General features: G+C 41.7%; 5 protein-coding genes across 12 annotated transcripts; 2 read left to right on the top strand and 3 right to left on the bottom strand.

Moving 5' to 3' along the window:
• Window positions 1-4,277: 4,277 nt before the first annotated feature.
• On the bottom strand, window positions 4,278-11,575 carry LOC128470177 (uncharacterized). Its single transcript, XM_053452019.1, has 9 exons — window positions 11,375-11,575; window positions 10,033-10,126; window positions 9,450-9,603; window positions 8,000-8,145; window positions 7,415-7,591; window positions 5,754-5,873; window positions 5,517-5,603; window positions 5,008-5,155; window positions 4,278-4,465 (listed from the first exon to the last, which is right to left on the bottom strand). The coding sequence occupies exons 1-9, from the start codon at window positions 11,386-11,388 to the stop codon at window positions 4,434-4,436; spliced, it is 972 nt and encodes a 323-aa protein (XP_053307994.1). The 5' UTR covers window positions 11,389-11,575; the 3' UTR covers window positions 4,278-4,433.
• An 8,815-nt stretch (window positions 11,576-20,390) lies between these two features.
• SLC35E2B (solute carrier family 35 member E2B) lies at window positions 20,391-33,983 on the top strand. Of its 4 annotated transcripts, none has more exons than XM_053452363.1 (9): window positions 20,391-20,457; window positions 28,931-29,410; window positions 29,494-29,629; window positions 30,238-30,365; window positions 30,664-30,784; window positions 31,189-31,242; window positions 31,420-31,492; window positions 32,703-32,848; window positions 33,444-33,983. In XM_053452363.1, exons 2-9 carry the CDS (start codon window positions 29,089-29,091, stop codon window positions 33,673-33,675), a joined length of 1,212 nt encoding a protein of 403 aa, XP_053308338.1. In that variant the 5' UTR covers window positions 20,391-20,457; window positions 28,931-29,088; the 3' UTR covers window positions 33,676-33,983. The 4 variants fall into 4 exon arrangements, with proteins under 4 accessions (XP_053308338.1, XP_053308339.1, XP_053308340.1 ...); XM_053452364.1 differs by having other exon boundaries at window positions 20,413-20,463; XM_053452365.1 differs by lacking the exon at window positions 20,391-20,457 and adding an exon at window positions 23,422-23,528.
• A 4,672-nt stretch (window positions 33,984-38,655) lies between these two features.
• Window positions 38,656-53,016, top strand: LOC128469970 (cyclin-dependent kinase 11B-like). The gene is made up of 21 exons (XM_053451787.1): window positions 38,656-38,779; window positions 39,136-39,261; window positions 40,044-40,159; window positions 40,548-40,681; window positions 40,767-40,905; window positions 41,526-41,662; window positions 43,606-43,725; window positions 45,929-46,051; window positions 46,943-47,038; window positions 47,253-47,414; window positions 47,517-47,582; window positions 48,185-48,381; window positions 48,602-48,692; window positions 48,834-48,955; window positions 49,415-49,520; window positions 50,371-50,492; window positions 50,872-50,979; window positions 51,071-51,187; window positions 51,544-51,692; window positions 51,816-52,005; window positions 52,686-53,016. The coding sequence occupies exons 2-21, from the start codon at window positions 39,151-39,153 to the stop codon at window positions 52,776-52,778; spliced, it is 2,499 nt and encodes an 832-aa protein (XP_053307762.1). The 5' UTR covers window positions 38,656-38,779; window positions 39,136-39,150; the 3' UTR covers window positions 52,779-53,016.
• A 4,228-nt stretch (window positions 53,017-57,244) lies between these two features.
• Window positions 57,245-64,794, bottom strand: MMP23B (matrix metallopeptidase 23B). Its single transcript, XM_053452100.1, has 8 exons — window positions 64,625-64,794; window positions 60,984-61,099; window positions 60,616-60,755; window positions 59,724-59,891; window positions 59,188-59,352; window positions 58,650-58,760; window positions 58,421-58,547; window positions 57,245-58,316 (listed from the first exon to the last, which is right to left on the bottom strand). The coding sequence occupies exons 1-8, from the start codon at window positions 64,745-64,747 to the stop codon at window positions 58,142-58,144; spliced, it is 1,125 nt and encodes a 374-aa protein (XP_053308075.1). The 5' UTR covers window positions 64,748-64,794; the 3' UTR covers window positions 57,245-58,141.
• Window positions 64,795-73,117: 8,323 nt separating this feature from the next.
• On the bottom strand, window positions 73,118-100,258 carry MIB2 (MIB E3 ubiquitin protein ligase 2). 5 transcript variants are annotated; one of them, XM_053452089.1, is made up of 19 exons: window positions 100,139-100,258; window positions 89,936-90,279; window positions 89,089-89,260; window positions 87,040-87,146; window positions 86,255-86,449; window positions 85,992-86,155; window positions 85,629-85,736; window positions 84,342-84,446; window positions 83,469-83,631; window positions 82,361-82,494; window positions 81,675-81,823; window positions 80,917-81,073; window positions 80,110-80,264; window positions 77,253-77,379; window positions 76,889-77,113; window positions 76,208-76,386; window positions 74,575-74,759; window positions 74,167-74,232; window positions 73,118-73,698 (listed from the first exon to the last, which is right to left on the bottom strand). In XM_053452089.1, the coding sequence occupies exons 2-19, from the start codon at window positions 90,180-90,182 to the stop codon at window positions 73,457-73,459; spliced, it is 2,880 nt and encodes a 959-aa protein (XP_053308064.1). In that variant the 5' UTR covers window positions 90,183-90,279; window positions 100,139-100,258; the 3' UTR covers window positions 73,118-73,456. The 5 variants fall into 5 exon arrangements, with proteins under 5 accessions (XP_053308064.1, XP_053308066.1, XP_053308065.1 ...); XM_053452091.1 differs by having other exon boundaries at window positions 82,361-82,473; XM_053452090.1 differs by having other exon boundaries at window positions 85,992-86,134.
• Window positions 100,259-101,090: the final 832 nt, after the last annotated feature.

The following is a 101,090-nucleotide window of genomic DNA, read 5'->3' as shown; positions in this document are numbered from 1 at the left end:
AGCACACTAGGTAGCTGCCCAGGGCACCGCTGGTAGACAAGGGGCATGTTTTATTGGTTGCGTTTAAACCATTCCCCACCCTTCGATCCCATTAGCTTTGTCTTCTGTGGCTTCCGTGGCTTGTAACTATTGGCCTCTTGGATGGAAATGCAGAACTCCCACGTAGAACCCCCATCTTTTGTGATCTTCAGCCAACGCTGTGCAGTATGGTTGTCAGTCTGGCACTTGAAACTTTAGAATAGTTCAAAATTTGAATAACCGCATTTATAGGTAGAAGTCCAAACATGCCCTTTATTAACACACCGATGGAGCCTGTCTTTGTGAGATTAAATGTAAAGGGTCTGTTGTGTTCCTGTTGACAGCTTCTGGATATGAAGGCCAAAGGTTAGGCCGGATTCACGTGGTAAATAACCTGAAAATAACCGTGGAAGTTTAGGTCCGTGTAAGAGAGCGAGTCGGTGTGACATGGTAGTTCTCGTACTAGAACAGATCTGCTAGAGAAAGATCCATGGTGTTTGTATACGGTCCTCGGGTTGCCCACCTTCCTAAGGACTGCAGTCCTACCAGCGGCTACCAGATGTAATCGTTACACATGTACTGTGTATTATATGAAAACTTTGCTTAAAACAATTGTCCAATATTTTTCCCTCTTGGTCATAAACATTACAATGTCAATAAACATATGCCCTGCGTAATAATATGGTACACTTTATAGCCAGGTTGGTAATATCGTATTGTAGGAACATGTGTGCCGCAGCATGGCTCTGACGCCAGGAATATAATCTCTCGCTTAATCGGGGGCATGTGTGAAAATATATTATGGAAGTCAGCTAGGGCAGGCCTGGTTAAAGGGGTAATTAATTGGGACCCCCCTATTTGACGTATTTTAATTGACACATTTTCTAATTTCACATTCCCAGCACTCGCACCTGTGCCTTCTTCATGATTATCTTCGTTTTATCTTTAGCATACTTTTTGTAGATAGAAAAAGATTTTATTTTGTTATTAATCAAACCGACTTTTGCGCTTAGGTTTGCACTATTGAATGGTTTCCGCTCCTAATATTGATAATTTTGAGCATCGTATTGAGCTCAGATCTGCACAGTGTTTACTTTACATGCATATAGATTGTGTGTTTTTAATAACGAGGGTCTGTCTCGCAGAATCATAGAAGGTTGAACGTAGACAGCCCCAAACGTATGTTGCTACTTTTCTCGATTTCTCCTGTTCTAAATCTTAGGTTTCTCATAAGCTAGAGTTTAGTTTGTAATATATTTTTTTTATATGACATTTAATTGCGGATTCTTTACCTGGACTTGTTAGGGGTACCTATAGCTTGTTCTTAGAAATATATAGGGCATTTTGGGTTAACCCTGGGGTTCTGGGTTAAAGTCCTTAATTTCTGGGAAGAAGAGAATTGTTTGGTAATGTCCTACCCTTGCCCATCCCGCATCCCTGCTTCCACAGTCAAACAGGCTAGCCCCGCCCCCAAATCAGACACCTTTTCCTGCCTGCAGTCTCACAGATGCTAGCCCTGCCCCAAAAGCACACCCCTTTTTCTGCCTGCACCGTCTTGCAGATGCTAGCCCCGCCTCCAAATCAGACACCTTTTCCTGCCTGCACAGTCTCACAGATGCTAGCCCCGCCCCAAAACTAGACACTTTTTCATTTATATTACTTCACTTATATTATTTTTGTAAAAATATACTTTTCATGCTTTTCGCTACATTACGAGAATGCACGGCTAGACATTCGACAAGAAATACTGAAAGAGAATGAAGCACCGTTACTGTGAGAGGACTCCATGCGCAAAAATCATTAAAAATGCAGGACCAAACATCCTGGATCGCGTGTTAGCCCTTCAGGGCCAGACTTCAAATGACTTATAAAAGCACTTACCAAGCTGGGAAAACAGCTTCTCCTACATCAAGTAAAATTATATATAATTTAGTTATTACTAATGTTTATTACCATGTGGGCTTTTCTCAGAAGGCAAAGTACCGCGTGACTGTAGCAGAGCGGACTCGGTCTCTAGCATGCAAGGCATTCTTCACCGTCCCACGAGTTGGATGGATCTCACTGCTGCCCGAGTTGTAGGCAAGTTCCTCTACGGTTTGGCTTCTTGGGGACAAAGCCCAAGCCAATTCTAACCATCAGGACCTTGTGGCAGTAATACAGGGTGATCCGTTCTTAAGCCATGCTGTGCATGTAAATTGCTGCTCTGATTTCTGCATGGGTGGTTATCAAGAGGGTTGGCGTATGGAGGACCTGATTCCATCCAGAAAAGCCAGTGAGCGAAGTAAGCGACAGAAGCAAATGGAGTATCCTAGTAGAGGGAAGTAGGTCCAGAAGCATGAAGAAATACAGATTCATAGCAGCCGCTGGGGAATAGTGCAGAGCCAGCTCTGCGAGAATCGGGGGGGGTCTGATCAACCTTCCCATCTCCGTATTAATGTTCCGTATGACGTTCTAGAGCCGAGGAGGGTTTGTTGGGAGCGGCTGTTGGTTTTCTGTAACCCTGCAGCATTTTATCCTTGAGTGTTTAGCGAGTTCATACAAGCAGCGCCCTGCGGGATTTAAGATTCCAAGCAACCGAGTCTCGTTTAGTTGTCCATTAGCAGCGGAAGTTACTCTATTCCACCCAAACCCGTGAATTTATCATCTGAGGCTGATGTTTGGGGCCAGCAATTTGGATGACACAAAAGCAAACTTGGATCCTGTAATAGCTAAACATACTAAACATATATATATATATATATATATATATATGTTTTCTTTTTAAACGATAGCATTGTTAACATTGAATCTCATGTCTCCTTATGTACAATTGTTTCTAATAATAAATTAGAGCCTTGCTATTTCTTGCTAAATGAAAACCTATTTTTCAACTCTTTTCAGAGGCGTTTCTTGTTTTATTTATTTTTTGTAAATTGCAGATAAACTCTGGCAGAACCTGGAGTGTTTTCAGTGATCAGAGAAGAAAAATAACTTTTCTTACATGTACGCAGGGAGTTTCCCACATAGGATGGAAATGCTACATAAAATAATCACACATGCTCAATGGCGTTACAATAATATTTATACTTTATTTTTTTTAAAAATGTATAAAAAGAAAAAAAATTATATTCTGATCACTCTGTTTTATGGCATCGCAGTCCAAGCAGAATTAATACGTATAAAGCTTCCAACACAGTGCATCCTAGACATATATACATTGAATCAAGTAAATACCGAAGCATATAACACGATTAAAACTATCATAATTGGTTATAAAATTCCATCTGTTTAAGGCAGAATGACATCAGAGGACACGCCGTGTATGTGACATTGTGAGGCAATAGGTACGCTGTGTGTGACATTACGCAATACAGATACACACGTGCTTTAACATGACACACAAGAGGTGGATATCCACAAATCTTTAGTGATGACATGTAGGCTGGATGCTTATCTCTTTCTTCTTGAATATATAAAGAAAATGCCACTTAAATCAAGTCTCCCCAATTTATAGAATGGTCTGTTGGGGACAAGACGATGGCGGTATGACAACGATGCCAGTAGACACCCTCCTTCTAGACGGCTGGAGCATCATTAATGCAGCATTGGGCTTTATAAAGGCTGCTTGGCTTACTAAGGAGATATCGCTCCATGCCGCCGGGTATAGTTAAAAATAAAGCATTTAAAAAGTGTTATTTTCTGTGCAAAATATGGTCCATCCTAAAAGCACGGTTAACTGCAACGGCTTCCCTTTTATAAGTATCTTTCAAATTAGCCAGGGACATTGTCATGCTATCTTCTGCTCTGACCTCATTGTAACCGGAGGACCTTAAAATCCAGAAAGGTTCTTCTCACCCCCCACTAAATCGTCATATTTAACGTGACAGATTTTAACAAAAGCAGTTTAAGCTTACACTCAATAGAAGTTAAATGCTATTCAATTAGGGCCGTGTAAAAAGAAACGAAAAACAAGAGGAACCATAAAACGGAATAAGAATCCATGAGAAGCCGTCGCAGACGCATCAGCCGCTCCTTGCAGACTCTTACGGGCTCCTCAAGCCGGTAGATCAGGACATATCTGGATCAAGAGCATGTGACATGTACTAAAAATGGCACGCGGAGTGTGAAAATACACTTAAATCCCAAGTATTTACCCATCGCTCCTCCGTGGTTAGTAGATTGAATCGCCCTTACGGAGATGTTCCAGGGGTCTGTATTTCACTGTATGGATTCTTGGTGGTGCAGACAAGCTTCTCAAAGTACAAATAGCATCGAGGGCTTGGTGGGCAGAGGCCGTGGCACGATTCCAATGGATATGATCGGTTTGGAGTAGGTTCTGGAGGGCGTTGCGCGTGTTCACACTACTTTATAGCACTTCTTGTAGGGTAAACAAAATCTCTTGGCAAATCCATTCCCCGTAGACAATGGTGGGCTTCTCAGGAATCTATTTTTCCATAAGATGAAAACACTGGCAGAAAGGAGGAGAAAAGGAATAAGCACAATCCCCATAAAGGTGGGTTTTTCCATTTGTGTCACCGGCAAATACATACAAGAAGCCCTGTAAGACCCTCAGACAAAAGATAGGTGAGACCCTAGCAAATGTATAGGTCAAAAGATATGTGGAGATAAAGCCTTGTTGGCTGGATCTGCGGTGAATCACAATGAATGTTGACCTGTGTATTGGGACTTCTTAACAATAATAAAAAGAAAATTGCAAAAGTCCCCTCTTCCCACTAAAATTGATGACTTTTTCGTAACTTCCTATTGCCGATTTTTGAACAATACTGTATTCAAATGATCTAATCACAAAAATGGCATTTATCGAGAAAGCATAAAGCTGCCTAGTCGTTATCTGCATTTCTTGTAATGTATCCTGATGTGCTGCGTGTTTCATGGCTTGTAAGACCCCTCCAAATGTAACATCCGAAAAAAATTGATAACCGAGTGCCCGCTTAAAAATACAAATCCACGAGAATCCTGTTTGTAATCACCCGTGATGTCATCACTTACTTCTCTCTCTCAATCCCTGGCCAAAGCTGCGATAGACTTGGAACAAATACCAGAACAGGACGCCCTTAATCAGGACCGAGATGATGGATCCAGTTATAGCGGCGGCTTCCAGGGTGTAGGAATCTCCAACGCCCCATTCCACAGCCACCTGATGGGAGAACAACACCGCTTCATACCAGACCACAGCACGCTATCTACACAACGTTCCAAAGGGTGTACACCCCACGCCCGAGATACCGTCCTACACTCGAACGTTACAACGCCTCTCTAGGAGCCGTCACTATGATGTAGATTGCAATTAATACAATTAAGACCTTTATAAAAAGAAAACAAGAGAACGGTATACAGCACTCTATACCTAAAACGGAACATAATCTAACGTACGTATCATCTTAACATAAAGGTGTAAGCGTGTGTTACTGCTTAAAACCAGAATCTCATTGAAAAAGTGGAGCTTCCACGCCAGGCACCATCAGGCAGGACGGACCCATTTCTATAAGTGTTGTTACCTTATAGAGAAGATACACAAGATAAGCGACTTCTGGGATATTCTGCATGGCGAAGATCCACACGAGAGGCTTCAGCTCTTTTAAAATCTGTTAAAAAAAATCAATAATTAAATGAAATAAGAAGCTGTTTTAATAATGAATATTTAATACTTGCAAACGTAAAATGATGGGTAAGGGACACGTGTACATGTCACATGTTTCTGTTTCTGACATGTAGCGTGGGCTGGGAATACTCACAGCAATGATACCGATGGTAACTTTTAGACAGGCCCAGAAGAGTCCGATGCCCAGTAAGATGCTGTGGAGCGTGGAAATCTTGTATATGCCAGAAAACAGGACCAGCACGGAAAGGCAAAGCTGTAACGGGAGTAGCAGAAAAAATCAGCAACAATAAATCGCGTCCACATCGCATGACGATTTCTTACACGCCGCTGGACACCACGGTTCAAAAGTTTGGGGTCACTTAGCTTTCATGGAAAACAAGGACATTTCTGGCTGTAACATAATCGCAAAAGGGTTTTCTAACGATCAATTAGCCTTGTAAACTTAAAATTGGATCAGCGAACACAACGTGCCATCGGAGCACAGGAGTGATGGGAGTCATAAAGGGCCATTGGAACACAGGAGTGATGGGAGTGATACAGGAGTGATGGGAGTGATACAGGGCTATTGGAACACAGGAGTGATGGGAGTGATACAGGGCTATTGGAACACATTAGTGATGGGAGTGATAAAGGGTCTCTGTACGCCTATGAAGAGATTCCATTAAAAATCAGCCGTTTCCAGCTACAATAGTCATTTACAACATTAACCCCGCCTGCGCTGGATTTCTGATCCATTTCATGTTATTTTAAAAGAAAAAATTTGGTGTTCTTATAAAAAAAAAAAAAGGAAATGTCTAACTGACCCCAAACTTTTGAATGGTAGTGTACATTAAGATAGTAAACGCAACAATAAAGCTGTATTTAAAGCCTAAACACACGGTCATGGTGTTAAACGCGTGCTCGCCCCTTTAATAAAGAGTTTTGAAAATGCTGTAAATGTTTTTTATAAGAAAGCAGCGGCTTCCGATCCAATCAGAGAAGCCGGATTCCGCTCGGAACGCCAGCTCCCATCACTCAACGCCGAAGTGCTTTATTTATAGGACAGAGCACCGCATCTGCTGTTAGACGGTGAAATGAGCAATTAACTCCATTTCCATTTTAAACGCGCCCATTTGGCCAAATCGTCTTCAGTGTCCGTAAGCGAGACGTATCCCAGCTTTCTCCGCACGCAGGATGACCTTTATGTCTCCTGAAAGCCCCCCAGAGGTGTTTGCGTAGCCAGCGCTGGCAGCCGGCGTGAACACATTACTGCCGGAGGAACGGGATGGAGATCTAACACCTTCTTTCCTAATGCGATGGAGCGCGGAAGCGTTTACTGTAAGCCTAGGCGGGGATAATGGCCATTTATGTGAGCTTTCCGGTAGCACAAACTGGTGAAAATTAGAAAGCCTACAACTCATCCTGAGTTACCGGAAGGGAAAGTATGGAGATACGGGGCAAAGTTCCAAAAGTACGCGATATTCTTCCATTTGGAGGAGTTTTTAGACAATTGATGAAAACTAATAATGTGTAATTTGTCCAATTTGTACCTTCTTTTGGGTCCCAAGTCCCTGTATGCTCCTCTGATGCCCCCTTGCAAAATATTTGGTTAGCACCAAAAATAAAACAAAGGTCTAGTGCAAAGTGGAGTTATCGCCATAGCAACCAATAGAGTGTCCTCCTAGAAGGCTGTACTTTACATGAGAATTACTTTTTGCACATAACCCCCTCTGTATTTTATCTGCATGATGCGGGGGTTATAAATCTAAAAGGATCACCCCCCTCGGGTTTAGAGATATTGGGATATTTCCGTACCTGAGCCTGAAGGTCGAAAGTGAGCAGCGAGAAGCACAGGCTCAGCATGACGTACTGCAGCTGCAAGCTCTCCAGCGCGCCCCCGACGCGGAACGCCATCATATTCTGCCCCATCACCAGACTCAGGGCACAGATCACGTGGAAAAGGCCGACCAACAAGATCACAATGAAACGTGGCTGCGTGGGGAAGAAAAACAGCAAAAAAATATATATATAAATCTGGGGGAAAAAGTTATATATTTGTAAAGAAAGCAATATTTTTTTCTGTGCATCCACATGTAACCGGCGTGGCAGGAATTACACGCGTGATGACGGAGAGCTAAACCCATAAAGACTCTTCAGAGGAAGGGGGGCTGCGCTATATTAGTAGAAGGAGCAGTCATAAAAGTGACCGGACTGCTCCTTTAGCATCCTGATCAGTCTGAAGGGCCCGTTCAGTTATGATGTATCATTCCAGGTGCATCTAATGTAAGACATCTTCGGCTACTACATGAGGTCAGCAGCGGCTTACCAAGCGACGCTGCTGACCTGAAACGATTCCAGGCGGCTGATATAATAAAGAGTTAACTCCCGCTTGGGACGCACCTCGATGTCCGGTTTGGCTTCTTTCGAGAGGACGCTGAAGTTCACGACGGAGCGAATCATTTCCAGCAGGATAGATAAGACAAACGCGATGAGCTCCTGGCGATTCTCCTGCAGGATTCCGCGGGCCACGTAGTAGATGCAGAACACTGACAACAGAAAACAAAGACAATGGCCGACATCTCGCATTACAAATGTCTTCTCACGTGATGTCGTTTTCATCTCATATGACGGAGGAACATCTGCATGAAACATATTTTTGACTGCGATGTTTATTTGGTGGGACTTGTAAGATTTGTTTTTCTATACAACACGCAGACACTCTGTATAACTGTCTGTATTACCCTCCTTGACAATACTCATTGCCGGGGGAGAGCTGGCCCTGGGGCAGAAGGGTAACCGTCCCCCAAGCCGGTCCGCAATTCTTCACAAAGGGTCTTTGCAAAGTATTTTGGACCAGCTTGGGGCCACATAACGTGATTTTACCTGACCCCGCTGTATAAGAGACAAAGAAAGCTGGCGGTGAGGTAAGGACGGGGTATGTATGTATGTTAGAGTGTAAGCGTGTGTGACAGGGAGTGTGTGTTAGCATGTAAGAGTGAGTGTGTGTTTGTGTAAACGTGAGTGTGTGTGTAAATGTGCGCCCCGTGGTGTTTGTGAGGTATCCCCCCCTCCTTCAGGAGGATCAGATAATCTCAGAAGAGCCACAGGCATCGTTAAGAGAAACCTTTGCTAGAAACTCACATCAGCTGGAATTGGGGGCGGAGCCTCTAAAACCAAAATGGCTCCCCGCACGCAACGAGCATTTACAACGCGTGCACTAAATAACAATATCACGCCCTTTAAATGGATAAACAAATCCACAAAATAGTAAACCTGAGCCCCCCGAACCCCTGTATGGGTTAAGGTTCCATATGGTTGGATGTCAGCACAGCCTCCTTCTCTATATGTTATGTCTCTTAACCGTTTCCTGCTCCTTTAAGAACCGTTAAATATCGGATCCCGAGACGGCCAAAGTGCAGCAATAACGAGAGGAGAACCTCAATGTATTTTGTAAGACTTCCTCTTAAACACGGACTCTGCAGACGCCCAACAGGAAGCAATGAAGTACACGCCAGCAGCACATGCACTGCCAACACGCGTGAAATATATAAAGATACGTATTTACTACATGTAGAAAATCTATATGCCGTCCGGCTGTAAAGGGCTTCCGGTGTAACCCGACTAGCTGACTTAATTACAGTATAAATAAATTAACGACCAACCAACGGCAAGAAAACATAATGGGGAGGAATAATCGCGCAGATAACGCGGCTGCCCCATGGTATATATTTACAGTGGGAGTCTGAGTGGTACATTGGTCATTTTAATATGTAATCACACGGTGTACGGTCCTGTAAAACGGAGCTTCAGCTTTAAAGCGTCCAACCAGGCGACGCCGCGATGGACTCACCCGCCCCGATTAACTGTATGAGGGACACCGTGAAGTCCTCGTTAGATTGCCGTGCGAGATCTGCGACGGTTAATCCGAGCACACACAGCAGAGAGACGATCGCGAGGCAGAAGTATGTTTTAATCGGCCACGGCAGCTCGGACCACGGCTTTATCTGCAGCGAAAATAGAGAAAAATTATTAAAAAAGTCAACGAGGTTACAGACGTGATGTCAGAATACACAGGGGGGGGGCTGCGGTGCGGGGCAGGGGGCTTCTTCCAGTTGAAGCTGTTGCATGGTGTATGACATCATATGATTGCAAAATGAGCATGTATGTTCTCATACTGTAACGTCACACGACTACCAGTTTCATCATCGTGTAATGGGGCTTATTGACTAAACAGGGAGTTATCTAATCAATAATGATATTGGCAATAAAACAATTGGTTTCCATGGTGATTGCACCAGATTTTGGTCTTTATATCTAAACCGCTGCTTTTATATAAATTCTCCATTTATAAAGAGAAATATTCGCCGCGGGGTGAAAAATCCACGAGACCCAAAGCTGGTTCCGGTTACCAGCGGCTGCCGGCGGCGACTTACCGGGCCGAAGGGGGTGGGGATGAGTTCCTGATGGCGCGGCCTTAAATTCGGCAGAGGGAGGTCGCTGACATCGCTGGTTTGTGAGACGATAGACCTGAGTAACGGAAACAGACAGTGTTACCTCGCACAGGGGTATATAGGGGTAGTGAGCACCAGAGGGGCATAAGGGAGGGCTATATGGGAGGGGGAGTTAGCCCGCAGAGGGGAATAAGGGGGGGGGGAGTTAGCCCGCAGAGGGGAATAAGGGGGGGGGGGAGTTAGCCCGCAGAGGGGAATAAGGGGGGGTGTTAGCCCGCAGAGGGGAATAAGAGGGGGGGTGTTAGCCCGCAGAAGGGTATAAGGGGGGGGTTAGCCCGCAGAAGGGTATAAGGGGGGGGGTTAGCCTGCAGAAGGGTATAAGGGGGGGTAAGCCTGCAGAAGGGTATAAGGGGGGGGTTAGCCTGCAGAAGGGTATAAGGGGGGGGTTAGCCTGCAGAAGGGTATAAGGGGGGGGTTAGCCTGCAGAAGGGTATGAGGGGGGGGGTTAGCCTGCAGAAGGGTATGAGGGGGGGGTTAGCCTGCAGAAGGGTATGAGGGGGGGTTAGCCTGCAGAAGGGTATGAGGGGGGGTGAACACAGGTAGCTCGCACAAGGGTATAAGGGGGGGGGTAGCTCGCACAGGGGTATAAGGGGGGGTAGCTCGCACAGGGGTATAAGGGGGGGGGGTAGCTCGCACAAGGGTATAAGGGGGGGGTAGCTCGCACAGGGGTATAAGGGGGGGTAGCTCGCACAGGGGTATAAGGGGGGGTAGCTCGCACAGGGGTATAAGGGGGGGGGTAGCTCGCACAGGGGTATAAGGGGGGGGTAGCTCGCACAGGGGTATAAGGGGGGGGGGTAGCTCGCACAGGGGTATAAGGGGGGAGTAGCTCGCACAGGGGTATAAGGGGGGAGTAGCTCGCACAGGGGTATAAGGGGGGGAGGTAGCTCGCACAGGGGTATAGGGGGGGTAGCTCGCACAGGAGTATAGGGGGGGGTAGCTCGCACAGGGGTATAAGGGGGGGAGGTAGCTCGCACAGGGGTATAAGGGGGGGAGGTAGCTCGCACAGGGGTATAAGGGGGGGGGTAGCTCGCACAGAGGTATAAGGGGGGGAGGTAGCTCGCACAGGGGTGTAAGTGGGGGGTAGCTCGCACAGGGGTATACGGGGGGTAGGTAGCTCGCACAGGGGTATACGGGGGGTGGGAAGCTCGCGGTGCTGCGTTAGGGTAATCGCACGTTATGTAAGGGGCAGTAGCGGCTGATGTAGCTGCAGCGGGCCCCGGGAGTGTATGCGGTCCGGGGCACACGGTAACGGGCGCCGCTGTACCTGCGATCCTCCATGCTGGAGGCGCCCCGTCCGGTCTCCGATCCCTTCCAGACACCACAGGCCGGTCCTCGGCGCCCGCGACTCTCGCTGATTCCGAGACACTTCCCCACGCACGTCACTTCCACGGCCAGCAGAGCCGCGAACACGCAGCCGGGCAGTGATCAGAGCCTTTCCCCGGCCCCGCCGCGTCACCGACCGGCCTGGGGAAGTAAAAGGGATTCGGGCGAGTGAGTGAGTGTGTTACCCCCTACGGGAGACGCTCCGGGGGCTGTAACTGCACCCCATTAAATAGAGCCCACGCGGGTCACCTGTGTTCATGCAGTAAATGCATGTGTGCCGCCTGCCATGTCAGCTTTGTAAACATACACCCCAAGTGTCCTGTGTTAAGCAGACCAGTCCCAGTTTCTGGGCACCGTCCCTCCGAGCTGCCCCTAAGCCCTCCATTGACTAGGTGTGCGTTTTAGTATCAAAGAAATAAACTGCTGCTCCAATACTCCAACTTACTGAACAGAGAGTCACCATATGATGTCATACCCCAGCATTCTGCGTGAATACATCACAGAGTCCCCACCTCTAACCAAATCCCCCATCGAAGCCGTCCTGCTTTGGGCAATGCTGGGGTATGTTTACAGGACATGCGTCGTTACCCCGTGGAGCGCTGCCCTGCACTATATATACATTTTATTAACCGATTTCCTTCTATATGAACAGAAACTTTAATCAGGAAGAATAGAGTCCTCATCAATGATTCCTATATCGTCATGCGTGAGCGACCCCGCGGCTCACCGTAATACCCGATGACATCATAACAGAGGAAACCCGTCTGTCCTGCTGGGACTTCAATGATCATAATAATAAATATAATGATATTAATAATAAATGTGATATTAATCTATAATAATAATAAATATAATAATATAAAATAGCGGAGCACAGAGGCTAGTGAACCAAATAACAAAACCTGCTTTAATGACGTATCCAAGACGTATCTGACGAGACACCCCCACCTGTGCACATGTGCGGAAAGCATTCCATTGATTTCATTGATTGGCTGCTTGAAGTAGCCAATCAGTGTCTAGAGTAGTTGCACCGCGGGGGAGGTAAGGAGCCGCAGCTTTTCATTAAGGTGTAGTGTATACAGAATGTTTTTGCCCCTTCGTGTGGGGTATTCCTGTCCTCGGGGGAAGCTGCTGAATGGAAATTAGATTTTTCCCAGCAGTGTTCCCGTAGCCAAATTGCAAAAGCCGTGCAATCGACGCAGAGAATTATTTTTTTGCCCCACGCTTTACAAAACATTACCAGTCATGAGGCTTGAGACCCCGACTGGATACCCCCGCCAGATCCTGTTCTCTAATTCCGAAGCGAAAACTCAGGAACTCCGGTGACCAGGAACAGCATACACCCCCGGGAAATGCGATTACAGCGTGTTACCCCAAACGCCAGACAGGACCAACACGGGGGCCCAATTCACCCTGTCAGAGCAGCATATGCCCCGCCGTGTACCCTTGCATGGTTCTCAACTGTAAACAATAAAGACTACGAGACAAGGGGCTTATATTTATATATCTTGGTAGCAGGGGCTAATATTAATATATATTGGCTGGAGGGGCTAATATTTATATATATCGGCAGCAGGGTCTAATATATATATATATCAGCAGTTCAGCTATTTTTAAATCATAATTCATTCAATGCCTTTACTTCAAAGAAAAAAGCACATATTATGCAGTTAAAAATTCATGTCTATTGCACATATATATATACACACACACACACACACACACACACACCGTATTTGCTCGATAAGGTGACCCTGATTATAAGAAGTCCCCCCAGAATCTGAATATTAATTTAGGAAAAAAGAAAAAGCCTGAAAATAAGACGACCCTATAGGAAAAAAGTTTTACCAGTAAATATTAATTCATGTAAAGTATTTTTTCATATTTAATAAAAGCTATGATTGAAATATGTTTTTTGTTTCCTTTTATTTGGCAACCTGCCCCTCGAGTTATGCACATCTGCCCCCTGGCTTGTCACTCTGCCTCCCTGATATGCCTTATACCCTCCTATATGCCATTCTGGCTCCCTGGTATGCCTTTAACCCCCTATATGCCACTCTGCCTCCGGAAATGCCTTTTAACCCCTTTATATGAAAGCTGGAGATGCCAATGATCCTACCCCATGTATGTTTCAAACCCCTCATTGTATTAGCCTCTACCTTTTCTGCTGGGAAGCTTTTCCAGGTATCTGCCACCATCTCCGTAAAATAAAGATCTATCTATAATGATCACTGCTGTAACATATCATTAAAGAATGACATTTTGTCTTCTTAAATGAGTTTGCTTTCTTTGATGTAGGAATAATGAAAGACTCGTGGAGTTTATTAAGCAAACCTTCTGCCATAGATAAGAAATCTTAACAATCATAATAATTCTTCTGTTTTAGAGCTGGATAAATGACGGTCAGAACTGAATTAGTGTCGGTTTTGGAGTGGGCCGCTCTGTAGGGTCTTCACTCATGAAATCCCTAGCAGAACTATTGAGTCGTTATCTCCTGGCAACTGAAATGCATCCCTCTCAACAGTCCCAGTTTTTGGCCAGTGCCCCGCTCTCTTGGCTAACTGCCCACCAATGCAGCTCCAACATATCAGTGAAAGGTGGCTAATCAGGTGAGGCAGGTGGACATCTCTCCTGCTCCGCCCACTTTCATGACCATTCCTGCCCCTGGGGGTGGAGCAATGAACATCTAATGAACATCAATGGAGTTCTTTTCAGTTTGAAAATAAACAATCAATAATACAATCAATAATAATAATAATAATAATATATTTGCCACCAATCACAATTTTGCTCAGGCGCTACAAAGACACAGAAGAGATGTTACTCTACTGTGAACGAGACCAGATGAAGAAACTAAAAATGAAGGATCTGAATCCAAGTGATGTTCGTTGAAGTATTCTAGATATTGTCTAATATAAAGTGAATTATATTGCTGGAATCTACTGCCCTTACTATAAAATACATGTTTTAAAATATAAACTGTTACATTTCCGGATTAGCAGACACATGAGATTAAAAGCAATTCATCAAAAACCCTTTACCAGTAAAAAAAAAAACCTGCAACAGGTGTTTGAAATAATTTAAAGAAGATTATAATTGGTTTATCAGGTAGATTTTGAGCAACATTCGTAGCGTTCGTATTTGGTAGCTGGGCTGTTTTTGTCATAGAATGCGAAGATGATGATGTCATAGAATGCTGTTCACTTTATGACATCACAATGAAGCCTGGATGAGATTGGCTTGCTGCAGCCAAAGGACCTCATTTCTCTTCAGTTGTCCTGTGAGAAGGTAGCGAAGAAATATTTTGACAGATCGTTGTCCATAATGCCTAAAAGGCGGAGAACAGGGAGCCGAGGGAGGCGTCGGAAAAGGCCGCAGAAAAAACCTGAGAGGAGCCAGAGCGTAAAAAAGTCTGTCTCCACAGGGAAGCGCTGCAGCCCACCGAAAGATGTCCCAGTTCCACCAGAGACATCTAATCGTGCAGTAGGAGAGGTTGTTGCTCAGACACAACCAGGAGGTCTCTTTCAGACGCTCCTACTGTTTGTTTGGAATATAGCCGGTCACATAAAAGAGGGTTTTAACCAACTAGTTGGACTGGGAAGGGGCAAGAAAAGGCCCATTTCAGTGAGTTGCCAGGAGCCCTGTAAGAAGAAGAGGAGGGTATCTGGGTCCCCAAGGGAGGGAAAGAAGCATGATAGTGCCGAACAGGAAAAGGCAGGTTCCAGAAAGCGAAAACGATCATCTTCGCGTGATGAAACCTGCCCTAGTACTAAGAAAGCACTAGTACCATCTCATGCCAGACTGACAGTACCAGGTCCAACGTCTCTTGTCCGGCTTAGTTTCCAATGTGTACTGGGAGAAGGAGGTTACGGAAGGGTAAGAAGATTAGGGTTAGGAGACAGGATTATGTTTTTAGAACATTTACCTGTAATCTTTACTGTGTATTGTAGACGCTGATAATAAATTCTGATCCAAATAACTTTCTAAAACTAATGGACATTCAAAGATCCAACACAGCAGTAGGAGGAATCTTGAAGGATATCTCATAATTGATATAGTTCATTCTAATAATTAAGAAACTGTGTTGATAAAGTGATATGAAATTATTACTTTAATACACAATTTCCAGTCCTTCATGGAAATCCCAACATTAGGAGGCAACCATGTGTCTTCACAGATGTTTGATGGTGGGAGGGCATTTTTTGTTAAATCTTCCATTATATTAAATCAAGAAAACACCATACATACTAATTTACCTTTGTGCTTCCTTCAGGTCCTGCTGGCCACTGACTCCGTCAGTAAGCAGAAGCTAGCGGTAAAAATGGTGAGCAAACAGATGATGCTGAAGGCAGGCGTAGAGGTCGTGTTCTTGGAGCGCCGCATTTTAAAGATCGCATCAGGCAGCTTGTTTCTCACCCACGCTGTCTCCACTTTCCAGACAGAGGTACCTAGAACATTGTCTTTCCTTAGAATTTTAATATCTGTATATTGAGGAATCTTTTTGCAGATGAATGTAACAATCATGTAAGATTGAAATGATTGAAAAACGAATTATGTTGCGAGTACAGTCATTCGAATGTTCTCTGCCTCATTGTAACATTCTATTCTATTGTCCTTTCTTCCGAAACAGGACCACCTCTGTTATGTCATGGAGTATTTGAGTGGAGGGACCCTATTCGACTTCCTTGAGAAAGCAGGCCGGCTTGACATCAACACCGCAAGGTAAGAACTCAAAAGCATAACCAGCTAGATATGGGGAGAAGGGGAAGAGATAACATTGGGGGGGGTGAGAATTAAAGACAAGAAAAGAGAGGGTAGATTTATCTTGGGGTTAGATTGGGATATGAGGATAAACAGTGATAGAATAGAAAGAGCTATTATTGTGATAGAAAAATCTCCAGGTTGGAATTATATTACACAGGGCTGTAGGAAGGACGATGGTTTAAGTTTTATCATTTGGGGATAACTTCATGTTTATCTTACAGGTTCCTTGCGGCAGAGATTGTCTGCGGCCTGCAGTTCCTGCATAACAATGGCATCATCCATCGGTAATTAATAGTCTTCCTTTATATATATATATATATATTTATTGCAGTGTCTTCTTTCTCCTGCTTTCTCGGCTCCATGTCTTTCAATGCATAAAGTTTAAGTTCTAATTACTCTTCTTCTTCTCCATACCATCTTTCTCTCATACTTATATTGACTTTTTATCTTGGAAACAATGTGCTTTCTGCTCTTCAAACTAATGCCCAGATACTGTATCCTTAGAAAGCCTTGGAATTGTATTTCAGTATTTGATATGCTGGTTTCATCATTAATGTAAAAATCCCACGGGCTTCTGCGCTATTACGTAACGGGCAAAATAGAAAGGTGTTTCTACAAATGGGCTGACTTAGTCCCATAATGTTACCCGGGAGTCCTTGATCAGTGAAGCTGCGTTTCTTTAACAAACACAACAATAATAATAATAATAAATAATTCTCTTCACAGCGACTTGAAACCAGACAACATCCTGCTGGACGGCGCCGGCCATATAAGAATAGCTGATTTTGGGCTGGCGCTGGAGAACATGTTTGGTGACGCCAAAGCCTTTGGATATGCAGGAACTTATGGCTATATTGCACCAGAGGTGAGGATTAGATCTCCACATTTTTGACAATATCTGTTTTATTTCTTTTGTATGGACACTTTAACAATTAAACCCACTTCTACCTTTCTCATTGCAGATGTACAGAGGCCAAAGCTACAACCACGCGGTCGACTGGTGGGCATTTGGCGTCATCCTTTACCAAATGGTCACGGGATCATATCCCTTTTATTTTGATGACGATGACAACACTATGAAGATCTCAGTGTTGCGCCAAACACCCGCGTACCCCGAGTGGCTGAGTAGCGACACAAAGGACATCCTTCAGATGGTGAGTACAAGTAGATAGCATGCGGTCTTTAGTATTAAGAATTTAGTTCTTCGCATGGGTTAAATTATGACTCCCTTTAAAGTAGGTAACTTTTATAGATGTAAGAAGATCACTTGTATTCACACGTAGTATACTCTTAATTTGTCCTTTCTTCATATGGTCCGGTTCATAGCAGAGGAACATTTTACATCCTGACTCCTCTTTTTTCTCTTTATAGCTCCTGAACAAATTTGGCTCTTTACGGATGCAAATGGTGGCAAACATCAGATCCCACGCCTTCTTCAGAGGAATCGATTGGGAAGAACTTGAGGCTGGGAGAATATCCCCACCATTTACACCACAAACAGTAAGTATATAAATACGGTATTCATTAGGGTGCACGGTGTGGGCAGTTGGAACCATGGAGATTGCGCTCACCGTTACACTCTAGGTAGAGATAATAAGTTTTATTAGTAAATGTATATTTCAGACCTGCCTAATATGAAGCTGATATGAAGCTGATGTCATAAGCGTAGAATGTTTGTTGTCCTCCATTGACTTTTTAAATTCTGCTTTCTTGTAGCCATCTCTGGAGCATTTGGCCAGCAACGTGGACCAGAGCCTGCTGGTGCCATCAAGGGATCCACAAGAGCCGCCACTGACTTTGGAAGAACAAGAGGCGTTCCGCGGCTTTTCCTTTGTGAGCCGATAACCGCTCACCGTTCTACCTGCACCTGCTGCGCTCTGCGATCCCCACCAAGAGCACGAACATCGGTGCTTTGTACAGTTTCTATACCTGATAATACCGGGAACTTCTGTAAATAGGAGAATGAAAGGGTGATTAAGAAATCTGTACATTATACAAATACATCGGATGCCGTTAAGTGCTTGTTGATCCAAGGAGAAATCTGATTGCCATTTGGAGTCAAGAAGGAATTTTTTCCCCATTGGAAGCACAATTGGAAATTGCTGACATAAGGGGTTTTTTGCCTTCTTTTGGATCAAGTTCATCAAACGGGTGAAACACTTCTTTACCCGCACAAACAAATAAATAACCATCTAGAGAACTTTCTGAAATATTAAGTGATTGAAGTTGAATGCTTATTTCTCGTGCCGAATACATTTGAGTTTTGCCTTTGCGCTCCAAGACGCTCGTTACATTTATTATAAAAGAAACTTTTCATGGAACGCTATGTGTTGATTTAGCTCATCGCAGCTCAATCATTATCTGCACATCACAGAGAACATGAAATCATTTACAGACTGCTAGTTACTGGGGGGTCATTTCAAGATATTTAAACCTTACATTAACCGTTTTATTATAACTTGGCTTTTTCTGGCACTTTAAGCAAAGACCTTTTTTCAAGTATTCCATGACAATCACATATATTGCATATATTTCATAGGGTGTATTATAGACAATCATTACGACTGGCCAAATAGGATGACTGGCCGGCCCTCCGGAAAAGGAAATGACAATATCATGGTTTTAAAAGAAAAATTCTGGTGCAACAGTTTAAAAATATTCTTATACCATGGAAACCAATAAAGTTTGTGTCTCATTGGTTGCTTTATTTATAATATCAAATTAATAACCAATTAATAAAAAGCCATTTTGATAATAATATTTATCTGCATGAAACTGGCGTACTCGAGCAGGTCAACATACAAAGATTTGTGATTTTGCGTCTCTCAACATCTAGAAACAGAATTTGTTGTCAGATCAGACCCATTTGACCCCGTCTAGTCTGTCCACTTTAGATTTTAATCAGTCGTTGGTCTCGTCTTAAATTCAGGAGCCATAATCGTATCCAGTGGCACCAGCAAGGGGGGGGGGCAGAGTGGGCCATGGACCCCCCTACATCATGCTGTGCCCCTCAGGCTTTTTCTTTTTTTCATAAATTAATATTCAGATTTTGGGGGGTCGTCTTATAATTGAGCAAATACGGTAATATATATATATATATGTATATATTGACTTGAGGGGCTCATATATATATATATATATATATATATATATATATATATATATTGGCAGCAGGGGCTAATTATAATATATATCGGCAGCAGGGGCTAATATTAATATATACTGGCTGCAGGGGCTAATATTAATATATACTGGCTGCAGGGGCTAATATTAATATATACTGGCTGCAGGGGCTAGTATTTATATATATCAGCAGTAGGGTCTTATATTTAAGAATGAAAAATAACTGCCAGTTCAACAGTTATTTTTAAATCATAATTCAATCAAGGTCTTTACCTCAAAGAGATAAGCACATATTATGCAGTTACAAATGCATGTCTAACGCATATATATATATATATATATATATATATATACACACACACATACACAATGTATATGTAGCATTTTATAATTGCCCCCCTACTTTGGTCCCTGTCCCCCCATAAATATGAAAGCTGGAGACGCCACTGCTCAACTGCTCATCACGACTGTCCCACTAAAATCAGGATGGTTGGGAGGTGTGTGAGATGCCTGTACTAGGCACTGCACCGTATGACATGCGGCTACTGAAATTAGGGTTTAACGAAGACATAATAAAATAACTCTCTTCCGCAGTCTCCGCAGAACCCACTGTACATCGCTGCGGAATACGATGGCGATATATAAAACAATAAATATGAATAATCTCATTGACATGCCGCGAGGAGACTGCTGCAGACTTGTGAATGAATAAGCACGACATGACTAAGCACGAAACGCGTTGGGCATTTATTTCACGTTTCCCCTGCTGTGTGCTATTCCGTGGATTACAAACTGGCAATAAATAAATATGTTTGCACGTGGAGGAGTTTGGGCCTTTACTTGGCTCCTGCAGAAGTCTCCCGCCTTCCTGTTGTGCTACATGTAGAATAAGGACAAGGGAACAAAGCTAACAATAAACTACCTGCGTCATGACGTCCAAAACGCCCCTTAAAGGATTTCATCAAAGCCCTGTTAAGACGTGTAATTCTCCATGTTACCTCTAGGTGTCAGTCTAACCATAGAGCGCTAATTTAGCTGCCGTTGGGACGCTCTTTCTCCAGATGGTGTCTGTGGTTGGCTCCTGGTAACCATGTTGCTATGGAGGGCAGTGGAAGCTGCCGGAGAGGGCCGTCCATGGTGAGTGTGAGTTACTTCCATCTCTTTGGTTGTTTATCTCCCGCCTCGGGCTCTGTCTGACGTGGCTGCCGGTGTTGTGCTGCAGTCGCGAGAAATTGAGGGCTCCGGTCCAGGGACCGTGACGGGCCTCTGCCAGCTCATCTGTGTAGCACCTAGCGGGGGAATCTATCACCCTAACTCCAGCTTGGGTCCTGTGGGTGCCCGTGGTCTGCAGAGATCGGGGCGTAGTTGTGACATCACTTATCTCTTCGGTGTGACCGAACTAAGTGGAGAACTGGGAAGAGCAGCAGATCCACTGACACTGTGTGATTACATAACAATGAGTAAAGCATGGGGATGGCGACGTGGATCCGAGTGGGAGTGGGTTTGCATTGTATTGCTACATATTATTACAAAGTCTTCTGTTGTTTGAAAATTACTAGCATTCTGTTTCTAGAAAACATACAATATGTCATAATATATTTTATTATATAATATATATATATATATATATATAATACCTGAAAAACCCTCACGGCGTGCCGCCTGTGTGCGCGTGCCACGTTAATATTATCCTCACGGCGTGCCAGCCATGTGCATCACGTTAATATCACCCTCACTGCGTGCTAGCCGTGTGCGTCACCTTATTAATACCCTCACGCTGTGCCAGCCGTGTGCGTCACCTTATTAATACCCTCACGCTGTGCCAGCCGTGTGCGTCACCTTGTGAATACCCTCACGGCGTGCTAGCTGTGTGCGTCACGTTATTAATACCCTCACGGCGTGTGAGCCGTGTGCGGCACGTTATTAATACCCTCTCGGCGTGCCAGCCGTGTGCGTCACATTATTAATACCCTCACGGCGTGCCAGCCGTGTGCGTCACGTTATTAATACCCTCACGGCGTGCCAGCCGTGTGCGTCACGTTATTAATACCCTCACGGCGTGCCAGCCGTGTGCGTCACGTTATTAATACCCTCACGGCGTGCCAGCCGTGTGCGTCACATTATTAATACCCTCACGGCGTGCCATCCGTGTGCATCACATTATTAATACCCTCACGGCGTGCCATCCGTGTGCGTCACATTATTAATACCCTCACGGCGTGCCATCCGTGTGCATCACATTATTAATACCCTCACGGCGTGCCATCCGTGTGCGTCACATTATTAATACCCTCACGGCGTGCCAGCCGTGTGCGTCACGTTATTAATACCCTCACGGCGTGCCAGCCGTGTGCGTCACATTATTAATACCCTCACGGCGTGCCATCCGTGTGCATCACATTATTAATACCCTCACGGCGTGCCATCCGTGTGCGTCACATTATTAATACCCTCACGGCGTGCCATCCGTGTGCATCACATTATTAATACCCTCACGGCGTGCCATCCGTGTGCGTCACATTATTAATACCCTCACGGCGTGCCATCCGTGTGCATCACATTATTAATACCCTCACGGTGTGCCAGCCGTGTGCGTCACATTATTAATACCCTCACGGTGTGCCAGCCGTGTGCGTCACGTTATTAATACCCTCACGTCGTACCATGTAGTTATAATGACGGCTAGTATTGTTCTGCGGCCGGCAGATGGATCGCTCTTTACCTTCTATGGACTGGGGTTCGTGTTTGCGGAAGGTGGTGGAATTTAAAAAAAAAAAACCACATTTGTGACGATGGAACTTTCTCCAGATTTTTACCTTTTTTGTGCGTTTTCAGTGGCTGGTCGTGTTTAAAACACATCAGGCCTCAGCCTGACCTCTGAATTCTTTCCACGATCTACTACTACTTTATCGTTTTTAGTTGGAAGCGTAATGTATACTCAATGTGTTTATTAATAACACACTACCTGTGAAAGGAAGGAGAACGCTGGATTCGAGGATACCCGTGTATGATCTGTAGGGGTCATATTTAAACGTATATATGTGTAAAGGTAAAATATAGGTTGGGGCGTCCTCCAATCCCGGGTCCTAGTCCTGATAGGGAGCCCGCTGCGAGTCATTACAGGTGGTGCTATTTACATACATCTGAAAAACCTCTTTATATAACAACCAGAAGCATTGTAAACATCTTAATGACATCATGTGCTTATTTGAAATTGATGCAGTGTACGTGATGTCATCCAATAGCCGGTTAGTGCAGAGGAGGGCGACTAAAATTCTAAGCGGTTTGCAGGATAAATGTCAGCAAAGACTAAGGGATCTCTGTATGTACGACTTGAAGGAGAGAGAGAGGAGGAATCTTTTAATACTTAGAGAGATTTAACAAAGTAATGTGAGAAAGTTCTACTTTACAGAGAGGGTGGTGGATAAATGGAACAGCCTCCCATCAGAAGTGGTAGAGGCCCATACAGTGAAATGAAATATATATGAGGCAGGCATCTGGCTCCTGAATCTAAGACAAGACCGAGGACTGATTAAGGTTCGAGTCTTTACATCAGGACAATTGGGCGACTAGACAGATGGACTGGGAGTTATCTGCCGTCGCATTCTGTGTTTAATCCGGTGAACGAATCTGATGTGACCTTTAACAGAAATCTGATTTTTTGATTGGTATAATTTGGCAGCAAACCATGTCATTGTTTACGTCTCTGCTGTATCCGGAGTTCAGACCCGAGGTGTCTGGAGCAGTTTGTGATTATTTCTGGACTGAATCATTCCCGAAGCTGCCTGAATTGCACAGATCGGGACCTCCTTGGTTACTCTTCTGCTGGAAATCCCTTGCGATTATTATTAACAATGTACCGCTGTTTGTCCTGATATGTAAATAAAGTAACGTGTCCACCCAAGTGGACTTTGCTATTGGCAAATAGGAGGGAATGGCCACCTTCTCCCATCCAGATATGATTTATTACATGGCCGGCGTCATGGGAGAAATACATTTCTGAAAGAAGTCCTGCGTGGCAGACAATAGTGCTTGCGAGGTGAGCTCTGTTGACAATTTGGAGCTCCTTGTAGGGTATCCAGATGATTAACGTCCGGCTCACAAACCACTCTTTTCTGAATCCTACTGTCTTTCTGGATTCAGTCCAGAACCCAGCGGTGGCAGAAGAATGCATGCGCGGAGGAGCCAGCGCTGCCCCCGGCTGCCAGGTATGAGAGCAAGCAGTGTTTCTTACTGAAACCCTAACTTGTAAAAGCCGTTTGCTTCACTGATCACTGGACGTAATGAAGGCATGACTGACCCGTCTGAATTATTCATTGTCTGGCCTATTCAGAATACCCGATCTGCTGCAGCCATTATTCTGACTTTGGACCTCAACTGGATCCTTACAAACTTCGTTACTGCCGCAAGATCATAACATTTAGTTCAGAAGCTGTCCTCTGAAACCGTTCTCTGTCGGGACTGTTTTATTAAGGACTAAATCTAATCCTCGCGTGCTTTTAGCAGAACAAAAACAAATAGCAGATGTTTGTTTGTTTTGGCCTCATATATAAAATAAGCTGGCAAGCGGTTCCTTTCCTAAATATCCGTATGCCGAGAGTATTTATTCATGAAAACTAGTTTATTAAGAGCATTGGAGTGCTGGATGGCAGAGAGAGATCGCCTACCGTACATCGCAGAACTGTATAATGAGGTCGTCCATGTGCTGCAATTACTGATGATGTAATAACAAAACAACTTGGTTGTTGAGACTGCGCACGGTGTGATCTATATGTAAAGATCAGATTTGGGACACTGGCCGTTGGTCCTGTCAGACTCTCTTGCTTTGGGTTTGACGGAGATTCAAGCTTTTATCACTGTTTGTACACTTTCAGTGACATACCGTTGTAGGTTCTTGGTTGTTGGGTTTACTTTTTCCCCCATATACTAGACGGGTTTCGAACACCCAGCTCATTCCCGCATCGGCCAAGCGGAAAGTATCCCTCAGGATCAGAGAATTATTACAATGGAGACCTTCGGGTTCTGCCGAGCACCCAAGTTCCTATTGATGCCAGGGGTACTCTATTTACAGCTCAGCTAAGTTTTGGCTGCGTCTCAGATAAGACCTAGCGGTTCTTTTGTTTACAACAAGGAAGGGTGATAAACAAGCTCGGACTGGCCACCTAGCCAATGCCCGGAGGGCCGCTGCCGGACGTCGCTCTATACACACTCGATCTGCCGCTCCAGCTACAGATCAGGTGCTCAAAAACACAATTTGCAGCCTGTCCTATCCAGCCATCGGCCGCACTGCCGTCATTAGGTGGCCGCCGGCATTAAAGGGTCAAGGTCGCCTTGTTATCCCCTGGCCCTGGTGATAAAGGTTATGTATGCTGTTAGGGGGGTTTGTCTACTTTACTAGGAGAGAAAACCAGAACTAAAACAATAATCAAGCAAGTGTATTGTATATGATGCAACAAGAGGCCCATTATCCGACAGCATGTATTTATATAAAAGATGTATTAAGCAAACTTTAGAAAAGGTACCGCTGTGTTTGAGGGATCAGCACGATTTAAAGAGAAATGCTAAAAAATGTACGATATGATACTTCCTAGTCAGGCGAACCCCAGTTTCAAGGCTATGAAGGTGGATAAAGTCGGGTGTCCTGTCTTCACCCGCCCTGTCTGTATCACCTGCTGCGCAAGCAGAAAAAAGGGGTCTGTACACTAGAGGGAAAGGGCCGGTTTCAACGCTTTCACTTCACTATTCATTATGAAGAGCCGTGCCTAGCAAACGTCTCCAGCTTGAAGAGTAGAGCTGGCCCTGTATAATGTGTAGTTCAGTGTATGTTAGGAACTCCCGCTGATTTAACAATACATTATACAGGGCAGCCAAAGCTCGCTGGGATGGAGCTTTGTAATGTGTAGAGAAACCAAGCGGTTGAAACACAACTCTCCATTTAGTGAATAGACCCCAAGGAAATGGATGCTGCCTGAGCATCGTTGTTCTTTCATTATAGCCGGTGAGCTACCTCTGCTCTAAGACATGCCGTAGGACTTTTTTGGGGGGTTAAATCAGTAACATAAAGGGTTAATGGCTTTGCTTAATAGGGTCAGAAGGACAGAGATGCCGACACAAGTAATTAGCAAAGAAAACGTCAGCGAAGGAGTCGTGCCTGTCCGTAAAGCTGATGGTTCTGCTTGTTTTTGTGTTCGTGGTACTGTCTCTTTAATAGAAATGATTTTGCTGGCATGAAATGATACGGTATGAATTATTTTTGGATCGGCAGAGGCTGGTAATACCTGTTCCTGCTTTCCAGATCTGTGAATCAGGACACGGCACGCTCTCGGCGCTGGATTCGGGCTCTTTTCAGGTAGTCTGTCCACTTTCCCTCTGTTTGGAGCATTTGGGGTATTTACACCCCATACTGTAGTAATAATAATGGCATATTGTATTGTTACGGCACACTAACACGGCGGCGTTCGCAACAACAATACCTTCAATAACGCAGCAGCTGTTACTGGAGTCATCGCGGAGAACTACGATCAGCACATTGTGTTTTGGGGGGGATTTGTTTGTTTTGCGGAGTTTTGGAAGTTTGTACGGCTTAGGCTTTGTTGGCATGGATTTTTAACGGGTTCCCAGTGCTACGGGGAGCAGATATTTGAACGCAGCCCTCCGGGGTTTGTTCCTCATCTGCCCCTCTTGGATGGGAGATCCAGCCAGACCTTCCAGCTTTTTCCTGGTTATGCTTATATAGACTTTTAATCCAAGCTTGACAGAGCCATGTGGAATTTCGAGGCAGCTTGATTGATTTCTTCTTGTCTGCGCCCGCAGAGACTCGTCTAAACAAAATGTAGGCAGCGGCGGTAATATTTTACGAGTCATTTTAGACAAGGACCATCATTGGTGCGAATAATATTTAGATGTCTCTGCGTACGCATCAATAAACAGCTGATAAAATATTGTGTAACCGGTAATTATATAGTGCATTAGTGCATGTGTGTTGCATGCAGGTGTACATGCGCTACACCCACGATAGTCGTAAGAGGCCAGGTAAATCAGGTTCTTATCTAAGAATCTGTACATTGGCCAGCTGCAGGGTTAGCATGTATAGATTATTTAGACTAAGCGTTTACGTGGGACATTCAGGTCTCATTTATTTCTCGTGTTTCGTTTCCAAATTGTTATGGGCTGCAGTACTGATGTCCTGCCCCCACCTTGTACTCTGCTGTGGTATGTGATGGTGCTGTACGCATACAACGAATCAGAAATAAGATAATCTTATTTCCTCCATTTATGTGAATATACAGCAGAGGTATAAGAATTTGGGTTATGCTCCCCAACCTGGGATACCTTCTGGGGTTCCTTTGACCCGCAGTCCGGTGGAGACGGGGGGCAGAGGTCTGTCCTGCCCTGTTTGTTGCTGGGAGTCTAAGCTTACGGCGTGGTTTTGAGGTTTAGCAGATGTGGCTTTGCACTTGGCTGCCACGTTTTACACTCACAGATGGGACGGGAGCTGAGGATCGCAGGACTCCACCGAAGCCCCGCTGCGCTCTCATCCCCAGAACACAACACAGGTTGTAAAGCATTTTTTTAACTGTTTGTGCAGCCGGCAGCGTCGCATGTTTTGCAATGCTGTGTTTTGTCTGTTTTTCTGCTTGCGCAGCAGGTGATACAGACAGGCCGGGTGAAGACAGAACACGCAACTTTATCCACCTTCCTTCATAGCCTTGAACCTTGGGTCCGTCTGACTAGGGTAGTATTTTATCGCAAAGATGAGATGTTTGTTTCAGTGCTGTGCTTAAAGATAAAAAAGCTTGATTCTGCTTGTGCTTTGTTGTTTATCGCTCAAGAAACGCATTTGTCTTTTATGTAATAGGACATCGTGAAATGGAAATTAGGGGTAAAAGTTGTTGCCTCTGCCTTTAGCATTCTTTGCCAAAAATAGAATGTGTGTGCGCTGCGTGTTGTTTTTATTATGTTCCAGGTTAGACAGATTATTACGTTTTGCAGCCGGCACCCCAACCTTAATGAATTCGTTGACAGCATAACTACGGAATTTGATGGCGCTTTATAAAACAATAAATAATAATAATAATAAGGTGTGGGGGCGGAGCTAGCAGTGCACAGGAGGCAAGGCTAGGCACAATCATACAGGAAGTGGGTGGAGCTACACCACTTAGAGGTAAACATAACCAGCGCATGTTACATGCAGCATGGCATATACCCCTTCCTGGCGTGTACACTTACAAATATGCCCAGCTCTGTTTATTGCAATGATCCTGAACTGTCATATGCCTTTATTAATTCATCTAGTATTTCGTACCTTCCAACTGTTCATGTTTAGGAGGGACAGTCCCTAATTGGGACCAAAATCCCTCTCCCTCTTTCCTCCCCTGATGCCCCCTTTTGGGCTGGCCGTGTGGCACACCTGGCCACTAGGTAGCCGGTAGTGTGTAGCCACCAGCTGGATGTGCCGGTCAGTCTAAGTGAACAAAGAAACATACGGGCTGTCATAGCTTGCTGTTAGCTGCACTTATTCTATTAAGTTAGGGGCGTCCAACCTGCAGGACTACAGCTCCCATCCTCCTCAGCCAGCCCCTTACCTTAAAGAGCATTATGGGAGATGTTGTCCTGCAGCAGCTGGAGGGACGCAGGTTGGACGCCCCTGTATTAAGTGGCAGCGGGCTGTTATCCCCAGTCAGGCCCTGCTAGGAGCTCAGTGGGTTTGCTGTGTATGAGATCTGCAGTCCTAAAAGTCATGGTATTTCACAGTAACTTTTTTTAAACCTTAATAAATAGCTGTAAAAAAGCTATACAAACACACATCGCTCTCTTCCACACACACACACCCATGCTTTCCACAATCACATTAAATCTGTTAGGTGTCTGGCTCAGGGAGTACTCCTCGCTTGTGGGGCAAATTGCCTTGCTAGTAGTATCAGTGCCATAATGGCGAGCGTCTCCCAATGATGACACGAAAGTCAGGCCCTGCTTACAGTCTGTAAACCTCTGTCATCGTATTAATCCGTAATGTAAATATAAATGGCGTGCTACTTACCAGGCTGTTTGTTTTCCAGCGCTGTGTGCCTGGCTGTGATTCTCTGCTTGGTCTATAATTATAGGCTGTATAAAAAATCATTATCATCTGCTAAAAAGTCTTAAAAGGGATGTCATTTTAATGAACAATTCAGTAATTCACTTTATTTTGCTTGACATGTCTAGCACTCTGGTGATATTTGCATTGCAGGAACAAAATTCTAAAAGAGAGTAAGATGTCACAGTTGTGTGTTTTATTGTTCCCCTGTATAAACCCAGTTCTAACGGCTTTATACATAATTTACGCAAATAAGACCAAAGTGACCTTGACATTGCGCCTGTTTTTAAACATAGATCCCAATTTAGTTTGGATGTGTCGCGGCCATCAAAATTATACCCAAAACAGATCAATTCCAATGCATTCATGTATATGGCGTACAAGGGGAGGGGCTTAGCAATAGCTCCGCCCACCCATGCCTACGCTGGGTGCTTTTTGACACCAATATCTCCTGATTGTTTTTTGCAATAATCATTGTTGAGTTTAAAATCCCAATTACATTTTTTAAAGAAATTGTCCCTTTTTCTCTTCCAGGACCTAAGGTGTATTCTGTAATTAGCCTCTGAAGTTATCGTTTAGGGGGGGGGAGTCATTTTGAGATGACGCGGAGAGGACAGAGTGAGCCTTTTTAAAATAATAACTAAATCCCCGTGTACCCGGCGACCCGGGCCGATGACACGTTTCCGTGGACAATGACCATCAAGATGTCAACGGCAGGGAACACACAGTCCCCCGAGGACACAAAGTGCCTCCTGTCTCCGGATAAAGCGAAAGCAAAGGGATCGCTCTTCTCTCACTGGACTGAAAAGATGGTGATCACGCGCAGCGACAGCGTGCCCGATGAGAACGTTCTGAAAATCACCATCACCGAGACAACCGTTATCGAGTCGGACCTGGGAGTCTGCAATTCCCGGGCGCTCACCTACCTCGCACTGTGGTTTTTCTTCAGCTTCTGTACACTTTTCCTCAACAAGTACATTCTGACGTTACTGGAAGGGGAGCCGAGCATGCTAGGTAATCCCGTTCCACCTATACAACCAGATAGATAACGTGTTGTTATAGAATAGATCGAATTAATATTTGTTCTTTATTTTTAGGTGCTGTCCAGATGCTTTCCACCACCTTTATTGGCTGCATCAAGATGTTCATTCCCTGCTGTCTGTATCAGCACAAACCCCGGCTTAGTTACCCTTCAAACTTCATCATGATTATGGTTTTTGTGGGTATTATGAGGTAAATCTGTCGTGACACCAATATGGGGGGGAAAACCATATTGTTGTGTGAAAAGTATTTTATTGAGTGGTTCTAGAGCTAGTTAGGAATTTCTTCTCGCTGATTTAAAAATACAGCTCTATCCAGCTAAACAAAATATTGTTTTAAATGTTTAAAATAAAGCAACATTTTATTCATTAACTTGTTCAACCAAAACAAAATAATACATAAAAGGGAACCTGGGTGAGGAAACAACACATTCAATTTCTACCTAGGTCATTACTTTATTAAATAGATTTAGGGCACATCCGGAGCCCCTGTGTGTCGTTTTAGATTGTAAACCCGGCAATAAAATGCAGTTAAACACTTCTTGAAGTTATAAAGAACTGCTTTAACCCCGTGTGTCATATTTGAGTTGTCAAGCTTCTTTGGTTCGTGTCACAACATCTCGACACTCATTTACTACGGAATATAACAAACAAAACCGGGCCCTTGCGACCCAGAAAGTTCCGCTCTTGACTCGCCTGTCCAAAGAACACTATTCCAGAAATCTTCAGAAGCAAACCAGGTGCTTTTAAAGGAAAAAGAACTTTTAGCTAATACTGTAGCATTATATGTTTTTCCCCCAGGTTCGCCACTGTGGTTCTAGGACTCGTGAGCTTGAAGAATGTGGCGGTTTCTTTTGCGGAAACGGTTAAAAGCTCAGCTCCAATATTTACGGTCATAATGTCTAGACTTATATTGGGAGAATACACCGGTACGTTTCTAACCTTAGCAACACGCTCAACCATGTTAATGCTGTTTTTTTTTTTTTAAATAATTGTTCTGTTTTGAACTATTTCAATTTCAGGGTTGTTTCAAAGAATAATATTTTAGATGATGTGATCTTTTTAGTCTGCGTAAAATGCCTCTTTTTCGTCCAGAGGATGAAAAAATGGTTTACATAAAACAGACTTTTATCAGTAGAATCCAAGTTTTGATTAAATTGATCCGTGTTAAATGTACAGAATAGAGTAATTTGTAACTGATTTTTGTGACCTTTTTTTCTTTGCCAGGAATGATAGTGAACCTATCTCTTCTCCCAGTCATGGCTGGGTTGGCACTCTGCACTGCTAGTGAAATCAGCTTTAACATACTGGGCTTCTCTGCTGCTCTGTCTACAAACATCATGGACTGGTGAGTTTCAATGGTGGGGGATTGAGGAGCATATCTGGCCAGCTTCAGATGATCAGGCCACTTCAGACATGACCTGGCTTCTTTGCTCAGGTTGTAGGACTCTGAGTTGGGCCAGTGACGGAGAGGTAAAAAGAAATACATCTGCCAAGAGTTTCAAGTGCAACCCATGATGTAGAAAAGTAATTTAGAGTTCTTCCCAGAAAGCTTGGCATGGCCAGATACCTAGCCTGGATACTTACAATCGAGAAACGGACACCCAGTAAATTTCTTAAAGCACTACCAACCACCTTACTTTAAGAAACATAGCTGTTTAATGCACACGTTTTGTAACTATGATAAAGCCAATTTTCTCGAGTGATTAGTATACGTTCTTCCTATTAAAATATTATGGTTTTTTTTTTCAGTTTGCAGAATGTCTTCTCGAAGAAACTTCTAAGTGGAGATAAATATAAATTTTCGTGAGTATTTCATGGACCACTAAAGTGCTAGTCTGTACTAAGATTATTCCAGTCCTCAAAACCCACAAGGCAGAGTTGGCGACATGTTCTTGGTACATGAGTAAAACGTCAACTCACTTAATAATTTGCAGGTCTCCCTGTTGGAGAAATTAATTCATGGTGTATGTCTTTCCACAGACCTCCAGAGCTCCAGTTTTACACCAGCGCGGCAGCAGTGATCATGCTTATTCCTACATGGATATTTCTCATGGTAATGTTTGGTGTCTCCTATCACTGTCTTTCATGCTTTTGTTTGAGGTATACAAGGGGTTGAAGTTTCCATAACCACATCTGAAACTCCATATGGGATCCAAAAGTGGGTGAAATGTGGTGGAAATTAGGAAAAACTAGGCAGAGAATGAGCAGCCTGCCACAGAAAAATTAAAATATGCAAGAAGCAGAAACAATGAATTCACAGATTTACAAGCGACCCCTCTGTGGAATTAGGTCCATCACAGCTGCTATTCCTAAAGGTATCTTGGTGCATTGTCCTGAAGATGCTGAGGGTGCACTTCTGTCATATGACCCTGTCACACGTCCCTGTTTCCTGATTATATCACTTCCTCAATTAAATGTATTAAGATCCTACGAACAAGAAATAATATACATTTTAGTGATTTCCCAATGACTTGAGTTTCATACAATACAGAAGAGAACCTGCGCAGCATAACAAAACTGCCTGTATGTTTTAGTTTCACATGGCCTTTTATAGGATCATTTTAACGAGATTTCACCTTATCAGCAATAATGAGCCAAAGGGACACCCGAGTGTACCATGCAGCCCCACCAATGAAGAATGTATATTAAAGCACCTTGAAAGTACTTGTAACTTGTGAAGAAAATAGAAGATAGTAGAAGCCGTCCCGTTTGGGGGACTACTGTTGGATGCTTAAAGCAGTCAGCGGCAGGGAAGCACTCCAATTAAAGCCAGTGGAGCCCTTTTTGTGCAGGTGTTTGGGGGTCCTCTTTATATACCCTGGACATGAGCTGGAGCTAGCTGGTAGGGCGTATAGTGCTCATGTGCTTTAGAGAGCATGAGAAAAATGGAAAATTTAAAGTGACCACATGCATTGAAGTGCATATAATGGCTGGAGTTCCCCTTAACCTTTGGCACCCCAGCTATTTTGGACTACAATTTTCATAATACCATTTGAGTTCAGCTATCTGGAGCACCAAAGCTTAGCCACCTTAGCTCATCTGCTCATATGGACCATACCAATGCAGTAGGGGCTTCGAAGAGGGGAAACAAATTCTCTCACATATCATCCTCCATATTCCTGTTTTCTCCAAACTTATAACCATATTATTATGTCATACCTTATTAAATAGTCCAGGCTTACTGTAACAAAGCATTTCAGTGTTACAAAAATGCTGTTAACTTAGGTTTAGAGTTTTAACCCATATTTCTCTCTCCAATATAGGACATGCCACTGATTGGTAAAAGTGCAAGGAAGTTCACTTACAATTGGGATATCATTGTGCTGCTTCTTATCGATGGCGTTTTGTTCCATCTACAAAGCGTCACTGCATATGCACTCATGGGGAAGATCTCACCGGTCACCTTCAGGTATACAGGGTTTTACATTCAGCGCTCAACAGCACAGAGTTCTCCTAAACTGAGTTGATGATGGTCCCGGCTCTAGAGCTGAACTGACACCAGACTGTCACAGATAGACTCCAAAGTACAGTGATTGTTTGGGGTGCCGAGTCAGGTAGAGTTAGACCCGAGTGAAATATAACAAAGACCTACAGAGAGTAAATACCGAGAATGACCTTCCCTTGGATCCCGCATATTATTTAGTGAATAGACCCCAAATAGTAAAAGGCACTGCCTGAGCAGATGACAAAATGTGAACAGGCTTCTGACAAACAGACCTTTTTAGAGGAAAGCTTTGCCACGTGGTGTTTGCAAATGCTTTCACGCTGGAGAAACTTGTGCATCGGGTATAGCTACTCATTAACCTGTTGAGTGCCAGCACGGGGGCAATTTACAAAATACCAAGTATGTACTTTATAAGATGTTTTAAAAGAGTAGTAGATTATTGATTTCCTAACATTGTGTTTAAATTGTATTCAGTCACTTAGACCTGTCGCTCTCTTCACGGGCTCCTTATGACAAAGAGTTGTGATTTATTCTAATCCTGATTCCTTTGTCTTTTCAGTGTTGCCAGCACCGTGAAGCACGCACTTTCCATTTGGCTCAGTATTATTGTTTTTGGTAATAAAATCACCAGCCTTTCTGCGATTGGGACTGTTTTAGTAATCATTGGAGTCATGCTCTATAACAAGGCCAGGCAGCATCAGAGAGAATCGTTTCGCACGTTGAGCGCACATGCAACTAGCGAAGACTCTGAAACTCTCATAGGACCAGAGCAGAAATCTCATGGAAAATAATCTGCCATGCCCTTACAGCCATTAATTCTGCCACCAAGTTCCCCATTTCATTCTCTTCTGTTCCTCCACATCCCAAGCCAGTGGACCATTAATTAAAAGCACTTTCATTGGAGGCATCCATTGGTTTATAAGTGGTTTCCCACATAGGGACACTTCTTGTTCAAAGCTAAAAACATTGACCTTTTACGAGCCGGATCATAATCACAAAGCATCATGTCTTATTTAGACCCTACTGGCATCCATACAAACCACAAATATGAAGACCGCCCCAGAGGATATATATATATTCAGTGATGTACTTTCTGGAATCAGGAACAAAAAAAGTCCCTCAAATGTAATATGTTAAGACCACCTCTTAAAATAATTTAAGAACACTTCTGGGCAGGACAAACCACTATGTTTAGTAATTTTTTTACTAGGACCTTCCACTATGTTCTTTGAGGCAACCGTCAATGCAAACCGGGGAATGACTGTAAAGCCTTTTTTATACACTGGGACCATCCGTTTGTGTGCTAACATCACCATTTTACCTCTATGAAAATAGACAATGTTGTTTTATGCTTTGTGGAACTGGTATTATGAATGTGTTCTCCTATTAGTTAATATCCACTCCCAACCACTAAGTGCTTAAAATGCATTCAAAGGACCACCGTCGTTTCCAATATAATCCATTACCCTGTTTTCTCTGTCTCCGTATACTAATCTAAATCTAATCTACTAACTGGCCGCCATTATGTCATTGTATTCCCGGCAGGTTGAGATTATCGTGCCAACGAGGGCAGGCTTATCACTCACTGACGTTGAGTTACGCTTTCTCGTATGTCTGGCAGCAGTAGGAATACTCAATGATTTGTAATGTTCTATTTTCTCATATCTTTTGGTGTTTAGGTATAAACTTTCAAACAATCACATGGTGTAAACATATCTTTAAAAGCAGAGACATTCCAGAGAGCTGCTAAGCCATAATTCGACAAGTCTTGTGCTTACTTTTACTTGGATGCATGTGGGTGCGTTATGTGTACATATATGTGTGCTGTATGCGTGTGTATGCATATCATACACCTGTGACAGTGTACTTTTTCATGATGTAAAAAAACATTTAGTATATAAAGAATTCTACACCACAGCTACAATAAAATGCCATTCTGGACTCCAATGATGCGGTTGGCCCTGGTTTCATGGGTAATTGGTGCATTGGGGAAAAACACACCCGTCTTCCTTCATTGTATTGGTTTTACTTTTTGCTATGTTATAGATAATCAAACCTCATCTCTTTGTTTAAGTAGTTAATTGCCCTTATTTGTCAGATCCTTCTAATCCACTAAATATTTTAAACTTGTGAGATCAACATATAGCCCCAGCTGGTATTCAAAGACGGCCACTTCCCACGGCTATCGAGCTTGTGCTCGCCAGCGATAGTTTGAATGCAACCATTATAGTCCTGCAGTTGATGTCGACGGGAAACTTATAAGTATTTCTAATTAAAGTGGGACACCTAGTCATGGAGTGATCCGTGGAATACTATTTGATCTACGGCATTGCGTAGTGCAACTGAGTTTGTGTCAAATGTGCCTGAGATTTATTTGTATTGAATTTTTTTCGTAGAAATATTTTACTAACATGTTCCTGTGTTGGTCTCTTCTGTGGGTGCAAACAAGGAGCAGAACTGTCCAAACAACATTCCCGATCCGCTAACTATTCCATGACTGCTCCTTGCTAGCACTGAATAGCCATAGGACTTCATCACGAGGGGGAAGATGTTTGTGTAAATACAAAACTGCTGATTGGAATAGAGCGTGTCATTGTATTAACAATCACTATATTGTTCTCGGTGTCATTTACCATTTGTAGATTGTACAGAAATCCTTATTTTTATGAGATGTGGAAATGCTGATTTTTTTAAACTGGTTTTCAAAGTGTGTTATTGTATTGTGTGCAGCCTTTTATCGTAGCAGTAAATTTTCATGTAATGGGCAGGTTCTCTTTCATGTACACGTCATATCTGGGAAGCTCTAAGAGCCGGTTTCTTTGATGTTTTATAACCGTTCGGAGTGTAACCGGCTTCCTTGATGTTTGGTAAGCAGCTTTTATATGTGGAGACCCTAGATATGTCTACGTAATGTCTCTTTCCATACCTTGATAGGTGGTTTTACTTTTCCCCCCCAACAAACTTGGTCTGCTGTAGCTACCACCTCTAGGGCTGGGTTTGCTAAACGTTAGCACTGCAGCTTCCATAATGTTCATCTTTTGTATGTGTTGCTGATTATCATGGAAGTTCAACAATATCTGGAGGCCTATCTGTTGGAGGAGACTGAACAATTCCTGTTGCGTTTTCAGGGGCAGATAGGCACTCCTAACAGTGCGGGCCATTGGCTTCTCACAGATGATTATTTACAGAGGGAAGACAATCATCGGCTGGCCTACGGTGATCCAACGAGACCCAGAAATCATTTGCCGTCGTGGGGTATCTAATAGCCAACTTGGATTACCCATTTCTTAATTGACTCCATACTATTATTTAAGTAAAGGTGAATTAAATTGAAATCAATCCAAACTGGGACACGGTCTTAAAAAATGAAGCCATTCTACCACTAGGGTTGTTTTACATTCCGTAAATCTCGGTTACCCAAGTTTAGTCTTTGTATAATTCCATATGCACATCATGGAATGTTACGTTATACATAGCGAAAAGCAGTATGGAATCATAGCTTTAGTTTTAACTATACGTTTATGAGCCGTGTAACCGGCGGTTTGTGTTGGGCTGCGTGTTTTTCTGGTTATCTGGTGGTATATAAATGTATCTGTAAAAATAAATGAATATTTGTGTTCATAAATATTATGAATGTGATTATTGCTGTCGCACTTGGATAGATTTGTTGCATCGCATGACGCACGCCGTAGAAAGCTTCTGTCAGTAATAATGAGACAAGCCATTGAACAAAAACACAATAAACAGGGTAAATTGGACATGGTGGGGTTAGTGGGTTTTACAGTATAATAAAAGGCTGGGGCATGAAATATGCTAAAACCAAGTTTGGGCGCGCTAACCAGGGGAACCCACCGAAAAGTGGGCTAAGAATGGACGACCTCCCAAGTGATCCAGTAACCGACAGACGTGTTCTGGGGCCAGCAATGCATCCGGATCCGTGTCCAGGGGCCAGCAATGCATCCGGATCCGTGTCTGGGGGCCAGCAATGCAGCCGGATCCGTGTTCTGCTGACTGGACAGGTACATGCGCAGACTGATGGGACACCCAGAGTTTGTTCCAGGACTTGAGATATATAGATCTCTCTCTCTCTCTCTCTCTATATATCTATATATTCAGGAAAGGGCCGTACTAGTTACCATTATATGTTTGTTAGTTTATATTTGTGCTTTATTATTGTAATCGTTTGGGTCATAATAAGCCGTATTGGCTCGGATATAGGCCGCCCCCGTATATAGGCCGCACCCTAAAAGTTTGGTGCTTTTTTAAAGAAAAAGTTTTTTTTCTTTAAAAAAGCACCAAAAAACATGCTGCCACTCTGTCCTCCCTCCCCGAGATACGCTGCCACTGTTCTCCCTCCCCGAGATCCGCTGCCGCTGTCCTCCCTCCCCGAGATCCGCTGCCGCTGTCCTCCCTCCCCGAGATCCGCTGCCGCTGTCCTCCCTCCCCGAGATCCGCTGCCGCTGTCCTCCCTCCCCGCGATCCGCTGCCGCTGTCCTCCCTCCCCGCGATCCGCTGCCGCTGTCCTCCCTCCCCGCGATCCGCTGCCGCTGTCCTCCTCTGCCCCCCCCTCCTCGACTTACCGGAGCAGACTCCCGGGTGTCTTGCGGGGCCGGCGAGGGACATGTACGCAATACGCGTATGCAACTTCCGGTACCGGAAGTTGCATGAGCGTATTGCGTAAATGTCTCCCGCCGGCCCCGCAAGACACCCGGGAGTCTGCTCCGGTAAGTCGAGGAGGGGGGGGCAGAGGTAAAACGCTTAGATAACCTCCCGTGCCGGCACCCCCCCCCCCGTGGGAAGTGCTGGCAGGGGAGGCTGTCTGAGCGTATCGGGGATAAGGATGCAGGTCCCCTGCACCGCTGCGGGGGATCTGTATCTTAACCCCGCTGCCTGCCCGGCGCCCGGGACTGCATGTCCCGGGCGTCGGGCGCTAGAGCCCGAATATAGGCCGCACCCCCACTTTAAAAACTTAAAGTGGGGGAAAAAAGTGCGGCCTATATTCGAGCCAATACGGTATATGCTTTTGCAAAAAAAAAAAAAAAAAACTAATATAAACTAACCTGGTTAAAGGATAACAAGTAGAGGGGGGGGGGCTTAGATCAAACTGAATGCCCCACAGCGCCATCAGTTAATATCCTTTTATTTGAGTTGGGGGCCGCTGCGGGACCCGGAGTGTCAGCGCTTTCCCCGAGTCTCCGGGCACAACCCGTAGAGTTTCCAGATATGCTGATTACCGTACCTGGGAACTCTCTGGGTTTTTGCCCCAGTCTTAAGGTGAAGGGGCAGATTCTCTGGGTAACAATATGGAAGGACTCCTTTCTAGTATACACTACGGTTATCATAAATATGACTCACAGCTTTCCTTTCCTACCAGTATGTTATGGTTGATATATCCCTGCTTGAATACAGGTGACTTAAGTGTATCTTTAAATAATAACAAGGTTTCCTTGACGGATAAAATTACAGCCATTTGCGAGTCACTTCATAGAGTATTCACGATGTGATATTAAAAGATTAATTTTCAAAGAGTCTCTGGGTCCGCTCATTTACATGGTTCCCGGGTTTTCTGGTTACTATGGCAGAGGGTTCAGCGCTTACACTTCGCGGTGTTTGCGAAAGAAAAGCCCGAGCAGGGGCGCGCACACAGGCCCCCGCTGATCCAGCTCCAACTTAGCGAATGCAACAGAACAGCGGAATGGTGACTGGCGCTACAGAAAAACTCCAGGGCCTCTAGTCGCCGCTTCAGCACTCTAACAACTCTATGGTACTACTAATACCTCACACGAGTGCGACGCGCCGGACGCAGGAAGTGAGCCGCCGGAAGTTAGCCGTGAGGCCTCGTTTCGTATTTGCTGTGGATTGTTACTGCTCGGGGAGAAGAAAGTCGCGTTTTGGGTAAACCATTCACTTCATGTCCGCGCGTTATTATTTTCTTTTTCCGGTGACGGTGGGAGTGTATGAGTCACTAAATCACATTTCCCTATCTACCGTATACAGTTATATGGAGAAAGCCTTCGGGACAGTATTCAGAGCGGTCCGTGTTTTTCGCGGGAATAATAGTTAAGGGTATATATCTGTCTTTCGTACTTTAGTCATGGGTTTGATAGGCATACTGAGTTAGATTGTATTTACAGAGTTTTGTAATGTTCGCGTTGGAGTATATCGCCAGCGCCTGCTGGGTTTAGTGCTTAAAAAGTTAATGGTGGTGTACCTTGAGACTTTGCTTTACGCTGTCATTTCTCCCAATTAAGGTTGATCCACTCCAAATGGGGGATGAAAAGGACAACTGGAAGGTAAAAACACTGGACGAGATATTGCAGGAAAAAAAACGGAGGAAAGAGCAAGAGGAGAAAGCAGAACCAAAGCACTCCAAAAATGTGAGCAGCGCACCCATACAAGAGGTCGTCTCTATCGGACCGATGCCTTAAATTACTTGGAGTTCTTCTGCGATTGAGGGGCGACAGCTCACCGTTAAATACCCCCAAAAGAATCCCCTTGCCTTCAATTTCTGTGAAAGTGTTATTCAAGGAGACTTGTGTTTTAATTTCTTTGGTTATATATAGATAGTGAGCCATGCGCAGCTGCCACTGCAGGGTATTCCGTTAGACATTTCGTATATTCTGGTTAGGCAACTAAAAGTAACATTTGTGTAGGGGCTCTGTCGTTATCGGTTAAGTATACGTGGTAATTATAAGCAGGCAAATCATATGTGTATATAGATTAGAATAGGTATATGGAATATATGTCTAAGGTTCAAATAAGTTGTATGTATTTTTCAAATCCCCCCCCCACACACACACAGTTTGTTAAAGATTAGTTCTAGCAGCTCCAGCATGAACTTTTATTTGGGGTAGAAATATGTAATGCTGGCCTTGCCATTAGCTGCTGTTGAACATTTAAACCAAGTATCCCCAAAACCATAACACACTAAAGTTAATTTAACAAAACTAATGTAGGTAACTGATCTAGTTGGAAACTTGCCATCGTTGATGTTTTTTGAAAATTTTAATGGGTGCCATGTACTGTTTGTTACAGAATGGCGGAGCTCCAAAATCTAGCATTTTGCAGCAGTTACTCGGCTAATAATGTGTATTGTGATGCCTGTCTGGTCGACACATCCTCTGTTTTCAATGCATTCTTTAAATTTCTCCAACATTAGGCTGATGACCGTGATTCCAAAAGAGATTCCTTAGAAGAAGGAGAGCTTAGAGATCATAAGATGGAAATAACAATAAGGAATTCACCATATGGAAGACAGGATTCATTGGAAGACAGGTATTGGTGTGACTCTAAGTCCTATTAAGACTTGGTTGTACCAACTGTTGCAGCCAAACGAGAGCGAAAGATACGATTAAGCTCTATCGATAAACACTGAAATTTAGGTTTATTCTTTCATGTATTTTTGAAAGATAAATTATTTTGCTTACTGTGGTAATGGGGTGGGTTTCTTTGAGCACATTAAATTAAAAAATATTATATCTGACCTCTTGTCTCTGCTTGTGCCCTCTTTGTATTGAATGTATTGTTCGTTTGTGTATTTTGGATTCAGAATATCCACCTTTAAATAAATAAATTAAAATAAAAAAAATGTATTACTGTTAAACAGTAATTTAATTCAGAATTAAACAGCCATGTGATATGTATTTTTTAATTTATCATTTAGGGGTGAGGAAGATGATTCCCTAGCTATTAAGCCCCCACAACAAATGTCGCGAAAGGAAAAATCTCACCACAGGAAAGATGAGAAGAGAAAAGAGAAGCACAGGAGGCGAAGCCATTCAGCTGAAGGAGCTGGAGGTACCATCTCTTTTGAGCCTTTATTTATGATTCTATTCCATTCCCTTTGTACAGTGAATTTTGAGCTGTTTGTTCTTTTGATCAGGCAAACATGTTCGAGTAAAAGAGAAAGAGAGAGAGCATGAGAGGAGGAAGAGACAGAGAGAGGAGCAAGACAAGGCCCGGCGTGATTGGGAAAGGCAAAAGAGAAGAGATTTGGCTAGAGAACATTCTAGGCGCGAGAGGTAAGCATGTCTTTACAGGTTTTGGAGAATGGATTACATGTGATTTCCAAAACAAGACCACATTTGCTTATGGGTAGATAAATCAGTGTCTTGGACCAGTGGCACGGTCCACACATTTGTACCTGGCCTGAAGGTGAATATGTTGTGGTACTGTGCAGAAAAGTAACTTTAAAACTTTTAAAAAATACATTTAGTAAGTAACGTTACGGATGTGGCGTTAGGAGACAGAATACATTTTTTTATGCATGTAGGCCACAAGCCTGAGTAATCTGTTTATGCTACACAGAAGAATGCCATTGTCACAACACCTAAATGAGATGATGCATAACGTAGACACACAGTGCAGTCAGTCCACAAGACATCAGACGTTAGTGGATAAACATACTGCACCCAGCTCAGTCCAAGCAAGTGCCAGGCTTTGATTAGGATCTACTGTGAAATAAATACCTAGGTATAAATCCCATGGTAATATTTAAATGTGACTATGTCGATAACTGAAGGGCTTGCTGAGAAAGTGTTTGAGATTCATTGCTGATTAGTCTGACAGCATGCAGTGGTTAAAATAAAATATATACATGTAAAGGTCAAATTTTGTATTTACGTTTCACTTGTGTTTGCAGAGATCGTCTGGAGCAATTAGAGCGTAAACGGGAGCGTGAGCGGAAGATGCGGGACCAGCAGAAAGAGCAAAGGGAGATGAAAGAGAGAGAGAGAAGAGCAGAGGAGAGACGCAAGGAACGTGAAGCCAGAAGAGAAGGTATCTACCCTGACAAGCCTGCCTGCTGGCTGCTAAGGCATTCACTTTGTATTACTGTGCAAGTCTTGTTTCTGATGCCCCTTGGGAAGTCCCTGGAATGTCAGATGACATTGAATGGAAGTGATACCTAATAACTCTAATTTTTCCATGGCCACCTGATCTTTGTGGGGTTTTTGATGGCCAGCTCGTGTGATCAGGTCTTGCAAATTTTGCGTTGTGTGTTCTCAATAGCACTTAGACTTAACAGTAATCAGTGTTTGTTTTCTGGCTTGATGTATTTCAATGCATCATAGTGACAGTTTGTGGCTAAAGATTATCAGGGTAAAAATACAATGCATGGCTCTCACTCAAATAATGCCAGCCTTACCCAGGGTTATTCTTATTAGCTTTAGTAAATGGTATATAGTTTGATTTTTTTTTTTGTTAGATGCAGTTATGCCACTTTTCAGGGATCGGTGAAACAGTGTTTTATAAAAAAAACAATGTTCTTGTTCCCTGCTGCTGCTAATCCATACACAGACATTATCAGTGTATCCCCCCCCCTTGGGTTTGGCTCAGGATTAAACCTAGTGGCTCCCTAGCCTGCTTTTCGACACACTAGACAGCCCAATGTGCTAGTCGTCGTTGCTTTGCTGAGTTTTTCACATGGAAACACTCTTCAGAGATTGAAGGAGACTTCAGTGATTTAGAAATGTAACATGTTTGACATTCATTTACAATTTAAGAACTGTTGCTTTATATAAGCCTTGGATATATTTACAACGGTTTCCAGCATGCATAGATTAGTACTCCTTTTTATATAAGAAATGCCTTTTTAACAGGAATCTTTTCAAACATAACGAGCACACCGTTTCCTCACACTGCCTCCTATTAGTTCAGAACTTCTGAGGTTCATATGAAACACACAGTTGGAATAGGGACATAATACATAATCGGCATCCACATAACTGCAGGACACGAAAGCATTGCTCATGGTGCAGTTAAAATGCCCACGGTGACTGCTTTGCACAGAGAGCCTTGAAGAAAGGGCCCTGTTACCATGTTCTGTTAATACACCTAACAGGTATAAGAGGTGAAAGATATTTCCAAACAAGTCAGATGTTTTTTTTTTCTTTTCTGTGGTTTCCAGCTGTGAGCCATGGGCAACCCAGTAGCTCTAGAATGATACTGTTCTATAGGTTACAGTCCTCCATTTGTCACTTTTGTATTTCAAATACATAATTTGTTGCAATTTATAATCCAATAATCAATAATCACATATGCCTGATGGACAAATCCTAAGAATTGGCTGGTCACCGGTTCCAAATTCATTGCTGATGCCCAGCGTTACATATTTTATGATATTTAGCTCTATAAACACTGTTTTTCTAAATAAGGGGCGTGACACAAATATCAAAGCGTTTTGTCTGCCCCTGATTTAACCGCTGAATCTCATATTTATTTTGGAAAACGTGTTTTGTGTTATGAATGTGTTCACCCAAAACATACGATTGCGGTTTTCTATGGCAGTTGAAACGATGACTGCTGATGTGCACACTGGCTGCTTCAGTCCCCGCACGTAACGCAGATGCTGCATCAGTAGGGGTTTTCAGCAGGACGGTAGCATATTGCTGGATAAAGAAGCTCATATGTCCCAAAATAGTACTGAAGTGTGAATAAGAGACTCCACATTCTGTTGCCCAGTACCACTACAAAGGCAACTGCCCTATCTGCTTTTTATTTTGGGGGCAGCTTTGGTAAGCTCTTCAGTTTGGTTTTCACTAGTAATGACACGTACTCGCCACTAGGGTGCACCGCTGCTCAAACTAATGCGTTTTCTATGTATTTTTGTTTTTTCATTGCAAGGTGAACACCATCATTGCATTTAATGAACCGGTAGCTCTAAACCTGTAAAGACCTATCCCGCCTTGCCGTTTAGTGTATCTGTACATCATGCCTTCCAGGGCTCGCCGGATCTGCGCTTCCTATGCGCAGGAGGCCAGGGCTCTTGCAAGAGAGTGAGAAAATGCAGTACAGTGCACACCTTGCAGATGCAAGAATACTTGTAGAGTTTAGCACTCAAAGTAAGTTGTTGCTTTTTACACCGTTTTCATGGCAATGACCTTGTAGCAATGATGTACTGCATTTGTACCTTCTTAACCCCTTCACTACCAGTAGAGCCGGCACCCCCACCACCACCACATAGCCATGATCTCACCCGTTAATGTAGCGGCAAGGTACAGCTTTGTTAGCATAAAAGCAGATGCCCTGAAAAGTCTTCTTTTTAAAAAATATTTTCTTTCCGCCCTCTGGAATTTGATTACATTTTGTTCTCGTGCTAACTTTTGCAATCAGTCTTTATTTTTAGATGTCTGCGTATTCTTTACAGCAACATGAAAGTGGCCTGGCACACAGGAGGATGCCTAGCATTTTCTGGCACAAAGTCAGTGTTTAAGTAGATTGTGAAGGTCTAATTGTGCAACACATTCTGGTGCTTGGCTTCCCTGACTGCTTTCTCAAGGCATCTACTAACAAATTGCAATGAGACGTACTTATTGGGATCCGTGTTTAACCACAAGCTTATGCTTCTTGGTGTCTCCTTTTCTTTCCTCAAGTAGCCAAGGATCAGTAAGCCACACATCTATGTAAAAAATTATTGAATGATATTTTGTGACCAATTTGTGTTTGCCACAACAATGGCACAAAAAATCTTTGCGTTGTTGATAAGATGTAATACAAATTATCATTTGCTTTCTGAAGCTTTTACATGTTTATCTGTAACTCAGGACCGGCTTACTGGGTGGCCAAGAGCAACCAGTAATATGGTGGCTCATAGAGCAGAATATATGTAAGCACTTGTTAAACTGAACCCGGACGAATATTGTCTGTTTCCTCTCTGCCAAAAATAAATGGCCTGACACCCAGTTTATAAGTGTGTACACTTTTATAGGTAAAAAAGCAGATGCTTCTGTAATATCTTATTGGGATTACAATGAATACCAGACATGTTCGTGGACTTTACGTTGTAAGGCGGTCAAATCTATTTATGTATGTATGAAATGGGAATTAAATGGTCATATGTAGGAGCAGAAAAAGGCGATTCAACAGAAATATTTTGTAAATTGCCCTAAAAATCCCAGCTTGTGGTTCTGCAGAAACGCCATGCGACTTCTCCCTTTGGCCAAGTTTCCGTGGTAAATCTGAGTATTTTGTTGACCTGCATGTTAAAAGGAATGAAATATTAGCTATTCTTACATATGTATTCTTACATATTTCTCCATCAAGAACAAATGTTCAGTGCCAGTATATACAAATATTTTCTTCAACTTAAATGGAAGAAAGAACATTAAATAAGCAGCCAAATATCATAGCCTCAAATTTGTACTTTATGTAAAAGCAAATTGTCTGTGGATAATTTTTAACAATTTCTGTCCAACTCTATTGCTATTGCAGTTTCGATCTATCCTGTTATGGCTTTTGTTTGCTGTACTGCGGTCAACTACAAAAGTTAATCTCAGTATATTAGATGCTTATTTGGCATATTCTTATTTCATTTACTTCTCCATATTGTCTTTGTGATTTTGGAAGAGTGACCATTCACAAACCCCTCCACAGTAAATATTGAGCCCATTTTTCCTTCTTTGTTGATGTGACCTCCAAAGATGGTTCCTATTGGCTAACAAAAAGCCCGTCTCTTTCCACATTGTATGTATGCTTGATTATCCGAAGGATCCTCTTGATTCCTGTTTCTTGGTCCTATCTCTGTTTACGGCAGTCCTTTGCGATTTACCCCATTTTCCTTAAGATAGTAAATATTGTGCCTGGGCATTTCTGGAGCCTCGTGTCTCCTGGGCGGCTGCTGAAAGGGTCAACGTTTCTGCTTTCTTCCCTTTTGTAAATATGTCTGCACCCTAATTGTATTATTTTGTCATAATGTAAATATCTGGGATTTTAACAGGCGTCAGTTGGCCTCCTCCCGTCGTAGGCACCATACTTCTGGTAAATTGTAAACATAGACTTTGGTTGAGAATGCAATATCCCTTTAACCAATGACCCCTCGTTACAGTGATCATTTTAGTCTATAGAATGGTAATTTCTGGAAATCTCATTAAAATGATTGCATACCAGTCTCCAAATGAAACCTGCTAAAGGTTTAGAATCCAAGAAATGGAATCCAATTATTAAGCGGTCTAAACAAGACCCATTGCGTGCAGTTCCATAATATGTGGATTTCTCTTTCTTTTTTGTAATATCGTTCTTTCTCTACTTACCTAATTTCTTCACCAGTGGCTGCGCACCACAGAACAGCCAGGGAGGAACACGGAGAGAAAACCAAAGTGAATTATCGCAGTCGCAGCCCGGTCCGGCAAACCCGCGAGAGAACTGATGGAGGGGACATGAGAAAACCAGGTAAAGACTACGTTTCTTGCGTGCTGACGTTTAACTTCTCTATTAGATGGTCTGTCGTTATCCGCTTTTAGAGTAATGGTCTGTTGGTTTCAGTGTAAGCTGGTGGTAACCCCCATACCTAATTATCTTGTCCCGAATCTGCTACCCTTCTCATGTTCTCTTCTGAGGCTTGCATGACTCAGCAATAGAAGATGAGAAGCAACGCTGTGATTTCTATTCACAGGAGTTTTGTTTTTGTAGCAGCAACCTTTATCGTTTGTGAAAGAACTTTCTAATGTCACGTTATCTCTCCATGGAAATTAAATTCGGTTGGAGACCACATTACAGGTTGTTAAAACCTTTGCATTCACTAGCTGTACTGTGACACTTTAACAGCTCCCTTCAGACCAACATGGTGATTTTTAGTTTTTTATTGAAGTTTTGATTTCATTGACTATAGTAACTTACAATACATGAAATGTATATATGAAAATAATAAACTAATGAATATTAAAATAAGAATATACTAACTGGATACAAATATTCCTGACTTAGAAAACAAAAACAAAAACCACTGTTTCTACCTTATTGTTAACCAATTATTATTATTATTTAAGTACATGAAAATGAAAGGGAAAAACACTATAATACATAGAATTGTTACAGTAGCAAAGACTTACATTTATAATTAGATATCCAAGCATACCTACACATACTATATGATATATGTAGAACGTCAAGGAGAAAAACTAATACATGTTTCTCCGTGGGCCCATATACACAAATCCATATACAAAGATATATATATCCCTACATACACATGCATAATATACATACACGTATACCTACACATGCATATACACCCCTGTTTCAACATAGTGATTTTAATCAACTGCTGTTTCTTTTTCTCAGCGAAAGAAGACAGACCCGAAGAAAGAGACCCTCTGTCAGACCTGCAAGACATAAGTGATAGTGAGAGGAAAACTAGCTCTGCAGAGTCGTCCTCAGGTAACACATTCTAACCTACTGTTCAATGGTTGTGTAGTGCGAGCATATATATTAAACTACTTGACATCTCCAAAGGTTGTGTCGCTCATAAGTACTGCTTTGTGGCGGAGAGATTAATAGACAAATGTTGACACCTATGTTGTATGTAGTGAATGTCCAGTTATATTGCATTCCATATGTTTCTGTTAATATATTGTATTATGTCTATCATCAGCAGGCACGGCGTCCGGCTCAGAGGAAGAAGAAGAAGCAACGAGCAGCGAGGAATCAGGGGAAGAGGAAGACGACGAGGAGGAGGATGAAGAAGAGGAGGAGGAGGAGGAAGATGGAGAGGAAACTGGAAGCAATTCCGAGGTTGTGTCTGAGCAGACTGCAGGTAAAACTGATATGGTACTGTGAATATATTCTATATCGGTGTGTTGCAGTATTTAACTATCTAGTGCTGGACTCTCACCACCTTTTTACTCTCATTTTCCAGAGGAAGTTAGTGAAGATGAAATGAGTGAGGAGGATGAGAGAGAAAATGGAAATCATGTTCCAGTTGGTAAGAAAATTGTGTAAAGAATATGGGGAGTTTTCAGACTGTTCACGTGGGAACCCTATCTGAGATTTGAAGTTTTATAGCACTCCAAGCTTATTATCCGTGGCTCAGTTTGGACACAGAAAAAGGAGGGGGGGAGCAAACATAGAAAAGTCTACTTCGTAAGCCTCTAGCGAATTTCAACAAATCAGCGTGCGTGTTTGTGACGTTTGCCAGTAGCAGATTTAGCAGACAAGCTAAAATTATATGAAGTTGATGTAAAGTCATCTGTGGAAGAGACCTCTGAGGTGTCAAATGCTTATGTAACTTTGCATCTTTCTATGTCAGCCCATTTAAAGATATCAAATATACTCATTTTATTTTGAGCTCATACAGCTATATCTATTCTGATGGTTTAACGTTTAAAATATATTAGCAAGAAACTTCATGTATATCATATGCAGTTTCATGAGGGCTGGGTTAAATTCTGTTTTTAAGGAATATGAGTGCCTATTGCCTTCTTAGTATTACAATATGAGCTTATTGGTAAAGCAGGCAATGGACATTGAATTTTATAATGTAACAGAAAAATAGTAATGGTTCATGTCTTCCCCTTAACCCTGAAGTTCCAGAATCCAGATTTGACCACGACTCGGCTGAGAGTGAAGAAGAAGAGGAGGAAGAGGATGATGATGAAGATGAAAAGAGGGATGTTAGCCCTCACTCTAATGTCCCAACAGATGGAGAATATGTTCCAGATTCTCCTGCCATGTCTCCTGTTGAGCTGAAGCAGGAGCTGCCCAAATATCTCCCAGCTCTGCAGGCAAGTCGGGCTGTTTTCTGTGCAGAACTCTACATGCATAGTATCCCCACGTACTTTTCTACCGTCTGCTGGGGAAACGCGTGAAAATGCGCTTATTATTATTATACCAAGTCTGAGCTAGGAGATTGACTGCTTATGTCAGTAATTATTGCCTTGTGGGTTTTTGTTTTTAATATAATACTTTTCACTTCAATCATGTTCTGCGGTGTCTGTCTTACAGGGATGCCGTAGCGTGGAGGAGTTCCAGTGCCTGAACCGTATTGAGGAGGGAACGTATGGGGTGGTGTACAGAGCTAAAGACAAGAAAACTGGTAAGTAACATTGTTGACCCCGGACAATGTATGCAAGTATTCAGCCTGAAGAATCTGAACTGCTGAATGAGGGTATTTTTAGCTATTGGTATAATAGTCGGTTTTTGAGAGCACGTTTTGACAATTTCCCCGTTATTATAGATGAAATTGTGGCTCTGAAGAGACTGAAAATGGAAAAAGAAAAGGAAGGTTTCCCCATAACCTCACTCCGCGAAATCAACACAATTCTTAAAGCCCAGCATCCAAATATCGTTACCGTCAGGGTAAGGCATCTATTGGGATTCCCGATTGGCATGTTTAAAGGGCAGTCACTAGCCAGCACTGATAGTTGGGTATTCTGTTCTCATTGGGTCACTAAACTTGGCCTTTGACTGTTATTTCCAAATATTATTTTGAAGAAATAATAACCTGCTAATAAGATTTCATGCTGAAATACGTCTCTTATTTTGAAATTGGAAAAACCCTGCGTTTGTTTTTTTTGTAATGGTTATATTTATACAAGAGTACTTTCCAGCACCTCCTGTTTGGTTAATGTTGAAAATTAATATTGTCCATGAAATGATATGTTTTGGGAATGAGATTGTTGTGTGTAGCTTGTGATTACCGGATCAGTGACTTTTCGTTTTGCTAAAGGGGCAGCGGCCCCATCTGCAGTTTTGTGCAAATGCGTGGCGTCTGAGATTTTAGGAAGAGACTAACACAAATGTAATTTTCTTTTATAGGAAATTGTTGTAGGTAGTAATATGGACAAAATCTATATCGTGATGAACTACGTGGAACATGATCTTAAGAGTCTAATGGAAACCATGAAACAACCTTTCCTCCCAGGTACATGGTAGCCCCTTGTAATCTGTCCCTTTACAACGATCATTTCATAAACAATGATTGATGTTTGAAGGGCTTTCGTGTTTTGTGAAGCGTTAACAGGGCTCAATGTCTCTCCTTGGTTTGCACAGAATAATGCAGATAGGTAAATTGTTGTCCATCCGTGATGTCCAGGTCCACGTATTTAAGCGCCATCACATAGCGTGTTCAGCTGTGAGTGAGAAATAGTTGGGTTTGATATCACAGATAACTTGCAGATCTTGCACCTTGCAAGCAGATGTTTGAGCGTTTCTCTACTGCTATTCCTATTTAAAGTGACAGGCCATTTTTGTCTGCTAGCCTCATCTGCTGGCTAAAGTGGCTTCGGTTGAGCAGGACATGTGCCTTTTCAGCGCACGAGGAGGCTGAAGGCTTTAGTATTAACTATAAAATGACATTCATGTCTCAGTTTTTAAGTTAAATGGTATCACATAGTCCACTCTAAATGGGATATTAATGACACGCTGGATTCTCGGCACTAGCGTCTGAAGAAGAAATTGGCTGATCTTCAAGCCCTTTTGAAACACTGAAATTTAGAACAGTAAATAATTTCTAAAATGAATTGCGCAATCAAACCGATATTGTTTTGCACTTCTGTCCTGCCATTTTACAATTAGTGGGTTTTCTGTTTTTCTTATGGCATCTGTTCATGATTTATCAAAAGCTGTATAAGTATAAAAGTATAAAACGCTTCTGAAGAAAAATGTGATGAAATAGGACAGACTGTAACACTCCAGACCCTGATGAATCTATAGTGATCAAAGACACTCTCGATACCCTTGATTTCAATGATTTTCGTGTTAACTCTTTACAGGTGAGGTTAAAACTCTCATGATTCAGCTGCTACGAGGAGTGCGGCATCTCCACGATAACTGGATTCTCCATCGAGACCTTAAAACCTCTAATCTGTTGCTCAGTCATTCTGGCATCTTAAAGGTAAGGCCTCTTAAAACTGCCAACACATTTTAAAACAAATACTGCAAAGATATCCACGTTATAATAGTCATTAATTTGCTTTATTTCTCTATTGAAAATATACAATTGCTTTATACCAATAATGCTGATATGGGCTGGAATAAGGTCATATGTCTTGGGTTAAGAAAGCCGGTACTGGTCGCCATCTATCTACAGACTATGGACATTGAATCCTTTTTCTCTTGATAGCTAAACATTTGTGGCACCCTTCTCTCCAATCCCAAAAGTATACCTGCCTGTCTTTAAACACTAAGATGTCATAGAAAGTTCCACGGAAGAGTAACGATGCCTGTTCTTACCCTAGTTTAGAATCAGTGAGTAACTGCTGTGACTTTTTTAGGTCGGTGATTTTGGTCTGGCTCGTGAGTATGGTTCTCCACTAAAGCCCTATACCCCCATAGTGGTCACACTGTGGTACCGGGCCCCGGAGCTGCTACTTGGTGCTAAGGTATGTGCCGTCCTCTCATATTTAGGACATTTTTACTCTCAACAGCCGGTCAAAACTATTTGCTTTACACCATTTGTTTTTTTGTATTCAGGAATATTCTACTGCCATAGACCTGTGGTCTGTGGGATGTATATTTGGAGAGCTCCTTACCCAGAAACCATTATTCCCGGGGAAATCCGAGATTGATCAGATCAATAGAATCTTCAAGGTAGGAGCTTTGCATAAATGTTAGATGTGTCTGAGAATAATAAGAGTACTTTAAAATCTCAGCATTTTGTTTTGACATGTTTGAACATTTTCCCTTTGAGTTCTTAAAAGTGTAGCTTTTTATATGGAGATTGTAAGTTATTGAGTCAGAGTAAATTAATGATAAATCATATTTAATGTTGTTGATGCGTTTGTCTGCCAAGATGATGAATGAAAAATCCAGCTGGAACGGACGCTAGCTCAAAAAATGTGAACTATTTTTCTCAGGGGCTGACTGGGGGAGGCAAGCCGTGGAGATTAATGCTTTTCATTTGTATAGCCCATTTTGTAGCTTTAGTTTTGTGTGATATCTTGCAGGATCTTGGTACACCAAGTGAGAAGATCTGGCCTGGGTACAACGAGCTTCCCGCAGTGAAGAAAATGACCTTCACAGAATATCCTTATAATAACCTTCGGAAGAGATTCGGAGCTCTTCTTTCAGACCAAGGGTTCGATCTTATGAACAAGTACGTATTAAAACAAAATTAGTAGTAAACGTTGGAATGTAGTGCATTATGAATTTCCGTTTCAGAACTGGGGGTACTTTTCTCTATGCACTTGTTCTCAGTTTCCCCTGTTTTATCGCTCAGGTTCTTGACTTACTGTCCAGCCAAAAGAATCAGCTCGGAAGATGCCTTAAAGCATGAATATTTCCGCGAGCCACCACTGCCTATCGACCCATCCATGTTCCCGACTTGGCCAGCCAAAAGCGAACAGCAGAGGGTAAAACGTGGAACGAGCCCTCGCCCTCCAGAAGGTGGCCTGGGATACAGTCAGCTGGTGAGTGGAACCGCAGAGCAAAAAACTCCCTTACTGAGGAACATCAGAAACGTATCCACATTAATCTCTCTAACGCTATATAAAGAGTATTCTTGGAAAACATTGTACAGACGTTATCTGCGTGGGTTTGTCTTGAAGTTGGGTAACCGTGTCGTGAGCGTTTACCTCCCTCACAATGAAACTAGCTTCTCCCAATTCTAAAGATAATTAATTTGGACGTGGCAGTTGGTGCAAAATCAGAAACAGATGTTTTTACTTAAACATTAATTTTGTCTTAAAGCAACTAAATACGATATTCCTCTAATAATCTCCCTGCTGCTTTTCCTGCTTGCTGTAGTAAACTCTGCAGTCTTATTACATACTATGTCTGTCTGTTTTGTGGCATTAAGGTTTTGCAATTAACTGGTTATAACGTAATGAAAATGAGTGTTCGTGGGTCACGGCATTGCTAATGCTTTCAGTGGGTGGGGAAGCCGTGGCAAAACTCTAAGCATAAAGCTATGGCAGAAAAGGGGATATTTCTGCAAACTTATCAAGACTTACCTTTGTAAATATTAGAAACTTCTTCATATAGGATATATGTGCTTTAGCTGCAGTGTTCAGTTCATCATTGGTTAAAGGCCTATTCCTCGATTTGTTGCTTTTACTAATTCTAATCACTGAAATTCTGTTTATTTTAGGGCGATGATGATCTGAAAGATACCGGCTTTCACCTGACCACGACCAACCAGGGAGCTTCCGCGGCTGGTCCTGGCTTCAGCCTCAAGTTTTAAACCTGCTCTAAAGGGAATCAACATTTTCTCCTCGGCCCCAAGAGAATTGCGAATCATTTTGGTTCACAAACACAAAAGTACAGACAAACTATTCTTACTCTCTGATATTTCATTCCAACCTGGATTGAGCAACGTAAAAAGAAAGGACATCAACAAATATTCCCAAGTCTTTGACCTATTTATTTTTCATCATTGTATATTTGTAGAATTAAAATACATTTTTAATTGTGTAACTTGATGTTGTAACCTACTTCTTTGGTTCCACGGGGGCCGCTTTAGAAACCTCTGTTAACCCTTCATGGAATGATTTATAGACAAAGTTCGATCACATTGCTTTTAGCGGCTCCTGCAGGATCCCTTCGGATAGTGATTGGGATGTCTCGGAGCTCTCAGGACGCGTTGCACCCACCACCCGGTAGACTTTGGAGGCACAGCTGTCTTCTTAAAAAGTAATGTGGGAGTGCAATTGGCAATGTCACCAGGATAACGTAAGAATGTGGATGTTACATAACTGTTGTTTTTGTTGCACTCCCTCAAGCATTCCTCCTGGAAAATCCTCTGTAGCAAATTTCAAATATGTCTTCCAGTAATAGTGTTTTGTCTACCTAACCAACACCCAAACTACTGCTGTCCTTATGAAAAACAGTTGTGCAGAGTTGCTCTGGGTATATATATTATATTGCTATTATACGAGTTCTGTCATTCCAGTGCTGCATTGTCAGCATCCTTCCTTGTTTGGTTTGCGTTGCCACCGCTCCTTTTCACGTTGCAGTTTTACATGTTTTTGTAGAGAGGAGCAGCTTAGGATTCACTGGGTTCCTGTACTGACATGTTTCATATCTCAATCCCACAGCAGTCCTCTGATTATATTAATGTTCATCAAACTATTTTGAGAGGCCCCTGACTGCTTGCAAGCCCCCTTAGTCTGAATTATGTCAGATACCTGTTTTTTTGTCACATTTATATCTAAAGAAAGAAAAGAAATGTAAGCATTATGTTGAGGACATTGACTCAAAATGGACATGTTCTCTTTATTTTACTAGAGGGTATGGCTATACTGACAGGCTTGGTTTTTATGTTTCTTATAATCATTGTTCTTGTATACACAATTGTTTGGTTTTTAGGGATGCACCGATATATCGGTGGCCAAAATATATTGGCCGAAAAGGGCATTATCAGCAAAATGCTGAAATAAAAAACGGCCGAAAATAATCGTCCACAAGGGTTGGGATGCTTACCTGTGGGTTGCTGTCAGTGTGCGAGCAGGGTCTCTTGTACTGGCCAGGAGAAGCAGGAACCCAGCGGGGTCACGTGAATGTACGTCCCATGACTGCTCCGTTCCTTCTGACCCTGGGGGCGGGGCAAGAGAAGTTGTTTGCACAGAGTGCGAGCAACGCGGAGGGAAGCAGTAGGGCCTCAGCAGTAGTCTGCGAGGGAGAGCTCTGCAGTTCAGGTGGGGGGTGCATGATCAAGTATGTGTGATTAAGGGAATGAATGGGTATCTGTGAATGATTCGTATTAGAATGAGTGAGTGTGTGTAATAGCACAGATGTGTAAGTGTGGTTGGGGCGGGATAGATAGCATGGCATAGTTATCACACTCCTATCATGCTCAGGTTCTTGCATGTACTGACTGCCTGGGCATGATAGGAGTGTGATTGCTGTTAGCAATATATATATATATATATATCAGCAATCACACTCCTATCATGCCAAGTCAGCCAGTAGATACTGGAATATGGGTATGATAGGAGTGTGATTTCTGTTAACAATCACATATATATATTTTTTAATATTGACTTTTTTATATTTTTGGTCCAATTTTGGTGTTTTACTTTTAATAAAAGTGTGGTTGTTGGTTTTTATTTACCGTATTTATTTTTTAAAGTGTGGGGGGGTTCATTTTCAGTTTCGGCCAAGTGAATCCTGAAGTTTCGGTCCAGAATCTTCATTTCGGTGCATCCCTAGTTTTTTATTTTTTTCTTCTAGCCTGCCTTCCTGGCAACTGCCTTTTAGAAATAGACTTAAAACATTCTTTCCCATTGTAGATTTGGACCTCTTGGGACACCGTTTATTCTATTTGATTCTTGAGGAACTGGGTTTCCTTAAGCTTTGAGTAATTATGTTTTGCAAATGCGCCACGGGTATTTTTTTTTTTTATTACGGAAATGATAGATTATGGTCTGTCAGTGATCTGCGATGAGAGTTTGTATATAATCTAACATGGCTTGGCAATGAATCTTTCTGAGGTTATGCTGTCTGGGAGGAAAATAATAATTGCCTTCTTTATTTGAAATTTGTCATTAGCTATAATTGACATTCGCTGTACTTGGATAAGTGTGTGAGAGTTCTGTGAATATCCTGTGATCACCGTGATGAGTTCCTTCAATGTGGGAGCAGCCAACCTTGGGAGCTCGTATGACATTGAATGGCTGCCAGCCGTCTCTTACCAAGAGTAAAGCAAATATTACTCTTGGCTGGAATACTTGCTTTAAGCAACACTAGTTTTCAAATGTATTGGAAATCTCTTCCATTCCATTTTCCTTCATACCTTCAGGGGAACACTAAAAGGGGCACAGCTTCCGACCAAAAACATGTAGACCCAACACTCAATATGCAAAATAAAACCTGTATGGGTAGAGCAAGAACTGCATGCATAAAAAAAACAAAATACTGAGCTTCATCCTAGGATATTGCTTCCTAAATCCAGTCCTCAAAAGACACCAGAAATTACCACCTGTGGTCCAAGATGCATTAAACCCTACCTTTTGAATCATTGATAAACCCAACCCCTAGTGTATGTGGAGCAATACACAGAAACAGAGGTCATTGTTCCTTTAATTGAAGAAAGCTTTCCTTACTAGTTTTTGGTCAATTAAGTTAATTTTGAACTTTAAGCAGAACTAGACTGAATTGACGTGAAATGTGGTTGAGTTGGCATTCATGTCCACTTTTAGTTTTACTGCATATGCAAGTTGCTTGTTAAAACCAACTTGATCAAGCTTGCCTTGAAGGACCCTTCGGTGAACTGATCTCATCTAACTATAGAAAAAAATACTTATTGGTCTTGGAGACAGGAGGTGAAAAATGCTTTGAATTAGATGTTTACAGAGCAGTGGGAAATAACTTTAACAGATCACATACCATAAAATGCAACAATTTTATTTGTTCAATGTATTTAAGCCCAATCACATGTTCTCTGCTATGATACATAGTCTTGCATACAGTGCGAAGCCTCCAATATTATTTTCCTGTATCCTGGGTATATATAGCACCGTAAGAATCCATGAAGAAATCTTACTAAACCCCCAAAAAAAATTTGCATAAAAATATTTAGCGGCCTCCTAAAATGTGAAAATCTGAAGCTCATCTTCCCTATCTTTATTTACAGTTCATATAAACAGTCCTGATAAGACCAACTATCCAAAGTTCTGTTAAGTCTGATACTGATCATAAGGTTTCTCTGTTGGAGAAGAAGCCAAGCAACCAGTCGCACCACGTAATGAGACTTCACCATAAACCATCCCGTAGGAGTAAGGCACGTTCACAGGAATGCATGCATAGTGCATGATGGGAGTTGTAGTGCAAATTTGCTTGTATTCCTAATATTGGAAATCTAACCCCAACTGGTGTTGGCGATCCTGGGTTGCTGGCAATTACAATGCATCAGTCATGGAAAAATGATCCATACATTGTGGACTAATACTAACCTGGGCTGCCTTTAAATCAAGGAGAAGGGAAGCCGTCCCAGATCCAAGCACTTTTCTGGGTAGAAACAAGGTGGCTGAAGGTGAACATAAAGGGGTTTTAAGATGGAGGCATATTAAGTTGGTGATCTTTGAGGGGAGAAAGGTGTGCTTGGAGGTAGTTTGTATTGTTCTGTTAGGTGGGGAGCGCAACACGAGACCTATTGTTACAGTCACAAGGAATGTACCTTGTGCAATGAGTTGTAATCTAGAAGCCACCGGTCATAAGCCCAGCTGTATGGCTTCTCGCCAAGCTTGTGAGTGTGGAGCAGATGGACGAATGTGGCCTCTTGTTTCATTCTTATGATTGACTTGTCCTATGTAATGTGTTTTTATAACATAATTGCTCTCAATGTCCTGTGTTGATGCTGCTCTGTGAATTGAGCGCCCGGACAGTACATCATTTAAAGAAATAGAGCGTGTAAGTATAGTGAAGCACGCTGAGCGGCTGCTCCATTCCTTGCATCTTTCCGTTTACCTAGAATACAGTAAGGACACAGAGCATGCGCGGATACATAGATCACGGGAGGTCTTCCATATGTGCTCGTTTCTATAAACACTAGAACATGTGATCATTTAATTGAAAATCTGCTATGTATTGATAAGTACAGTTTATGGAAAAATGTATGTGAATTTTCTATAATCAGTGGTGCCGCTTTTTTTTTTTTTTAAGGGGGGGTGTTTCTAATTTTGATTAAAGGACGTACAGGTACAACGAAAGTCGGTGGACATGCGTGGGGTTTAGTAAAGTAAACATCGATACATCTTGGCTCATGCAGTCCTGTCTGGAAGCTAAAGAACAATTGAAGCCAAGTAGAAATCCTCCAAATCATGTTTACTACAACTCCGATGGTGTTCCACGTACGGTTGTCCCTGTTAGGAAGACCCCAGCGTCCAAACTGCTCATCTAGAAACGCCTTGGAGACGAGTTCTTGCTTCATCAGCCGCGCCTCGATGATGGATGTCCAGCGCCATCATTGACTGGTAGTATAGGCACATGAGAAGACTTGTCTGTTCCATGATGCTAAACAGGTGCAACAAATACCAACAGAACTGGAGCTTTCTAACATCATCACGCTGACCTTCCGCTGCTTTTGATCATAGGAGGGTCTGTTTTACAATATTAGTGACACCTTCAAGGAAACAATGCGGACTCGGACTTATTAGCAATGAATTGTACATTATTATCAAACCCACAAGCCCTTCAGATTTAATATACTAAGCGATTGGTTTTAGAGATATTGGGATATATCCCACACGAACATCTCAGGAATAAAAACAAACTTTACATGCCACCCAAACAAAGGGTATTGTACCTCCTCTGCAAATCTGTGAGGGATTAATGTGCAAAGCTTTCTTACAAGGTAATACCTTCATTGCTAAAACCGCTGTTAGTTAATCAGCGCCAGCCAGTCTCAAGTCCCAGGTTTATTAAAGGAAGACTCAATAAAGTCCGCTATTCTCTGAGCACCTTATTGTTGTCGGTCGCTATGGACGGAGCAAACTGTCCACACAAACAGGTGGATGGATCCGATCTACGTGGTCACAGAAACCTCCCGCAACTCAAGTGATTATTTTTGTTTTGTGTGAGGGAAGTGAGGTTGACCCATGGAAAGCTTTACATCGGTACTCGTATGTTCCATGAATATGTTGTGAGCACTCGATCCCGCTTCTTAACGATGCATGTGTAGAGACCTTCGTTGATGGCATTGGCAATGATGCTCATGTGGTCGTCGGCAAGGTAGAGGTATCCAGGATAAGAGTACTCCAGAAGCTCTTTGTCTTTGTACCAGCTGCGGACACAAAAGAATGGTTCAATTATTGTGTGTGTATACATACATATATATAAAATATTTCTTTGAAAGCATTTAAACCATTGGTAATAGAGTGTACTTACTAAACTTTTCCTTTCTTATGTATAATCTTTTTTCCACATCTGAAGGTAACATTCCTGCCTTCCGGCACCATTCGGACTTTAGTTCTCGGTGGTGCCGGAGTTGGCATTTTTGTTGGCAAGGGGAAATCTGCAAAGAGACAACAGCGGTGTTTTTTCTTTTTAATCATTCCCCCCCACAGAGCATATTACTAATCTACAAAATGATGTGATATAGAAATAAATGGCATACGATAGCAGAAGTCACAGCTGTAGGGGCAGTACTTCTTCATTGGGCTCCTTCTACTTTGGCAGTAACCCTTCATAGCCCATGAGGCGCATACGAAATACCTGTCTCTGCAACCTGTAACAAAAAGGCCAATAAATGCTTATTATAGAGCGGTAGCTTCTAATTATTCTTAAATTTGCTTAATTAGGGGCCGAGTGGGGTGCATATTAATTCAATACATTCAACGGCCAAAGAACATTGGGACGGTAATACAAGAATCCCAGTTCGCAGAATAACATTTTGATGAGCGAATAGATAATTATATTACGTTAAACAAAAAGTTTAATCACTAAGACCCTTTACAAAAACAAAAAAACATAAAAAAATACCATGTGTCTCAAAATATAATTTCAAACGACAGCACCTGGTCTGCCTATTCTCATACCCGCGATAAACATCAAACCTCGTATGATTACTAGTCCTGTCTTATGTTCACAATAGGCTTGTGCTCCCATTCATGTGTTCATGAAGCTGCAAGGCCTATGGAACGATCTGTACTCACCGTACAAACTGTATATCCCCCATACGTCATCTTGTGAGATGTCCTTTTTCCCTGTGAGCGTAGCGTTGATGTGCATCAGAGCGTTGCTATTGAGGGAATGCATGAGTCCCAGTGCATGTCCGATCTCATGGGCCGCTACATGGACCAAGTCTGTCAGCCATACTCCTAGGATCCACAGGAAGACACCAAATTTAACAAATTCTTGACAAAAGAATGAGGGCATGATGGTTGTTCCACCGGAAGTACAAAGCTGATGAACAGCTGGGTTCATTCTTAAAATAGTTTGACTATTTTAGCATATTACGTTATTTTGTTTCATTTTGATATATGTTGATACCAAGAGGTCACCATTGCGGGCGGTTATGTGATAATCACGGGCTGTGATTTGTTTTGAATCTCCTGTTATGTTTCGAATGTTTCTATCATGTCTCCTCTAATAGATTTTCCAAGCTACACATCTTCAGATCCTTTAGACTTTCCTGACAAATTTTATCAAACAAAATGAAAATTGAACTTGAGACGTATCAGTGGAATACCTTTCTTCCAGCTGAATCTGGTGTTCCCCAAAATCCAGTATTCACTATCATCAAAGTGGATCTCTCCGGTTTGTGGGAAGTAGGCATGTGCAAGTTCTCCAGTGGGTCCATCAAAACAGTAATGGATCGATGACTCCAAGCAGTCTGTGTGAGTGATACCATAAAACCCTAGAATGTTGTAAAACAAATGAAGAAGCAAAAAGAATAGCATAAAACAAGTGTAAAAGCAACATAAAATACAAAATGAAATGACAATCTCTGCATACCAATGGATTATTATAACATAATCAGCTAGGGCACTATATGGACACCTGACTACACCACCAACATGGGCATTGTATTCTGAACACATAGACATTAATATGTAGTTGGTCCCCTCTTTGCAGCTATAACAGCTTCCACTCTGGGAAGGTTTTCCACAAGATTCTGGGGTGTTTTTGTTGATTTTTTTGCCCATTTATCTAGTAGAGCATCTGTGAGGTCAGGCATTGATGTTGGAGGAGAAGTCCCGGCTCACAGTCTCCGTTCCAGTTCATCCCAAAGGTGTTTGGTGGGGTTGAGGTCAGGGCTCTGTGCGGCCGGCCAAGTTCTTCCACACCAAACTCATCCAACCATGTCTTTATGGAGCTTGCTTTGTGCGCTGGGGCACGGTCATGCTGGAATAGAAAAGGGTCTTCCCTAAACTGTTCCCACAAAGTCGGAAGCAGAGCATTGTCCAAAATGGCTTGGTATGCTGAAGGGGACATACCAAGACATTTTCAATAATGCTATTCTTAGTGGGGTCACTACTGACAAAAAATGGAATACAGAAATCATCACAAGTTGTATCCAACAGAATAAAAAAGTTTTGATTAGAACAAAGAATGAATGATTAAATTTGAACATTACTCACCAATCTTTAGATCACTTTCATGGTCTGCAGGAACTTCCTTGAAGTGGAAAGCAGTAACGTCACTCCACATGCGGAAAGCTGCAGCGATGCCCTTTCTGGTGTCGCTTTCGTTGATTAAATTTCTTGGGAATGATACAATCCTGAAAATATCCAAACATATCCAACCATGGATAAAGAAGTTCCTGCATGCGTTTTACCAGTAACCGATCACAGAATCCAAGGATCCTACTGCAGAATTACGGTACTTAGTATCTCTACATTCTCTCATCTCATGTATCAGGTTATGTTGATTTAATAATATATTTTATGAAGAGGCTTAGCTAAGTTCTATTGTGCCTTTGCCTCGTGAAGGTTGCATGGGTTCCTACCTGTATGTCAGGTTGAAGTGGTTCCATTTCAGTAGACCTGGAGTCAAAGTGTATCGTTTTGACCTCAAGTGATGGGGAAGTTGAAGAATTGAGTTTGGAGCCACCAGGGTGTCTACCTTAGAGACAGTAGAGAAATAATTGGAGCCACAAATAGAGTCCAAGCTTAATAAACAACAAGACCGATTCCTGAGTTCATACGGTAGAGAAAGATAAACATGAGGTTAAGGCTGTTCTTGCAATACAGCTTCCAAACCTTCCATTATCGTCGGTCAACATTTTGCTTTGTTGTTGTCTAGAAAATGTTTATGTGAATTCTACTTCTTTACCAGCTGAAGGTATATCTGTCCACCTGATTGTAAAGGCTGCAGATTACATGCTGTAAATGTTATTCAAATGCATATTGTGGGAAAGTAAAGCATGTTATGATTTAATGTTATCCAGTGATGTGTTTATGGGGTCACTAACTTAATCTTGACCCCGGGCAGAGCCTAACCATCAAGTTCATGCAGGAGCCGAGCACTAGAGACGGGGTTTGTTTAGAGAAACACCAGGCCAGCTGAGCTTAAACCATCAGCATTTTATTACAGGTTTGGTCCGTATCCCAACATGTCATCAAACATATGTTTTCAAATCCCGTACCATTCCTCGGTTATTCCGTAGTGAAACATATTTTTGTGCAATGTGATGGTAAAGCCCCCGTGGAACTTATTTCTACCTCTGCACAGAAACCCAATTCATAAACCCATTTGAATTATGTGTAAGGCGCAAGAATAAGGATTGATATCAGACTATGGAATATTTTAGACTATGGATATTATCAGTCTGGCATCTGCCTGTCTTTCAAACTCAAAAAACAGACGCTGCAAAGGTAAATACAGGACTGCCAATATTCACCCCAAATTGAGTCTAGCCAAGTGGCCCAAACAAACATGGCAGACGGCACGCGCCATGAATACCGTTGAGCGCTGCATGACATATTCCCACTCGATGTCATGAGAAAAGATGTCAATGGTTGGTAAAGATGGTTTTAAAATACCTATGTAATATCTAAAATATATGCATCGTCGTTCAAAAGTTTGGGGTCACCTAGTTGATTTTGAGAGAGAAGCACATTCTGCCCACTAAAATAACATGAAATGGATCAGAAATCCAGCGCAGACGGGGTTAATGTTGTAAACGACTATTGTAGCTGGAAACGGCTGATTTTTAATGGAATCTCTTCATAGGTGTACAGAGGCCCTCTATCACTCCCATCGCTGCTATCACTCCCATCACTCCTGTGTTCCAATGTTCGTTGATCCAAGTTTAAAAGGCTAATTGATTGTTAGAAAACCCTTTTGGGATTACGTTACAGCCAGAAATGTCCTTGTTTTCAATGAAAACAGCTTTTGAAGGGTAGTCTGTAATCAGTGTATAATAAAAGCCAAAGGGACAATCTCGTGAGTTTCCAAAGTCAACTCATCCCCCATACCGCGTACCCTGACCGTAAAGAAAACGTAGTGGCTTGAAATAAATCCGGCCCCGCATCGTACATCGCGCCCGCAGTTCCCAAAGCTCCGGCGTCATTATTTCATCTCCTGCTGCGTTCATCGCGGTCTCTGTGACTCCGTGCAATTAGCGCAATCTGCCAAATCATTTCATTCTGTTCGTAGAGAAATACGTCTCACACGTAATTGGATGTATTGAAGCCCCGGAGCAAATGGCCCTCCCGGGATGAACATGCGGGAAGTAACACCTGGCTTTCACCAGCTCACATTTCTCATACCAAAATATTACATAATGGATTATTCGGAGGTCCAAAAACTACGGCCAAAAAAGACTGATTTCCAGCAACGCACTCAGTGCCAGATTCTTTGCCCTCTTGGGACGTGTTCTTATAAAGTGTCTTTAAAGGGACAGTCAAGCTCAGCTGTCAACTTCTGCCTTGGGGGGGGCTTTGTCAAGTAAACCCAAATGGACACCCTGCCCCCCATCATAATAACTAACCCCACACACAAGCATTGGCACACTCACACACAAACAGTAACACACAGACAGTCACTCTGACACACAGACAGTCACTCTAACACACAGACAGTCACTCTAACACACAGACAGTCACTCTGACACACAGACAGTCACTCTTACGCACAGACTCGCGATCAGTCAGCTTGGTGGGAGCGGCACTGGATTAGAGAGCCACCTTACATACGGTATATACAATGAGAAATCTTCCTTTCCCCCGGAGTTGCATAATTATTCCTCCCCATTAAGTTATATCTATGGTTTAAGATGTTGATTGTTCCTGGCAGCCTGGGGGGATAATAAGGAGGACAGGGCAGGACATGAATTAGATAATGCTGGCTCTGCCACAGGCTGCCACTGATCTCAGCTTCCATGAAGTTTAAACTAAATATCTCCGAAAATATTGTGTTACATGAATAACATTTTTACCAGTTCCAGGCTCATATACAGTGTTTTTTTAAGAGAAATGTTACATCGCACAGACTCCTCCTCTCTTCCTATAGCACATTACTTAAAGGATTCAAATTTGTGAACTAAAAACATTTTTGACAGAAACAATCTTTTGTGACATAATTCTTAACACTTCAATACATCTGATTTTTTTCTCCCATTTGATATGATATTGTGGTTTTTCGGTAAGGGGGAACACTTTTTGCTTTGCACCGTTAACTTCCTGTTTTATTATCCGGCCCCAGGAAGTTCTCTTAAAGGGACAGTAAATGGTGTGGGGAGAAAGTTACAAAACAATTAAGTGTTCTGAACATTTAGGCCACATTTTAATTTTAAAAGTCTACTATTTCTTTATTTCATAGTTTGTATCAGTAGTCTTACATGGCGCTGAGTATCCATCTGAAGGAAAGAACTCTGAAGATCCAAAAGCTTACAGTTTTTTTTTTTTATTGGCCCTAAAACCGGTATCACTTTTGACTAACGCACTTTTATTGAGCCAAGAGGATTTTGTAGCTTTTTTTATAGTGTAAAAGCTGAAACTAGCGTACAAACACTTCCTTACATCCTGAACTGGATTGGACCTCATAGGCATCCTGAATATCCACAGTAAGGGTATTTTTTGTGTGAAATGTCACGCATTTGGCTTTCCCAAAGGTTAACTGCAGAGGTGAGCGATATCACAGCTATCCATTAATATCTATACCATATGCTCCAGCTGTTATGAGGCTTCGCCGGTTCTTAAGGTGGGCCTCTAAATACAGGGGCTTCAAATACAGAGGATATACTGAAATGCTACAATTACAATAAAAAAAAATAGCAACAGAATGTGGTAGAAAAATTAAATACCCCCCCCAAGCCCCAGCCAGGTGCATTCAGAAACATAGTAATATATAAAGGCATATTTAATCAGAATATTTCAAGCAGGAATATAATCAACGAAAACCTTTTTTACCAATTGCTTATATAATTACCAGAAACCATCCATTCCTATTTCAAAATACATTGAAAAATCAGAAATCTACATTTTGCTAATTTTTTTAAATTTAATTTAATAAATACCTTTTACTATTAAATGGTAACTGCATCTGTGCGCAAGAAGGAAAAAAAGACCTATTTTCCTAAGTAACTTTCCCTCGCCTTCCGTGAAGCGCGTCTGAGCAGGCGCGTGACCTGATCCTGACTCTTACCTGTGTTTTCACAGACACCGTAAAAATTCCAGCCACCAAGACGGCCCCGGCAAACAGTCCAAGGAACAGCAAGGTACATTTTGCCCCCCGGGAGCAAATGCTGCCATCATCTTGGGGGTCCATGGTGTCTGTCTCCCCAATTCCTTTCAGTATGTAATCTCCCAATCAATCAGTTGGTCTCGATTTCATCTGTATCTCCCTGTTATACTTCCTTTTCTCCTGTGAAGCCCTCCCTTATATTTATCACCCCCCTCCAATGTTATGCCTTCCCTCTCCCCTTTCAATGTTTCCTCCAAGTCTTCCTTACATCAGAACGTTCCTCCAAGTTCCTCTCTTATGTCTGTGCCTTATCTGAGCTGCTCCTTCTTCTGCCTTTTCGGTTGCCTTCTTCTACTTTCCCCCATCTGACTCTTCCCTCTTCGGTTAAGAGAAAAAAAAAAAGGGTTTTTATGTTGGTCCTGGCAGCTATCCTTCTAATCGGAGCCAGATGCTCTCATCTTTCACAGGCGAAACGTTTGGGTTGTGACTGTGATGAGGCTGGGGAGAGGAGGGATAGACTAAGCTGTGCAGTCTCCTTCCAGCTGCGAGAGATTCAGCAACAGCTGGAATAAATCTCCGCTTGACAGTTCACTGTAAAGAAACCAGAAAAATACTCCAGAAGCTAAATCTCGCTGCTAAATGCCTGGTATAATCCCGTGAAGATGAAAGATTCATGCGACACGTTACGCCGTTAGAAAGATCCTAATTAATCACCGATACGCTCACTCTGAGGTCTCCTGTAATGCGAGCGGATTCTCAATCAGACAAAATACCGGCATGCTTTTTTACTAAGCAACGACGGAGTAACACGTCACCGTCATGGCGGAATATTTATCTTATTCCGCATTGGTCTTTCCATCCGATCATCTAGGTTCCTGTGGTTCCTATCATCCTTAGATTTTTTTAATGACATATAGAGAGAGCAACACAAACGAGTATTGTTTGCGCCAATGTATCATCTGGCCTCGACGTTAGTTATACGCTTTTTGGAACATTAATGTTGAATTTTTGGGGGCTTTTACGTTTATTTTTTGACAGTTTTGGGATCCCTCAAAAGAGAAGAAAGTTGCACTAGAATCCTGCTGTCCATGGAGTTTTAAGCGAGTCTACACGCGTGGATTTAGCGTGAGCCGGTATACCCAAGTGCTTTCCCTCTAACGTAAATATAACACAACCATTTAAAATGTATCACACAGAAGGAACATGGCAGCTCCGACATACAGGACAAAAAATTCTATTGTACGCAGGCATGGGAAGTATGATTCCTGATAATCTGGAATACAGAACATTTCCTTAAGATTAAGATCTATCGGTAAAAGAAACGTCTGTAATTCAGAAATAATATTACAACGTAACAAAAAGCAGTAGATCGCAACAATGCACCCCGAGGAACACCATATAAAATAATCCGCTCATCGCTGGGTTCCTGGATAGAACACACTGGCCTTTTCATCTTGGTGGATTAATATTTGGACAGAGCCGAGACTCGACTCCTTATGTAACCGGGCAAAGATCTGGTAAGGATACAGAGTGGAACTTTTTGTTCACAAGGTAAACATTTGCCCAGGAGGAAAAAAGGCTAAATGAGGTTAAATTCCCGTTACTATAGCAGTGTGACCTCGGCAGCCAAAATCTACTTCTTGGAGGCTGCTAATACCTCCATTTCCCTCCCCCTTGGGTGCCAGATCAAAGATACCCCGCTGGCACTAATTGGTGTTTTATTATTAACACTCTATGGATTTTTGAAGAAAAAGAAAGGACTCATATTTGGAAAAAACCCAAGAAAAACAGTTCCCTTAGCTACAATGGTTCAAAATATGAAACAAAAATGTTCGCAGAAAAAGTGAAAAATATTAAAATGATGCCTTCTGTAATACTTTGCAGGAAAGCCAAGGGACTTCAAGGCCTCACCACCCTGGGGCCAGAAGTGGCTCCAAATCACAAGTACGTTTTGGGTTGTTTTTGTGCACGTTTGGTTTTGGATTTTGTGACATAGAATTCCAGAAAGCTGAAATAGCACGGTGGAGCTGGGCCTCCAAAGCTCCAGCTTTACTGGGGTGGGATGGCCCCCTGAGGGGTTGGCTGTCACCCCCCCATGAACGCTTCAGTGGGCTTCATCTTTGGAGAAAGCCCTAAAAGATCTGGCCCTCCCTTGGTTTGGGCATGGGAGGGGAGGAAGGGGCTGCGTATCTCCATATGGAGAATATTGGGGACCCGGTATCCACTGTGGCACGGATCAAGGGTCCCTTCTTTCACCTCCAGCAGATCCATTCCTTGATCAGGATGGTCAGTACGTGTTTCTTTTACTGTTTAGTTTTGTAGGACAGGTCAGAATACCCCTTCATTAGAGTGTTTTTTTAAAACATTTTTCTCAAATCAAAAGTGATATTCCCACTTCTTTAATGTCGTTGGATTTTTTTTTCTATGAGAAACAGAAGCTTTCCAGACCTCAGAGCTCCTTTCTTCAAAGGGAATCACGAAGCAGGGATCTATGAAGTCTGATGAGTTGAAGAATTTCTATTTGGACAAGGGTATTTTCTGATTTGCTACACACACAAAAGAGAAATTATCCCAGCCTCTTTCTGGAGAACGCTTTAAAGTGAGATGAAAGACTTCTCGAAGCGGAGGTGGATATGTCAACGGGTTTTGGAATAATGCAATGTAGAAAACGGCTAAATTGGAATCCAGAGTTGGGAGTCCTGATGGCCAAGCAGATCTGTTTCCTTAACTCCGTTTAAGCCAGTTTCTGTTAATAAAAGTTCATTTTTGAGTTGGAAGCCCCTTCTTTTGGCAAATATTGTAGAGTTGGTGTTCTATTCTAGTTTAGATTCTTAAGAATTCTTCTTGAAATAATACACTTGCTGATTGATGTTTAAATTTGCCATTTTTGTGTTGTAGTTTAAGAAGATGCTTTGGAAGAAAGCTCAACATTCGTGATCTTGTGTTCTCCTTGTCTATGTTGCTCCCGCAGCCGCCTAGAATATAACGACTATTGGAATATGACGTAGATGTGCTGTGTTACGGGCCTGAAAGCCCCCCCCCGATGCTATTTTAAGTCTTGTTGCCAGGCAGAATACAATTTGTTCTCAGAAAGGGCTCAGAAGTACTAATGCTTCCAGGATTTTTCTTATGACTCAGCTGGGTCTTTTTTTTTTCTCTTTTCTTTACTTCAAATAATTTTGTTTCTTTTTCTTCCTTTAGCTCACAGGCAACGTCCATTTATACCCCAGACACTTACACCAATTCCATGCCAAGCTCAACGATACGTAGATTCTGGGGCCCAATACAGATGGATGACACCCCATCACGTGTCATAACCCCTCAGTCCAGGGCTCCTGCCTCTCCGCTCCAATGCCCATACACTGCTGCCCCCTCTGCCCCAGTGCCCACACTCCTCTACCCCAGCGTGGCAGCTCTAGATGAATGGCAAATGGGGAGGACCACACCAAAGAACCCCCCACAAGTACCCCACTGGATGATAAGACCAGTCCTTTAGATACGTTTTTCTTTAGACACATCTGAGTAGATGCAATGTTTACCCAGTTTTACTGATCAAATGTACATTCCTATTTTGCATGAAATCCAGTGTATTTTACTGTATTCCAATCAGTACATATTGTTTAATTACAGTTGGAAGTTGAATTATTTTCCTCTTGCCCCGACTGCTTCCTGACTGCATTAAATAGCATGCGGTAAAATGCATTGGAGTCCATGCAACAAGAAGGGGCATTCAAAAAGTTGCCCAAGCAATACAAAAGTACACAGGGCTGGTCTTGCACGGGAAAATCAGACCGCTTCATTAGTGATGGTACCAGGAATCAGCAAACTAAATGGACGACATTTGATTATCTTTAAATGTTTTTGTTGAAGTCACTGCAAGAAATTAAAGCTTGATATAAGACGACCAATTTAAGCGTTGAAACTCATGGATACTTTTCCTTCACAGAGTTCTTGTTCACGGTGGAAGAGCCCCAGACTTGTTCTGGATTTAGAAAAAAATCCCAATCTGCTAGATATGGAATTCGGGCCACGTCTCATATTCTGTAGACGAAGGAATCCATGGAATTGTACAGCCTCATGTATCGATATACACCGGGGCTTCTCCGACTAATGCAAAACATTCGTTATTCGCTAGTGTCAGTTCCACAAAATGAAAATATTATACATAGTATAAGATTACTACTGATGGGGGAATTGTGAAAAATGTCTTAATTACTATTTATTATATTCCATTTAAAATCCAGTAAACAAGTAACATTTGGTAGGATCTATTAGTTAACATAAAGAGACCCGCCAGAAATGTTCTGTAGCAGAGGCTCTGTTGGGGTAAATCTGGGAGTAACATTATATTTCGCTGTCGCTGAATAGAAATATTGGCCATATAACATTTCTTGATATGGAACTGAGGTTAAAATCCTTACTGAAATGCAGAGGCGTATTTAGAGTCGGGTCAGGGGTCGGAGGTCTCACCCCTTGCGGATGTGACACCTACATTCCAAATTGGAAGTGGGTACTAGGGCATTGCCACCGGGGCAGCTGCCCCTCTTGCCTCATTGAAGTGATGGCCTGGCTGCAAGGAGGTTTATAAATCCAGTATTTTAAATCCTGTGCTTGAGTTTCTTCAGTACTTTGGTACCAAAATCTTTCTCCCCCTCCCCAAAATCTGTAACAACGGTTAATGAGCGATGCTTGATAAACAAGAAACGATCCAGCTGGCAAGGAATGTGGAATATTCTACATACTCTGTTCCAAAATAAAGGTAAATACAGAATATTTTCAGCCTTGTGCCAGAAAAAGGAGGCATGCATTCAACAGAACTAGGTCACTGAATTATTTAAGGTGAATTTCCATTCACTCATTCCTATGTAATGCTCCTCTGATCACTGCCCCCCCTTTTTCAATGAAACGTCCACACAGCCTTCTATTTTGGAGAAGAGTTGACGTAAAAGGTATATTTTTGTTAATGACCTGTGCTCTGTCATTTCAATCCTCACTAACTCACAGATGCTTTGGCACCCGTTACAGACTCTGCACTATAGTGACATTCATTTTATGTTTATTGTGATTTTTGGAATTAAGCTCCAATGCCCCCCCCCCAAAGGTACGAGTCCCACCACCCATAGCGTAGCTTCCTGCATTGACGGTTAGACAACACGTTCCAACTTTAACATATGTTACTTAAAGGGGCAGACGTGCCATTTTGTTTCAGAACGGTGAAAAACACAATTGGTCTTTCGGCAGAACCAGCCATTTTTCAGGGTATTAGTGGAAATGGTACACTTCTCCCTAAGCTGGAACACACAGGTGTTGAGTGCATTCAGGTTCTCTGAATTTAGGAGTTGGGTTCTAGATGCCCTGTAGAGGTGAAGAACTGGCCAGGTACGGTACCATCTGGTATGGAAGCTACTGGTTGACGTTAACACTGCGTGAGTTGAAGGTTGGGACAGTTCTGTCTTAGTGTATTAAAGTTGCTTCGGATTTTTCGTCTGGACTATCTTATGGGTGGGATCCGGTTGGTAAACTTATAGAAATTGTACTTTTGCAGTAGCAAAAGAAATTCCCAAGAGTGGGGCTCACCACAGAGCAAGCGATTGAATTTTCCTAATTCATAGACTTGGGCAAATTGTCATTATTTTTGGAAGACTCTTTGAGCTTTTCCTAAGATTTGTGTTCATTAACCTTGGTATTTTAGGTGAGCAATTCAACACCTTGTTGTCCTGGACTGCGAAGGCCACAATGTTCCACCGTGTCATCTTCTGGGTTCCCATCTATGACAATGCCACCATACAAAGTATGTCTAGGTTATTGTGTTGCTGGTAAATAACTCTGAACAGTATATGTTAAATCTTAGCCATAGAGGGTTAAAGAACTTAAAAGGGATCAGCTATACAGTTTCTCCAGAAATTTCTACATCAGATAACAGACACAACATTCCTATAATAACTGCGGACGGAACAAGGAAGGGATGTGGGAAGCCTTAGTTTTTCTTCTGGCAAAAAATGTATACCAAATGTGCTTCCAGCTCTTTATAAAAGGCTGTCATGTGATAGGTAAGAAAGGCCTTTTCACCTCCGTCGCTCTGTTGAGTCTCCAGATCCCTTCTGGAAAGAAATCGTCCACAATGTCCAGTTTGGACACTGTTGTCACAAGACACAAGGAGAAGCCTCTGATAGGGTAAACTGACTTGTTGCCATTGCAACACGAGCAGGCTCTTCACGTCTATGTGGTTTGGGAAAATAAATTGACAAATTTGCCTAAGTTTCTTATCTAATTTATTAGATACGTTTCTTATCTAATAAATTAAAGGACACTCAGCATTTTCTCGACACAGTCATTTAACTTTATATTGTAAACATTTTTTACAGAATATATAGGCTGTTTCTCATCAACGGCACATTTTTTTTCTTTAAGGAAAGTCTGGTTTACCATGGATAATGCGTTTATAACAACCTCACTGATTTAATTATAAATTCTGAAGGTCCTGCTCAGCACTTTTCCGGGAGAAGCTTACTAGGTCTGGCCCTTCATAATGCATATTTATTCTAAAGCTAAAATGTTAAAACGCTCATCTTTTAGTGATTAAAGCCCGGGGGCTTTGAAAACACAGTGGGTAGGGATTATTAAACGGTCATGTTATTTTAGGAGCACTTACCTTTTTTGATATTCGAGAAATAGTTTAGTAGCTAAAGCCGTTTCTGTGCTTCATGCTCCTTTTCTTAAGGAGAGACGGAGGTCTGGGGATTCCTGGAGACGATAAGATATTACGCAATACAATTATATTTAAGGTCAGGAATTAATTTAGATGAATAAAACAAAACCTCCAGCCCTCTAGGACCCGGGTGGCAGCCGCAGTAAAGGTTCCTGCTAAAACTGGCAGAAAACGCTAAGAAAATAGGCATTGCTCTTAATATACACCGGCATGCAACACCAGCCATATCTTTTTTTCTTTCATCGTTATGAAACTTCTAAAGAAACTTAGTTATGAAACTTCATCTGGATACATAATAGGCCAGAATAGAAAACACGTGTAAAACATCTGCGTGCAGCATAAACAAACATGCCTACCCACGGAACCATAATAAAGCAAATAATAAAGCAACTCAGTGATGTGTGAGGTCCGCACCGTGAGCGTATTCCAAAGCTGTAAAAAGAATGACCTTTTTTATTAAAAATGATTCCGAGTATTAAGAAGTCATAATACGAGCGCGTCCGCAGAGCTAACTAAGTGACAGGTGTCATCCATAGCTGGATGTACGTAAGCCAGAGGTGGCCAGGAGGTAGTTAACCCACTTTGTTGGAACCAAGTCTGTAATCCTTGGGCAGTATTCAATAGAATGTACAACCAGTGTTTGGGACATAAAGCCAGCACACAAATACATGTCGGGTACCATGCCGACGTCCACCAGAGGACTAGCCGCCGGGACCTGCACCCCCCCCATCATCCTCCGCAGGACAGGGGGCCAGGAAAACGGAACTTTAGCAGATGGAGAGCTATGTGTCGGCCGGCTGCCCCCGGTCCTCAAAATATTCCAATAACTCTTGCTTTTTAAATACTTTTTGTAATAAACAGAAAATGGAAGAGAACGGTCAACAGAAGTCATGTGTTGTCCACTACGAGCAATCAATAAGATGACTTGGATGAATTCAAATATAAACCCAAAATGCCGTCTGCAAATATTTGCGCAAAAGTACAGAATGATGGAAAAGAGTATCATACAAGCTCAACAAAGCAGTAGACGTAAGTACTTGCGATACACTTCCATGTTTTACTGCTGTGTCTGACTTCACCAAGGAGTTTCAATATTGCTACAAAGACAATAACATCTAGTAAGCGTTTCCATTATTTCCTGAGTACAGAAAGGTAACAAGTAAATGTTTCAATGTAATAATAAATATGACATGGCTCAGTATCAAGTCAGTATAATATTAATAAGCCTTCCTTTATTTCAGCATTATACAGATTTTGCACATTTTACCAAGTCAAATGAGCTAAGTCGCAAGGCTCTCGTTAAAAAAAAAAAACCCAATAAAAATAATAACAAGGAGAGAAGGCTCTTTAAATTGTTATCCCTTAGAAACAGACCCCCCATGAACGGTTTGAGTCTCTTCTGGCAGAATTATGAAACGTGACTATGTAACCATACCCAACATGTATGACGTGTGCCATTTTGGTGGCGGTATCTGCCGTTTGTGCCTCCATCGGATACGCTAAGAAAGCAGAAGTATCCCCCCCCCCATGTCAATTTTTATTTCAAAGACACGCTATGGCGGATTAGCTTTATCACTAAGGACATTTTCACTAGTGAACCTCTCAGAAGTGAAAACCAGTCATGTTCTGCGCCAAAAGCGGATGGCTGGCCTTGCGTATTGCTTCGTAATATCTCAAACGATCTAAAGCAATGGTTGTAAATTATTTATGGAAAAAGCTGTGAAATAAACAAACGAGAACCCATGTACAGCTGTATAATGGCAGGGCCGGGCAGCTGTATTTAATGATGGGATGATGAGAACGAGTTTGTCTTTGTGTCTGGAAAATTTCTTCAGGAAGACTGCAATACAGATTAGCCCTTCCAGTACTGATATATATATATATATAGATATAGATATATTAGTTTGTCTTTAGAGTATCAAACACACACAGCAGACACACTTCCCCTTAAGCAAAGTTAGGGCAACCTCCTTTCTGGACATCTCGTCTTAAAAACGTTCACGCTGTCATGCACGGCATGTCGTATTGTGTCTTCAGGATCTAAGGTGACGCGGCAGAAGCACCAATGGCTTCCCTGTCATTCGCTAGACAAATAGCTGAATCCTATCTTTGATCCCCTGCCTGCAGATGGGGCAGGTGCTCAGGGATATGCTGCAGTCTGCGCAGGACCCGTGTCCGCACTGAAACACTAGGTTGATGTAGCTGTCGATGCAGACTGGACAGGTCATGCGCTCCTCCATTTGCCGGTATCGGTTTTGGAGCTCTTCCATGATCTTGCGTTGGTCTGATGTGTCTAAACTAGGAAAGGAATCGACCTCTGTGCTATCTAGAAATGAACGTAATGAAAACAAAACATTAATATTACACACATAGGTATAAGGTCAAAGTTCAGTCAATCACTGGCTTTTAATAAGTATTTGGATTTGGCCTAAGGGTTGTTTGGTATTTGACCCATAGGAAGATCAACACAGGCTAGGTCAGGACCCCCTGATATTTGTATGTTTAAAGCCAAGATAATTCGGAGCAGCAAAAGGTGATTTAATGAGAAATCTTAAAACAGCACAGTTTTCACTAGATTATGTATGTTATAAAAGAATAATAATATCAATGGTAATACCATGGGAGAAAAAAACGCAATACCCTGTAAGTGCAAAGAATGCTAAATACAGCTACATATAAAACACAAATCAATTTATTTATCAAGCCAAAATGGGCAAGTCGGGGCGAGCGGCACTAGGGCCATTTCACCCAGTGCCAACGTGTTGCTAGAATCACAGCCATGTTGTGAGCTCACCTTGCCTAACTTTTTTGGTTATGGATACTTGACACTTAATGCATTTCTTCATTCTCCGGGAACATTCTGGGTAGAGAGCACACAATGAGATACATAATACAAAGTCATTAAAGACACAATAAAGTGCGTACCAGTAACAAACACACTTTATTTTATTTCACATTGATATATTTTATTTTTACCCCCCCCCCCGCATCTTTGGACAGGCTAGAGGTGGATAATGTTCTAAAAATGTGACCTCAACCTATTTTTCTATTGTCTCTTGGATTATAAACTCATCTGAGCAGAGCACTTGTTATATTCCGTTTCATTAAGTTAATGTTCTGCTATGGATTATGATGGCGCTATATACATTAATTGGGGATGTGAAAAGAAAAGCTCTGGTTTCACTGGCCGGAACCACCTTACCTTCACATACTATGCTGTGTTGGCAAGGGAAGAAGTTAATGAGTACGGCCATTTCTGAGCAAACCAAACACTCTGAAGGGCTGGCGGCACACGGCAGGCTGAGGTTGGTCACCGTGTTCGGAGTAGTGTGAACCCTGCGCAGGCTGCAGGTGATGGTGGATGAGCCAGACTCGGTCAGATGTTCTCTGAAACAAAGACGACAGTTATTATACCAATAATAATAATAATAATAATAATAATAATAATTCTGTTTAATTAATATGTTTGTGAATGTGAGGCCTGGGTGGCAGGAAGTAGTAGGAAGTGGAATGCTGGATGGTTGTTCGATGGAACAGGAAGTAGTTTATATAGAATGCGAGTGCAAACACATGTTTGCACCTTTAAGAATTAGAGTTTCTTTCTAAACACTTAGTCATCTTTTCTGTAAAAGGAAACAATTCCTTTCCTTTTTTTATGAAAGCTGGGATTCTGAGACAGACTTCTTTAAAATGACTGGTTATTGTCTTTTGTGATGGAATTAATTTGTGAGTCACTCCTGGATTTTGTCCTTGTTTTGCCTGAACTTTGCTTGCCCCTTGTTGTGGATGGGGGGAGGCGTCCACAGCTTAAACCACGACAGCCTAGCTGTTATTGGACTGGGCTATTCCTAGTGGAACCAGAACCTTGTTCATGGCTATGGGTCAAAGTGAAAGCAGAGCAACACGCTGACAGCACAATCTTTCTGAAATGAACCATATAAAGGTTCCAAAAAAAAAAAAATAATAAAAAAATAAAATAAAAAAAAAAATATATATATATATATATATATATATATATATATATATATATATCTAATAACCCTTGCAATGCTGGCACATTTCCAAAATAAATTAAATCCAGGTAATTATTAATGTATTACATCATTATTATCCCCACTATAAACCATTATTTAAATGAATTACATTCTACTACTCACATATCTATGTAGAACAGTTGCAAGGTATATATGATGATAGTTTGCAATGTTTTATAATATTTTTTTGTTAAGACTGCACTGGATTTCAGGCTCAGGGTTGCGTCAAGGAGATCTGGACACGTTATTTCAACTAGTTTACCTTAATTGAACCTAATTGATCTGAATGGGCGGCCCAGAGGTTTACATTGATCTAATCGGACAAGCAGTTGATTAAAAATAACATTCATTGTAAAGAAATTGTGATTTGCCAAATATGTACACAAGGTTGAGTGATTAGTGCACGTTACCTGACCGTGCCCTGTGAGCTGAATCACTGCCTTCATTCTGTCCTTTCCTCATAAGAATCAAAACAGGTAAACCACGGCATACATACAGTTATTGTATTTTTGTTTTATTTCATGAATTTACTTACTTTCTTCGGTATCTGGCTGTAACTGTATATCCACTCCTTACAACTACTTAGACTGTAAGCTCTATGGGGCAGAACCTCCTGCCCCCCCCCTTCCTGTACTGTGCACTTTAAAGTGCTAAGTACATGTTAGTGCTTAATAAATAAATCATATACACATGTATGATTCCATACTATAAGTTGTGCTGGTATATTATTAACCCTTCTAGTTTTCTGTAATGTCTATTCAATTAACATATTGGCAACTACTAAATGATGCAAGATGATACCTGTATTTTTGGGAGAAGGCTTTCACAAGATGTGCTATCCTCCCATCTTTTATCAGATCCATCGGGGACTTTCCACGGTGATTGGCATAGTTGATATCAGCGCCCGATTGTGCCAGAAAGCAGGCCATTGCGGTACCGGCATTCATCTCCACGTTCCCCAACAAACCAGACGCCTGCAGCTACAGAACGACAACATACCAGAGTATAATCAAAATATAAGGAAATATAATACTTTAATATATAGCAGTTTTATTAAATCAAAAAAGGGCAATCTATATATATATCCCGGAATGGAAATAAAAGCCATTGTGTTATAATCACATTCTTATTATAAGTCAGGCTGGTAATAACAATTTGGGTTCAAATATATTAAAAGGAAGCAATATATCATATTGTATTCCTTTTTATATAATGAATAACATCCCTATAAAAAATATAAAATACATGCATTCATTTACATTTGATGACAATTACCAAACCTAAGTAACGGTGCACACACAGGAGCAACCATCGCACCTTCCCGTTCTCAGGTTTTCCTCCCCATTATATTATTTCTCTCGCATTTTCTAAACTGTTGATTATGTTGCAGTTTAATTGTTCTAGACCCATGGAGGCGACAGCTCCCCTCTCGACAGAGTGGGAACGTTTAACGTTGACCATCCTTATGTCCTCCTCCATTACCTTAGCGAGCAGAGCCGAGCCATCCCCGTCTTGCTCGAGCTCGATAGATTCCAGATGCTGACGCGTTATGACGACGTGCATTGGCGTGTCTCCGTCCTCATCCTCTGCATTCACGTCGGCGTCTTCGGTCAGGAGGAGATGCACCAAGCTGACGTGGCCCTGGGTCACAGCCAGATGGAGGGGAGATTGATTTCTGTTGTTCCTGAGATTGACGTCACAGCGACCCTACGCCGAGGAAAAACACAGCGAACCGTTAGCTGGTATCGTGCGGACAGATGCAGATCCAGAAGCACATTCGTCTGAAACGAAATTCTGCTTAATAACTTAATGCGACTGCGTTTTAATACACGTAATAATGTATCACCTCTTTAATTAAGATTTCCACCACTTCTCTGTGGTTGTTGAGAGCAGCCAGATGGAGGGCCGTGAATCCATCCTCCTTTTTGGAGTCGACCAGCTGACGTGCGCGTTCCAGAATCTTTTTTACAGCCCTTGAAGAGAAGATCATCACGCAGTAATGCAATTACAAGATATTACATGGATACAAAACAATCACCAGGCTCTATGAGATGAGACGTCACCACATCGGCTAAGCTATGCATTAAAAAGGGGCAACCTCTGCAAGCCAACCCTACGTAATGCAATAATTTAATCCTTTAACACGACTCGACTACAACCCACAGTTTAGTGAATAAATCCCACTGGAACGCCTGCCAAAACGTTAGCCAGTGAAAGAATCACGTTGTCACTCCTGAATATGTGTTATCAAAGTTACTACGGGGTCCTGTTAGGGACATTAGGTCACACAAATATAACATATGATTTAAATAATGATATGCTGCAAGTGTCACTGATACAGAATTCATATTTGTGAAGACAAAACAGACAAAAAAATATTTACAGGTTTCTATGATGATTGCTCAATATTTTGCACCAGAGCTGCTTCCGTTTCAACTTGATAACTATAGAGCTAAAAGGAATTAAAGCGTAGAAGGGAGACAACCTGGATATGCCTTATAAAACTGAAACGTAAAGGAAAAATAAAGGAAAAACGAATCACGAAATGTATTTGTGAGCAAAGGCAGCTGCTGCACATGGCCAGTGATCAGGCTTTTAAAGCACGCGGTGGAAAATGTGATGACAAGGAACTGGATTTTTACAATGAAGCTATTTATTTGTCTGCATGTCTGAGCCGTCTCCAGCATATCTCTGGCGTCTACATCAACCATGACTTCAGAAGAAGGGGCATAGAACCCGGAACATTTCTTATAAGTGTCTCTTTAATACGGAAATATGCAGTTAGGAATCACGATAAAAGTTACAAGAAATAAGTTGTAGGGAGCGCCAGATCCAGGCTTTTCCTATTGATAGATCATATGCCTGATGCAGGAGGATTCCCCAAATTGGCCCTAAGCTCTTTAAAACGGTTCACCTTAATCATATACGCTGGCCTGATGTTTATTTAAAACGTATCTGTCATCTCTATACGTGGCCTCGACAAAATTGCTACCAAATGCTTACATTTTGAGAGGCCTATTTGTTAAAGGAAACCCATCACATTAGGTGATGTAATATACAATGAGCTTTCTAAGATGTTAAAAAACTAAAATTTTCTGTTGTGCATTTAATGCGTCTACGGTCAAGCTGTCAGTGTACATGTCCTGGGTGGGATAAGCCTTCATGGGAATATTACCTGTAATATAATAAAACAGTACTCATGTGTACGACGGGGATTAGTGTAACTGTTTACATTACCAATGTCAGGGTTAAAATTTACACTGTTTACATCATAAACCACATTCCAGGCAGCTTCTAAGAACTCACTTCTATTCTGAATCTGGCCAAGGCCAACGATTATAAAGATCCAGCTGTCACCAAGGCCGTAGTGAGGTTTACTCCATACATGGTGCACGGTGGATAAATTATATCACCAAAACTCACCATTCACTCAATAAACCCCAGCATGTTTCTGGGCTACTGGTTACAAGCACCGTGCAACATGATTGCATTATATAAATTAATCAATTCATTAATAATACAATAAGGTTTTCACTATTAAAGTCGCAGACGGTGCTAATGTTGTAAATGACTAGCACGGCTCAGGATCTGATGACTGTCCCGTAAGCATTGTGTATCGCTTGCACAGCGTTTACCCAGAACAGGCAAACGGAGGAGCTTATTTTCTGTACCAACAACTTCACTCCACTGAGTTGCTTATCTAGCTGTCAAAGGGTTAATATTCCCAACCAGTAATCATAGACAATAACTCAAGAGACTTCTCTCCGGTGATGTTGTGTGTTGCCACCACTTGCTTTCCCAAAGGCTGGGTCCCTATGATCAGGGCTAAGCGTGTGGTGAGTTTCTGGTTACTGTATATATAGCTGCGTGTTCCTTTGTGGCGTATAAATTACACGTTTTAGTGCACGAGATGTTATTTCGTTTTTTTTATCGCAATTATATAAAAATGTGTCTCGGATACTGAAAATCATTTCTAGTGACTTCTCTATTTTATCTCCACTGAGGACCAGGAGAGCAGATACTGACAAAGAGCGGCGGTGTATAAAAAGGGACTGCGCCGTATGGTCTCCATGGATACCTGATCAATCATAGACGTCCAACACACGCATCTTACTATACATTGCAAGTATTATTAATGCAGACCTGTCACTCTTTCCTATTGCCAGCATTTTCTTTACAAAGTCACATAACACATAATTATGTAATAAATATACCATGAAGAGTGTTTCTTAGCGTCCTGTTTTCAGGATTTGCATGATTATTCCTCCCCAGTAAGTTATCTTACGGTTAAGTTGCTGATTGCTGTTGAATAGATCAGACAGCCTTTGAAAGGTTAGGAGACGGGAGAGAACTTCAGGACAGGAAAATGATTTGAAAGAGCTGTCCCTGGCACGCTGTAACATGGATCTCACATTCTATAAGGTTTACATGTATCTAGTGTGTGTATATATATATATATATATATATATATATATATATATATATATATATATATATATATATATATATATATATATATATATATATATATATATATATATATATATATATATATATATGTGTGTGTATATATATATATATATATATATATATATATATACACATTACATAATGTTTTACATGTTTTCATAAAGTATATATGTTTGGATTCTATGGGTTATCGACCTTTAAAGAAGGTTTCGTTCTCATGCTGGTTGACTTACAGGACGTTGCCCTTTAACGCCGCGTGGTGCAGGAGGTTGAATCCCTGGTTATTCTGAACAGTAAAATCTATGTTGGGTACTTCCGTGAGGATCTCGATTATGCTTCTGAAATCGGCTGTGATGGCGCAGTGAAGAGCGGTGTCACCACGAGAGTCCTACAAACAAAGACAGAACTCTCTTTAAAAGTCTACCTTAACACCAGTTTAGCGTGGATTTACTGTTACTGAAATGCATACTGGGTTTTCAGAAGGTGAAACATGACGGAGACATCAATGATGCTTCAATGTGACAAATCACCATAACTTACAAATACAAACACCAACAACCGATACAGAACATATAAACTGATAATTCAGCTTATCTAGTCTGCTATAAAAAACTCAAACCTTATATTTAGGATATTAATATGCCCATCCCATTTTAATTCTGTGTGGTCATTGAGACCCAAGTTTCAGGTCAAGCTTTGATAAACTGAGACCTTAGCATTGTAGTTAGGTTAAGGGCATACTTGTTTATTTGAGGCACAAGATCCTGGTTATGCTTTTTGGGGGGCTGATGATGAGCGCAATATAATGCATTTCTAGTCACTGGTCATAGAGGTGGCTGCCCATAAAAATATCCCACGTGGGCTTTTATATAAAGCTTGCACAAAGCATTACAAGTATGATGTGTAACAATGATTGAAAGCCAGCTACTACCCAAAATAACCATTATAAATATATTGGGAAACCCCCCAGATACGTATCAGAATATCTAACTTTCTAAAGTAAAAATCAGATCCTTCCCGTTCCTCCCTTCGTTTCTCACCTGGATGTTGATGCTAGAGTTGGGAACGCACAGGGCTTGCACCACCTCTGTGAACCCTTTGTTGACGGCTATGTAAAGAGCGGTGAACTTGGTGTTATTAAGAAGCTCCGTGTCGGCTCCTTTTCCCAGCAGCACCCTGACTACAGCAGCCTGGTTCCTGGGAAAAAAAGGTTGAAAATGGTAACGTACACATTACAATGTTTCCATTCAATTAGGCAGTATTTATACATATTATTTTTTATATGGAAAGAAAACGTGTTGCGTATTGCCTTCATAATAATTATGTAAAGTTTTATGATGATAGCTACTTCCGCAGAGTGTGTTATAAATGACATTGTTCGCTAAGCAGTAGAGACAATAACTTTTTATGTGAATTATTTGATATGCGTTGAAGAGGCAAGTGTGATGGGGATCCGTGCACTGAATCTCGGCTTATAACCCTTGATGGCATCTCTTCTTGCACTGGGTATACATAGATCACCAAATAAATCACTATATAGTTTGCCATTTCAGAAAATAAAGGCAGATTCGGTATCTGCCTAGGTAGGGACATAGGGGCAGAATGCTGATGCTGAAATAAGGGTTACTGAAAATTCGAACAGGACAAACTGGTCAAACAGTTTAGCAGTTCTGATGAATGTCAACTGGAGAACTCTGGGTCGTCGTCATCATTATTATAGAAAAGGGTCTTAGTATAAGGCTCATGTTGCTTTGACATAACAAGGAACCAGGTTTCATTAACCACCAACAGTTCTCACCCATAAGCGGCGTAATGCAGAGCAGAGTCCCCTTCGTCATCCTTAAGGTCAATGTTTGCATTGGCTTGGAGTAAGATCTTCACCACCTCTATGAATCCCAGGTGGGCAGCCACCTGTAAAGCCGTCCTGCCCTGATTTCTAACATCCACCTACCATGGAAAATATAAAACAGCCACGACATTCAGACAACTTGTTTGATTGGACGCATCAATTACAAGCAGAACTTTTAAGTCAGACATAACCCTTCTGCTAACCTCTGGCATGTTTCATTATTTGTCATTTGAAGCTTTGCAAATTAGCCTGTGACCGGCAGTAGGTTCTGCCGAATACCAGCTGCACGGAGTCACGGCCAATAATGACGTAGACATTTCGTTAAGTTTTTCTTAACTTTTGATACTAGTAAATGCATTATAATTCAGGATTGCACTCAAAAGCTTAAGTTTTATGTAATGAGACTGACTGTGTGATGCTAAGCAGCTGTGGTTCTGGTTAGGATAACTTCATGGGGAGGAAAGATATTGGACGCAAGCCAAGGTTTAGCTAACCACTCTCTGAAAAGTCCGGCAAAAAACGTGTAAAGACGATACTGGTCCATCAAACGTTCCCCGCGGTGAACAGATTGTGAACATGGCCCTTCGAAAAGTAAGGCGAGGGTCTTCCATATCATGAATTTGGAATGACTGTACCTTGTCGGGGTGTTTTTGAAGAATCTCTCTCACTTTGGCGGCATTGCCATGGGCCGCTTCAATAACCAACGAGCTAGGGCTTTCACAATCCGACTTCTGTGCAAGAAGCTTCTCTAAAATGGAAACCAGAGCACCTGCCAATGCAAATAGCATATTCATTTACGAGTCTTCCCGCTTCACCCTGAGCCCTATATATAAAGGCAGACATTTAACCAACAGAGCTCATAGCGGCATCAAAAATAGTCGGGAAAGCTGGCCCAGAGCCACAGTAGGACGAAGTACATTGAGATTAATTGTGTTGAAGAAAGCGCATGATACGTGGGCCACACAACACAATTTTCTTTTTTTAATTGCTCTAAAGATGGTTTTATTACTATGCGTAAAGAGCAAATTTCCTTGTACAGTCTGCCGAAAAACAGCAGTAACTATTTCAGATCAAACTTGTTCCTTTATAGGTTTTTGCAAATCTTAGGAAATTACTTTTCATAGACAACATATATATATATATATATATAAAGTACCTTTAACTTACATTGTCAAATACACATGGCCATTAACCAAATAGCTCTAGAAAAATAAATGCTATCGCTGCCTTGCGTGTGACCATCATGTATAAAGAAGCCAAGGTATGGGTGTGATTAGAGAAATAAAAGGGGGGTTCTTTACATTAGGATTGCATTAATGAAAATAGTTTATGGATTGTTCTTTTTTTCATCAACGCAATCATTCTCATTCTAGCCATTTTGCTCTAACAAATCACGGTACATGTTGTAACATTTCATCTATAAAAGAAATACGTAGGAGGAAACTCTTTCATCTTGCGGTCACCTAGGGGGCAGTTTACAAAGACTGGCACCTAAAACCGAAGACAAGCTGATCACAAACGGGTCTGGTATTGACAAAGTCAATTTAATATTGCATATTTGTGCTGAACAATTGAAATGCTCCTGAGCTCCCAGAACTGATATGTACAAGTTACTGGCTCAGTACAGCTTAACGTTGCAGATTTCAGGAGTAATTCAGCCAAGTTTAAAAGTCACGTTCAGCAGATTTTTGACTTGAGTCCAATCTAATGAATGGGCCGTTTGTTAAGTTTTATTACGCTCACTTTTGGGTTCCTTGGCATTTTCAGTGGTCATGAGGTTTGCATCTTCTTCCTGCTGATAAGCTGTGAGGCAGGCAGGGTTAAACGTCCACGACTGGCCTCCAACAGACACCCTCATGTCTCCATCTCCGAATACTTTGATCACTTTGCCAATCTGTCCCAGCGCCTGGCGCGATAAAAAAAAAAAAAAAGAGAGATAACGTGAAGTCGCATGTAATAAATGTAGGTCACACTCAACAGAGAAACCTGTCCAAAGATCACATGAAGAATCAATCCACAGAGCTCACCAAACACGCAAGTCATATGCACACGGATCTCTTCCCCCAATATTGCAAACCAGGACACCTGGCACACAGCCTTCTGGGACCACCATTACCAAGGGGCTTCCACAAGCCAGCAGTACACAGTCCTGAGACTTGTACGATTCGTCCATACCCTGCTTCCATGGTCATAGCTTTTATGCAAATTATAAATTATCATTATGGATCTTGTAATGGTTTCTAGCTAACGGGTCCACCTATGACCTGGAGTTACACTTCTTACCATATACCACTTAAAAGCATTCACAAAATCTGTCCTCTTTTGATGTGTTCTAGTAAAGCAGACTGGCAATTTTGCTCATACATATCAGATCTCAGCAACATACAAGAAAACACCTGACGGCGGACTACTTTTTTTTTTACATAAATAAATTCCCACTTTTACAATTACGCTTAGATAGTTCTAGTTTCCTGGTATTGTACAAAAGATCAAATCGTTATATAAGGTAGCATGACAAAAGAAATTTGGAATTAGTGAGTCCCCAAATATTGATTTGGCGTGGTTGTGTTAAAAAAATGTCTTTTAGTGTTAGGGCTCGTAACCGCAATCACTCACAGGGGCCATATCATCTGTCCATTCCCCATGATCAACCTGGAGCTTCTTCACTGTATCCATGCAATCCATCACACGCACAACATCACCAACCCAAATGCTGTTGTGCTAAAAGGGAAAGAAAAATAGAATGCTTTTTTTTTTGGTGTTCGGTGCAACAAAATAATAATAATAATAAAAAAATAAATAAATAAATAAAATAAAAAAAAAAATCACAATTCATCCTAGAAAGCTTGTTTCTGAAATTCTGATAATTTTAAGGCAGGGAATAAGCAGTAGACATGATATGGATCACATTACTCAGGTATGGACACATTTATTTAGAAGCCAGATGGACCATTTTAGTTGGCAGACAGATATTTTTAGTAGGGAAAACAGATGCCAGTAGGTATGACTAAAAGATAGATGACTGATGTAAAATGCTAGCAGCGATGGATAACTCAAAAGCTTTTGATGTGTCCATTTCTGACATTCGTTTATGATCTAGGCTTGCGGAGGATAACGTGCCGCTCTCGTTCATCTGAAGCACACATGATTCAGAACCTGCTGGAGGTCGGGGAACACAGACCAAGGTCAAACACACTCATGGATAAGTCAAGAAAGCGCCGTTTAAAAAAATAAATAAATAATAATCTCGGAACTTTCACACATTTGTTACTTTGCCAGAAATCCAGAAATATATTTCAAATATACAGAGGCGTATTGAAACCTTTTGTAATGGTCAAAATGAGATCCACCACTGGTGGGCACATATATGTACATTGTACTTGCCATCAGAATGGACTGTAGAATACCGTGAAATAAATATATAGAGATAATGACTTAAAAAACACTTTTTAATCTGTGTATTGTATGGACTGTATAACTATGTCTTCTGCTTCATTATATGAAAAATATAGCCAGTCGGCTGATCTCATTCTGTCTTCTACATGCTTACATATAAAAAAAAAAAAAAAGGAAAACTGTTGAATAACAGACCATATGAAAATACTGTTTAAATACAAATAGTAGGGGAGGCAAATCATATGGCCCCTGCGCCCAGGGAGCAAGAGCGCCAGTCTTAGTACATGGCGGAGGAACAGGACGGGTTTGGGAGATCACAGATATCCCTCTAACCGGCCCAAAATTAAGGTCTGTTCCTTAAGACCTCTGCTTCGGTGCTAACAGGAGGTGGTCGGAACAGAACAGATGGATCAATGCTATAGACACCACTACTATATCATGAAGCATGAGATATCGCGAAATATCTGCCATCACACATGGCCTTATGGGGACGTCCATTCATTTTACCTTTGTTAAAGCTCCTGGATGAAAAGTCCAACGGGTTTCACTGTTGTACTGAACTCGTACATCACCGCGTTCTGTGATCCTGTGCACTGTTCCTGTCTGACCTATAAACTGCGGAGAAAACATACTTAGATAAACCCGAAAAGGTGCCAAGACATGCCTTCATAATCCCTCTCAACACAAAGATTTAGTCCTACTAATTAAAAGGAAAACCAAGAACACTAGTAAAAAGAATAATCTCAAATTACCATAAAACCCAGCTTTTTTAAGTTGAATTTATATTGTAACTTTGGTATTTAATTGAGACAGCGCTGCAGAATGTAATTAAATGCAATGTAATGGTATTCATTTAAGTTCAGGCATTACCTCTGCCATTTTGGGGTTCCATCCCCCATGCCCTTCTTGCATCTCCCGTAAAATTTCAACATCCAGAAGGCATTTGACTTTGTCCCCATGCTGGAAGGGATGACGTTCTGAGCTCTCCTTCCTTTGGATTTCAGCTGGTTTACCTAAAGACAAGTGGAATGGCCCTGAATGGATGGAGGAATATAATTCTATGTGGTCACTTTAAAGCTGTTGGATTGCATTGTGTATCATTGGACTAGTGACCCCGCTGAACCCCGGCATACCGAGTTTGGGTAAGTGGTCTCTGTAATAATGGCCTCCAGAAGCCTCCGTGATAGATTTCAGATCTACTTTGCCCTTGTGCCCAACTCTGTATACGTTTGTGGTCCCATCTGCCCATGTCACACTAGCCACACTTCGGCCCGTCTCAACGTCCCATCCGCGAATATCAACAACGCGACCTAATTTGCCTTCACCACCTATAAACAAAGAAAGAACATAGGATGAACATGCTAGTCCTACAACAGATTTCAGTAACAAACAATACATCATTCTTAACTGAAAGGTAACAACGATATTGGAATGTCATAGGAGAAAACAGACAAAATGAACCTGCACATTCTACGCGGCGTTATGCCCTCCATAACTGCAGTGTATTTAAAGGATGGTAGTTCCCGTTATATAAATATATACCTTTATGTCGCAAGCATGATTTGGGGCTGTCACGTGTTTGGGACCCCTTTATAAATAACGTAATAGACATATAGCTGGCGTTACAAGTTGTTTGGGAATAACACAAAAAATGGCAGACAAATCTGGCTTGGCTCTTTTTGGGCTTCTGTTTTTCCGCTCGACATTTCTGCTGTCTCCGCATGGAAGATTATTCTCTTGTTTGCAAAGCCAAAAACTTTCTACAGCCATGCCACCAAAGAAAATACATACGGAGGTCTGCATAGACCTCTTATCAAAAAATATATTTTCTGTTTTACGTCTTTCTTTACGGCAGCCCATGTTGTACAATTTCATCTACGGCAAAGACCGGCTACTTGGTATTCTGGCTAGTGCTCACCATCCTGATTGCCCCATTCCCAGTCTGGGCCACGTACCACCTTCGCTCCTTGGAAAATCCCTTTGAGCATAGCACGCTGTAGCCCCTGACGAGGGCCCAGTATGACTCTGTAAATAGAAAAGAAAAAGCTGTGATAATCGTGTATTTCACATTTACAGAATACAGACATAAAAGTGATTCAGATTAATAATTAATAAACTTTTTCATGTCAAGGGCTGGGCACAAAAGTACTGAATACCAACTGAAAAGTAAGCAAACAGAGAGGGGCTTTCAAATCATTTAAAATTAAGTCAAACTAGTTGTGAGTATGACATCAGGGAAGGGATGGGTTGATCAATAAGATCAGATGAGTTTTGTGGCCATTATGTCTCTATGAACTTTCCATTACATCGAGACACAATTATAACCCGAAATCCCACCACGCTCCATACGCTAGCCAATAGGCCACAGGACTATAATGCTCGGTAAACAAGCGGGTTCTGTATTACCCCTTTGATGTTTTATATGCCTTGATACCAAGACAGCGTTATTCGAGGGAACATACTTATCGGTGTGAAAATGCAGCCGTCCCCACAACAATAACATAAGATTTAATAATTACACATCAACCACCCGGCCCCAATGGCCCTCGTTAATCAGCCATCCGTAAATCATTTCCCATTCTCCTACACCGTACTCGGCTCCATGGTCTGACAATAAAACTTTGGTACTTTACCATCATAGTGCAGGGGACTCAACATTGTAGTAGTTTTATGAAAGCCGAGGACCTGCCTGCTGGCGCCCCCTGCTGGCTTCATCACAAAATAGCAGTAGTAACAGATAAATAGGTTTAGAAATGTTCTGTGCAGTTTGATTTTTTTTTAAAAAAAAAACCTTTTTGCCTAATGTGATGTTTTCCGGCGACTGTACACAGCTATTAGCCATCTGTACTCGGCACACTCCTCCATAGTGTTAATGGTCTGGCTGGGGAGCTCTCCCTTGTAACTGTCCCATTAAGCAGAGGCATAGCAGGGGGTTTGATCGCTAAAGAGGTTTGCAGCTAATGTCCTAGTCGGCCTTGGCCAGAATATTTTGTTGGCTCGATTTCCCGGATAAACACGTTGATTATAATGCCCCGTGAAAACGATAGCATGGCTCAGGCTTAATTACACTGATAATCTGATAAATGAAACTCTACGGAGGAACAGACTTAATTAGCATTGCCATAAAGAATCAGCGTGGCGTGTGAGCATGAAAGGAGGTTTACTGCAGTAAAAAGAAATAAAACCAGATTTGTGTCAATGCTAACAATTCTGTATACAGCTCTGTATTATATGCTCAAGGAGAAAAATGTAATTCATAGATTAAATTTGAGTCAAAGGATGCCATTATCTGCACCTAGGTTTTGTTTTAGTTCAATATTACAACACGACTACGGTTAAAACCACAATTGGTTTAAGAATTTGAAATCAGAATCCCATGGAGCCTATAAGATAAAAGTGCTTTATGGGACAGATATGGAAACATCAAGCGGCTTTGCTGCTCGTTGCATTACATTCCAATTAACTAAGAACACCACATTTATGTTTTGTAAACCACAACAATTAGTATAATAATTATTATTATTTAATAAAGAATTTAAATGTTTCTTTTGATATAAGGCAAGACTGGTTGTTTTATAATTATTATTATATACATTTTTGGGGTTTATTGTATATTATGAAGGTCCATACCCAGTGAGCTGCTGCTGAAGGAAGCACTTGGCTGACCCTGTATAGTGTATATATAAATTAGCTCTAAGTCTCCTTACACGTTGAATTATACATCATACTGGACTAGCTCAGAACTCGTTGCTTTGATAAAGAAAAGTGAAATAAGGGACTTCAAACCACAACTTTCATGTAAACTCACCTGCCAGTTCTGCTTTTAGTAAGTAAGCCCTTATGTTATATGGAACTGAAGACTCCCCCTCTTGGTGGAATCTGTAACTGCCACGCCACATTTCCTTAGAGAGTTTGAGGCTCCTAAAGGAGTGTGGCGTTATTCACCGTATAAAGTATATGTACTTACGGTCGGGAGTGGGCAGTCTCATATCTTTCAAAGGCATGGGCCAAGTCATGTTTGTTGTTCATGTAACATTGGGTGCACAGGTCATAGTCAAAACAGACTTTGCACTTCCAACGCATTCCGCGGATTCCATGCTTCTTGCAACAGTCACAGATGATGTTAGGATGGCGAACACCTAAGAAACAAAACACCGGTTGGTAATAATGTAGGTGAGTTGCAGTAGATGACACTATGCCAATAGAGCCAACTCTCCCATTCTTCCAGGACAACCCCAGTCCTTGGTGGTCGATGCTCCACAATGGATAGTTAATGTGCTGAGATTAAATAAGCCCTCTCACACAGTTTAGTGAATAAACCCCAAAATCCCATAAGATTTCAACATTTAAGAATAAATACAAAATATACAGTTCAACAGCATGCTTTATCTTCTCCTTATGCATTTCTTATTAATGAAATATTAACGGCTGAATGAAACATGAGAAATACTTCAATGGTTTTAAAGCAGGAAGCTCTCTGTGTGGTTCATGGAGAAGAATACCACTTGCATATTAAAAGGGAACACTAAAACGTTTATGATACCTTATAGCGGACAATGTTAAGAGCATAAAGCGTAGATGTAGATTGTCAGTAAAACATTAGATGGGTCTCTGTGGTTACGCGACTCTACATCTTAATCTATCAATGGCGTCAAATAACTGGTATCAAAAACATCCTTCTATGGGTCCAAAACAGCAATATTGGTTTTTGTGTTTAAAAAATAAAAACAATTGACCCACTATACTACTTTAATTTGAGGCTATTTCCAAATGTATGCAAATGTTTTTTTGTGTGTTCATTTATGTGAACATACCTATTTGAGCATTATCATACAGCAGGAGGTCATAGGCGCCCTGAAAACCCGCCCGATAGTTAGTCCTGGTGCCATGATCCCATTGGACGACTACGGTTTTGTCGGGCGTCGTGGGGCTGCCCTGTCTGCCGATCTCCACGACCGTTCCCACGCTGCCTTCGCCGTTGTCCTGGTTGGCCCATTTCCAATCCACTCCCCTCACCACACGCATTCCCACCTGCATGTTAGCAGAGGGGTCACAGTCCATTTCAGTCTAGCAACGTGGCTGATGGAGACATCGTGTCAAAGACTTCCTGCCATGGAAGGCCCTGCTTAACGTGGAATACAATAATGCTTTCTTAGACCTAAAATAAGAAAAAAAAACTTAATAAATCGTAAGCCATTCAATGATCACAAATAGTTGCGTGAAAGTAAAGCCCGGTGCTTGTATTAGGGTTTAATATAAGCTCACCGTCCCAGTGGCGTCATTACAATAATATTATGCACGATAATATATTTGAGGACCCACTTGATTTGACAGATACGATTAAGTCCTCTTCTATTCACCTTCGACTGTCCCACACCATGTTCATTTCATTAGCCACTAATAATTCCCAGGTTTGAAATCATGATGATAACTCCGCTAATCAAGCACACAGATAATAAAAGTGCTTGTGCCGTGATTTGTCTCAGGTGGATTTTTGCTTTATTGCCTAAAAAGAGAAAAAAGCTGCTCCCTTTTTTGGTGAAAATGAAGAGGAAAGATGACGTCGCTGTTCTTTTAATTTGGAAGGCATTACTGTGTGGAAAGTGTGAAATACTACATCATGTTGCCACATTCCAGAATAGGGGACGTTTCTTGGAGCAAATTGAGATAAAACCAGGTTTTTCTCAATGAAAACCTACATTGTCCTTTCATATATGGCAGGATTAGCTCAGAAAGGGGAAAATGTTCATGTTCTGTCGTATTAAATTATATGTTTAATAGTAATCTCCTCTCTCCACCACGTTACTGAATAAAGAAACACTTTGAAGCGCTGGAACCTCCATGATCATAGAAGGACCATAGAAAAGTCATCTAACAATCCGCAACAGAATTGTTAACTTCATAAACTAAATAAAACGCAAATATTAATATTCTGTTGCGGTCAGTCTGCTAATTAGAATACGCTTCCCTAATTAAACCATTTTATTTCCTTTTATACCAGCAAGTAACACCAGATTATTAAAAGTAATCCCATTGCCACGGCGACGGCTGAACGAGAAGAAAAAAATACAAATGTGATGTCCTTTAAAATATTAATCTAACCACAGTGAGTATGGCAGAACTAGTCAAGTCCTGCTTATCTAACTAGTCAAGTCCTTTCATGAGTCAGAGGTCTCTTTAGGTGATTAAAACTGAGGCATTCCATTCTTTACTGGAAAACAGGAAGATAAGGACTTATCATTTTTTAGTTGATTAGGCCACATAATGCTTACATGCAGCTGTCAAATACATTGTTTTTTTTCCATTATAAGTGATAATAGTAACCGTGGTGGAAGTTCGTCTTTAAACTTGTTGCCGAATCCAGGGAGCACAGCTGCAATGTCTTAAAAAACAAAGACGGATATCCTAAGTGCCTTTAAATTCCTTCATTCAGACTGTGGTTGAGAAAATAAGAGGTTTGAGTAAACCGGTCTACTTGGCTTCCCCTAGTGAGATACTGGATCAGAGACCAACGTACGGATTATAGCCAGAGGTCGCTTATAATGACAACCGGCCACTTTACAAAAGCAAATCCATGACAGGAGAGTAAATAACAAGAAAAGGAAACCATGATGGGTTCTCATGATACAAGTACAACAACAGGCTGCAGTATGTGGGACGTATAGACTTATGGAAGGAAACCAATTGGTCCGTTATACATCCCCCATACTGCAGGGCAGCACTTTATCTGGGCTGGTCAGCAAAATTTAAAATTATAGGTGTCATGGAAAACATGGCTGATGTGGTCACCCTAGACTAGGTCCTTCAGCAATTTTATATATTGGCCACCAAAATCAGCATATGAATAGAACGAAGGCTTCCTAGCTATAATAACCCCCCCCCAAAGAAGTTTGCTTGTTCCGTTCTTTTTTGCTTACTAGAAATGATAATGTCCCCCTCAAACAAGCCCAGGGACCAGCAGACGTTGTTTATTGCTCTCCAGAGATCCACTTCTTTTAATGATTCACAGAAGTGATTAAAAAAAAACGTCTACAATTATGCTAAATCATTTATTTTCACCTCGCAAGCAGAACGGCTCCATCTTTTGCTTGAATGTAAAAAAATAATTAGCACGCTCTTAAGCCCCGAGCTACTAATTAATATTTACGTGCTCCAAATGTGTTGTTTGGTGTATAAAATGGGTGAAAAGGTCTGCATTACAACAGATGTCGGCTTTATTGTTTTATACGTTTCTTACACTGGTCGATTATCAGGAATTATTCTATCAAGGAGGAAGTCGTGGGTGGAATTAAAGTCCAAAGTAACATCTGAGGAGCAACACTCCATGTTCAGGTTTGCCAGTTCCTTATTCGATGTCTCTCTCACGGCTTTGACGTGGTGTTTTATTATTATATAGAGGCATATGTAAAGCATGAACAGAGGGACACGGTAATATAACGCTACCCACAAAATGAACAGGAGAGAGATAAGCAGATGGGCCTTTTCTCTCTCATTCTCTATGCACAGCTCAGATTAAGTTGTTAGAAATGACAAAGCGATCTGTTTAAAGAGTGAGAATCAGCTTTCTTCTCATTTATGGAACTGACTGTGAAAATAGAGTCGTCGCAGGGTATTCACTAAAAAGGACAATGGGGCCAACCCGGTATGTTTTTCGTTGTGGTCTGAGCCCCGCTGGAAGTCAATGAGACTTTAACTCATGGAACTGGTGGTCAGCCAATTCACACCAGCTAACAGGCGGCGGGGAGAGATGATCCAGTAACAGACAACTTGGCTCTCGAGATCCCATTGTTGAATGTTCATTCTCTTAACTCAAAGGGTAGGGGACACAGATATGACAGCAGATAAGGGCAGTGGCATATTCTGGCCTAGGTCGACTAGGGAGGGAAGCCCCTCTGTCACACAATGGTGGCCCATCGCCCTACTGGTCCATTAGGCTGTGTGGATGGCCGCTTACTTCAGGGGTTGGGTGGGGAGACACGAGATGTAACCGGCATAATTACAATATGGAGATGGGTGCTTTGCTGGCACTGCCTCCATAGCATGCAGTTCTAAGGCATTATAACCCAGAGAGAAGATGGTAAGGTTGAGGTAACCAACAGGGCTGGCTTGGGGTCAAGGCCAGGGCAGAACCCATCCCCAAAACACCTCTGGATAAGAGCCATGCGGCCCATGCAATCTGCTCATTTTTCCTATTGAAAGACTATAGACATGAGTGTGGGCAACATTTTACATGATTAAAATATTATTTGTGCGAATGGTTGGGACATAATGGAATAATGTATTGGAATTTTACATTAAGTTATAAAAAGTGTTAAACTCATTACATTGGTTTCTTTAGCACCCATCGATTGCATGATGGGACTAATCATTTCCTTAGGTAACCTCTTGTGGTTTCAGACGGCTAACAGGACCTGCCACGTGCGGCCTCCGTACTCCTCTGCATTCCCCGGCCAGTAATAAGCCAAAAAATAAGAGGCTTAAGACTTTCTATCTTAGACAGCAACAGTCTGCTCGCACTTGCTGAGGTGGACAATTTTCTAGATAGAGGATGGTGATAATCCTGTAGAGTAATTAATAAATCCCTCTATAGGATTTCTGAGGATAGAAAAATCTTCTGCTCAGCTATTGGTTGAATCGTGATTCAGATGCTCAGGGCAGCATTAAGGCAGATGTCTTGATGAAATGATTAGCAGATGTCTCGATGAAATGATTAGCAGACGTCTATCGTAACCCCCATCCGAGAGACGAATCACAACACTAAAGACATCATTACAATCTGGGAAAGTCCAGCAAAAAGACCGAAATTTGGAAAAGAAAAAAAAAAAGTCGTGCCTACAAAACAATTAGAATGTTAGACCCTTACATGTGCCAGATATGGATACAAATATTTTACTTTGCTTGACTATGTTAGCCGCAACAATGCCAAGAAAACACTAATTTATAGTGTTTTAGGTTTAGGTTTATTTTATTTACTATTTTACCTTCTGAAAGTTGAGATTAATGGTTCTTTCCCCTCCTTCACAAATGCAGCCAGGATCAGCTACCACCACAGAGGATCAGGAACTTAACAAAAGGAGAGGAATAAGTAACTGCGGAGGAATGAGCTTCAAAAGTTGGGGAAAGGGGATTTAAGGTGGCCACTCGAAGCGATGCACTTGGTTTCTTATAAGATCCATTGCTTATATTAACCTGTAAATCCTATCATGGAGATATATTTACAGTATTTAAACTTTGTTTGGTGGTTTAACAATGTAACATGAGCTAATAATGTGATAATGCAACACGGCTACCAGAAACCACCAGAACCGTTGAATTATACATAAGATTCAGGAAGGAGCTCCACGGGGGCATCGGGAGCAGAGAATTATTCTTGAAGATAATCTACTTTGAATGCTTACAGTTCTAGCGTTTCATATTCGGCTTCCAAATCTCCTGCACCTAACGAGTAAATGAATCAATTCAATCGCATCTTTCTGCAATCCCATCTAACAATGATTTTGTATGGTTACCGTAGGGCCCTATTATGGAAGACAAAAGCAATTCTGCCTTTGATCTTATACCGTGCCCTGGAGCTAGAACTCGCTGAAAACAATGTTTTTAATTAATCCGATGTTCTTCAATAAACTAAATCTTCTACGTACGGGAGCTGAAAAAAGGCACTGAAACCGACCTGCTCTCCAGCACATTGCTAGTACTGGTTACGAAGAATGTAACTGGGATTAGGACCCAATGTACATGGACTATCTCTTTAATTAGATGGAAGCCAAGTCATGATCAATGTGAGCCACCATGTAACTGGGCCAGCCTCACCCATCTAGTCTGCCCATTGGTTCTGCCCTAAAGACTCAAACCATAACTGGTCCTTGGTCTTGGCTTATTTTTAGGATGACCTTATACCTATCCTATGCATGTTTAAATGTCCTCAATGTATTAACCTCTACCACTTCTGCTGGGAGGCTGTCTCATTTATCAACCCTGCCTTCAGCAAAGTAATACTTCATTACATTTAATCTCGAGCGGCCTATATATCGTCAGATTCATTTGGGTTACAGATTATAAAGTGATTATTGGAGGTATTCAGTTTGAAAGCAGAAGAGTCGTCTCATGGTGTGTCTCAGCACCGTGTAGAACGTCCAGACGTTATATAGAATGCCTCAGATGATTAAGTCAATTATTAAAAAAGGATTAATTAAATATGGGATTATTACATACAGGGCTAGACAAACCCCAGAAGTCTTCTACCTTTTTACACATAAATTTGTATACATAAATGGTGGCTTTATGATTGGGTAGGGTCATTAGATCAGATAAGCTATACCATATGCATGTTTCTTAAGATATGGGGAGGACGGATGCTAATTGCAGCACAAGGCAAAGGAAAATCATTAATAATAATTCATCTACACAGAAGGGTTCCTTAGTATTATTAGTTTCAGCTATAAATTGTCTCTTTTTAGTCTCCATTCTCAACGACAGGTTGTAATCTGCCGACACCAGATCATAAAAGCGCACTCGTCCAGGAAATCATCAAGAACACACAACGACCCAAATACAAGAAAGAAGGCTAAATGCCAGACGCCTTTCACCCTAAACGAGCTTAATCATTAGCAGCCCCATAACAAGTAATGTGATTTTAGAATGATGAGCCGAACACGAAAGACAACTTAGTTTCCAGGAAGCCCTGGAAGCAGCATTACTAAAAGCAACGTGTGGGATCAATAAAGTACTTATGCTTTGGTCTGCGCTTACACAATATCTTGCTTTATTGTATTTACTATTTCTTTTTATGGCAGGCTTTCCCTTCTTAATCTGCTTATGCTAGGAGGCATGAACTGTTGAACTCCTCAAGCACAGAGATACATTAATAAGCCCAAGAACGTCTATTTCCCAGCCATGACGCGGCACACGGAAAGTCATTTAAGGATGCTAAAAGGTGCTGTGCTGAATTCAAAACTGCTGGAACCATGTGTAGCATTAGAAACATCATTCCTAGGACTGCTGACTGCCCTCTGGAAATAATTCCATAATAATATTAAATAATTAAAAAAAAAATCAAAATGTATTTAAAAATATATACTTTTTTTTAAAGTAAATTGTATATATTTACTTATTCACCCATTATTTTTGCCAGGAACATTTAATTGCCACGTGATACAAACGCAGGCACTGATACGTTGTTGCCATAAACTGAAAACGATTGTTTTCGAAGGTTTCTTAGTTGTTCTGATGTGATTGAGCCTTTTCAAGGAAATATTGAAAAAATAAATCAAGACAAGATTTATGTTCTAACAATAGTGAAAGAGAAAGTAATGTAAGGAGGACCTACGCCTTTAAATTGACGAAAAGTCAGACTGACACCGGCCCGTAAGTAACGCGAGGAATGCAGAACCCTAACATATCTATGAAAAGAATGCCGTGTCTAGCATTTCACGTTGAATCAGATGAATTACTGGTGTTCAATTTGTCACTGGATTAAACCCGATATTAAACATCTCATCGTGAGTCTGTCCTAATCAGACTTCAACGCGGAGAGGGGGATACTCGGCAAATTAGCCATTAACTCAGATATAGAGCCACCCACTTAACCGTAATACAATCCAAGTTATGATGAGCAAATATAAATGATATACTTTTTTTACGCTATACCTTTAAATATTAGTGATGAATAAAAACAACATGGCGTCTTGTAGACTATATTCAGTACAGAGTCCTGTGTATTCGTGTATAATATCTAGATTATTACTCATACTCAAGCGACAAGGTGTCTGTATGTACACTGAATATATAGCTAGACATCAGAGGGAAAGATACGGTGCTCTACTTACTCTCACCACAAGTGGCTGGTCAGCAACGAAGCCACCTGCCCCGAAGGGGAGGGGTCTGCTTTCAGTGTGCTCTGTGATGTGCTGAACATACCGGCAGAGAAAGTGTTAAGTTATGTATAACTTTTCTTTTCCAAATACTCAGTCAATGACTTGCTGTTTTGATAACGCAGGACTGTGAGCTTTCTGTAGGTCATACAACATGGAAGAGTGCTTCCTTTCCACTTATCTCTTATTATACGTTATATGGGTTCCTACAGATAATGTAAACCTGGCCTGCTGTGCTTTCTGTTATGCACACAAATAGCATGATTCCTGTCCCAACGTTTTAGTCAATACTATTTGTATATATAGCAGCTATGAATGGATGTCACGCAGTATCAGGACATTGCTATAAACACTCGTTATAGCCCTTTAAACACGTCATCGGAGGCAAACATACACAAAACTTGCACATGGCCTTAGATGACAAAATCAGACCATATAATGGATAGATATATATATATATATATATATACACATACACATATATACACACACACACACACACATATACACATACCGATATATATATACACACACACACATATACACATACTGATATATATGAATGGACTGGACCATTGAGGTCTTTAAAGCTCTACTCTACTCTATTCTACTCTACCTGTCAGTCAATGAACGATAAAAAAGTGTATCGCTGGTGTCACTGGACACTGCTTATATCACAAAACTTAAGCGACATCTTCTATACAATACAATGCTGTGAAAAAGTATTTACCCCCTTCCCGATTTCTTCTATTTTTGCATATTTGTCCCTCTTTTTCACAGCACTGCATATCTCGTTACTTTGTGTGTGGCAAACATCAGCTGTGGAGGAGCTCATTTTTTTTAGGTATTCCATCAAAGGGATAAAGGAAGGGAAGTGGTTGTCCCTGGCCAGGCCCGGTCTGCCTCTGCCCACTCACTCATGTCTTGGCTCTCATGGTCTGCTCTGCAATCCCCAACTTGATCACACCTTGGATCACCTTCAAGCATTCCTTTTTAGTTTTTCTTAGGGTAAGCGGGGCATATGGGTGTTTTCTGTTCTTAGATTGTAAGCTCCACAGGGCAGGTACCTCCTCTACCATTTTATTTATACCTGTCAATATGTGAACTCCTGTACTTATTATATGACCGCGCTTGTATCCCTCTTTTTAATATACTGGAAATTGTAACACGCCGAGCTTAACCCCTTCAAGACAAAGCCGTACAATGCTCAAAATGCATTGGTTTTATTGGGTTTAAGGACAACCCATTGTCCTTAAGGGGTTAAAGCAAATATACATACATTCATTCCAGCACACGGCACCTATTCTATATACCATCCATAAGATTAATATGGGTTCAACATATGTACTGACTAAGCTGGGTTTGAGATCCGAGTCCCACAATCCAGGATTATTCCTCCAGCGTCTGAAATCTCCGGGACGTCTTAGATAAAAAAAAAACCCAACACGTTCAGACAGTTGCTGATAATACAGATGGATGAGCTGCTTATACATCACAGTGAACACGAGTGCTATACAGACTTCTGCGCATGTGCAAACAATGACATATTCCCAATAGAAGCTACGCATCTGTTCTATAGGATACTGAAAAGTCACAGTATGGTAAACCGAACTGTGTAGGGGGCTGCCGCGCGTGGCAACAGCGCTATGGAATCTGCTGGCGCTATATATATGCAATGTAATATTATTTGGGGCATTTTAGCATTTGATTGATCTTGGAATTGTTGCAATAAAGTATTTTGAACTTTGTATCCGATGTTATAATGGAGGCAAGGAAACAAACTGCTTTGAATTAGTACTCTTTGGAGCTCCCTTTTATTAACCCTTTGTGTACATAAGCCGTTAAGTAATATTTGTATGGGGCCCGAGCACTTTCCATTTCATTAGTTACTGGCTATGACATTCCCTGAGAGAATGGGGATCAATGGGCATCCACACTAGGGGCAAGAGGGGCACTTGCCCCTGGAAAACTTTCTTTGGATGGCCCTTGTGAGCAGCCTTATAATCCACCCGGTCACATGATGGAGCAGCAAAGCCACAATCTTCATCAGAAACCTGCATGTTATAATATCTATGGATATTTAAATTAAACTTCTCGGCTCCTTCCAACTTCTGCCTCCAATTTAAATATCAAAATTAACCAATATTACAACAATGGTTCCCTTTAAATTATTGGTCAGCGTGGTGAACCTAAACAGCTTTACTCGCGCATGTTTACCAAGCCCTCTGAAATAACACTGACGAGGCTTTCTCATTTACCGTACATGTACACTTAACCCATTATAGGCTATTCTCTACCCAAAATACTAATATTATTTTTATTAAGTATGCATTCTTTAACACTTTCATAGCTAAACCAGAATGCAAAACAAGTCCATTTTAAAATAACATGATTACAATGTATAGAATATAATCCATTAAATACTATATAATTAACGCTCAATCTTCATTAGTTTTAAATGCAAAGCATTCTATAGATCTCAGCATTCCGTAGCCTGTGATGGATGGTACCTATCCGAAAACCCAAACAATTCAGTGGATCCCTATATAGAGTTACTTAAGGCTATGAAATGGTTAAAGCTACAGTGCGGTTCATTATTAGCTGGCGGATTTGAACTCTTCACCCTTTATCACTTTCGAGTCATATAGTGATCGACCTAATGTGATCAGTAATCACCGTGATATAAAATAGTATTGATAAGAGATATATCACATCGGCAGTGTGTATTTCTCCGAGACACGGCACGCTAGACGTGTGCATATATCACATATGTATAATTGTGACATTTCACCCATTGTACAGCGCTGCGGAACATGATGGCGATACATAAAACAATAAATGATAATACTGCAAAACGTGTCACGTTGATAGGGTGCATTTGTAGAATATATGTTGTCATTTCCATGTATTTTAATAAAGCTCACTAGCATTTGAATTCTTGCTATGGCTTTTATCACGGAAAGGGGGTCAGTCTAGGCCCTTGTGTACGCAAACTCGAGTTACAGCACAGTAAAAGTGCCCCTGTCACCTGAAAGTACCCAGCCCTCTCTGCTTATATCTGCTTTCTGCCGTATCTCGAGTCATCACGGGTAAACAGTATTATATAGAGAATGACTGGCAGTGCCAGTGTGGGCATGAGGTACTTACCTTTGCGAATAAGGGAACAGCAAAAACCTGTCCCGCTTCCTCAGTAAATCGCTTATTCTGCTTAGTGACGGATCCGCATTTCCCTTTCCAGTTTGGTCGTTCTCCTCTGACAGAAGGGACAGCAGAGCCCCAGCCGCGCAGGGGCTGCCGGGAGCTGTAGTCCGTGGCTCCTTCCACTGGCGTGTCGCCTGCCATTAGTAGTACTACAACTCCCGGCACGCTTTGCGAAGAGGCCGGTTAAAAAGGGAGATTAGGTTAGTTTGGGCTCCCCTAGTGCTCTCTGCAGTGAGGTGCTGAGGGGATCACCCAGCAACAGCCAGCCGGCACTGGTCTGTCCTACTTTAACACGTTGTGTGCTGGTTACAAAACATAGGTCATTACCAGGCTGCTGCCAGGCTGTGATTTCATACAGTCACATATGTCTTCTCATATATATGCACAAGCTAGGGTTACCAGGTGATATTCCCAGTATGTGAGGGGAGTTTGGGCGCACCGTCCAGGAGGAATATATATGAAGATGGTGGGAATAGATTGCATTGGAATGGAATTGTCCAGTGTTTGCACATTACACCCAGAAGAAAATAAACAACATTTATCATTGAACATTTATCTTCATAACCATAGACGTAGTTCTCATTGGTGCCACGTAGGTTGTTGAAAAGCTAAATATGTCCATTAAGTGTAGACCAAATCAAAGCGACATTTTCTCACTAAAAAGAAACTAACAACCTCAGGCGTATTTCGTTTTAAGCCCAAGGCTTTCTTTCGTCGGGTGCTCCAAGGGCCATAGTGGGCACAATCTTTTAGGGGTAACCACTGAAGTCCATGGGATGGTGGTGATCAAAAGGTAAACCCATCTTCCCAACCAAAAAGTCTACATGGACCCAGCTCCACTGCAGCACCACCAGTGAATGGCCCACAATATCAGAAATTCATATAAAAATAAAGAAAC

The sequence above is a fragment of the Spea bombifrons genome, chromosome 12 (genome assembly GCF_027358695.1).
Source record: "Spea bombifrons isolate aSpeBom1 chromosome 12, aSpeBom1.2.pri, whole genome shotgun sequence".
Classification (NCBI taxonomy): Eukaryota; Metazoa; Chordata; class Amphibia; order Anura; family Pelobatidae; genus Spea; species Spea bombifrons.
Note: the sequence above shows the minus strand (reverse complement) of the source record. Positions and strands in the feature narration are given on the sequence as shown.

Excerpts from the sequence above, each read along its gene's own strand:
- LOC128469970 (XM_053451787.1), top strand. The coding sequence starts at position 39,151 with ATGGGGGATGAAAAGGACAACTGGAAGGTAAAAACACTGGACGAGATA. Across the intron at positions 40,160-40,547 it reads CAGGATTCATTGGAAGACAG|GGGTGAGGAAGATGATTCCC; the intron begins GTATTGGTGTGA and ends TTTATCATTTAG. Across the intron at positions 40,906-41,525 it reads GAACATTCTAGGCGCGAGAG|AGATCGTCTGGAGCAATTAG; the intron begins GTAAGCATGTCT and ends TTGTGTTTGCAG.
- SLC35E2B (XM_053452363.1), top strand. The coding sequence starts at position 29,089 with ATGACCATCAAGATGTCAACGGCAGGGAACACACAGTCCCCCGAGGAC. Across the intron at positions 30,366-30,663 it reads TATATTGGGAGAATACACCG|GAATGATAGTGAACCTATCT; the intron begins GTACGTTTCTAA and ends TTTCTTTGCCAG. Across the intron at positions 31,243-31,419 it reads GGAGATAAATATAAATTTTC|ACCTCCAGAGCTCCAGTTTT; the intron begins GTGAGTATTTCA and ends GTCTTTCCACAG.
- MIB2 (XM_053452089.1), bottom strand. The coding sequence starts at position 90,182 with ATGGACTGTGACCCCTCTGCTAACATGCAGGTGGGAATGCGTGTGGTG. Across the intron at positions 80,265-80,916 it reads ACTCTAGCATCAACATCCAG|GACTCTCGTGGTGACACCGC; the intron begins GTGAGAAACGAA and ends CTTTGTTTGTAG. Across the intron at positions 74,760-76,207 it reads GCCTTCTCCCAAAAATACAG|AGAACATCTGACCGAGTCTG; the intron begins GTATCATCTTGC and ends TCTTTGTTTCAG.
- LOC128470177 (XM_053452019.1), bottom strand. Across the intron at positions 5,874-7,414 it reads CTTTCGACCTTCAGGCTCAG|CTTTGCCTTTCCGTGCTGGT; the intron begins GTACGGAAATAT and ends CTCCCGTTACAG. Across the intron at positions 5,604-5,753 it reads TTACCATCGGTATCATTGCT|ATTTTAAAAGAGCTGAAGCC; the intron begins GTGAGTATTCCC and ends TTTTTTTAACAG.
- MMP23B (XM_053452100.1), bottom strand. The coding sequence starts at position 64,747 with ATGGACCCCCAAGATGATGGCAGCATTTGCTCCCGGGGGGCAAAATGT. Across the intron at positions 60,756-60,983 it reads CACTTCAACCTGACATACAG|GATTGTATCATTCCCAAGAA; the intron begins GTAGGAACCCAT and ends GGATATTTTCAG. Across the intron at positions 59,353-59,723 it reads CAGATTCAGCTGGAAGAAAG|GAGTATGGCTGACAGACTTG; the intron begins GTATTCCACTGA and ends TGTGGATCCTAG.